The sequence below is a fragment of the Mesocricetus auratus genome, unplaced genomic scaffold, assembly GCF_017639785.1.
Source record: "Mesocricetus auratus isolate SY011 unplaced genomic scaffold, BCM_Maur_2.0 Super-Scaffold_100015, whole genome shotgun sequence".
In the NCBI taxonomy this organism is placed as follows: Eukaryota; Metazoa; Chordata; class Mammalia; order Rodentia; family Cricetidae; genus Mesocricetus; species Mesocricetus auratus.
In genome coordinates, this window is record NW_024429198.1 from 31,758,353 (window position 1) to 31,901,650 (window position 143,298).

Consider the following 143,298-nt stretch of genomic DNA (forward strand, 5'->3'; position numbering starts at 1 on the left):
CTCTCCATAGGCTCCAAAAAGCAAGCTCATGCACCTGGGATAGGTCCTGGTGCCACTACCCCCCCCCAACAGATCAAGTCACATAACTGTCACCCACATTCAGGAGCTCTAGTTCAGTCCCACATAGGTTACCCAGCTGTCAGTCCAGAGTGAGTGAGCTCCCACTAGTTTAGGCCAGCTGTCTCTGTGGTTTTCTCCTTTATGCTCTTGATTCCCTTGCTCATATGACCCCTCCTCCCTCTCTTTAACTGAACTCCAGGAGCTCAGCCCAGTGCTTGACTGTGGGTCACTGCATCTGCTTCCATCAGTTAGTGGATGTAGGTTCTATCATGACAATTAGGGTAGTCACCAATCTGATTAAAGGGGAACACCAGTTCAGACACCCTCTCCACTATTGGTAGGAGTCTTAGATGTGGTCATCCTTGTGGATTCCTGAGACTTTCTGTAGCACCAGGTTTCTCCCTAACCCCATAATGACACCCTCTATCAAGATATCTCTTTCACCCAGCAGAGGTAGTGCATGCTTTTAATCCCAGCACTTGGGAGGCAGAGGCAGTGAGTTCCAGGCCTGCCTGCCTGGTCTACAGAGCGAGTGCCAGGAGAGACTCCAAAGCTACACAGAGAAACCCTGTCTTGAAAAACAAGCAAGCAAGCCAACAAATAAAGATATCTCTTTCATTGCCTTCCCCATCCCTCCCCAAACAAATAAACAAATAAAGATATCTCTTTCATTGCCTTCCCCATTCCTCCCCAAACTCAGTCTTTTTGATCCCTCATGTTCCCATCCCCAACCCTTCCTTCTACACCCCTTCCAGTTTACCCAGGAGATCTTAACTATTTTCCCTTTTGGGGCCCTCCATGTGTGTCCCTCTCAGGGTCCCCATTTTTATCTAGATTCTCTGGGATTGTGGATTGTAGCCTGGTTATTCTTTGCTTTATATCTGCTATTCACTTATGAGTGAATACACACCATGTTCATCTTTCTGGGTCTGGGTTACCTCACTCAGGATGGTTTTTTTCTAGTTACATCCATTTGCCTGTAAATTTCAAGATGTCATTTTGTTGTTGTTGTTGTTGTTTTTAACACTGAGTAATACTCCATTGTGCAGATGTACCACATTTTCTTTATCCATTCTTAGGTTGATGGGCATCTAGGTTGTTTCCAGGTTGGATCCAGTACACATAATGCTGTTATGAACTATCTGAGCAAATGCCCTTGTGGTATGATTGTCCATCTTTTGGGTATATGCCCAAGAGGGTATTGCTGGGTCTTGAGGTAGATTGATTCCCAATTTTCTGAGAAACTCCCATACTGATTTCCAAAGTGGCTGTACAAGTTTGCACTCCCACCAGCAATTGAGGAGTGTTCCGTTTTCTCCACAACCTCTCCAGCATAAGCTGTTATCAGTGTTTCTGATCTTAGCCATTCTGATAGGTGTAAGATAGTATCTCAGCGTCATTTTGATTTACATTTCCCTGATGGCTAAGGATATTGAACAATTCCTTAAATGTCTTTCAGCCATTTGAGTTTTTTTGATTGAGAATTCTGTTTAGATCTGTACCCACTTTAAAAAAAACTGAATTATTTGGTATTTTTGTGTCTAGTTTCATGAGTTCTTTATATATTTTGGAGATCAGCCCTATGTCAGATGTGGAGTTGGTGAAGATCTTTTCCCATTCTGTAGGCTGTTGTTTTGTCTTATTGACAGTATCCTTTGCCTTACAGAGGTCCCATTTATTTATTTTTTATTTTTTTATTTTTTGGTTTTTATGAGACAGGGTTTCTCTGTATTGTTTTGGAGGCTATCGGTCCAGCCTGGCCTCGAACTCACAGAGATCCGCCTGCTTCTGCCTCCCGAGTGCTGGGATTAAAAGCGTGCGCCACCATCACCCGGCCCAGAGGTCCCATTTATTGATTGTTGCGCTCAGAGTTGTGCTACTGGTGTTATATTCAGGAAGTGGTCTCCTGTGCCAATGCATTCAAGGTTACTTCCCACTTTCTCTTCTGTCAGGTTAGTATAACTAGATTTGTGTTGAGGCCTTTGGTATGCTTGGACTTGAGTTTCGTGCATGGGATCTATTTGCATTCTTCTACGTGTCAACATCCAGTTATGCCAGCATCATTGGTTGAAGATGCTTTCTTTTTCCATTGTACAATTTTGGCTTTTTTGTAAAAAATCAGGTGTTCATAGGTATGTGGATTAGTATAAGGGACTTCAATTTGATTCCATTGTTCTTATGCCAATACCAAGCTGTTTTGATTACTGTAGCTTTATAGTTGAGCATGAAATCAGGGACGGTGATGCCTCTGGGAGTTCCTTTATTACGTAAAGGATTGTTTGGGCTATCCTTAGTTTTTTGCTTTTCCATATGAAGTTGAGTATTGTTCTTTCAAGGTCTGTGAAGAATTGTGTTGGGACTTTGATGGAGATTGCATTGAATCTGTAGATTGCTTTTGATAAGATTGCCATTTTAACTGTGTTGATCCTACCTATCCAAGAACATGGGAGATCTTTCCATTTTCTGGTATCTTCTTCAATTTCTTTCTTCAAAGACTTAAAGTTCTTGTTGTACAGGTCTTTCACTTGTTTGGTTAGAGTTACCCCAAGATATTCTATGTTATTTGTGGCTATTGTAGAGGGTGATGTCCTCTGATTTCATTTTCAGCCTGTTTACCATCTGTATATAGGAGGGCTACTGATTTTTTTTAGTTAATCTTAAATCCTGCCACTTTACTGAAGATGTTTATCAGCTGTAGGAGTTCCCTGGTAGAATTTTTGGGGTCACTTATGTATAATATCATCTGCAAATAGTGAAAGTCTGACTTCTTCCCTTCCAATTCGTGTATCCCCTGGTCAGATCTCATTGCTATTATGCTAACTTCTCACCCACATTTCCAGGATGTATCAGCTCTGAGCCTTCATGTGGGGACACAAAAGATGGCTTCAGAGCCCTAGTCCTCTCTTACTTTCAGAAGCTAGACCCAGGCAGACGTCACATCATACTCACTGTCTAACTGGCTCAGGCAGTAGCACACAGTAGCCTCTGCTCCTCCCTGCAGGAGCATCCAAGGTTGATAAGTGTTAAAATGTCTAGGTTTACCCAGTAACAAGACACAAACCGTGACTCAATGATCCCACGTGGAGTTTTGTTGGTGGACAGGGAGAGAAAGGGGGTAAGAGGTAACCAACCTGAGAGAGAGAGAGAGAGAGAGAGAGAGAGAGAGAGAGAGAGAGAGAGAGAGAGAGAGAGAGAGAGAGACACCAGAGCAAGAGAGGAGATGAGATGGAGGGAAGACGAGAGTCCAAGAGAGCCTAAACGGGCAGGGGTCAGTCCTTTAAAGGGGTCCTTTGTACCTGCCTGGTTCTCACAGAACTCTGGGCTGGCCAGAGTGCTGCCTGAGTGCATCTTGCCAGGTAACAGGGCAGGCCAGTGTAATGCCTGAACCTTTCAATAAGGATCTAGACACAGCCATTCTAATAGGCACCAAACCTATGGGATACTCTTCAGGTTTCAGGTTGGAAACCTGTTCCCGAGGACACCTGAGGCACAATAGCCTGCAACTTCACCTTTGGGCCATTTGGGGCAGGAGCATTGTAAGTTCTATCTAAGTTCAGAGCCCAACTCATAGAAGAATAAGCTGAGGAGCCAGGGAGTCAGGGACCTGCCTGACTCTAACCCAGAACCCATTCAGAGAAGGTGAAGCTTTTATTGATATAGGGATCCCTGGGAGGGCCTGCCCCCTTCTCAGCCTGCTGTTTTTGTTGGTACATGCTTGCAGGTTTTTCTGTGCTCTCTCTCACTGGAGTAGTGCTGCCCGCCAAAGGAAAGACTGAGCTATCTTCCGCAGACTCTGTTATTTTGCTATTCTCTGTACTTACTTGGCCTCAGATAGCTGTTTCTAGAACTCTGTCCTTGCGTATTGTTTTGTTTTGTCTTGTCTTTTTTTTTTTTTTTTTTGGTCTTGTCTTGTTTTGTTTTTTAATCTCAAGTCCTTTTTGGTATCAAGGATCAGGAAGCACATCTTTTAAAAATCAATTAGCCATACACTTTTGCCGGTTAAATACACATTTTACTTTGGACTCAATTGATTTTTCAGATATATGAAACAATGGGCCTGACTCACCTATTTGAGCTCACAACCTCTTTCCTGCCCAGACCTTTGAAGTCCTAAGTCACCCACACCTGGTCCACCAGCAGGGCCAGCCAGCACACACCTGAATTCCCAGCAACTTCAAGGGGTGTGTTTAGCAACTGGCTCTTGATCTGCCGGCCCCACTGATGTTTTGAACCCCAAGGTGGGATGCACAGTGTGACATGAAGCCACAGGGAAAATGGAAAAGCATGCAATGCAGGCATGGGCAGGCTGATCCACCTGGCAAGGGGTCATTGTGTGTGTGGTGGGGGTGCAACGGGGGGAGTTCCATCACAGGAGGACTCACCCTTGCCAATGTCTCCACCCAGTTTCAGGGTCCTGACGCAGCCTCAACATCTGACCCTTGGCCTTGTTCCCTGACTGCTATCTTTCTTGGCTTCCTCTGAAAGGCGGGTGTTCTGTGTCAGAGCCCAAGACCTTTGCTGGCTTAGTCTTTAAGAAGGGCTTCATCCCTTTGCGCTCACGTGTCTGTTGCAATCCTCTAGGCTCTAGGTCCTATTCTAGGACGTGAAGTGTGCCAAGCCCTTGAAGAAGAGCTAATGACAGGAAGGGATCACAGACCTCAAAAAGCTGCAGGTCAGAATGAGGCTGAATGAGGCAGGGCAAACCAGGCTGACCAGGAGGGTGCCACGGACTTGGGGAGCCACCCATCAAAGAAGGATCCAGGCAACTTGGTGGCCGTTGTCACACAGACTGGGGATGGGGTTATGTACCTCTCTTATTTGCCGCCACCACAACCATTGCTAAGTGAGGATCCAGACTCCACCTCATGTGTCTTCTTGCTTGGGACCCATTTCTTTACCTAATCACTCACTGCATTTGGTCTTTCTCTACGCCTGTGTCAACCTGCACTATACTGAAGCAAAGGGCAGCTATGTCACATACTTAGTTTTATTTTGCTTTTCAAGATGAATATCACATTAGTTACACAGAGAATTAAATGACTAGTTTAATACTCTTGAATAGAAACCCTTAGGGGCTTGAAGAAAAATTGAAGATTCAGAGTGGAACTTCAAGAAGTAGAACAAGCAAGTAATCAATACTTGTGACCCAGTGTTTTTCAAAGGTCACACGTTAACTGCACTTGAGTAAGAGCCTCATACTCTACCTCTTCTCATGAACCATGGAGTCATGAGCTGGTTTCTCTTTGGGGTGAGCTATTTCCTCTTGTTTAGATCCAAGGCAAGGCTGTCTCCCTTTCTTGTCTTTTGTGCTCTCTCCTGGATGGGTGGCATCACATTATTGCTTTAGAGTTTTTGCCTTTGTGACTAACAATGCTGAGCACCCATCCGTTCATGTCCTTTGATGAACGTATTTTAATCCTTCTCATGAGGGATGGCACTGAACTCTGAGCTGTGATCCCTGTGTGCTCCCTGCCTGTGAATAAAGCAGAGATGGGTTTCTGTGTGTCAACACTGGGCTTTGGGACCTTGCCTAACTAGTTTTAGCAGGGCTTGTCTTATTGCTAATTCCTTGGAATTACACTCTTCTAAACAGTGATGCCATTAACAGACAAACGGTTTCATTTCCTCCTTTGCAGCCTATGAGCCTTGGCACCTCTTGTTTTGTGACACTAGCTGGGATTATTTCTGCTGTTTGCAATGTGTGATAAGAGCAGACCTCAGGCCTGGGAGAAAGGGCATAGTTTCTGCTACCACAGTGAAGGTCAATGTTGGCTGTAAATTTTTCAATTGATACATTTCACCAGCTTAAGAAGTTCCTTCCAATTCTCAGTTTGCTAAGTGTATGTAGGTTTGAAAATGGAATCTTTTCCTTCTCTTTCCACTCTTCCTCCATCTGGGCAGTGGTGGAACACGCCTTTGTTTCCAGCACTCAGGAGGCAGAGGCAGGTGGATCTCTGAGTTTGAGACTGGCCTGGTCTACAGAGTGAGTTCCAGACAGCCAGGGCTACATAAAGAAAACAGTTTTCATTTCCTTGATTTTCCTTATTGTCTTTATTTTAAATTCCATCGGTTTCACTTATGTTTATTATTTCTATCCCTCTACTTGATCTTAGCTTCATTTTTTTCTAAAAGCAATTAAAGTAATTTAAGATGGAAACTTTCTTTTGTTTCCAATATAAACATCTTTTATTCTAAATTTGTTCAGTAGTTAAATACTGCTAATAGAAACAATTATTTAATGAATTTTCCTTTAAGCACTGTTTGATTTGGATAAGTTATATTTTATGTTCATCCTGGAAAATGATTTTATTCCTCTTTGGGCCTGATTATTTAGACTAATATTCAACTTCTGCATATTTGGGGTTTGTCTGGGAAGTTTGTTGCTAGCTTCCACTTTCTGTCTATGTCAGGGCATGCAGTGTGACCAAAGGCAGGGTCTATCAAGGCAAAAAGCCCCTGTGTACTTATAGGTAAATGTGTGTGGGTCTTCAGTGGTGAGATCCATAAAACCAAGTGTGTCTTGTGGGTTCTCAGTGCCACTCACACCTGATACTCTTCCAATCTGCGTGGGATTACTGAGGGGAGTGGAAAGGGCTGGTGTGCCATACCATTGCCACACTGGTGTGACTATATTTAGAGGTGGGCTCTGAAGAGGCAATGAATGTTAAAGGAGAGATAGAGGGTCAAGGGTCGTCCCCGGAGGAGACACTGGGCACTAAGCCGTGAGAACAGAGCAGAGGCCCCAGGGAGACGATAGCATCTAAGAAGAGGCCTCATAGACTTCAGATCTATGCCATCTTGACTTTGAGCTTCTGGGCTCCAGAACTGTGAGAAATTAATTTAGCCTCATTAAAAGCACTGCATTGCTTATGGGTATTTTGGCCTGTAGGCTGAACTGATCCTGTAAGAGCCTAAGGTCTCTAGTACTAATGTAACTGTTTCCCTTCAGCCCAGATGACACTTTATAGCCTCTTGTTAGCCATGCCCACATTTTACGGTGTCATCCTGGTAAATGGTCTGTGGTGCCTCTCTCATGACCTGGGCCCTTTGCCTGCTCTAACATCTGTTTTGTTACTCCAGGGTTTGTGGCTCATATTTGGTTGATACAGACTTTTCTAATTTTTGTTAGTTTCAGTGTCCCTAAAATTTATATGTAATGTAAGTTCAATGTTGGAACACTTTTCAAACATATATATTCTAAAGACTCATCTGTATGGTACCTACAAGCAAACTATTTTAAATATAATGATTTGGACTACTTAAGGATAATGGGAAAGGCGCACAAGACAAACACCAATGAAATATAAACTCCAGACAGATGTGTGAATGTTGGACAAAACTGACTTCAAAGCAAGGGACAAGTAAAGGGGAAAATCCCATGTGTTCTCTCTTCCTTCCTTTTTAGATCTGTGCCCTGCCAGCACCCTCCTCTCTGCCTGGAGATTAGCAGAGCCCCAGTGATAGGGGCATGTCCATATAGATATGTTTCTCTTATTGGTGATGAATAAAACACTGTTTGGCCAATAGAGGCAGGAAGATAGGTGGGACTAGGAGACAAGGAGAATTCTGGGAAAGGTAACCAGAGAGAGGCACCTTGAAGAGACACCATGTAGCCACAAAAGGAGTAACAGGTCTGGTCATTCTCCAGTAAGCCAAGACCACATGGAAATATATGGATTAATAGAAATGGGTTAATAATTAAGACAGAGGTAGCCAGTAAGAAGCCCTAACCATCAACCAACAGTTTTATAGCTAATATAGCGTCCATGTGTTTATTTGGGACAGAACAGCTGGCAGGACAAGAAAACTCCAGCAATACCCCAGATTCTGAAACATGTTTGGCTGACCCACATAGTTCTTATTTTTTCTTCAATTTCTTGTATGCTTGCAGACACACTACTCTGGCTTGATTGTTCTCTTGGTTTAGCTTTTTCTTCTTATTTGTGTGAGTGAGTATGCATGTATATATAGGTCAAAGGTAGAGGGGGGGTTCTCTCATCTTATTTTTCCTCCATCTCATTTTTTAATGTCACTATCTCTGTCTCTTTACCCCCCCCCCCCCTCTCTCTCTGAACCTGTAGCTTATCAACTTGACTGGATTGGATGACCAGAAAGCCTCAGAGATCCATCCATCTCTACCTTCCTAGTGCTGAGGTTACAAATGCATGCTGCTCTTCTTGGCTTTTGCAGGGTGGGGTGAGGATGGGTGGTGCTAGGAATCCAAATTCAGGTCTTCATATTTAACACAGCCAGCATTTCAGACTGAGCTATCTTCCCAACCATTGGTTTGGTTTTTTTTTTTTTTTTTTTTTTTTTTGGTTTTTCGAGACAGGGTTTCTCTGTGGCTTTGGAGGCTGTCCTGGAACTCGCTCTGTAGACCAGGCTGGCCTCGAACTCACAGAGATCCGCCTGCCTCTGCCTCCCGAGTGCTGGGATTAAAGGCATGCGCCACCAACGCCCGGCTGGTTTGGATTTTTTAATTCAAAAGTTTTTATTGCATTTTAAATTCACTGTAGCTATCAGCTCCACTGTTGATGTGGTTTAACTAGAATACATAGAGTATATGTGGACTAAAGCAGCTAGGGTAGTCAGTATGGTACGTGGCCTATGATGCTTTCTTCTGCCCAAATCAAAAGCGTTTATTTTTATGATATAATGATATGTGGAATTTTTAAAAGATGGGGTCTCACTATGTAGCTTTGACTGGCCTGGAACTCTCTCTATAGACCAGTCTGGCCTCAAACTCACAGATGTTAGGTCCAAAGGAAACTCCAATTCCGCAAACTCTAGGAGTCAGTCCAAATATCCAGAAATGAGCTCAACCTGGACTATAGGAGGTTTTCTGGCAGTTAGATAAAAGCCAGCATTTCCCAGGAACTTGTGAAACTGGTTCCCATCTGCCAAAAAGAGTCATTTCTCTTACCTCTGGCAGGAGAAGCAGATGACTACCTGTGGTGCCTATTAGCATATCAGAGCTCATACTAGTCTCCATTCCCCCTAAGTATCACAGGCACCTGTTATGTATTTGAAAGTACATGCCTACCCTTCCTCAAACTCTCCAACCACAGGTTTTCCTACCCCCACCTACTCATTCTTCTTATAACACTGCTATTTTGGTTTCTCTCTCTCTCCCTCCCTCCCTCCCTCCCTCCCTCCCTCCCTCCCTCCCTCCCTCCCTCCCTCCCTGCTGCTTCTCCCACTGTTTTCTCTCCCCTGCTTTTTCCTGTCTCTCACACATATCTCTGGCCATATTCAGTCTACTTGTTTCTCTTTATGCTCTGGACTCTTCCAGATGTCTCTGGCTGTTTTCTCTCTATCATTTCCACAATAAAAAGCCTCCTCTTAATTATATGATGGAGTATCCATTTACACAACAGATCTTGTTTCTGCCTCTTGAGTCTGAAATTAAAGGTGTGAGCCACCATGCCCTGCTTGACTGGGAATTTTAATATTCTACTGTACGCCTCTTTTTCCAGCCCATAGGGAATATTTAGTTTCTCTCCAGTTACTTCCTTGGCATTAATTTAAGTAATTTAATCTCTTTCTCAAATCAATTTTTATTGAACACTTGTCATTCATGGAACTTTGGTACAAGATCTTTCATCTAGTAGCAAGCAGGTTTTGACAGATGCTCTCTGATTGATAGGAGCTGTGGGAGTTGGTTGATTGGTTACTGTGGCATTTTAGAAAGAGCAGAAGGGGTCCTAAGGGAAGGCAGCCACCCATTCTCTTTCAAGAGATAGCACTCTATAGGTCCGTGTCCTCATTAATAACTCATTCAAATCTTAATGCCCTGAGAACTGTAAGATGACTCAAGGGGTAAGCAGTTGCTGAGCAAGCCTCATGACCCGAGTTCAACTCCCAGAACCCATATAAAGGTGGAAGGAGAGGATCAACTCAAAAAGTTGCTCTCTGACCTCCACACAAACACCAGGTAGTATGCCCTCACTCCATCATGCACACACAAAAATAAATAGATAAATTAAATTTAAATCCCACAAATCCCAACACCCAGGCTTTGTCTATAAATAGTCTTCGCAGGTGTAACCAAGTTAAGAGGATTCTCTTGAATAAGGTTGGGCCTGTGACTAATGTCTGAGTTTGAGGAGTGAAACTTGGACACATAGAAATACAAAGGGTAGATGATCTGTAGATACCAAGGAGAGGCTGGTGCAATTTCCACTCTAGAGCCCTGACAGTGTGTTGATGAGATACAGCTCAGAACTGTGAATGTCTGTCCTCCTCAGCTACCCAGTGTGTAGTCTTCTGCTTGGTAGCCTCCAAAACCCACATACCTGTGCTTATGTGTTTAGCTTCATCTTAGTTAGGGTTTCTATTACTGTGATAACACACAGTGACCAAAATAAATTTGAAGAGAAAGGGTTAACTTCTGCTTACACTTTCAGGTCATGCTCAGTCACTGAGGGAAATCAAGGAAGGAACTCGAGGCAGGAACTGAAGCCAAAGTCATGAAGGAACCCTGTTTATAGGCTTGCACAGACTACTTTCTTAAATACCCCATGACCACCCCTCACATGGACAGGCCCCTCACATTTCAATCACTAACCAAGAAAATGCCTTACAGGCTTGCCCACAAATCAGTTTTATGAAGGCATTCTTTTCAGATAACTTTAGCTTGTATCAAGTTAACAAAAACCAGAAAACGAAAAAACAACCAGGACCAGACTCTTCTCTCTCCAGTCATACGTGACTCCCTGGCCAGAGTTTGTCATGAAGAGGTTTCTCCATAAATTTTGGTATGGTCTCATGATTGACAGCTCTGTCACTAGCTACTTGTGTCAACCCTCTGTTCATCTTGGTAAGAGAAGTCCCTTTTGCAACAATAGGAAGATTCAACAATACACAGTTATCTCCCTTGTCCATGGGGATATGTCCAAGAGTCTCAGTGGATGCATAGGGCTTCAGCTAGTACTAGCGTGTCATAAATCATACCGTGTTCTTTCCTCTGTGTGTGTATGTGTGTGTGTGTGTGTGGTGAGGGTTAATGTATATATCAGACACAGGGAAAGAGTAACAACAACAGTAAGATAGAGCAATCGTGACCATATGCCACAACATACCTCTTGTGAGTGTCCTCCTCAGGACCTCCCTGTATGGTGCTTAGCCTCTACTTCCTCATGGGAATCTGTGGCAGGTTGTGGAGCCCTTGTGATGAGATAGTGAAACAAGCTGCTGAGATAATCCCCATTCATTAGGAAGCTGCCTTGAGTAGCCACATGAGTTGCAGGCTGCCCAGCTCTGTCCTTGCAGTCTTGAACAAGAATCAAGACTTAGTACAGCATGTTCTCACTACAGATACTGATGCCTATTAATTATAGACTAGCTATCTTAGTTGTCAGATTAACTACCATGGTATGTATAGTCGTGTATTCAAGCAACTCTCAGAAAAGAGTGCAATTTAAAAATTATTTCTGAAAATTTTCTTTGGCTATCTTTATGTCACACTTGACTTTGGGATAGCCTTTGGAAGATGAAGTCATGAATGAGGAATGACTGTCATTTTCAAGGTCTAGAAACACATTAGGCATCTAATCAGCATTTACTCAGAGCAAAGCAAACCCACCAGATACTGTCAGCTCCATCCTGGTCCTGTTTACAGGAACCTCATGAGTGTGTGGCCATCTGTCATCACATCAGGGCTAGACTTTGGAACCATTTAAAGATACCAAATGTGGTGGGTGTCATCTGAGATACAGCTGTGTAGGACTATAGTGACATCCTGAATGCTTTCTTGGATTGCCAGCATTGGTGGCCTCAGGAGAGTTTTCAGTGTCTATGTCAGCCTCATGAACATGACCTGGAAAATACACAAGTTGCAGTGGTCCACCACCTTACCCAGAGTTAACACAGCTACATAAAATGCTATCACAGAACCAGCCCTTCGTGTCTCTACCAGGTTCCTTGTAAAGCTTCATGAAGGCTCATGCCTATTTTAAGCTGTCAAGCTCCCAGCGATTTGCTTCTTTGCAATACTGGATGACTTAGGTGAAATGAGTTGGTAGTTTGAGGTCTGTGGATGATTGACATCTTCGCTTTCATGTCAAGGGATAGTTCAGGAGTCTTAAGTCTTTAGGGTAGACAGCATGCATCTAATTGTGTTACCTAAAGTTCAATCCAGTGAGGCAAGGAAGTAGATCAAGATCTTAAATGAAGATGAGGACCACCTACTCAGCTGGGAGTCTAGATACAGCAAGCCTGGAGTTTCTGAAGTCAGACAATATGGGATTACCTTCTCACCAGGTGGTAGAGACTTGAGCTGAGCACACAAGAAGAAGCTATGACATGCTTCTGTGGGAGATCTCGGTGTCAAGAATAACGGCATCCCCATGCTTTACCACAGTCCTGAGGTAAATTGGCTACGTCTGCTTGGTCCCATGATACTCCAGCAAGCTGCCCATGGCATTTTACGGACTTGGGGATAAGATCTCACTCTGACTTCCCATTGTCTCCCTGGTCCTTGAATTCTCTGCTGAATGAGTTCAGACAAGTCTCAGAGTGTGGTGCAGAAGAAAGGCAGTTTGTTATAGAACAGCAGGAGGCACTCTCAAGGATGACAGTGCACAATGAGCCAAGTGCCATTATGCTGGCATGTGTGCTTAGATAGGCTTTGTACTATTTTCTTTTTCTCTCATATATTACTTTCCCACCATAGTTTGCCCTCCTCCTCTCCTCTCAGTAGCCCCTTCCACATCCCCTCTCCCCAAGATTCACTTCTCCTTTCTTGTCAGAAAAGGGAAGGTCTCCAAGGGATATCAACCAAACATGGCATATTAAGTTATAATAAAACTAAGCACAACCCCTCATATGAAGGTTGGACAAAGAAACCCAGTAGGAAGAAAAGGGTTCTAAAAGAGTCAGAGACAGTGCCTGCTCCCAGAAACTTCAAGCTACGCAACCTTAACATATATGCAGGGATGTAGGTCAGACCCATATAGGCTCCCTGATGGTTGGTTCAGTTTCTCCCTGGTTAGTTGATCCTGTGGCCCATTTTCTTGTGATGTCTTGACCTCTCTGGCTCCTACAATCCTTCCCTGTTCTCTTCTGCAGGATTCACCAAGCTCAGTCTAATGATTTGCTATGGGCCTCTGCATCTGTTGCCATCAATTGCTGGATGAAGCTTCTCTGATGACCATTATGTTAGACATTGGTTTGGTTACATAAGATGACTAGCTCAGGTTTCATATCCACCATTACTAGGAGTCTTCATTAGGGTCACCCTCATGGATTCCTGGGAGTTTCCATTGCATTAGGTTTCTAGCTCACTCTGAAATGCCCCCCATTCTAGTGGTCTCTCTCAGTACTCTGTCCCTCTACCAACTCCCCCTCCCCAGACTCAGACTTTGATCGCAACAATCAATAAATGGGACCTCATGAAACTGAGAAGCTTCTGCAAGGCAAAGGACACAGTCAATAGGACGAAGTGGCAGCCTATAGGATGGGAAAAGATCGTCACCAACTCCACTTCTGACAGAGGGCTAATATCCAAAATATATAAAGAACTCAAGAAACTAGACATAAAAACTAAATAATCCAATTAAAATGGGGTACAGATCTAAACAGAAAATTCTCAACAGCAGAATCTCAAAGGGCAGAAAAGCACTTAAAGAAATGTCCCTTAGACATCAGGGAAATACAAGTCAAAATGACTCTGAGAGTCCATCTTACACCTGTCAAAAGGGCCAAGATTAAAAACACAACTGATAGCCTAAGCTGGCAAGGAGAGCAACTGGGAACACTCTTCCATTGCTGGCAGAAGTGCAAACTTGTACAGCCACTTTGGAAATCAATATGGCTATTTCAAGACCCAGATGTACCACTTCTGGGCATCTACCCAAAGGATACTTTATCCTACCATAAGGACACTTGCTTAACTGTGTTCGTGGCAGCTTTGTTTTTGTTTGTTTATTTTATTTTTGAGATAGGGTTTCTCTGTGTAAAGTCCTGGTTCTCCTGGAATTCCCTTTGTAGACCAGGCTGGTCTCAAATTCACTTAGATTCGTCTGCCAAGTGCTGGGATTAAAGGTGTATGCCACCACCGCCCAGCAGCAGTTTTATTTGCAATAGCCAGAAATTGGAAACAACCTAGGCGTCCTTCAACGGAAGAATGGTTAAAGAAAATGTGGTACATCGTTCTAATTTTTCATTCTCTTATATATTACATCCCAGGTACAGTATTCCCTCCCTCCTCTACTCCCAGTGTCCCCCTCATCCTCTCTCCCCCAGAAGTGTTCCTCCTCTGTTTCCCTTCAGAAAATGGCAGACCTCCCAGGGATATCAACCAAATATGGCATGTCAAGTTGCAATAAAACTAAACGCATCCCTTTATATTAATACTGAACAAAGCAACACAGTAGGAAGAAAATGGGTCCCAAAAGCAGTCAAAAAAGAGTCAGAGACAGTCCCCACTCCCACTGTTAGAGTCTCACAAGAACGTGAAGTTGCACACCCATAACATACATTTGGAGTGCCTTCAGACCCATGTAGGCTCCCTGATTGTCAATTCAGTCTCAGAGATCCACAGTCAAACCTTAGGTGGAGCTCAGGGAATCCTGCAGAGAGGGACAGGGAGGATTGTAGGAGCCAGAGAGATCAAAGACACCACAAGAAAACCCACGGAATCAACTATTTTCTTAAAGTATCTAGAGTGGACAGCTTTCCCGAGGGGACTTTTCTTATCCAGGTGGTTGACAGGCCCATTTGAATCAACTCCTAAGGAGGGGACAATGGTATGCCTTTGTTCTTCACCAGTAAACCAGCCTCTGTGTAAGGATAATCGAGAGAGAAAGGAGAGAGAGTTTGAGGTGGCAGAGGGAGAGGTAGAGGGGGAGAGAGGGAACAGGCCACGATAGTGCAGGCTTTATGGGGGGTGGAGTATGGAGCATGCACATAGGAAAAATACACGATAGTGGTGCCATGCAACTTGTCATATTGGCCTTTGGTAATCATGATGGTTGAGGGTGGGGTAGGGGACGGGGGAGCACCTGGTTCTGGAATGTGGGCAGTGCTAACATTCAGTGTCTTCACTCTTGTTCATTTTTAGGCCCTCTGAAATGATCAAGAGGACCCAGGTTGCAGGATTATAATGCCATAGGGCCGTAAGAGGGTGAATCGGCTGAGCATAAGAGGAGATGAAATTACAGCAATGGTGGTGCACACAGGTAAAAAGACTAATATACTTAGCGCTGAGATTAAATATAAATAATCACCTCTTCAGTGAAAATCTGAAGGTTCTGTTGTAAGACTTTTCTCCAGAAGGTTTGACTCTGGTTTTATAGATCTTGTAAAGTGGATGAGACATTTGTGGAATTACCAGAAATATACACATAGCATTTAACCCTGATAATAGTATGAGTGCCCATCTGAGCAGTCTTAGGAGTACTCTTTTTGTTTTGTTTGTGTGTGTTTAGGGAAGTGTGCATGAGCACATGTGTGCACTTGTATGTAGAGGCCAGGGGTTGATATCAGGTATCTTCCTCAATTGCTCTCCAATTATTTAGTTATTTATTTATTATTTTATTTTGAGAAATGGTCTTGTAAGCAAAGTCTCAGTAAAGAAGCTGCTGAAATGAGTGCTCCATGAGTAGAGGAAGGATTTTTATTGTAGGTGAACAACCAGAGGCATCTAGAGGAGTCTAGAGAAGAGAGAAAAAGAGGCAGACTGGTCATGGCCAGGACTAGAGAAGCAGGGAGTGGAAATCACGTAGGTTATCTACTGCCTTTTGGGGAGTTGGGGTTCCCTTTGGACCTGACAGGTCTTTGTGCATAGCCCTGGGTGTCTTAAAATTCACTGCACAGACAAGGCTGGCCATGAACTCACAGAGGTCTGCCTGCCTCTGCGTCCAGTGCTGGAACTAAGGGTGTGTGCCACCACACTTGGCTCCACTTGTTTTTGTGCGTTCTGAGGCAGAGTCTCTTGTCTCTCAGTGAACCTGGGGCTCTGCAATTCAACCAAGAGTATCAAGCCTTAGGGATCCTCCTAATAGCTGAGTCCCTAGCATTGCTAGCACTGGGTTACACGTTAAACCTAAACAAAGCAAAAACAAACAAGCAAAAAATAACTAAATATGGGTGTTGAGAATGCAGAGAATCCAGGTCCTCAGTTGGTAAAGTGGCAGACTTTCCCAGGTGAGTCATCTCCCCGGCCCTAAAGATATATGATTTTTTTATTTGGTTTTTTGAGACAGGGTTTCTCTGTATTTGTTTTGGAGGCTGTCCTGGAACTTGCTCTGTAGACCAGGCTGGCCTCGAACTCACAGAGATCTGCCCGCCTCTGCCTCCCGAGTGCTGGGATTAAAGGCGTGCGCCACCACCGCCTGGCACTATATGGTTTTCTATAATTGCTATTTTCATCAGTTGGGCTTCAGAATTAAAAAGGGAAGCAAGAGCTGGGGAGAGGTCTCAGTGGGTAGAAGTGCTTGCCCTACAACCCTGATGGCCTGAGACAAATCTCCAGAACCCATGGTAGAAGGAGAAAACCGACTGCTCAAAGTTTTCCTCTCATCTCCACACGTCTGTTGTGACACATGTGTCAGTACTCACACATGTACATCGCACACACACACACACACACACACACACGTATACGTTATAAGAAACTTTAAAAGAAGAGAAATTTCTTGAGCGATGTCATCTAAAGCCTTCTAAGTATATTTAGTAATAGTTTGAATATGCTAAATGATGTCCTCTAGGGCTATAGATGGAATAAAAGTGGAAACTAAATGGTCATACCAATAGAAAACAATGATTTTTGTAACATAAGTGCTTCAGCACATGATCTAGAGTTTTCATTGTGGCTGTATAAAGGAAGCAAGGGTCGAATAGGACTGAATACAGGCAGTGAGGAGTGACTTTTCAACAAGGGAGGAGAAAACAGTAAAGCGTAACTGCTTACTTAGTAGACTTGTGTGCTGGCCTCTCCATGGTCAGTGGAGGTGTTTCCTTAGGAGAGTATTTCTGTAGTCCTTAGTCGTGGATACTTCATTGGAATTTGTTGAGTCTAGAGATAACTGACTTAAAGATTGGGTCTCTTCATCTCAGAACCTACCTAAACATAAAAAGAGAACCCACCGAAGCATCTCAAAGGGCCTTCAACTGAAAGAGGATCCATCAGCAATTCCCAACCTGTGGGTTGTGACCCCTTTGGGAGTCACATATCAGATATCCTGTATGCCAGATATTTGCATTATGATTCATCACCATAGCAAAATTACTGCTATGAAGTAGCAACGAAATAATTTTATGGTTGGGAGTCACCACAACATGAGGAACTGCAATAAAGGATCATCACAGCATTAGGAAGTTTGAGAACCACTGATCTACATGAACTCTGAGGAGCACAACTGGTAATGTTACCTTCCACGTAAGGCAAGATCCCGGCAAAGTGTTTTAACAGGGAACTGGGGTGCTAGTTAACATAGTCCACCTTCTCCTGACTGAAGTCTCCAAGAGGAATGAAGGAAGTATTTATTTCCCACAGATCTAGCTGTAGAATGAGCGTTCAGGAAAATAAAGAAAGGACTATTATAGCTTTGAAGAGATATGGGAGGCCAGTCTGAGAAATAATTTTAATGAGAGATATTGGGATATTACAAGGTGACATTTTAAAGAGGACTTTACTACCAGAGCAAATATTATTCATGGTTAAGAAAGGCACGAGAGTACTTTAATCTGATTATAGCTGAAGTGTTGGTGAGTGCCCTATACACATGGTAGTAACCTATATCTGGAGCTAATGAGGAGTCATATAAGGACTAAATCATTGCCCCTTGAAAAGAGGTGATCGGGGTCTTTATTATGGGATGTTGTAGGAGGGTTGGATCCCATTTGTTTTAATTATGCCCGTGTGTGATACAGAGAGAAGATATTTAGATGTGGCTAGAAGAGAATGGAGACTAATTGTTATACAGCATAAAGGAAGACTGAAATATCTGATCACAGGAGACCCTCAGCACTGGGATACAGCTATGCACTACTGTATTCAGCTTTAATATAGGTGCTGGGACCCAAACTCAGGTCCTCATGTTTACACAAGAGGTACTTTACCCATTGAGCTATTTCCCATCCCAAGGACAGGGTTTCTTAAATGTTGTAAACTTGTGACTCTTCACACAAAAATTTCACACAAACCTGGATACATGTTTGTGTGTGTTGTGTAAATTGAATATTTTATGATGATAAAACATAAAAAATCTCATTTAAAAACAATTCTTTAGTATATATAATTTTTATTTTATTTAAAATTTATTTTTCATTTTACATACCAACCCCAGTTCCCTCTCCCTCCCCTACTTCTTCCCCTCCTACTTACCTCTCCCCCTTCCCACCTCCCACCCACTCCTCACTGGGGGAAAGACCTTCATCGGGGAGTCAACAAAGTCTAGCATAGTATACATAATTAAGCACCTGTTAAAAAATCATACACTAATGAGATGTGATTTTTATTTTTAAATGAATAATTAAATCTTGCTAAATACTTGACAGTACAGGACATAAAGCAATGTGTTCGTCAGAATTAAGTCTTGTTGTCCTGACACAAACTAGACACACCTGTGAAGAGGGAGTCTCAGTTGAGGAATTGCATCCATCGTATTGGCCTGTGGGCATATTTGTGGGGTATTTTCTTAATTGCTGATTGATGTAGGAGGGCCCAGTCAAAATGCTAAAAGTGTTTTCTATAATTAAACAATTATTTCTTGAAGAGTAGAAATCTCTATATGCATGGCAAAAATGTAGCAACTCATAACATACAGTAATCTTCAATCTTAGTCAAGATATTAATAGGCAGCATTTCTTAGTGTTGTGTGATATGATGGCTTGCACAGTGCAAAATACACATTTTTTTTCCAGAATCAAGGCTGCAGTGAGGTTGGGCAGTGCAACACGGGTCAGCACTGGCAAACACACCCCACGTACAGAATATGTTTGATTTTGAATAAGTTGTAAGAATTGTGTTTCTGCAACCTTTTACTATTGCCGATTTAGTTTGCAGTCCCCATATTCAGTTATCTGTCTTCATATGACATTATGATCCACAGATGAGAAGCTGTGCTTTCAGGTAGGGCACAGGCTGGGATCATCAGGGTTTTCTCAACTCAGAATTCATAAAGGCACTCCCTTAACTGGTTCCTACTGGACTCCTTAAGCCTGCTTTAGCACTCCAGCAAACACAATGCTTATAGGAAAAACTGACACTCAAATGTATGAAGCAAGAATAAAAATTATCAGCCAAACCGCAGAGTCTCCTCTCCTGGGCTGTGTGGCTCTGGCCTGGTCATGCGTTCTGTGCTTTCTGTTCATTTCACAGCATCTGGTGGGTTCCTCTGTTCATTTCACAGCATCTGGTGGGTTCCTCTGTTCATTTCACAACATCTGGTGGGTTCCTCTAGGAGCCACTGGCAGGGAGAACGTTGCTCGTCGTTCAGTACTGTCACTTAGGGAGATTAAAGGACTGTTTGTTTGTTTTTTAATCAAGCTCCCTCCAATTCCTACTCCAAGTCTACCTTCCTCCTCTCTAGCCTACTCTCATCTTGGATCAATCTCAGACCTCATGGGATACTTTTAGTGTAATTCTGAACCCAGAGACAAGTCTGGGTAGAAGTTACATCTTAATACTAGTGAAAGTTCCAGTTCCTGAAAGATGCTCGTTCAACCAATCAGGTATACAAAACATCTTTCATTAAATTAGGTCAAAGTATTTTATAGTTGTGATGCTCCTTGTAGACTGAATAATTTGAAATTTGTTGCTAGCGTATAGAAAAAAACTTGTGTACGTTCTAAGATACTACTAAATCCACATTAGTTCAAGCTCCTGTTTTGAAGAACTTTTGAAGTTTCTCACATAAATAACGATACTAATAAATAGAAATAATTTCCCCTTTTTTTTTTGGTTTTTCGAGACAGGGTTTCTCTATAGCTTTGGAGGCTGTCCTGGAACTAGCTCTTGTAGACTAGGCTGGTCTCAAACTCACAGAGATCTGCCCGCCTCTGCCTCCTGAGTGCTGGGATTAAAGGCATGCACCACCACCGCCCATCGAAATAATTTCACTTTTTACTGCTAAAATGTGTTCTTTTTATGCCTTTCTTTCTTTAAGGCACTAGGACCTTCCACAAGTGGAGTAAAATGACTCAGGTGGATTCCCTTGCTATGTTCCCATTGCAGGTGAAACACTGAATTGTGAACAGTGCAATATCAGCTAGATGTCTTACACCGATGCCTTTTGTTGCCGAGAGATTTTTGTCTTGCATACTTTTTAAAAATTACGTTTATTTTGTGTGCATCTGTGTGCATGTATGTTTGTGTGAAGGTCAATGGACAACTTTTGGCTCTCTCCTTCTACTGTGGGCTCCCAGGATCAAACTGGAGTTTGAGCCATCTTACCAACCCTCACTTGGTATAAATTTTGAATTTCATTAAATGTTCTTTTTTCTCCACTGAGATTGCACATTTTCCCATTTTAATATAGTAAAATACACTGATTTGATTGTAAAATGGCAACATAATCTTGGATTCCTTAAGAACCTCTACTTTTGCTTACAGGTGCTTTGCTGGCAAATGTTTTGTGTCTGTTTCTTGCTGGATGTTGATCTGAAACTTTTTCATAAAGTTTTTTGCTGATTCTTGATATTAGAGTACAAACAATTCTTGATATCAGAGTACAGCTGCCTCACAAATCATGCTGGAAATATCTCTCTCCCAGACAGTTTGGAATATTTATTAAGTGCTGCTATTGTGTCTTCACCAACTTGACAGAACTCATCATTAATACCATCGTACTCTGGATTTGCTTGTGGAAAGATTGACAGCAAATCAAGATTTTAGTAAATCCAGGATTTTTAAATCTGTCTGTTCTGTCAATGTCAATTTTGATAAATTGCAGTATTAAAATTATTTATTTTGCAAGTTGTCATGTTTATCAGAATAAATGTACCCCTGGTCTTTCTGTACTGTCCTATTAAATGTCTGACATTGTCTGGAGGGTCTGACCACAGTGCAGTCAAAGTGAGTCTCTGAGTGTACCCAGTGGGCTTCTCCAAAGTTCTTGAATGCACGCTGATGTTAGTTACCACTGAGGAACTCATTGGCCTTTGCCCTTTAATTATTGCTTGGGCCCGGTTTTACCTACATCACTGGACTCTATTTTTTGTTTTCAAAAGTAGAGTTCCCTGTGCACCATGTGCACCAAAAGTTCTCTTTCCCTAACTCTGGAGACCCTTTCCTTCTGTGGAGGTCCCTGACTTGCTATACTTAGTTCATCTAAGTTTACGATTTAAATGGCTTGTTCCAGTCATTAACAGAAATCTAATACTGCTTTCTCTAACATTACCAGAAACAGAAGTGAAAGTATGTATTTTTCTATGCAAACATTTATCTGTAAGATGATTTTTTTAGTACTGAAGATGGAATTTAGGGCCTATCCCTCGTCTCTGCAAGGTTTTAAAAAATAATGTGTTTTAAAAACTTTACTTTGTAAGGAATGCTAGGCAGACAGGGTGGAACTATTCCTTCTGACTATTCCAGAGGTTGCTCGGGGCCTTCCTTCCCGTTTCTCTCTAGGTCTGGACATGAGCTTAGAATCTAGAATGTCCTTCCCTGTGTTCCTGACAAAGAGCCTGCTGAAAAACCACGCAGTGCCTGTAGCTGTCCTTTGCGCCCTCGCAGGCTTCAGTGTGTCTGGGCAAGATCACTCTCCATTTTGTCATGATGTCTCCTGGAGACTGGCCTCAGGTCAGGTCTCCGTAGCAGCACTGGTGCTCATCTCCCTTGATGTCGCCGGCAACATCCTATTGGTCACGGTCACGGATCCTCTGGATGAAGGTGGTATTTTGTTGAGTTCATAAGCCTGTTGTGGGAGGTTCTCTAAGACTATGCGAATACCTTCTTTCCTCTGAAATTCGCTGCTCGGGTAAAAGTTGCAGGACTATTATGATCCACTTTGATAAATGGAACTTTATTTGGCAGTGGAGGTGTAGGGAGGCATTACACCTCTTTCACAGGCTGCTCTCCTTTGAGTGCTTCCTGTCTCTTTGGAGTGAGATACTCTGTCTCATCTCAAACTTTCTATGTTAGGCTGGAGTTCACCTTTTCCGGAGATTCCAGTTCCTCCTCCTTCTCTTCTTTGTTTGTTTGTTTTTTGTTTTGTTTTCTAGACAGGGTTTCTCCATGTAGCTCTGGTTGTCCTAGAATTCACTCTGTAGACCAGGCTGGCCTCGAATTCAGAGATCGCCTGCCTTTGCTTCCCAAGAGCTGAGATTAAAGGTGTGTGCCACCAAGCCCAGCCCAGTATGCTCCTAGTAGAGAATGATCTCAGAAAACATGATATGATTACTGGATGTGGATTGCTGCACCTGGCATTTTACTTCCTGCCCCTCCCGGGCCAGAAATGGGAGCACATTCATGTGCACACTCAGATTCATGCATACTCACACAACACATGGTTATTTACATCTAGAATTTATTTCCACATACTCTGATTCATTTTGGGTCTAACATGGGTTTCTCCAATTTCAGTATGAGTCATCGTCTCTCTTGTGAATTAGACTTCTCTGATAGTAAGATGCCAGCTGTCCTCAGCAAAGGTCCCATCTCATCAGACTATGTGGGTGACCATCCTTCCATCTCTCATGGACCACGCAACGGGTTATGTGCTGTTTCTGTCCCCTCTTCTGGTATGCTCTGGCTTGACTGTGCAGGGTATACCTCTAGGGACCATGGGGGCAGAGAGCTTACGCTGCAGTAAGGCTACCTGACCTGTTAGTAAGTTGGAGAGTCAGTGGCACCAGGAACCACTTGAATGGAGGGTTCCAAACAGGATGAGGAGTGTTTGGAAAGAGCAAATGCCCTAGGGGCGTCTCAGAAACCTGAGGCTGCACGTGGATGTTGGCATGGATTGGGTGTTATCTGAAGTTTCTCTTGTCTCATGTGGTGCTCCTATCAGGGGCCAAAACCCTTGATAAAGAGCCAATTAAACCCTGCTTCTTCATCTACTGTTATTTTATGTGACAGCAGTAACTAATCTCTGCAGACAGGTGGCCTTTTATCTCCCAGGACGGGGAAGTGGGCAAAGGCTTTGAACTCCTGCCTGGAGGAAGTGGCCTGCTGCTTTGTAGGGAGATGTCTTGAGACGGCAGGAGACATGGGCTGCCTAGAACAAGACTGGGCCTGTGGTCAGTAAAGGGGAGGGCCTAGGCAGAGGAGGGGGAGCCGGCTGTCCCTCTGATAGCTATAGAGCAGCTGGGCACGCACCTTTCCAGATCAGGATTGCCTGTGGAGAAGCTCGGGTAGAAACTCAACCTTGTGGAGCATACTCCCCAACATGTGGACATGGGAGTCAGACATTCTGTGCGTCCTTGTTCTGCTGGCCTGGCTGGTGGGTAGTGTTTACCCCCAGGCACTTTCTGGCCCAGGCCTGGGTCCAGAGCTTCTCCATCATTGGAACAACAGTGGGTACTCAGTGGTCAGTCTACAGTGGATCTCTGTACGGGCTCCCTTCCTCACCACTTCATGGACCTTGGTGGCTCTTTTCTCTGCCCTAGGTAAGCAGCCTACACTGGCTTGAGGTTTTTGTTCTATGTTCATTAACAGAGCTTTTTTCTATTTTCATGTTCTTCTTACTAGGTATCATGAATAGTCTAGTAGCCTTACTCTTCCCATACAGGGATGGATCTCCAAAGCCCTGATATGCACCTATTGGCCCTTGTCACTCAGTGATTTTTCTCAAGGTTTCACAGAGATCCAGACGCCCTCTGGGCACTCAGTCCACACAATCTCTCAGCTGGTCAGGAAAAAAAGTGGGGGCTGCACTTTGAAGCCTGTTAGATATTTTTTGAGGGGACACTGAAGTGAAATGTGTTCTTGTTACACTGGGTTGCGTAGCCCCTGAGTACATACAGATGCTGTACAGCAATCCCTTATCCACAGTTGGGTAAGGGCCCTGTGCCCGGCTGCTGTCCATCTGTGTACAAACTGCACAGAGGGTCGTGTCCCTTGCATATGGTCAGTTGTCCTTCCTATCTCATCTCCAGCAAGAAGGCTCCTGCATTCTAAGGAGTAGATGGGGAGAAGGAGCAAGCCTTAGCATCACCCAGCCCTCAGCCATGTCCTCCTTTCTAGGGGGAAGTTATAGGGCTGAAATGGATTGCTTTACTTCTGTCTATCCAACTGAGCGTGTGTTGCACATCTTTAAAGTTTTGCTAGTCAAGTTGTGACTAGCAAAGTTTCTACAAGTTTCAGTTGTGAAAACTGACTGATTTTACCTAACTTGCAAAGAATTATTGATGCCACCTGGCCACGTATCATCCGTCTCCCAATGTCTTTCATCACAGGACATGCTCCCTGCCCGCAATCCCAGTCAGTCCTGTTCACATTGATGTTGCTTCTGTTGCAATAAGACTACCCAATCTCATTTCCTGCGGACCTTGCATCTGTATTGTCTTATGACCAAAAAGGCCTTATTGTGTCTACAATGGATCTGCACTGGCTCCCCAGAAACTTCTTCATCTCCCTTATGTGGTGGCAGGGCATTAGATCAGGAACAGGATCCAAAGTCAGCAGAGTTCCTTTTCAGAAGTTGTTTATGTTTTAGTTTGTATTATTATTCAATGAGCAGAGCACTTACTGGGCAATCATGAAGACCTGAATCTGATCCACAAAGCCCACATTAAAAAGTTAATGTGCTAGCCAGGCAGTGGTGGTGCACACCTTTGATCTCAGCACTCAGGAGGCAGAGACAGGCAGATCTCTGTCAGTTCAATGCCAGCCTGGTCTACGGAGCAAGTTCCAGGACAGCCTCTAAAGCTACAGAGAAAGCCTGTCTTGAAAAACCAAAAGAAAAAAAAAAAAGGAGAAAAAGTTAATGTGCTCTTGTAACACCAGTGCTGAATGGTGGCTCATTAGTCAACTAGCCTCCCCTAATCAGAAAGCTATAATCCCCAGTGAGAGACGCTATCCCAAAACAGGTGGCTGGCCTCTGACCTCTGGCCTCCTCCACACTCATGTATTCATATATGTACCTGTATGTACATAATAGACACTATGATCAAAGTAATTCAGAGAGAATAGTTTATTTCATCTACAGCTGTTGTCCACAAGAATAGGTACACATTCAGAGAAGTCACAGCAAGGAACCTGGAGGCAGTTGGGCTGGAGGGTGAAGTTTGAGAAGAGCTACCCAGCACTGGATCAAGTGTAGCAGGAGATCGTAGCGTGTCCTTACAGAACTTTGTTTCCTACATATGAATCTCTGCTCAGTTTTCTGAGCTGTGCTCAGCTTCTTCTGGTTTAATTTAAATGTATTAAAACGTGAAACTAATCTGCTGTAAGGCTTTTCCTTTGTGACTTTGCATGGTGCAGTGGTACTTTTCCACTAACCTACCTCCCCCGAAGCCCACAGTTCTTACTAAGCTGTTGTTTTAACAAGTCTGCATATGTTTGTTCCGTTAATGATAAGCTAGTTGGTCATTTTAAAGTATGTGGAGTGATGCCCTTGGAAGACCTTGTTTCTCTCCAAGTGTGTCAGGAACCCAGGACCTCCCAGCATGCTGCCATATTGGAGGAAGTACAGGGTCACAAAGGATCAGAGAGCCGGGTCTCCTGCCTATAATATTGCTGACAGCAGCCTCAAGGGTGCTCCGGGGGCTTGTGTGTGTATAAAGAACTGTGCTCGGCACAGGACCACCCAATACGGGAGGTGACTATGGGAGAGGCTGCAGGCACACTCACTCCCTGTCAGCCCAGAGCACAGGTGTGCTGTAGGATGTCTTATACAGCCTGTGAAGTAGTCTTCCTGGAGGAAGTGAGGGAAGAGCATGTTTACCTACCAGGGATGCCTGTGCTTCCAGGGATTTGACTCTTCTTCCTACCTTTCAGCATTTGGCCTCCTGAACTCTGGCTCCTCAGGGAGAGAACTCTGCCCTTGAGCCTAGATGCAACCATACTATTTTTCTCTTCCTCATCATTCCCTTTAATCCAACTGAATACCAACATTTGGGGACAGTCTACAATATCAGAGAGGCTGCAGAAACCATCATTTTACGGAGGGTCTCAGGCCTGATCCTCAAGTCCCCAGCTAGGGAGGAAGAACTGGGTTTCAAGGATGAGAACTCCTCTGAAGGCTCTTGCTCACCAATCTTTACCTGAGGTCCTCAGAGTTCCTGAGAACAGGAAGCAACTCCTCCTGACTACACAGTCCCCTTCAATTGTTTTGTTTTCATTGACATGTATTAAGTATACTCATTTGTGGCATTCTGTGTGATATTTCCACACATGTACACAGTGTGCACTGATCAAATCCAGCCTCCGTTCATTCTCCCTCCTTTGCTCCAACCTCTAGTAAACACTCCAACATCCAGATTGACATTTTAAGGCTCCACATAAGCAAGAATAGGTGCACATGTGTCTGGCTCCTCTCTGTCGCACCTGCTGTGCGGCCTGCATCCGAGAATATAGCGAGGTGGTCGGGATAGATGACACAGAGACCGGTCGGTTGCTTTAAGAAAACTTTATGCTTCCCAAGTCAGCTTAGGAGGAGACCCCAGTCCGCTTAGGAGAGCTCTCAGGAGAAGTCTCCCCAAGAAAAAGGAGCTTCCCTTTTTAAGGACTTTTGCCATCCATTTACATACCATTCTTTCCTCCTGGCTGGTGGTCTAATCTCTGGCCCCAGAATCGGGGAGACACCACAGGGAAACAGGAAGAGGCATCTAGCCGTAGGGGGTGTGAAAGGCATGGTATTTCAGTGAGCAAGCCCTATCTGAGCCCTAAAGCACTGAATTGTTTTCAGTAAACATTACATAGATGCCTGCTCCCAGGCCGAAGGGGAAGTGGGTTTCTGCTCAAGGTCTGGTGTCCCCACACCTCTCTGTTAACATGTCTTGCGGCTTTATGTATTTTGCTGAAAATGTCAATATTATTATGTCTTAATAATATTCCATTATATATGACACTTCATTTGTCTATTTTTCTATCGATGGACACCTTCCCAGGCAGACTCCACGTCTTAGCCCTTGAGAATAGTACAACAAATGCAGGTGTGCAGGTGTCTCTCTAGTGTGATGATTTAACTTCCTTTGGATATGTAGGCAGATAGCAGAATCACACGATAGCTCCTGTGTTTTGGGGGCCTTCATAATGTCCTCCGTACTAGTTTACGTTCCCGGCACCCTTGTGTGAGAGTTCAATCCCCACACCCTCACCAGTATGTTTTTTATATGTCAATAACAAACTTGCTGAGAAAAAAGGTCATAACATCAATCACATTTACTATAACCATAAAAATAATTAAAATAAAACCAAGAATAAATTTAACCAAGGATTTGAAGGACCTCTACAATGGTAATTAAAGAATTCCGATGAAAGAAAATAAAGAAGCAAAAAAGTGGAAAGGCCTCCCATGTTTAGTGAGTTAGCAGCAACGCTATTCCTGTATACACTGCCAAGAAATTTGCATAATCAACATACTCTCCCATCAAAACACCAATGACATTCTTCATAAACTAGAAAACTGATTTTAACATTTATAAAGACACTCAGAATCAGAATAGCCCCCAAAGATCAATCCTGAGTAAGAACAGCCATGCTGGAGACATCACAATCCTTGGTCTTAAGCTACATAACAGAGAAAGAGTAACAAAAACAGTGTGGTATCACATGGAAATAGACATGAAGATGAATGGAGCAGAACAGGGAGTCTGGGAATAAACCCACCAAGCTATAGCCAACTGAATCTCAACAAGGGCACCTGAAATATACATTGGTAAAACAGGATCTTCAACAAGTGATACTGGGAAACTGGGTATTCATATGTAGAAGATTGGAATTTGATCACCATCTTTCATCTTGCCCAAATATACATGCATACATACATACATACCTACATGCCTGCATACATACATACAGAATCAAATACCAAAGTATAAGATCTGAAACTCAGGACAGGCTATATCTGGAAAACCTCCTGTCTAACCTATGCTAAGTCCTGTATTCTGTCCCTAACCCTGAGAGAAGAGGGGGGAGCAGGAGCAGCATCAGCATAAGAAGAGGAGGAGGAAGGCGGGGGGAGGAGAATATGAGAAACTAATTGCTAGAGGAAAACAGGGAAGTGTTTTTTATATAGGGCAGTAGAATTGAAGCAGGAATTGAAGATGGGACTGCATCTACACTAAAAAGTCTCTGTACAGTAAAAAAAAAAATCATGGGAGAAGATCTTTGTTAAGTATTCGCTTGATTGATACATGCAAAGGGTGGTGTCTAGTCATGCCCAGAGTCTGGGCAAGGCTAGGTCTATGCAGGGCTGGGTTTGTTCATGGTGGAGTCTGGAAGTGCTGGATCTGGGGTAGAGACTTGCCTCGACATACACAACAAAGCTTGCCATATTCTCAGCAAGACTGTCCATCACATCGCCTGTGTGCGCATGTGGGCCACCAATGGCTCTCCTTCCAAGGGCCTCTACTATGCCACAGCCAGCAGGGGGCAGGCAGTCACCTCTTCAGGGCCACCAGCAGTGAGCTCAGGGGGACTCTGTTCTACTGATCACTTTTTTTTTTAATTTGTCTTGGGATCATATTACTCATGTCGTTTTTCCCCCCTCTATTTGATTTTTATCAGAAATTATGATTAGAAGTCAGAAGCCACAGCTGAAAAGAAAATCACCCTTGGGAAGGGTGAGGCGGGTTAAGGATGAGAGCCTGCGGCCTTCTCCTCAGCCTCACCTCCCCATGCTGTGGGCTTGAGAAAACAGTAGGATACGAGGAGCCAGGACTTCTCAGAGCTTCAGTGTCTGTAGCCTCTGACCCCACTCACCCCATGGATGTAGCTGCAGACGCCGAGGCAGCTTCCTGGCTGCGCCATGTCCTGCATACAGCATTCTGCCTGGCTTCTCTGTCAGAGCTCAGAGAGGACGTGCTTCTAGGTGCCATGCTGAGGTGGAGGCTTACTTACCTGGCACTCTTCTGTCTCTATCTGGGGCCTTGTGCCACTTTTCAACATGACTCTAAGGTTGGAGATTTTTGTAGCACTGGCAGGTTTCTAGGCTGGTGGCAGAGGTAGTGGAACAGCGGGATGGCTCATGGCTTAGCATCCACAGCCTGTAGCTCCTCTGTGGTTCCTGTTCCTCCAAGACTAGCAAGCACCGGCCTGTCCAAGACTCCAGTGGTTCAAGCCTCAGCCCAGGGCAAGTTAGGACACTCAGACTTGGCCACGGTTCCACTGCAGAGTGCGGCAGGCCTCAAGCCTGTGTTCACACTGGCGTGAAGTTCAATCTCGTACGCATTCCTTCCCCATTCCTACCATCCAGGCTGGACCCTCATCTTCTGGTGGCCCAGAAACCCTGCAGAGAGAAGGCTGCCCCACCACAGAAATGTCTCCAGGGGCCCAGACCCAGCCTGCAGGTGACTGGCTCTCTTTAACCTGCAGCTGTTTCTCACTATGTATCCTGAAGCTGTTTTCACCTTCACACCATAAAGGATTTTGTTGTTATTTTGAGTTTTGTTCTTGATGTTTGGCTATCCCTTTATGCCTGTGAGTGTGTGTATGTGCTGGTGTGTGTGTGTGTGTGTGTGTGTGTGTGTGTGTGTGTGTGTGTGTGTGTACATGAACATGTGTGGAAGCCACAGGCTATGTGGTTATATTGGATATCTCCCTTTATGTCTGTCTATCTTAATTTTTGAGCAAGAACTCTCAATGAACCTGGAGATCACTGACTGGCTAGACTAGCTGGTCAGTGAGCTCCAAGCCTGTCTATACTTGGACTCCTGAATACTGGGATTACAGACTCATGCTAGTACAACCAGTTTTCCCATGGGTGCTGAGGATCTGTACTGAAGTTCTCATGCCTCCCAAGACAAGGGGTTTACTGAATGAGCCATCTCCCCAGCTCCTGAACTTTGGCTTTTTTCAGACACAGTCTTGCAACGTAGCCCCGACTGGCCTCACACTCACTGTATAGACCAGGCTGACCTCAAACTTATGGAAATCCTCCTTCCTCTGACTCCTAGATGCTGGAATTATAGGAATGTGCCACCATATTGACCATACCGTTTGTTTGAGACAGGAGCAATTGCAGCCACAAGCAAGATTTTTTACTTCCCTTCCCCCATGGGTCCTGCATGGACACAACCAGGAGCCGTGCCCAGTTGAACTTGGCCTTTCCCACACGTAATTGCCTTATATGGATTGGTAATACAGTGGACACTGGTTATGTTTCTGTGTGTACAAAGAGCCCCTCTCATTGGTGGTGAGCAGATGTTTGGTGGGAGCTTTAGGGATTCACACCTAAGGGTCAGGTGCGGGATCCCCAGAGTCAGAACTGCTTGCAGCATGGCTGGGAATCCGAGCAGAAGATCTCGCTTCTGTTCTCCAAACAACCAGTGAATGCAGGTTCTTCCAGGGGCACTATCAGCTTTTCCTCCTTAAGTGGAGAGGCAGTTCCCTAGGGTTCTCGGTCTGTAGGGTTAAGTCACCAGCTTCCCCGGCTGCTGCACGTTAAGATATGGTTCCCCAAGGCAGATTGCCCAGTTGCCATAGCCGCCCCGTGCTGACTGGAATTGCTGTGCTGATTATTCAGGAGATAGCAATGTGTGGAGGCAGCATTGTCCCTGGCTGTGCACGCGGAAGCAGAGCCTCACTGAAGTGCAAGGTCACCCAGTGAGGTGGCCACACGTCATCTAGAGCCCACTCCAGTGTTTGTCTTCCGTAACCTCCCAGGCACCCCAGAAGAGGCTGGCTGCTGAGTGTCTTTTCTATTTTTAGTTACCTTGTTCTATGTTGAGGTTGGTTTTATAACTTGCTTGAAATTTCTCTGGGAAGTAGGTACACCCTAAATAAATAAGGTGCCCTGTGATTTGGTGAAAGGCAATATTCGTTTATTTCCCCTGTTGTAAAAATGTTCTACAATCTGAGTGAAGCAATAGTTGACAACCTGGGAGATGCCCCGGGAGGTGGAAACAGCACTTTCTGGTCTGCACACAAAACTCAAAATGAGAGGAGGGTTTCTAGGAAGAGCAGAACAAGGCTGGACACCCCTTTTGCCTGATTTCCAGTTCCTCTTTCGGTGTGTCAGCACAGCTTCCTCAGCTTAGCCATGTGCAGAACGAACAGGAATTGGGGAGGGGGGAGGCGCTCAGGGGGCAGCATGCACCTCCCACGTGACACTTACTTACTAACTGCCATCAGCAGCTTTGCTGAGGTTACACTATGTTTTCCTACCAGAGCCCGGGCTCCTCTTTCCCTAATGGGTTCTTTTCCTCCTGCACACATAGCTTAGGAGGAGAGATGTAAAGGTTTGGACCTTGTACTAGGACAGGAATGAGTGGAGATTTATTCTGGCAAGGGTCACTGAGATCTGCATAGCACTGGATTGTGGAGGTCATTTTCTTTTAATGTAAGAACTAATATAAAGTTCCTCACTCACGCACTTTTTATTTAACAGCTTTACTGAGGGGCAATTGACATACAATCAAGCATATAAAGCATCAATTCCATGTTCTGACATGTGTCTCCACTGGAGAAAATACCACCATAAACAAGATAAGAGATGTCTTCATCACCCGCAGGGCTGTGTGCCTTCGAGTTCCCTCCCTGTTCATGGCCCATCTCAGCACAGCCAAACTGGCTCACCCTGTCACTGACAACAAGTTCTCATCTTCTGTAACTCTTACAGAAATGTGATTATGCACTGTAACTGTTAAATTTTGGTCTTTCGGCCTTCACTAAGAAGACCTGTTCTGAGATTCAGCTCTGATCACCACACAGCCTCAGCCCCGATCACAGGCCAGTTGTATTCCACTGTTCTGAGATTCAGCTCTGATCACCACACAGCCTCAGCCCCGGTCACAGGCCAGTTGTATTCCACTGTGGAAGTGCACCACGACCCTTCATCCTAATTGTGTTCTCGTGAATTCTTCCCAGCTTTGACTTTAGCCACTCTCATTTTCTTTGATTAGGACCGACACAATGTGGGTTTCCCTCCAGACTAATTTTATCTTAACTTGTGTGGCTTTTTGCTTGTTTGTTTTCCATTTACTTTTTGTAAGAAGCAGATGATTGGGCCTTAGATGTCCCCACCTCCAACTTGACACTTTTTTTGTAGTGTTTAAACCATTTGTGCTTAGTGTGATTATGAAAGGTAGAGTTTAAAGAAGTATTTTTTTTGTTTTCTATTTGTCGCATCCACTCTTTGTTATCTTTTATTTTGTTTTCTTTCTTCCGATGGTTCTTTGGGGTTTGGTTTTACTTTTGTTGTATTAGACTCTATGATGCACATCTACGATTAATCACAGTTTATCATCAAGTGACAACATTGAGCTGAGGATCTTAAAACAGTTTTCCATTCCTTCTCTTCTGGCCTTTGTGCTGTCTCTGTCGCACACTTTTTCTACACATGCTATAATGCTATCTGTTATACAGTGATACTTGGCTTCTCGTATCTTAGAGATCTTGCTACACAGTGCCTGATGTCCAGTGTCTTGAAAACTTCATGTTTTATTTCTGAGCCTTTCCTTGGTTCAGACCCCTGGTGGTGTAATCCTGGTCCTAGCTACTCCTTACTTGGAAGGGCCCACAGCTAAAATAGTTGTTAAAAATATCGTACTTAAAAAATAGCTTTTTTCTCTCTCTCTCTCTCTCTCCCATGTCCTCTGTATTCAATGTAAACTGGAAACTTTAGGCAAAAAGTGAAAGTTAATAAAAGTAAATACAGTGTATCCTAAACCTACAGTAAAGCCAGATGCATGTCTGCCCAGATATTTTTTTTGCGCACATCTGTATATGATATTACTTTTCTATTTAATGACAATCACCATGAATGCAAGTCTGAGGTTTTTTTTTTTCCTCCTGAAATCACATAGTTTTCCTACCCTTAAAATTCAGTTATAGAATTACTTATTTATAGTTTTTTTATTTTCTGGGTTCACATAAGGGCCCATATTGACTAACAGAGCTTCAGGTCCATGAGTGCTGGGCTGATGGGGAAGTAGGTCAGGAAGGAGCTAAAAGCCCAGAAATAGATGATGGTTCATGTGGGCCCTAGCATGTCACAGAAGTGGCACCATATATCTATGGAAATTGGACTACTCTCCTTAAGGTGGTGTGGCTGTCAGCTGGCCATTCACAAACTGTCAGACAGGGACCACACTCCATTCCTTCTGTCGAGGTACACCGCATGGCAATAGATGTGTGTATAGCCAGTGGATTGCCAGGATGGCCTTTCTCCCCCTTTTACTTTGACAACTCATACCCTCTAGAGGACACACCTGAATCTGGGACCTGTGGGAAGTCCTACTGCCTGGGTTGGTGCTACATCAAGTTATCATGCTCCTGAACTATGAGGACATTGACCTGGAGCTTTTCCAGGGTGAGCACTCCATCTTTTTTTATCTTAGTTTCCACCATCATCAAAGCAGAGGTCTGTTGTCTACTGCTGAACCTCAGCTTTACCCCCCGATAGTCAGTAACCCTGGGCTGCAGCTGTCAGACTGACATCTAGCAGTGTTGATATGAATGGGCTTTAAGCTGTTAAGAAAGTGGGGTCTGTTTTAGTTATCTGGCATGCAAAATAGCCTCATGTCGGTAATTCTAGTGTTTAGTCTGTGAAATACCTAGAACTCTAACTTACGGCAGCTCCCTCCTTCCCTACGTCCCATGGCTCTTTAAAGACCCCCACAGCAATGTCTGTTCTACACCTTCTGAACTGATGATCTTATTTCTCCCTGTGGGCTGAGAACCTCTAGCTGAACTCTTGAGAGCCTCTTGCCCCTCCACACAAACTGAGGTCTTAATCTGTTTGTAGAAGGAGGAGGATATAAGCAAGAGATGTGCTCTAAGCAGCGAGAGGGCCTGGACCCGAGGAAGCTGGGTTACGCTGTGAAGGGGCCTTTTCTGCCTTATTCAGGAGCAGGAAGTTTGTGCGGCTGTCTGAGCGGCAGGAATAATCAGATGTCACAAAGTCCAAGCCTTGTAATTCTGTGAACTTTATTAGTAGGAGTGGCTGTCTCCCTACATGTTCACCCCATCCTAAACTCATTGAGGCACGAGCATACGATGTCCCAGCCCAGAGCAAGTCTGATGAGTGCATGAGGCTCTGAGCCTTGGCCTCCAGTGGGGGAAAGGGCAGAGGACAGGGAAGAGTGAACAGGAAGACCTTCAAGTCTGGCTCCTCGGGACTGGAGCTGTTGGTGTGTGGGGTCCTATTGGCACACTGTTACTGTGCTGTCACTGTGTGACCCAAGGTCCCACTGAGACACCCATACTTCAGACTAAAACCCCCAGCAAAATCATAGGGTTTCTTTAATGTCAATGTTGAGGTCATACCAGGACAGGTGTGGCCTTGAGTGGACTTTCCTCCTGATAAGCCCCTGGCAGGGACCAACAAAGTGACTTTCCTCTACCTCCTATACCTCCCCTTCCCGGTATCTTCCCAATGCTGTCCAGCTTTCCAGAAACTACGGAGACTGGAAAAGAGCTTAGACTTATGATTCTAGGCCTACTAGATAACAAGGGGCTTACAGACCAGTTCAAGCTGTAGGCATAGAATCTGTAAGCTTCATAGATGACTGTACATCAGTGAGGTTGGGAGGGAAGGGTACCTGAAGCCTGAAGCATTGAGCACAACTGTAGTCCCTGACTTTGTCCGAAGAGGGAAGGAGACTCCTTAAATTGCTTGAATAGAAAGCTAGTCTTCTACCTCAGTCCTGTTCTCAAGTAATCTGTGGTTATCTTGGTTTTGCTAGTAGGCAGTCAAAGGCACACACTAGCCTGAAGTCATCCATAGAGTGCAGGCCCTCTGACCACTTGGGCAGCTAGCCAGTGATGACCACTGGTTATAAAACCACTGAGATACTTTAAAACTATAAACTATAAAACTCCTTTCAGTAGTGATGACAGGGTGTGGACAATCAAGGGAGGGGGTAGAAAAGTCTAAGACTAGAGAGGAGATTTGCTGGTCTGAAGAGATTATTGGAGCAGATTTTTGAAGCATGAGAATATGTGTCCCAACTCAGAGCACATGCTAAACCTTCACCTTGAGGCAGAACCTTTTGCCATCAGGCAACCCTGGGTGCCCACAGATGGCATCACGCATGGAAGAGACACCTGAGCAGCTAGTCAGGAGCTTTGCTCTGTCAGTGCTCCATGCTGATCAGGGTCCTGCACTAACCAGGGCTTGTCAATGAACTTACCTGGCCCCTAACCACCAGGGACTTCAACAGGGATACCCAGATACTACACATTTAGAGAGACAGAGTTGGGGTTGGGGTTGGAGAGGCAGTTCAGATGATAAGGTGCTTGCTATGCAAGTAGGGGGACCTGAGTTTTATTCCCAACACCCAGGTAAAAAACCAGGTGTGGGGGTGTGCACTTCTAATCCTAGTGTTAAGGAGGCACAGACAGGCAGATCCCCCAGGCTCTCAAGCCAGCCAGCCTAGTCTTATTGGTGAGACTCAGGGTCCAGTGAAGAGGTTCTTTATTATATGAAAAGATGGACAATTTATGAGGATGGCGTCTGGCTTCCACACGCACAGGTACATACATGAAATATGCTTGCATATATACAAACACACATGAAATACAGCAGGAAAAGGAGAAAGAGATAGAACATATACAGGAAAGAAAGAGTACAGAGAGCTACATGTATCTGGAATCCCAGTACATGGGAGTCTGCAACTAGAAGATTTTGAGTTTGAGGCCAGCCTAGGATACATAGCAAGATCGTGATTCAAAAGGCCAGACAAGCAAACAAGCAAAATACAGCAAAGAAGGACAAGGCCTGTTTATTCATTTATGGTTTGTTTGAGGACTTGGGATTTTTGAGGACAGGACCAGCCTGCTCTAAGCATGGGCCCCTCTACTTTGGCCTCGGGGTAGACTCATTTCATATCTTTTGGGCCCTATGTAGCCTGTGAGACAGTGGGGCTTCCCTTATGGCCTACCTAGACAGAACCTTGGAAGGGATTAGCCACCATAGTCTTGATCACATAGCAAGAAGCAAATGCCTTTGGACAGCTGTTCACTGCTTTGTGGTTCACCAAGGGCTTCCCACAGTACCATGCCTGTGGGAAGGATGCTGACACTCAGGAGGGCTTGTAAGCACTTGTCCCTGTTTGCTCTCCTGCCTGGGATTCAAGGACCCAAAGCCCAGCTTGTGATTTCAGCCCAGCTGCAGGCACACCACCCTCTGGCTACACCAGGGCAATTTAAAAGCTTATAACCCTAAATGCATCGAGGAAGTGGAAGTGGGGGCCCCCACCCCCTCTTGGCCTCCAAGTAGCATTGACCCAATTTGGCAGCCCTGTTGGCTTCCCGGCCTTCCACCTTCTCCAGTACGGAGAGTGACTAAAGGAGAGATGGTGGAATCATTTCCAGTCCCCTGACTTTCCTGAGAGTAGTCTGCTGGCTGGGAATGCAGGTGAGACCGGACGTGGCATTTGAGAATGGCCTGGTTCCTGGAAGGGAAACGTTTCTCCTTAACTGATTAGGACTCAGAAGACCTTGAGAGATCCACAGAGGTTAGACGAGCCTCTGCCTCACATTCCTGGCCTTTTACCTGCCTGAGAAGGGTTAGGAATGAGAATGAGGGGACTATACTGGCCAGCAGGAGGGTCCTCCATGCTCCGCTTCCCTCAGAAGGGGCAGGCAGCGTGAACTTTCCATTTCTCCCAGGGTGGTCACAAGAAGATGACTTGGCCCACCTTTCAAAGAATGGCTCAGCCTTCTGCGGGGCTAGAGAGGGAGCAACAGGACTGTCATAGGTGTCAGCTGCCCAGAGTTCCCTCAAAAACAGCTCACACTGGTTTCTCAGATAGCTCGCAGCTCCAAGAATGTCCATTGTAATGATAACCAGTCAGAGCCACTATCCCTGAAGCTTTGTGATTAGGGACCTGAGGGGTACAGATTTCATGCCACCAAATCATGGACGCCATTGTGGGCCTTGCTCCTTGATGCCTTCCCCTGATGGCCTGCCTCCTGTAGTCTCTCTCAGAGAGCCTCTACTTCTACTGCCAGGTTCATTGTCACATCCTGGTCACCTGTGCATGGTGTCCCTTACAGAGATAGCGTTGCATTTCTTACTTTTTCTCTTTGTGGTCACAGGATCACCCACACTGTGGATGGCGCCCACTCTACTCCCCATACTCTCTTCCTGTGTCTCTCAAAAGACAGCGTCATTGCATGCCATGAGCTCCCACCGTACCTGGAAGGACCCTTCCGTGTGGTGGTGTCTTCTCCAGACACCTTATCTCTCTAACGGTCACCACAGAATCACATTCTCTGTGTTCAGGGTTCTTCTAAGTGACCTTGGGAAGTGAGTATTCCTGACATCTACATCCTTACCAGGCCACTGCATACCTGATCATGGCCTGCCTACCTCTACTTCAGGGACTTAAGATTATTCAGTTCCTCCATAATCTAAAGACTATGTTGTCACATGTAAGCATACTTGTGTCTTCACACACCAGACGCTCCCACGGCTCTGTGCCTGTCTCCTTGCTGGAAGGCTCACCTGGTACTATGAACTCAGCCCTTCTGCTTTTTCCTCTTACTCCTGTTGAATCCAGCTCCATGGAGTACCTTTGCCATGGTAGCATTGCTAGACTGCCCCTTGTATGACTGTTCTGATCTAGGGGTTCAAGAAGGTCAGCTAAAGGACCTGCTATCAACCTTAGGGCTAACGTCTTCCCAGACTTATAGACATCTCAGGCTTTTGTTGGAAAACAGATCTTCTCCAGGGTGGATGGCAGATCTCAAACAACCATTTGAGAGTCTGGGTCATCTCCAATCTCAGTAGGACTGGATAGAACCAAGGCGGTCCCGGGACACTCATGCTGTTCTCATTGCCTTACCTATAACCAACAGTAATGCATACCTCAGCCATCCCAGGGGAGACCGTGCCCAGTCTTGACCCTGCTAGAGCCCTTGACCTCCAGGCCCCACCCACAAGCCTGCTGTAGCCCAGAAGAGATGTTGGTAAAGGAGCATGGGTGCAGAGGATGGAAGGGACCCAGGGTTACAAGGCAGTGAGGGGTCTGACATCCAGAATGAACCTGCCTCCAGGCTCAGCCTCTTTTTAGATACCTGCTTCTCACAGAGTATAGCTACCCAAGAGATGAAGTCAGCCACTGGTCCTTAACTTGGTCACAGAAGCAACAAGCAACAGACAATGGTCATGTGGAGAGGCAATAGGTAGACCCTCCAGATTCCTTATGGGGTGATAAGAAACATGTAACACAGTCCCACTCTCTGAGTTCTGTCTGCATCCAACAAGCAATGTATGCTGCTCTCTAGTATGAAGGTAAGGGTTTTGTCAAGAAAAAGTTATCTAGATGCAGCTCTGCCCTGGTGAGCGTGTATGAGGGCTACAGACAGAGACCCAGGCTCTCTGGCTTTCTGTCCCACCCATTTTCTCCTTTTACATATCTGACACCCTCAGTCCAGCATGCTTGTGGGATGGAAGGGTATCAGGATGCTATGACAGAATAGCCTGTCCTAGCCCTGTCATAATACCCATATATGACTGACTCTATGGACAAGTTTAACAAGCTCAAAGGTCAGCACAGTATGTCTTACCCCATGCTGCAGACACTGGGCTATTAGTCAGCGGGAGAGCTGTCCGGCAAAGTAGGCTCACAGCCAATAGGATCTGTGCCATTCACAATATGTTCTCCTTCTTTGGGAAGGCTGGGGAGACACTCATAGAATCCCTTCCTAGGGATACTGGAAGAAGCTTCACTGGCAGAGATAGGAAGCCCTAATGGAGAAGAGTCAGGACACCTGATGATGGCCCAGTGACAGACAGGTGGGGACAACCCAACTACCTGTCAGTGTAATCTCAACCTGTGTCATAGTCTGCCTCTTCAATGTCGTCTTGAGGCTTCTCTCCCTGGCTGGCCTGGCTGGAATTTTGAAATGCACTATGCCAAGAAAATAAAAAAACAAAAACAACAAACAAACAAACAAACAAAAACCTCCTTGTAAGCCTGGCCCTCAGGTAGTTTCACCATCTGCACCACATTCTCTTGGAAACGGAAAGCTGTGTTGTTGAACTGGAGGCCAGATCACAGAGGCATAATCTGTGGTGTATCTCCTGGAGAATCCCTTCTTTGTGGTTGCCAACACTGGACCATCAGGAAAGCAATGGGTGGTCCCTAGCACTAGGCTTCCTCCTTTGGAGTTGCTTCCATTCCAGTGTTGCCAAACTTCCTCAAAGCCAGGCAGTGCATGTCCCTATACCTGTGAGGTTCCTGCCCTTTTGTGGCCCTCTGACTGTGATGTCTAGCGTACCCACCCGGAGGATTCTTGGCCTTCACAGTCACACCTAGCAACTGGCTCCTTCTCAGTCAAGGTCACCCTGAGGCTTCCCCGTGTGTGTCTTCCTCACTCAAGCTGTCTAGGTCTGCAATGTGTCTGGGCTCCTAGAAATGCCCTTGCTTGGCCTCAGCAATCCACAGTGTTCTGTAGGGCCCACTAGACAGATGGCTTCACTGAGTTCTCTCTGACCATTCTGGGTTGATCTCCCCAGATCACTCGATCACTCTAGCTCACTGTTGTCCTGACCTACCTGCCACAGGCATGGCTGTCATCTTCATTATTGTAGATGAAATTTTATCATGTCTGGATGAATCCAGAGTAAACTGCAAACTTGGAGTTTAGGAGAGAAACTGGATTATTTGGAGGAGAGGCTGGGAGGGTCCAAAGGTTGGAGGATACCTCTGAAAGCTGAAACCTTCATCACGAAAAGACCCTGAGGCTGAGACATACTGGCTGGAAACCATGAAGACAGGTGGAAGGCAGGGCAGGAGGTAGAGGGCAATGGAATCCTGCTCCAGCTTGGGAACCACATGTAACCCTGAACGAACTGATTTGGGAGAGCTTGTTAAAGAGAATTGGAAGGTGGAGACTGAATACTTGCAAAGAGAGAGGAGGGGACCATTTGCAGCTGGTGTCATGGTAAATTATATAAGTGAGGAACTTGGGCTGGGTTGACGCTTTTCTTTCCGCTTCAAACAGACCCTTTGCAGGTTAAGTGTAGAGATAGTGACTGGGTCCAAGGTAGTGATATCTCCACAGTTCAGCATTGTTCAGAAGCAGGGAAGGAACAGCTTCATGGGAACTGAGGGAGGGCTCTGGTGGGGAGCATCAGAGGCAGCTTTCCAGGCTGGCCAGTCCTATGTCCCAGGAGCGTAAGACAGGTTCTGCTCACCATTGAACGAAAGCTGTTGTAGCTAGTGGCACATGGCATCCTGTATCATAAACATTAATTAGAACAAGTTAATATATAATTCCACACCCTTCAGTATCTCATCGATGCCAGAGCTATTGTTCGATAAGGATTTAATGAGGAGGAAAACTGATAAGAGCCTTCTCTCATTGTGAGACGCCAAGGTCATGAGGGAAGGGAGCCAATGGCCCCTGACAACACACCAGGGAAGAGTGTGGAGCTACCTAAGTCTTGTTCCTCTGTCTGCACCCACCACACTGGGCGGCCGCCCACTTTGGGATTCTTTGAACCTATCCCTATTGGGAACTCTTCTGGAGATTGTATTACTGATGTTATCTCATACCATTGTCCACCCAGTCTCAGGCCACGGTGAAGCACTCACTTACATGAGCAACCGTCACAGGAGCCCAGGCTGAGTCAGGTCTTCCTGCCTACAGAAGCCCCTTTTCTCACCACAGTTATTCAGTTCCTGGGCCAGTAGCTCCCTTCCTGCAGGCAGGTTCTGGCAGGAAAATAGTCTGCCATAAACTGGGCCCCGCCCTGCCTGTTCCGAGAGTATGGGAGATGCCTGGGTGCTATGGTAGACGTATGGGCTACAGAGAGACGTAGCTGACAGTAGAGAAGGAGACGCTCTGGGGGAAGGTGTTCTGCCCCTTCCCAGGGCCCAGAGGAATTCATCTTAGGGAAAGGAGCTGAAGAGAACTCTCTTCAACTCTGCCCTTCTGCCATGATCGTTCCATCAGTGAAGTCGCTTGGTGCCAAACTAAATAGTCCTTGGTTCAGGAGGTAGGGGGCTGTAAACTCTTTCTTTAGGAAGGGAGGCAGAGCCCCTGGTAGCACCTCTGATATAGGAGGGAGGAGTGGGAATTTATGTTCAGGCAACAACAAATAAAAAGAGAACAGATTCATGAGTCTGGTACCACAGAGTCAGCTCCTGCCTAAGGTCTTTAAGTTGAAGAGGTTGAAGCAAAATTCCTGTTTATTTCCTAGATCACACATACACCAGCACACACATGCTTTGACATGCTCTGTTTCAGACAACTAGTCCTAAGGACAGTCTCCTTGTAGATGCAGTTGAGGATTGGCTCAACGCCCTGCCCTATCCCGTTATAACTCCTGTGCTCAGGCTAGTGGTCAAAGCTGCTTCACAACAGGGATGGCCCCTCACTGCTATTGGATGCTCTGATATCTGGCTCAGTTGACTGTAGCCATTATGGGCTTCATGAGCCTAGATTTAGGAATTCCTGAAAACAAACCTAGAAGAAAATATTCTGGTGCCCTGTAATCACCAGCCAATCCAAACCATAGCTGGTACAACCTTGAAACGTGGATTGTGCTTTGGGAACTTGTGGCATTAACCGAGAAGCAACATGACTCTTCAGCAAATATTTAGTCACTTGGCCAACCATAGCCGGAATGAAGTCAGAAGAGGCTGTGACCTGTGCATAGTTGCCTGCCTATGCACACCTGGCAAGTCAAGCTTGCACCCAGTGACATCACAAAGGTGTGTGTGGTGGACCAGTGATCCTTCTGTTCTCCATATATGTCCATATGCTTCTAAGGGACAACCGGGACTCCTGAACCCTACCCCAACCCCCATGTAATGTCTCTGGTGTGCCGACTACTGGTTTGAGGAACATGAACCACTCATGGCAGGGCACTAGGTAGGTTGAGAATCTGTGTTGAAGCTGGGGACAATGACCATGGTCTGTGTCTTAGACACTGTTTTATTTCTGTGACGAGACACCATGACCAAATCGGCTGTTAGAAGAGAAAGCACTTATGGGGACTTGCTTGCAGTTGCAGAGGTTTAGCCCGTTATTATCAGGGAGGGAAGCATGACAGCCTGCAGGCAAGCGCTGGAGCAGTAGCTGAGAGCTACATCCTGATCCATAGGCAGAGAGAGACTCTGGGCTTTGATGAGCTTTGGAAACCTCAAAGACCACCATTAGTGACCTACTTCCTTAAACAAATCTACACCTCGAAATCCTTCTAATCCTCTCAAATATTGCCACTTCCTGGTGACTAAGCATCCAAATATACCAGCCTATGGGAGCCATTATTATTCAAACCACTACATTCCACTTCTGGGCCCCTTAGGCCTGTACCCACATCATAATGAAAAAAAATGCATCAGTACAACTTTAAAAGTCCCCACATTCTATCACAGTCTCAATGTTGTTTAAAGGTCCAAAGTTCTAAGTCTCTTTTGAGACTCATGACAACCTATTAACTGTAACCCCCTGTAAATTTTAAATGAAAAACAGATCACATGCATTTGACATACAATAGCACAGACTATGCATTCCAAAAGGGAGGAAAGGGAGAACAGTAAGGAAGTACTGGACCAAATTAAAACCAAAAACCAGCATCTTTGTATCTCATGGCAAAGTGCTCTTCAGATCTCTAACACCTTTCAGCTTTGTTGACTGCAGCTTACCTCTGTCTCTTGGGCTGGTTTTACACCCAGTTGTAGCTCTTCTTGGTAGGTATCCCATGAATATAGCATCTCCAACATTTTGGGATCTCTAACACAATCCAGACTTCACCATTACAACTTCATGCAATGATCTTTCTGGACCTCCATGCAGAGATACCCGTCACACTCTGACCTCAACAGTTTTCCTTAGCCATGGAGGAAGAATCTGCAACCCCTTTCTCATATTGGGGATGGAGCTTTGTTCCTTAGCTCAGTTACATTTCATTAGCGTTCTGTTGTTGATGGGTTCTTTCATTGCTTAAGTTTTTCTTCAATTCCATTTCACAAATTGGAAGCTTAGTTGAGAGAGGCCTTGCCCTGAGATAACTATTTCCTTTATTCCATTTAGTATCAGGCTTTTCTTTAAATGTTTCATTTCCTTGAGCACAGGACGTGGCTCCAAGATCACTTTTCCTGGTGTTCCTTTTTTCTTCAAACTGTAGATTTTGTATTTCTCCTTGTCCAGCTTGCTTCTTTTCATTATAGATCTACATAAGAGTGATTACTAATAACCACAAGACAGTGTCAATACTAGACTCTATTGAAATCTTTTCTGTCAATGTCATTAATCCAAAACTCTTCTATCTATTCTTAGAGATTTTTATGAAGGGAAAAATCAAACACATTCTTTACCAAAATATGACAAGAATGGTTTCTAGGCCACTTACTAATATTCTTTGCTTCTGAAACCTCTGGATCTGGGCCATTATAATTTACATTACTTTTAGCATGACTGTTTTCCATCTTCCTACTAGAATGACTCATTAAATCCCTGCCTAAAGCACTTAACTAGTTTCCTAGTCCAAAGTTCCAAAGTATTCAGTATTCCTCCAAACAAAAGCATGGGTAGGCCTATCACAGCAATACCCGACTCTTTGGTACCAACTTTTGTCTTAGTCACTGTTCTAATCATATGAAGAGGCAGCATGATCAAGGCAACTATCAGGGCAGAAAGCACTTAATCGGGGGCTTACTTAAAGTTTTAGAGGTTTAGTTCATTATCACCATGGCAGGGATCATGGTAGTATGCATAGTGCTGGAATAGTAGCTGAGGGCTACATTCTGACCCACAGGCAAAGAGAGAGACTCTGGACTTGGCATGGGCTTTTGAAACCTCGTAGCCAACTCCCACACCATGATACACTTCCTTCAACAAAGCAACACTGTCTAATCCTTCTAATCCTTTCAAATATTGCCACTCTCTGGTGACTAAGCACCCAAATACATGAGCCTATGGGAACCATTCTTATCCAAATCACCACAGTCTGTGACCAACCAATGACTAACAGAACATTGCCATTAGTGCTATGGAATGAATAACCTAATTCATTGTCCTTGTCATGACTGTCTCTAGTAGCTTGCCACCCCTTGTCTATCTGCTAACTGCAGCTCAACAGGGTGAGCGGATTATATTGGCCAAGCTCCATGTTAGCCTTGAACTTGAAAGGTAGTTCATTACAAACAGCCTTCTGTGCCTGTGAAACGCTCTCATAGGACTCATACTCAGGGTGCCATTTACCCAATTTGCCTTCACTGAGCCTACATTCTTGATTTTTTTTCCTAGAGTAGGTAGCTACAAACTTATTGTCCTTACATTTGGCAGATACAGTATAGATTCCCCAGGCCCTTGGCATGGGCAGAATCCCTGCCTCTTACTGACAATGCCCAAGGCATACACAGCAGAGGGTGGGTATCAGGGCTGGATGGGGTGTAGACCACTGGCTCTGCGACCCAGTGGCCCTAGGCCAGCCACCAAAACCTTCAGCTTCCTGGCTTTAAAATGGGATTAGAAATACAATGTGAATGCCAGGCCAGCCTGCCTTCATGGTTCCCAAGGGTATCAAATGAAACCCAGGTGAGGGTACATAAGGGGGTGCCAGCCTGGGGATGTTGTTGTTTTTCTGTGTATTTAATACCAGTCTCTAAATAGGGAAACTCACAGACAGAACAATGAGTGCATTCATGTGCAGACAAGCACAAAGGGCCATCCATGTGGCCTGCTACAGGGGCCCACAGCAGCCGGTGCTGTAGGAGACAGGGAGCACTGGTGGGTGTTCAGTTCAAGGAGGGCACATTCCTTGCCAGCAGTCCCTTACCTCTTGCACAGTGAGAGCAGCCGGGCTGTGCCCATAAGGGCAGATGCTGAAGAGAGACCCTGAGAGATATTCTTACCAGGGAGCTGCTGCTGAGCTATAGTAGAAATGAGAATCCATGCAATGTGTGTTCAGACACTCGGACACTAGGGCAGTATGGCTAGGGTAGGGGTTATGTGTCATCTGAAGAGGCCACTTCACTCCGGGAAGGGAATATACCCCACACCCAAGCCCAAGGAAAACACCCTTGTTTTCACAAGCTGAAATAGTGGAAGCATGAGATTGATCTTTGAAAATATTATTCCTGAAATATAAACTCAACAGCTGGTGTTCCTGGCAGTAAGGCTTCAAATCTGGTCCCTGGTGCGCCCCTCCCCTCCGTTTAAGATGCCAGGGGAGGCATTTCTGAATGATGTTTTGCACAGCAGATCTTGAAAGCGGTCTCTTCCTCCTTCAACTGCAAGAATCTCCTTGCCCAGGTGGGCTGCCCAGGAGGGGAGAGGCTCCCACACCCTCTCCAGGGCCACTAAATGGTGACTCAGATGGTGCTGGCAGCCTAATCCTCCCTCGGGATTACACTCCATAAACCCGCAACTCCTGGTTCTGGGAAGAAGTCAGGGTTTATGTCCAGCACGACCATGTCACCTTTATAACCCAATTGACCTAAGCCCAGCCAGGGCTTGCCCAGGACAGCCTGTACCCACCTGGGGTGAGAGCATGGCCGAGTTCCTCCTTCAAGGTCTCAGGTGGGTCAGGGTGGGGCTGCACAATTGCACTAATGATGGATTAGGTCCTCTTCTGCTGGAGAGAAAGCAGGAGACGGGGTGAAGCAGGGTCTCAGGAAGGGCCAGCTCCAGCCTGAGCTGTGTACATCCCACAGGGTTCTCAGACCCAGCCGCACAGGGAAGGCTGGCTGGCAGCCCGCTTACTGTCCCCTGGAATGAGTGGCTCAGTCGGTATTCCTCTCCTTTCCCTGCTTGAGTTGGGCTAGTGTGTGGAGTCCCACGTCTATAGTCCTTGAATGTGATGACAGATTTTTAAGGACAAGTCTGTGGGGTTGGAAGGAGGCAAGGGGCCCTTGTGTGCTGGGACATGGAGTCCTTCCCCAGAAACTATTCTGTGCCACCAGGGTCTGGCATGAGTGACATTCCAATCTGAAAGGCTAATGTGTGCAAATGAGTTGTGTTCTGGCTTCTGCCTAGGAATTCCCCACCCTTCCACAACTGCAGACATTCCTCTCTGAAAAATTTCCACCCTCTGCTGAGCAACTTTGATGCTGCCCCTGCTTTCGGGGTCTGCCGCTCCCTTTGGCTTAGGTGATGCTTTTCTCTTCCATGTGGACAGAGCCCTTGGCAGTAGTGGCCAGGAACATAAGGCTTGGGGTCTTCCCTGAGGCCCTTTGTCTGCTGTCCTTTTCTAGGCCTTTGGAGTGCAGATCTGGGTCAGAGACTCTGTTAGCAAAAGTCTCTAGTCCCTTTCCCAGTATTCCAAGAGGCCTTCCAAACCAGGCGTGTGGCCAGATTCCTTCTTACTCTGATTGCTCTAGGCTTGGTGGGCAACCAACTGGTTCATTTACCTGTTGCGGTTCCCACCAATCCAAATCAGCATATGCTGGAAGCAAACCAGAGGAATGACATGACGGTGAAGATGACATTACAGGGGCTGCGGCTTGCCGTCCCCACTGCAGCCCTTCCCTGCCCGAGCTTCTGATGGAGAAGTGGTGTCCACCCTGTTCCTGGGGGCGGCCTCTTCTCACTTTCCAGAGGATAGCTTTGTTACCTCAACAAGTTGCCCTGGTACTGAGGGCAGTGGTCTAACTGGGGACTCACTTAAACTGGTTCCCTGTGGATTTGCAACACACTGTGATGTGGAAGCCTGCTGCCAGACTTTAGCCTCTGCTGTACTCAAGAATGCCACTGGTGACAAACGCATGATCATTTTTACAGCTTGCTACTGGGATCTCTGGACTTGTTCCAATGAACAAAAGTGTCATTCATCAGGGAAACCCCCCTGCATTCTTAAGAAAGGCTATCAGGAGTGATTCAGAAAACAAAGCTGCACAAATATTTGTTATAAACGGAGCTCATCCCGGCATCCAGGGGTCCTTGCTGGGCCCAGAGGACGGGCTCTCTTCATGTGCATGGTGCTCCTAAGACAGTGCCGCCCTAAACCCTTTAGCACACACCGTATCAGACATAGACAAAGTCCAGCAGCCTTTCTCTGCTGGGCCTATTGTCATCCAGCTTTTCAAGGCTTAAGACCATTGATCTCTAGACAAGGCAGGGGCCCTTGACAACCGGACAGCTGCACTTTTCAGGCCCAAGGGGACTTGGCCATTTTCCAGCACCCTGGGTTGTTCCTGTCTCTGGAGCCTTCTCCTTGACTGATAGGGGAGCTGCATGTCACTCCCGCTCCAGGAGGTCTGAAGTACAGGAGGTGGGTTGGCACTGCCTGCTGCGGTCATGACCGCCATCGGGCATCTTCCAAGGGTGCAACACAAATGCAGAGAAGGCCTCTTGATCTCCTTGAAACACACACACAGGGAACAGCTAAAGCTGGAGGACAGAATCAGCTCTTGTCCAAGAGAGGTGGGATCCGGGCCCAGCCAGGTTCACAGCACCCTTCTCTCATACCAGGCTTCCGTTCAGGAGTATATGGGGACTGCCCTCCCTTTCTGCTTCAAAATGAGAAGTCCAAACGGGAGCCAAGATCTCAGATTTTTCTCCAGAAGGGTTAGAGCTGCACAAAAGAATTGGTTGTATGGGTGATCCGTTAACGGCAGCTAACCAGAGTGGAGAGGCTTGGCTTGTAACAGTGACCAAGTGCTGGGCCTCCAAAACTGGTAAGCCACCTGAGAGCAACTGAGACAGCAGGCTGGATATGCAACACCACAGTCAGCCTGGTATCCAGTAGTAAACCCCATGAAGACTTTGCAGTCAATGACTTCTCCTCATACAGAGTGGAATGGGAAATGCAGAGGGGTGGGACATTTTTGTGATGCCCCTCTCCTGAGACACCAGGCCTGCTTGTTTTCAGTCTGCTCCCACTAGCTACACTTGCTTATGGGTGTTTCTAGGGGCCCTGCAGACCGCATGATGGTTCTGGTCCTCAGCCAAGCCCACAGTTAAAAGAGCTGCCTTATCTTCAGTGTGATTAGTGGCGTGCCCCCCATACCAGGAAACATAAGAATAGAATCAGGATCAGGATTTCAGTGATGAAGCAGATGCACGAGACCAGCCTGCAAGACCAGCCTGAATCTGGTTGGACATACTTCAAAGATCCTGAGGGTCTTTGGGACCCAGAAGGGAATCAGAGGAAAATGTCTGAATGATAACCAAAGCGTGTGACTTGGGAGACATCAATTCCACCAAGTTTTGTGTAAACAAGACCTAGAGCACAGCAGTGCGGAGAGGAGGACCAACCCCCCCCCCCGCGGGTGAAGGTGGACATTTGGCTTTCTGCAAACATCACAGTGTGCCCATACCAACTAACCCTAAGGTGAGGTCAATAGGCCATATAACTTATATAAGAAAGTTGTGCCTGCATGGTGGTGATTTGCCTGTGAGTTCTTTGGTAATTTGGTATATTCCCTTCCTTCTTCTCAAAGCACAGTTTCAGAACAGGAGATTCAACGGAGACAGCGGAATGCATAGAAGGCTGGAGGTACCTACTATGCCCCTGTTCTCATGCTTCCTCTGCTGCTTGGAGACACCAGTTCATCTTCTGCTTGTCAGGGTAGAGGAATTACTTTTTTCCAGTTTGCAAGCTGTCCTGCCTGCCTGTCCAGCTTGGCCACAGCTTGCTGAGTTTTTTATCTACTAAATGCAGTTTGGTGACTTTGTGCCCCAGTCCAGTTTGTAGAATAATTTAGGCCCTGTTCTTTCCCATAGTGGGTTAGCCTGAAGACAGTTGGGCACCCTGCCACTTGAGGTCAGATTAGGAATGAGTCCCAGGCCCATAGGACCCTTTTCTAGAAGGCCCTCACAGTCTTGGCTGCACTACAGCCAAGATCTGTGTGGCTCTCTCCCATAGGGGAGTAGACATGTGGGGAGCGAACCCAGGGGCCATGAAAGAGAGGGGTACATAATGATGGCCCATGTGCTGGCCTAGTCCCTATGGGAATCAAATCTAGCAAGGAAGAAAGCTGAAAATCCCACGGAGATGACCAAAAATTAAGAAACTTCTCAAGAAACATGCAGTCTCATGGAGCGGAAGAAGGTGGGTGACAGGTGACACCTGGAAGATGAACAGGTGACAGGAAGAGCAGAATAGGTCTAGGAACTGTGGAAGATGTGGTCCTGAGACCCTGGACACCTACTGTCTCTAACCCCTATTTCAGAATGCCGTGATGTAGAGCTAGAGCAACCTCTATCCTCAGCTCCCCCATGGGATTGGCAACACAACAAATGCCCTGTTGCCCTGAGGTGGCTCTGCTGCTGGGTTAGCCTCTGGTGTACCTAGCCTGATCAGCTCTAAGGTTTCCAAGGATCCAGGGCCACACACCCCTGTAACAGCAGCCTGCCCTTCTCAGGCCTATGTGATGCAGGCTGAAGGAGAATACAGATCAAGTATTCAGAGTGACTCTCCTGAAAGTTCCAGACTGGGCAAAGGCCCAGGCTTGAGCAGGAAGTGTCAAAGACACTAAGAGGCAGACCTGAAACCATGATGCTCATTTGTTTTTGAGAAATGCAATTTGCAATTGCATGCTAGCAACCAAAAAAATAAAAAGATAAAGGTAACAACAATTCTGCCTTGAGTGGTGATTTGGATTTTGTTTCCTGGAAGAGCTCCCAGGTGGACCTCTTCGAACTCTAAGTTCTTGGCACCCAGTGGGCATCTTCAATACACAGCCCACGAAGGGAGGCCAGGGAAAGCTCTGTAACAAACCCTTCTTCCTCCGAGCTTCTTTTACCCCCAAGGTAATGTGTAAAAGGTTCTCAAACCTCTTGAATTTAGGCTGAAAATTAATCTTTGTCTTTCATGTATTGCCATCAAACAAATAGATTTGCAACTATTTGCTTTATGCACAAGTTTTCACAAACCATGCAAATATAACCAGAAGTTAATAAGTCAAGTAAGATATCATCCACTTTTATTTCCTACATTTTGAAGCTTAGGTGCCTGTGGGTTTATCAGTCCTTCTTGTACTGCTTTTCAATATCTTTGAGGCCCCATTAATCATGGGCCCTCCAGGTGTATACAGGAAATGCCCAAGAGCTACAGAAGGTCTAGGTTACAAGAAGGCTGCACATGCCAGTGTGAGGGAGGAGGGAACCAGCAGCTATCAAATCGCCATAGGGGGTCACTGTTCATAGTTTTCCAAATGTGGGTGCCTGTGGGATGACATAGACTTTCTAAAACCATAGCCTTGCAGAAGAAAAGCAGGCCGTGAGACTTGGCTCCAGTCCACTGATGAGCTGCAACAGCATATACCTATCACGACAGCTTTTGCCATGGCTGGTGTCCATGACCACTGCCTCGCTCTTCTCGGGCACTGGAGTGTGGGAACACTAATTGCTGGAGCACTCTTACCAGTCTGAGGCATGCATACATTCATTCCCAAGTGCCCACAAACCCTGCCACATAGCCAAGTTCACCTGGGCAATGAGTAGTGAATTATGGGTGTGCCTCGCTCTCATCTGTGGCATTGAAGGGGCCCCTTGCTTTCTCTCCTCCACTAAGACATGCTTTCCTTTCTTAGATGGCTTGTTGTGTAAGTGGCACATCACACTAACAGTCAGGGATGGAAGCCGTGTTCATCTTGAGTTCTCCTATGTGCATTGCAGCTCTGTTCAGCTTCTGTTTGAATTGTGTGGGCTCTTGGCTGCAGGCTCTCAGGTTAGGCAGGTGTAGGTAAAATCCTTGGAGGACCACTGAACATCATGAACACACTATTGTCATGGGATCTGACTTTCCTGTGTAATACGTGGAAAGTATCCAGAAAGTAAGCTCCACCTTAGGCTTTATCCAGGAACATCTGAACTGGGAATAGGACTATTCTCATTCTTCTAGCTTTCCTCTGGGACAGGAGGCTGGGAATGTGACTGGGAACAGCAGGTTCAGTTGGACCACATAAACTGGGAACAATTCCAGAAACTCACCATACAAGTTGCCCAAGTAAGCACCAAGACTGCAAACCTGATAGCCAATTACAAAGTTGTGATGTCCTTGTCCTATACTAGTCCCTGTGATTGGCCCAGCCAAAACACCCATCCCCTGCCCCAATACTCATCACCTACCAGTCAACCCTACCATCGCCATGCAAGCCAACACCCATCAGCATAAAACAGGAAGACAAAAACTAAAGCCACTCAGTCCAGTACTTCCCTCCTGGAAGCTCTGACCTATGTGCTTAGCTGCTGTCCTGGGTCCAACCAACAATCACTTGTCTAGTTAGTCTCCCATTCACCCACTCAGTGTTTCATACATGCTACATAGACCAGACACTATTCCAAGTCCTAGGGATCAGCCATGCCACTGCCGCAGCCCCTCACTCTCTGTAGACATTCCACAGAGAGGACAGACAGCACATGGATATATAGTCCAGCAGCTAATGACTGAGCTAAGCTGAGGAGCAAAGCTGGGGTGGGGGGAGTCAGGAGTCCAGCATCAAAACACTAGACACTAGAGCAAGACCTCAGAGAGTGCAGGTAGTGAGCATAGGGGGAAATGTCTAGAGCCCAAGAGAAGGGTGTTACCTCCCTGGGCAAGTAGGGGAGGTGGCATCAGCAAGGGACTGTGGTCTAGGATGGATTGAATCCAGGAAGGACTGGACCTATCCTCTGGGTTGAGTATTCCAACAGGAGGTCCGAAAGGATGTCTGTAAGTCCTGAACAGTGTCTCGCCAAGGCTTTCTAAGGCTTAGATGTGGTTAGAAAAGGAGGTGCCAGGGCCTGTGGTTGAATCGTAGGCTTGGAAGGGGAAAAGGGGGCTTGGGAAGTCAGCTCTCATGGGGAACTAAGATACACAAGTGAATACTTAGATTGCAACCCTGACCAAGGAGGGATTCCAACACCCATGGGCAGAAAGGACATAGGGGGACAAAGGGGGTGTATTCTGTGGCTACAGGTCACGGGTAAGGAGTGCTGTCATGGAGAAGCAGAGTCTCAAGCCATGATGCACAGGATTTAGGTGCTGACAAGCACTGGGTCATGTTATAGAGTGTAAGTCGGCTGGCGGCAGGGCTGGAGGCATCTGTAGCCTGAGAACTCTACTCAGGTGAAGTTGGGCTTCTTGATTGTGACAAAGAAAGAATTTTAGAGAAAGCCAGTGTGAAGCAAAGCTGGGGTTTATTAAAAGATCGTAACAGACCTAGGCATAGGAGTTAACAGAAAGAGGAATCCGTAAAAGGACAGTATATGTATAAAGGACAGTGTAGGTATGCGGGTATGGGATTTTACAGTAGCCATGTATACAGTTTTGGTGGTGACTTCTGAAGTTATATCTTAAAGGATTGCTAAGAAGTTTTTTCCTAAATGAGATTGTAGGGTGGGTTCTAAGGTGCACTAAGTAGGGTTATAGCTGATAAGGTAAAACTGTGCATCACAAAGATTGTGCTGCGGAGTTAAGACATGGCTTTGTGTGTGTGTGTGTGGGGTGTGTGTGTGTGTGTGTGTGTGTTTGAGTCAGGGTCTCGTGCATCCCAAACCAGCCTTAAATTTGCTACACAGCCAAGGCTTGCTTTGAACTCCTTCCTCCACTTCCCAAAAGCTGATAATTTTTTTTCTTTTTCTTCCCCCCCTCTCCCGTAAACAAAGTCTGTAGTCTTATTTGTGAGATTCTCAGAAAGCTGCACACTTGTATGTGGGAGAGGGATTAAAGCCATATATGCTTAGACATCAAACAACATGGCTCGATGCCATTTTAACATTCTTGTTTAATATCACTATATAAAAGGAATATTGTCTCTGTGTATGCAAAGTTCACAGCAACTTTAAATTGTGATGGAATTCTTGACTTTCACTTGGCCAGAGGCTTGAGGATACTCTGGAATGAGAAGTCCTTTTCCTGTCCTGTGTCCCCTTCATTTTCTTTGTCTTTCTATACTCCTTCAAGTTTGCTTAGATGACATGGTGTGATACCGACGGGCTCCAGGTTCTCAATGAAGAGGGGCCTCCTGTGTGTATATCACAGGGTGCAACGAATCGCGAAACTAGCGAAACCATCCGGTTGCTGAGGGGGCCAACATAGGAGAAGCAGGTCCCATTTATCAGGCAGAGTTGGCAGTGACCTGTCTGGGCTCGCGCTGCGCTCTGCGCCCTGGAGGGAAGCAGTTGTCAGTGGGCTGGGTGCCGCTCGACCTAGGGGCGAGCGACCTCGAGGACCTGGAAATCCACAGGCTGCTAGCTCAGGAGTCCCCAGCACCCGGAGAGCCCAGACTTTCCGGCAAGGGCCCAACCGACTAGGTGGGTGTGAGCAGGGCTGGCGGGAGTGCCTCTAACGCTGAACTGTTTGCGTTCACGTGTGCGCAGCGGGGGCGGGAAAGCCCCGCCCTGGAGCGGGAGGGGGCCGCGGGATTAAAGGCCACCCGGGCTGGCGGGGGACCAGACTGTTGTCAGCTCCCGGATAGCGCAGAGCGCTGTGACAGAGAACGCAGGGACTCACCAGAGTGTGCCTGTTGGCTCCCAGAGCCGAGCAGCCGCAATGTGGCACTGGGCTCTGGGACCAGGCTGGAAGCCGCTGCTGGCGCTGGCGCTGGCACTGACCAGCCTGCAAGGGGCGAGGGCCGCTGAGGAGGAACCGAGCCCAGATGGGAGCTTCCAGGTGGTCACCTTCAAGTGGCACCATGTCCAGGATCCATACATCATCACGCTTTGGATCCTCGTGGCCAGCTTGGCCAAAATCGGTAAGTGGCCTGGGTTTTATGGGTCATGGTAGCCCATGACCGAGTCTTAGTCATGCCCTTAGAGTCTGTACCACCTGCTTTGAACGGAATGTATCCTTTTCTGAGGAAGAGGGACATCCAGGGAGAGTTGGTGCCAGTGTTGATTGGAGAAACACACCAGTTAGCTAACCAGTAGGCATCATTACCCCAACACTCGCAGGCTCATAGCGACTGTCCTGCCCAGATCCTTCTCTAGATGCTGCCCTGCTGGATACCTTGGGGTTTGGTTTTGCACGGAGAGAACTTGTAAGAGGCACCGGTGTGAAGTCTCATTCCAGAGAAGTAAAAAAAAAAAAAATGAATGAATGAACGAATGAATGAATGAATGACTTTATCAAATTCAGGGAAACTCATGTTTGTCTGGAGAGGAGGATGGTTCTTCTCTCTCAGCTGGTTCAGTGAATCTGGAAAGTGGATTAAAGGAGTTCCTGGGAAAGTGAGAGGAAGGTCAGACCTCTTAAAAATTTAAAGAGGTCAAAACTTCATTATCATTCTGGAGGTGGTGAGGATGTGGTCCTTGTGGATTTCACTAGACCCCTGTATGAGGAGGTTAAGAGCAGACGCAGACATCCCTAGCCTGCCAGTTTCCTTTGGGGTTCCGGCACAGAAGAGGCAGGAGAGACCCTCCTGTGGCCTGGGAGGAAGCATGCCTCTTTAGCAGGACCAGGGAGGGGCGGGCTACGCAGAGAACATTTAGAGAGCTCAGCGCCTAGTTAGTGATGGTGGCTGCTTCTTCGGGTCTCCTGTCAGTACTTCTTGCTGCCTCTCCCTCCCGTTTGTTTAGCCGTGGCACTTGGTTCTCCTTGCATTTACTGTCTGATTGCGTTTTTCAGTAAGCTCTGTGCTGTCTGTCTCTGCGACCAGGCAGTACTGACTTCTTCATGCAGACCATTAGGGAAGGGCGGGGGAGGGGGGTGTTCCCAGGAAACCCTTTCATCACGCACACCTGCTGCTCCATGGGCTGCAGCATCCCGGTATGTTGAGTGCGTGTGCCTTAGGTGTTATCTAGGAGCTACTCTCTACCCTGGAGTGGAGATTTGGAACCTGGTGTATCAGTTCAGCAGCATCCAGGTTTGTCTGCCATGCCTTGTCCTGGGCCAGCACACTGTCTAAGGAGCAGCCTGATCCCGAAGGGCTGTAGCTATGCATGTCTCTAGGGGACTTGAACTTGTCCCCAGAAGAGCTGGCCGCCAGTCACGAGGATCACCAGTGGACAGGTGCTCTACAGAAGGACATCTCTAGCTTCAATAGTCTAGTGGGCCCAGGTGCTCCTGAATGTCATTCAATTTTACCTCACTCCTGACTTCTAGAACTTACGGAGCTGACCCTTCCCAAGTCCCCAAGGCCTCCTGGTGACTGAGTGTGGCTCTTACTGATCCTTCCAAGTACCTACACAAGATCCTGCTTTGTCCTCCAATGCCCTTCCCTGCTTAAACCTACAGGTGTTGGCCCCTGCTGGCTTACTCCCTTCATTGTACTGCAAGTCACCAGCATATTCAACCAAGAACCTGGGGTCTTTTACCAAGGAGGTTCCTCAAATATAGCTGCATTCTGGGCAGCAGACATTTCCCTCCCTTTCAGACTCCATCAGTCCACAAGATCTCCTCCTCTAAGGACCAAAGCCTCCACCCCCAAGTTGTATCCCGTTCATCCCAACAATAGGCAGTTGCATCAAATCTTCACCAGTGCTAGCTCTCGGGGTAGAGTTGCTCTAATCACACCCTACCAGGCACCTGTTGTCCACACTGAAGGTCCATTGCAGGAGCAAGAAGGGAGAGAGAAGCTGAGAGAAACAATCTGGAAGTTCAGCTCTGCCCTGTCTGCCCTGAAGAACCAACCCTAACCCCAACCCCAACCCCAACCCCAACCCCCAACCCCAACCCCAATCCCAATCCCAACCCTAACCCTAACCAGGCTAGCTCTTGCCTTCTACCTCTCTCCTCAGCTGTGAACTCTGGATTTATTCAGATCCCTGCTGACTTTGACCTGTTGTTCAGAAGCCTCACAGACTCTTTGTACAATCAGCCTCAGATGCCCCACCAAAAACCCCTCACACATAGCTCTGTCCAACATAGGCCCATAGCTGATATATGTGTGAATCTGGGTAATACAGCTAACTCTTCCACAGATCCCAGACAAGGACATGGCTCTCACTGGTTAAATCCCATGCACTTTAAAAACAAATGTTTAGGACTCTTGACACTACTTTGTCCTCACGTTGTACAGGAACTGCTGTCCAGGAGAGGATGGGATGGTCATATGTTGATGGGACTCATGTTTTCTTCTGATTGTTTCTAACTTGCAGCCCAACCTTGTGGTTAGGAGGCCATAATTCTTCCAGCTTGTTTTGACCTAGCTGGGGAGTAAGACATGGACCCTAGAACACAGGTGATTATTGCAGTTGGGGTCTGAGGGAGGCAAAGGGCAGGGATGGCAAAGCCAAGGTGCTTGTGTACAGCACGGGAGTGGTAGACCGGAAAAGTTCTGCTTGTGGTGGAAGGCTGGAGTCTACCCAGAGTGGGTGAGGTGTCCCCTTCTCGGTCCACACACTCCCATTTGGGAGTCCACGAACCTACGGCCACAGTGCTGGGACTCAAGGCTGGCTAGGTGCTACGCTACAAGGGTCCAAGTCAGGACACAGGCAGCTCTAGCTGCCAGACTCCACCATGGTGGACCCAGACAGCTTCAGGAGCACACAGTAGGAAGTTGTCCTGCAGGAAGAGGGAAAAGAGAGAAGTGGGGTGGCTAAGGACTAAAAGGGGGTAGGGAAAAGCTGGGGCAGGAGTCTGAAGGGTTGCCAGGAGAGTTGATGGAGAGGTTGAAGGGAGACTAGAAGGAGAGGCTAGTGGGAGCCTGTGGGAAGACTTAAGAGAAACTGAAAAGAAGCTGGGACTCTTCCAACAGCAATGCTAGGGGAAGACTGAACCAACTTACCTACAGGCCTTAGAGGACTTTGGTCTTTGCTGAAGTTGTTAGAGGGTGGGCCTCAGTCACGACTGGCCTCTTGGACCACTGCTTTGGTTGCAAGACAGAATGTAAGACCAAAGAGGCTGTGGGGAGAGCAGTCAGAGCCTCAGGGAGGTGAGGAAGTTACCCAGAGTTACTGGGACAAAGGCCACTGTGCTGGGAGACTGCCACCTTCTGCCTAAAGCCAGAGGGGGAGCTAGGGGTTGATGAAGAAGACTGGAGAGAGTATGGGAGGAGGTCATTGTAGGGGACAAAAAATGACGTCCCTCATGGCCTCCAGAGGTGTTCAGAGAAGGGGGTCCAGGCAGCAATGTGACCAGCCCCAGCTGAGTCCCATTAGTAGGGGATCTGAAGCCTCCCAGATCAGGACAGAATGGTACAACAAGGGCTTTATCAGTGAGGCAGCTAGGCGCAGGCCACAGAGCAGAACTCATGTGGCTGAGGGCCTTCTCTAGATTCTGCTGGGAGTCACTGAAGGAATAAGGTCTTATTTTGGGGGCTTCCCCTGGACAGTTGCTTGAACTGTAACACCATGCAGCATTTGAAGCTGAAGCATCCTGAGGGAAGAGAGAAAAGGGTAGAAAGTGCTGTAGCTGCAGGGATGAGCCCTGCCTAGTCCTGCTTGTGTGTACAGGCAACTATGCCATGCGGATCCTCCTGCTTTCTAGGACTCTTGTCCTGGAAAACCTCACTGTGGGCAAAAGCACCCTGATGGCCCTTGACATACTGCTCACTGGAACAAGCCAGGCTGCTACAATGCACCTCTGGGCCCTGGTAACATAACATTCAGGGGGTTTCAGGTCATGTCATAGGTATGGGATTCTGCTCTACCCTACAGACTGTCATGTGTTGGAACTTCCCTTTAGGTTTCTTTGGGAATAGGGCCTGGGTTTGGGGTGCTTTAAAGTTAGGATTCCCATGGTTGTGTCTGCCCTGAGTCTCCCATGGGCTCCTCAGTGTGTCTGGAATGAGTCTGCCAACATAAGGATCAGCTCAGCTGTCCTTTCTCTACCCAGCTCCAGGGTTTGGAGCTTTCCTTGGAGAAAGGCTTTTTACCTTTTGTTTTGTAGGATATAGAGGCTCCTGGGATCACTGTGCCGTGGCTGCTAGGGCTCAGGACATTTTTAATGGTGCCACATCTCAGTGCTGAGGCTGAACAACGCCCCTCATCCCCTCCCAAAGTTGAGGTGGGTGGCTTCGCTGATCAATGTGGGCAGCTGGGAGTTCCGGTCCACTTTCCTGGGTACCTCTCTACCATGAGGAGCTAAGGAGGCCCAGCTGCCAGACTGACCTGCACCCTACCTACCCTGCTGTCCCTAACCTCTCTCCCTCTCCTCTCCTCTCCCTTCTTTTTCTGCTCCTCTCTAGGCCTTACTCTTCTCAGGCCTCTAGCCAGGGATACGGATGGGCAAGTACTGGTGAGTTTAGAATGTTCCCCAGCTCTCCCTAGCCTGGCCCTGCCTTGACGAGTCATGAACTTGGAGTCAGTTGCCAGTACAGTGGACTGCCATCATTGAGGGACAGGGGTAACAAGGGTGGGGCTGCCAGTGAGTGTCCCATGGCTCTGAGCTGGGTGCCAGCTGGGTTCCAGCTAAGCCTTTCTTCAGCTCCAGCCGAGCCCAGATTCTACCTTCCTCATCCCTAGCCTTATCCGTCCATGCCCGACTTACTCCTGCCCCACCTCTTCCCAGCTTAGAAATCCTAGGTTACCTCAGCTCTTGAGGATACCTTCCCTAACTCCAAGCTCTTTTGACTCAAGCAATATGCAATTATTTTCTTACTGAGTCTCTGGAGGCTTACCTGTCTGCACCTAGCAAGGCCTCTGTGGGTCTGGGGGGAAATACATACGAGGTTGGGCATGAGCAGCCGGTTGCAAACATGGATATACACATGTATAGTTGAGCAAATGACAGGCTGATGAAGCTGGCTTCCTACCTTAAGCTCCCAGCAACCCTTTGGTCCTGAGTCCAAGGAAGGCATCCCTAAGTCCTTGGCCAATATTTTCCCCTAACTTCCACCCAATTTCCTGTGCGTGGCGTCCCTGGTGACAACACCTTTTCAGGAGTGTCAGGCAAGGGGTGCTCCCATAAGCTTAGAGTAGTGCGGGTGTCTCATCTGAGTGTCACTCTAGCATCTGGACAGGTGAGGTCTTTCGGGCTTGTGTACATTGGCTTTTGTTTCTAGATGGTCGCTTCTTTTGTCCACGTCTATCACTGAGTGTCATTTCTCTAAGAAGGATCTCCTATCTGAAGGAGAGTCTCGGACTGCTGGCCACAGGGGACAGAGTTCAGACTAAGGGGCTGGAGAGCTGCTAGAAATGCAGAGGGAGTAGCCATCTTGGACACTGTAAGGAGAGCTTCAGAGTAAAGGGGCGGCACCAGCTCAAGCCCTAGAGATCCAATAAGTGGGGTCAGATAGGGGTAAACTCTGAGAATACCAGGACCAGGATCATTGGGACTGCATTGGTGATTGGAGGAGGTGTGGTCAGGGACAGATGGAGGAGGCTTGTTGTTGAGTAAAGTGTGTGGTCTTTGCCTGTGGCCCCCTGAAGAACACCCATCCCCCCGGAAAGGAGATGGTTAGGGATGCCTGCCACACTCACTTCCCTAGACATACTTCATGAAGGCTCTTTGTGGGACTAGCAATCCAACTCTGGGAGTTATCTCTAGATGAGGGCAAAACCAGCATCATTTCCAGGTCAGATTTTCAGGCTCTCCCGGAAGAGGGAAGTCTCCTTGAGGTGGAAGGGCTTGGTCCTCTCTCCCCTCCTGGGCAAGTTGGGAAACCTGCAGGATTTACCACCTGCTGAGCTGATGTGCCAAAGTCCAGTTAGTTTTGTATTCTCTGCTGGGAAAGAGTTTCTTGCAAGGCAAAATGGGAACATTAAAAAGCCTGTTTTTTGGGACCCTTTGAAGAAAAAGAGGAGTGGAAAAATCACTAGTTGTTGAAGGTTTTGTTCTTAGATTTGGCCCAGGCTTGTTCGGGGGATCCATGGTAGCTCTCCTGCTGTTCTGGGGTTGCTTTGTGTCTGTCAGCCTGAGCCCATAGATGTTAGCATCAGCCAGGCCTTTCTTCTAATCCTCTCTAGGCCTCCTGAGCCTCTAACTTTGGGGTAGCTGCCCAAGAGACAGTGATTCAGGGAAGTGAACACAGTTGTCCCTTTGAGAGTGAGGGCCCTGAAGCTTGGGGAGCCCCAGCTGCAGAGTGGAAGCAGTGTGACTTATCTCAGTCACCCGAGGAAGACTGGAGGAAGCGGGGAGGGAGGGTATAAGCTAGCCAGTGGGATGTGGATCCAGGAGTCCATAGACCTCTTAGGGAAGTGTGCGTGTGTGTGTGCAAACATAATGATTATGCTGAGCATGTGGGTGCACACACAGCCACCTGTGTGTATATAAAGTGTGTGTGGGTGATTTCGTATGTGCACATTCATACTTTACATGTTCTTGCCCCCACACCTGTTGAAGGAGTGTGTAAGCATACTTTGTCCAGATAGTGCCATCTCTGGGACCCATCTTATCTAGGAGACTGGAGGTTCCCCATCCAGGTCAGTCCATGGAGGTGACTCCAACCTGTAGCATGAGAAATCCTAAGAGGAACATGGCTTCCGGGAGTAGAGATTCAGGACTTCAGGGAGGGACAAATGAAGGTGGATGGTGTATTCTCCAAGGAGTCACTGTGCACTCAGGGCCTCTGGAAACAGATGTCAGTGAGGTGCCTCCCCTATCTGGACTTGGACATTTCAGGTTCGACCTGCATGTGTCACAGCATCTGAAAAGCACTCATGGCAGCCTGGCTAAGCTGTCCATACAGGGACAAGTTCCTGTCTCGCCAGTGCCTTAAGTTCTCCATAGCACATGATCCAGCATCTGCATCTCTCTATGGAGCAGTGGTAAGAATGGGCTCAGCAGATGAGGGACTGGCAAGGGACCTGGTGTCTAAGAGTGGTGCAGAACACAATGGCAGACAATAAGCAAACATGCCAAGTTATCACACAGTATGTAGAAACTCATGCCCAAGCTGGACACTGCACTTACGTGTGCTAAGGAATGCTTGTGGAGGTCAGAGAACAGTTGTTTCCTTCCACTATGTGGGTCCTGGGGATTGAATTTAGGCCATTAGTCTTGGCAGTAAGCACCTTTACCTACTCATTAGCCCGATTTTTGAAAAGACTGATCACCCAAGTTCCATTCCTAGGTACCACATGGTAGAAGAACATGAACAAACAAATGTATTAAAATTATTTCATTTTTATTAACTCTGTGTGTATGTGTGTACTGGGGCATGAACAAATAAATGTATTAAAAGTATTTCATTTTTTATAAACTCTGTGTGTGTGTGTGTGTGTGTGTGTGTGTGTGTGTGTGTGTGTGTAGGTCAGAGAACAACTTTTAGGAATTGTTTCTTTCCTTCCAGAATAGAATACAGGTTCTCAGGCTTGGTAGCAGGCTTATTTACTAAGCCATCTTGTCAGCCCAACTTTTGATTTTTAATTCTGTTTTTTTGAGATTTGAAGGTGGATGTAGCTATTCACAAAGCACAGATGAACTTTGAGGTCAGTCTGTTCCTGAGGGCATAGTGCCTCCCACACAGCGTGCTGTTCCTGGGTGCTGGAGCCAGTCACTGTCTTGGGTGCTCACTGTGAGGATAGACTAGTTCCACCGGAAGAAGGGTCTGAGAACAAACAGGCCTTTGCCAGCAGGGCAGCCTGTGAGAACCACAAAGCTGTGTTTGGCTGTTTATAACCCAAACCCACAGGGTGGGATCCTGATCCCAGCTATGGGAAGGTTAATTTTTTTTAGTTTAAATTGTGTGTGTGTGTGTGTGTGTGTGTTCATATGCTTTTGTGTGTTCAGTGCAAGCACATGCCATAGTGCGTGTGTGGAGATGGGAGCCCAACTTTCAGGCGTCAGCTCCCTTCCATTGTGTGTCCCAGGGTTCAAACTCAAGTCATCAGGCTTATGTGCCGAGTGTTTTTACCCATGAAGTCATTTCGTGGACTCCAGTTGTTAGATGTTTAAGAATTCACAATCTCCCTTTGGAGCATTCAGCCCTAAATGGGATGCCTTTATCACACCCTTCCCCTCAAGGTTCAAGGATTTATGCAGAGGTGGTGGGTGACTCCAAGCCTTTTCCAGACCCAACAGGGCTGACGCACATATGAAGTTATTGAGACTGACAGAATGCACAAGTTCAAGCCAGATAAAATCTCAGCATGGAGAATGGGAAGTGAGCACTAAGACCCAACTAACCAAGAAGCTATTTGCAATTGATAGCTGATGGGAGAGAGAAAATTAGTTTTCTTCAGTGGTGATCCTGGTTATATCAACTCCACTCCAGGGCAGGCCTCATGGTCAGGAATAATTGACTAATGCAAACGGACACCATATTTTTGTTGTTGTTGTTGTTTGGTTGATTTTTTGAGAGAAAGAACATGAAGTTGAGTAGTAGGGAGTATTTTAGGAGAGCTGGGGAAGGGGAAAGAATATGATCAAAATACATTGTACAAAAATTTTTAAAAAATGAATTCACATTGTTCTTGGATCAAGGATGGGTGCAAGCTGGTATCATCATCATCGTAAGGAAGGTAAAGGGACTGTCTATTCAAGAAACCTGTGGTCATTGTCTCACCCACTAGAGTTGCTTGGGCGGCTCTTGTGCCCAGCTCTCTTAGAATGCACACACATGAACACTGTGGAGATGCATTCGTGGCTGCTGTGGGAGTGACATCTGATAGAATGTAAGGTACATGCTGTGGATTGGAAGGTAAGAAAGAGTCATGGAAAGAGATGACTTGCAGTGGAGGAAAATATGTGCGTTCTGGAGGGCATACTGCAGTCCCAGCGACAATCATGGCATCAGTGGTGTCTGGGTGGCGGGTGGGAGACTCTGTGGTCAGGCCTCACTGGGCTAGCTGTGGGATCACACAGCATGCCTGCCCTGTGCATATGGCAGCTGACCCTGGGCCTCATTGCTCACCTAATCTCTCTGATCGTGCCACGCTCTGTATCCTCAGAGAGGCTGCTGTGTTCCCAGGGGAGCCTGGGCCCTGTTACAGCAAAGGGCATCCAGTTGTGGGTGGTCCATGTGGTTTCCACATTCAGACGTGCTCCTGTGCCAAGGCCTCTTCAACCCCAGACAGGATTCCCTTTTCTGAAGGTCTGAAGACAGCAACGTGATAGGGACTGGGGAATGGTACAGATGTGGAAGGCAACCCTGGTTTATTAGTGCTATTAGCCCCTGGTTTCTTGGGATACTGCTTCCCTCTCTGCCCATACCATGCAGATCATTCCCTGTACACACGTGCCCACACACACCAGGGCACCCAATCTACACAGAAGTCTGAGGAGGACCCTATTGCATGAGTCCCAACCTACCAGTTCCCGTGGGATCTCACACGTGGGATCTCACAGCCTTTGCAGTCCGGTGGGTTGTACTCTGTGTAGTTTTTGCTATTCCTATTTGATTGTAGGGGAAACCTCCCGGGGGACCAACCCTTTTCCACATTACTTGCCAGTGAAAAGCTAGATTTTCATTTGCTCTAATCTTATCAAAATCTGGAAATCTATTAGTATGGTGGGATCACAATAAATGACTGGAGTGGCATAACTTACGGCCTTTGTTTACACAAAGCATGATCCCCCCCTTTTTTTTTTACAGATTTTTAAAAATTCTTTGACAATCTCACACATGTCTACCGTGTATCTTGACTGTATTCAACCCCAATCTTCCCTCCCATTTTCCTTGACCCCTCTAATACTTCCCTTCCCACATTTATTTCCTTTCCTTATTTTTTTATAACTCACCAAGTCCAGATAGTGCTGCCTACAATCACAAGGGTGTAGATGCATCCACAGAGCATGGCCAGTCTACCTAGTGTCCATACCCTTGAAGAAACATGGCTCCCCTTCCCCTAGTAGCCATTAGTTGCCAGGTGGCCCTTAGTTCGTAGGCAGATCCTCATGAGCTCCTGTCCTGTGCAGCTGGAATGCAGACAGGTTTCTCCTCTGCAGGTGATCGCAACTGCTGTAAGTTCCTGAGGGCAATAGCCATGTCATATCTGGAAGTTAGCATTTCACAGCACCACTTCTCTCTTTCCTCTCGTTCTTACACCCTTTCTCCTGGCTATTCCAGGAGGAATCTCTTTTCATTGCTTTATTTGACATTTGTGCATCTCTGATAACGTTTCTGGATTGACGTTTGACTCACTTTTATTGATTTTAAAGATTTATAGACATTTTCTCCCAGTCTCTGTTACCTTTTAATTCTCTTAGTAGTGTTTTCTTCAGGACAAAAGTGTTCAATTTTAGCTGGAAACAGTGGCACATGACTGTAATCCTAGCACTTGGGAGCCTGAAGCAAGAAGATGATGAGTTTGAGGCCAGCCTGAGCTACGGGGTAGTAAGAACCAGTCTCTTTCAAGCAAACCCTCTTAATTTTCAAATTTATGGATAACTGTTTTATTTATCTTCCCTTCTAAAGTGAGCATATACTTACAGTACAAAATAATGACCTTTATCATGACAGTTTCACACATATTTATTACGTGCTTGGCTAACCTACCCCCAATTGCCCTCTCTTGTAACCCCTTCCAGTCCCAACTGCTGGTGAGAAGTCTTCTGATTATCTTCTCCTTCTTACTGACCTCACTTCCAGGTCATAAGAAAATTCTAGAATATGTATGTATGTATGTATATATGTATGTATGTATGTATGTATGTATGTATGATGTATTAGTTATTTTTCACATTGCTGTGATAAAATGCTTCGAAACAAAACAAGAACAACTTAAAGAAGGGGTTTATTGGTTGACAGTTTGAAGGTGCCTCCTGTCATGGTGAGGAATGCGTAGCAATGGCAGTGTAAGGCAGCTGGTCACATTGCATCCCTAGCCTGGAAGCAGAAAGAGATGGACACTGGTGCTCACCCACCTTTCTCCAGCCCTCGGAACGGGGCTGCCCACAGCTGGGGCCAGTCTTTCCACCTTGACTAACTTCTCCAGAAAGACCCCCACAGACACACCCAGAGGTATGCCTCCAGGGAGACTCTAAATCCCATTAAGTTGACATTCCACCACATGTTAGAGAAAGCATGCCCTATTTTAATTTCTGCATCTTGTTTATGATGATCTCCATTTCTATCTGTTTTCCTTCAAATGATTTAATCTTTTTTTTTAATGGTTGAAGGAGCTTCATTTATTTATATGCCACATTTTCGTGACTGGCAAATTTTCATTCCCACTAGTAGCGTATTAGGGCTTCTTTTCCATGACCTCCTCTGAAATGTTTGCTGCATGTTTTCTTGATTACCATTCTGAAAGGAGAAAGATGGAATCTTTTAATTACATTTATGGGCTAGGTAAGGATTGAACATTTTTATGTGTTAATATTTATTGGTCACTTGTACTTCTTTTAAGAAGTATTTGGTATTTTTGGTATTTTTACATATTATAGATATTAATTTTTGTCAGATGAATAGCCACAGATTCTCTCCCAAGTTTTTAATTAATTTAGTTGGAGTGGGTGCTATGGGACTGAACTCAATGTGTCATGCTTGTCAACAAATGCTTTTTCAAGGACTGACATCCCTAGCTTTCCAAAGTTTTAAATTTTAGTGAAGTCCAACTTATCCATTTTTTCTTTTATTGAAAGAGTCATCACAAACATGAGATAGTTCCCCATGTTATTTCCTGTCTAGAAATTGCAAAACTTTGTGTTTTGCTTTCCTGTCTTCAGACCATTTTGAGTTAGTCGTTTTGTGGGATTTTTTTTTAAAGGAAGGCTGTGGAACCTGTGTGTAGTTTCATATTTTCACATCTTCATGTCCAGTTATTTCAGTACTATTTGTTGGGAAACAATCTGGCTCTGCTGGATCTCCATGCTTCTCTGCCTAAGTGGTATTTGCAGATCTCTCTCTGCTCTTGGTCTTTGGCAGTGATCTGTCTGCTCTCCCGGGCAGTTCCAAAAGTCTAACTGCAACAGGTCTGGCAGTCAGGCCATCAGTTTTACTTGTTTTCCTTCAGCGTTGAGTATCCGGTCCTGGGCTTCTGCCTTGCTAAATGAACTGTAGACCGGATGCCTGCATCCGCAATAACTTGCTGCAGTGAAGTTGACAAACATTTTGACAAAATCCAGACTTCTAGTCCACAAACATGGAACGTCCTTACTTATTGTTAACTGACTTAATTCATCAAAGTGTATGGCTTTTATAAAGCATATCTTGCCATTTCAGGGGAGGGTGATTTATGCCTTGATTTTGTGCTAAGGTATGTAGCAGAATGTTACAAATTCAAATTTTGTCATATTCTAATAGTGAACTCTGTGTATGGGTGGTGCATTCTGTTACCTTGCTGCAGTCACTCATTAGTTCCAGACATCTTTTGTTGATTTTTTTGACAATCATATCACCTGTGGCAGACGCTCCTGATATCAGCAAACAAGGCCCAAAGGGACTTGGCTGTGGCCTGTGGCTTTGCTGTGTGTTTGATAATTAAGTGTATTGTGGCCAAAATAGCACATGTGATTAAGTTGATGAATGATCTTCCCTCCTGGGCAGGAATTTTGATGTGAGCCCATGTGATAAGAAGATGGTGCTTACAGAGATAGGGGAAAGTGATCTGGCCAAGAAATACACAAGATCTGGGGAAACCGGTGATAGGGTCACAGACGCAGGGCAGTGGGAGCCACAGGGAATCCCGGAAGCAGCATTCTCGGCAGATGAAACCCCTCTCTCTATGGCCACCACTTTCACCACCGCTGGGCTTTCTGTACTCGCCTCTCACATTTGCTTCTCTCGCTTTGTGTCTTCCTGGGTCCCATCAAACTGCCGATCAACCCATGGCTGCCCGCCCGGGTCTTTATTGCGAGGGCCCAGAGTCACTGAGTAAACACACAACTGCATCCCGCAAGTTCTCATCAGGTAGCAGAGAGCTGCTAGTACCGCAGCCGTATCATCATCATCCCCCCCCCCCGTCTGCTGTCAGCTCTGAGACTCAAGCACTTCTAGGGTTTCTTTGGGAAGTGGCAACCTCTGCCACCCCTTCCTTGTCCCTCCTTCCCAAGACAACCAAGTAAGCTCAGAGGACAGAGCATCATGTCCAGCTGTCCTCCTGTCCAGGCTGATCTTGGAATACTCTCCTGCTGTTCATCTCAGTCTGTGTTCTTGGATATTCTGTCTTCTGTTACACTCCCGGAGTATAGTTAGTGTAACTGCAAAATTCTCCACGGCAACCTTTTTCTCCATTGCTCCTGTGGCTTTCTGTTTTGCCTCAAGTTATTAGGCCCTCCTTTCTGTTATTGATGCCATTACATTTGTGTGTACACACCTGTGTGTACAAGTGCACGTGCTCATGCCATAGCATGTGTGTAATGGCCAGAGACACCTTTGAGGGACCAGTTCTTGCCTCCTACCCTGTGGGCCCCAAGTATCAAACTCACATCACTTGGCTTGGTGGCAGGTGCTTCTACCGGCTGACCCATCTCCACTGGCATCATTTTCTGCGTGCTGGTCAGGGGATTTGTGCTGCGGCCGTGGGCTGTTGTGCTCTGCTGGAGCTCTCTGAGGCTTTCTTGTTTTCGTCTTGAGAGATTCAGAGGCTCCTTGCCCAGCCTTGCTTGGTCTCCCGACACTGTCCCTGTTGACTTGGGACATCTGTGCATCTTATGCTTTTGTACTGAGGTCCCTCTCCTTAATGTATTTTCTTCTACAGCTTTCCCTTAGCCTTTTTTTTTTGTCAGAGCCACAGAGCCACGGCTAGGAAGCAACGTGATGGTCATTGAGGTGTTATAGCCTGACCACTCTGGGAACAAAGACATGTAGGATGTAAGTGCTTTCCTGAGTGGAGTTTAGGACACTCCTTGGCTTCTTTCATGGTTGGAAGCCTTCCTCAGCATGCTCTGTACAGGGATCCCTCTCCAGGATGTAGTGTCCACTCTGTTTATGACAGTCTATCTTTTGGGGTCAGGTCTACTTGCCTTATGGAGTCATGTATTTTCTGCCATTTAGTTTAGAAGCGTGTCTCTTCAGCATACATATTCTCTTCTAATTTTCTGGTAGGATTTCTTAAGCTCATCTTTCAGGTCTTCTACTGATTGTTAAAATTACTGCTCTTGCATTAGCATTTAAGAGGCCTCCCTCCCCATCCTTTCCCATTTCTCTTTCTCCTCTCTTTCTCCCGTTGATGACCCTCTGCCTGCCTCCCCACAAAATGCTGGGATTACAGGCATGCACCACCACACCCGTCCCTGCAGGTACCTCCTTTCCTCAGCGTGCTAGTGTCCAGCATTTCCCTACTCTAGCCAGTTTGAGCATGCATCTCTTTCCTGAGATTCTCAGGGTCAGTCCTTGGGCTGGGCCATGTTCTGGGGGCACAAAACCTCGTTGGAACCAGGAACAGGGGTATGTCAGTGTGGTATCTGTGGAGGGCTCCCTACTTCTTTTAGGCTTATGTAAAGACCTTGGAAATAAAGATAATAAATAAGCCTTCTGCCCTTCCCCCCTTTGGGTTCAAAAATAAAGTAATTCATCTGCTCTCTGGGGGTCCAGTTTTCATCTTCACAACATCCAGAAACAGATGAGATTGTCATCGTACACCAGGAAATCAAGTCCAAAGATAAAACTGCCTATTAGATAGTGGACTGGCAAGTCCTGGGAACAGAGAGCCCTCAGGTGTGCAGGGACCGTGCCCTTCTGGCTCCACAGATAGGGGCCGTTTGTACCCTGCAGGGTCACCTTGCCCCAGGGAGGTGTTGGCAGGGGCCCTCTGGAGGCCCCTCTGGACTCCGAGCCATCCGTCTCAGAGGAGCAACTAGCAGAAGGGTAGGCTGTCGGCGTGAAGCCTGACATTAACCCATCAACATCTTCACATACCGTTGCCCAGTGTCTCCAAACCCTTTCTGTAGTGAGGGCCTGTGCCTTTGGGTCTCTTTATGGCTTAAAAAAATCTTTGGAGTTCCAACTTATCATCTGTGCTGTATGAACGGAAGAGCTCAGGAGTCCTGATGAGTTCCTGCGTTGTCCCCATGAAGTGAATGGTGATAAAGTCCTGGCTTTGGAGACAAGTTGTGAGCTCCCAGGTGGTAGTGACGGTGACCATGTGAATGGGCACAGGCCCAGTGAACAGCAGACTTGGGACATTGCCACACAGTTTGTCTGCCCAAAAGAAGTTCTCAGAGAAAACGCTTTGCTGGGATTTTTCACACGAAGGCATAAAGGTCAGCAAGAGTCATACTTTCTCCCCCACAGGGATTGCGCTTGTAAGTTCTTTGTAGCTCTTAGAACACCCACCTGCGTCTCCTGTCCTTAAAGAATCTTTGCTTTAGTGAATTTTACATTGATTTTACCTTGGGGCCATTTTTCTGTCAGGCCCCTGTTCCTCTCACAGTGGCTTCCTGTGGTGTGACAGACTCTGTTCTTCGAGCTCTAAGCCATGAGAACGTGGTGGCCCTGGCTTACCTGGCTTCTGGCACTTTTCGTGATTTAGGGAAGTCCTGGGTGGTGCCAGGCCACCTGTGTTGGTTTAGCTGTGAACTCTGCTCCTCCAGTCCTCATGCGTGTTAGCTGCAGCCATCATAGCTGTGCGCAGTTACCCTGTCTCTATGCCGCTGTGTGCAGTTTCCCTCCTGTACTGATTGAGCCTTGATGTGCCTTGCCCACTGCTGACCCCTAATCTCCAGCCTGGCAGTGGGTTCTTCCAAACTTGAAGACCCTGGACTCAGCCTCACACTATCAACCTGTGTAAAAGGAACTAAAACTACCTTCTCTATCCAAGAGTCCTACCAGGCTCCCTGTGAGTCAGCTCTGCCCTTAGGGAGCTGATAGCCAGGTAACTCATAGTATGTGAGGTCCTAGTAGACACAGATGGGGCAGGTTTGGAGTCTATATAAAAAGGAGACCAGGGACCTCCCTGAGGGCTCTGCTCTGGGCTTAAGGGTCATGGGGAAGTGTCACTCTGGCCATGTCTCATTGTTGGCTAGGAGCTGGCTGTATCTTCCTCTTGCCTTTCAGTCTCTACATTCATGGGATTGACAGCTGGGGAACTTGCATAGGACTGAAGTAGGCTCTCTGGATGTGGATGACAGTTGTGTGGCTTGGGAAGTTTATGGGGCCACTGACAGTGGGACCAGGATTTATTCCTAGTGCATGAACTGGCTTTTTGGAGCTCATCCCTATGAAGGGTTACCTTGCTCAGCCTAGATACAGGGGGGAGGGCCTTAGTCCTGTCTCAATGTGATGTGACAGACTTTGTTGACTCCCCATGGGAGGCCTCACCCTCTTTGAGTAGTGGATGGAGGGTAGGGTGGGGGAAGAAGGGAGAGCGGGAGGAGGGGAGGGAGGGGGAACTGGGATTGGTATGTAAAATACAAAAAGGTTGTTTTTTAAACAATAATTTAACCCAGTTAAATTACTTTTTTACAGAGTTCAAACAAACAAACAAACAAACAAAAAAACGAAAAACATGCAACCTGGTCAGCAGTAAAGATTGGAGTTCAGGTGACTGAGGTCCCCAAGGGATCTGTCTCTGAAAGCCAGGTGTGTCCATAGTTCGCACCTGAGAACCCAGACTTCCCTCAGTGCCATCTCAGTCCAGCGTGGTAAATAACAGGGTCTCCTGAAGGACTATGGGCTTAGGGAGGGCCAAATATGATGGGAATCAGGGCAGCGCCTACAGTTGTGGAGGCCACAGAGCAGGTACATGTTTCATGGGTGCATGGCATATTGAAGCCATTAGGAAGGCACAACACCTCTTCTCTACCTTAGGTACCTCAGTGGGCCAAAGCCCACTCCATCCTAATTCCACGTGTCCAGGAGCCATTTGCTCAAGTGTTGGAGGAGAAACCAAGACAGTGGAAGGGTACCTCCTGAGCGCTGGCTCTGCCCTCAGAGGATACCTGTGTGCCTGTCAGTATCCCAGCCACACCCAAGTTCTCCTGAAATGCCCACTGTTTTCTGGAAGTATGAAAAAGTGTCTCTGCAGTATTCTTGAGATGTGCGTACTCCTTGTGTGGAGGGCGCCCGTGTCAGAGGTCCAGCCATTACAGCGTGTGCTAGCAATGACCTTTCCCGAAAGTAGCATGAGGGACTTTGTCCTGCTTGTCTGCAGCTTTGACCCAGCACCATGTAGTTGTTGATAAACCAAAGGAAAAGCAGAATTGCTGAGTGTGTGCCCCCAGTTAGGACACCATTCATGGCATCTGCTTTAAAAGCATGTTATTTTAGAAGTCTGGTGCAGAGAAGGTGAAGTGTGGAGGGTCCCTGAGGACATCCAATGCATTGAACAGAGTCAGGCTCCAGGGCCCGGCCCAAACCACCAGCCCCGGAAGACAGAAGATCCCTCAGACAAGAGAGGTCACAGTGTTAGTAGACTTATAACAGACCCATGTTCCTTCCCGGTCCTTCGATGGGGTAAAAACAAGAAGAAGCAGTTAGATGTATTTGTGATTTTCTCAGTTTTGGTTTTTAACTATTTGAATTTAATGGTCCTATACAGTGTAATTTAAAAAATTTACCCTGTTTGAAGTTGTCAGAATTTCTCAACTCTACAAGCACGCCTCCCACCAAGTTGGGGCCAATTTTCTGCTGCTATTTTTTTTAATCAAAATTCTCTCATTGCTGTCTTTTTCCCTCATTCTACAGCCCCTCTACACATATGCATTAGATTTTTTTTGATAGGACCCTGTAGATCATGGCATCTTCCTAATTAACAAAAAAATGTGTTTTCTCTTTTTACCTCAGGTTGTGCCATTTCTGCTGCCTGCCTTCAAATTTGAACATTTCTGTGTTGTGAAGTCAGACTATATTTTTATTTCAGATATTGAATTCTTCAACTCCAGAATTTCCATTTGAATGTTTTTTGATAACATATTTTAGGGGTCTAGAAATCGTGGTCCATGGACCAGCCACCTATTTATCTAAACACAGTTTTATTAGAACAAATCTTCTTTTGTCTCCAGGCAATACAGCAGTATTCTGCAGAGACAATCAATTGTGTACCCCATAAATCTTGTGGCATCACTACATCTCTTTCAAAGAAAAACTGCTAATTTATGTCCTACTCCAATTCCAGATTGGTCATTTTTTCAAATAATTAAGTTTTCTTCAAATATTTTTAGCTGTCTTTAAAGCTGTTTTAAACTCCTTATTTGATGTTTCCAGCATCTGCATCACTGTGTGTTCTTCATCAGTTGTTTTATGACTGATCTTATTTTGCTACTTCTTCATATGTCTAGTAACTTTTAATTGTGTCCAAGACATTGTGACTTATACCCTGCAGATTGTGTGCTACTATATCCCTCTGAAGATCTTTGAGGTGATGGTCTTACCAGGCAACTGACCTTTGTGTGGACTGAAACTCCAAATGCTGCCTGTTACTATTGTAACTGACATTCATTCTGCTCTTTTAGCTCTAATTGACAGCACGGGACACACCACACTCCTGTGTGATTCACAGGGAATTACAGGAACTGGCTGGTGGTTAGGATTTCTCAGAGAATATGGAGTTCCTGTCTCTGGCTCTTTTCTTCCTGAGATTTGCTGCTCTCCTTTTATTTGCTGCTTGGATCTTTGTTTCCTGGCTTTCTAACCAGTGGTCAAAAGGTTTCTGGTAGGCTCATCTGGTTGCTCAGCTGTGGTGGGACCTGTGCTTAGGAGGATTTGAGGATGGTGTGGAAGCCTTAGGCTTGAATGTCCCTCCAGTTTTAGCCTGTTGTTTGTATATTTCTTTCAGAGTTGGAAACTGTTACTTATGGGGGAGTTGGAAAAATAGAAGCCTCTCCAGAACCCAATCATTAGATGTGATCATTAAAATCCTTCTCTCAAGTTTTAAGTTACAGCCAATGTGAGATCACAAAGTAAACCTGGGAGCCCACCATCTTTTGTAAGTGGTGGGTTACAGGAGTAACATGATTCCAAAGTAGGCTGAGGTGTGGTGGCTCTGAGAAGATACTGTGGAGAGGAGGGGCGGGGCTGATACCTGGCTGGCTTCTGACTACACTGCAGGCCCTCGCAGTTTCCACTCTGGACATTTAATAAGCAGTTACCTGTTGCCGTTAGGGCACACATTTGTGCTCAAGACCATTAGAAACAACTATCACATGGTAGATGCCTGCCATGTTGGCAGGGAGTACCCTCGGCAATGGGATGAGCAATAGCCATGCTCTGGGTCCCTTACCAGTGCTTGAACCTAACTCTGAGCCTCACATTCTGCTCAAGTCAACACCGTACCCAAATCTTGGATAGTGACCCTCAGAAGCCACGGAAGGCAAGCAGTCCTTGAGTTTTCAACTTGGAGCAGAATTTTGAGTTCTCTCAGGCCACGGGTACGTTGGGTCTTTAGAAGGCTGCACTCCAGTCTATCGGACCAACTTTCCACAAAATTGTAAATTCAGTAGGTGTAAAATAGGGATGTATGGTGATGAGGGTACAACATAAGCCGAAATATTAGCTTACATATTGACAGCCAATGAGGAGAACCTATAAACACATGAAGGACTCTGGAGCCCTCTCAGCCCAGGCCTGTGGGGTTGCAGAGAACCTTGCTTCTGTTGCTCCCCTATGACTTGGAGTAGAAGGACCCACTGCTTTTCTGGAAAGCCATCAACAGTTTTTCAATTTAGAAATTATCAGTGTTTCCCCGGGTCTTGTAAAGGAACAGTGTTTTGTAAGTAGCAGGGCTAGACCTCAGAAGGTTGTTCTCTGAATTGGTCAGGCCTGAAGAAGGCCTGGCTCGTAGAAGGGCTCCCTGCCTATGACAGGAGAAACCCGGTCCACCCTGACCAGTGTGAGCTTCCAGATATCTTTACCTTCTGCCCTGGAGCTATACCTGACACACTTACCGAAGTCCTTGCAAGGTGCCCCACGGGCACTGCTGAGAACAGAAGTAATATTGAGGTCAGAAAAACAGGGTCTTCTGCGTGTGGGTGAGGCAGCTGATCTGGACTTGCTGACTTTCCAGACGCCGACCCTCTTCAGTGGTGTTTAATGTGCGAGCGTGCCTGTGCCATCTAATGTGTGAGCATGCCTGTGCCATCTATGTGTTTGCTTTGTGTGTCCATGTGAGCACACGAAACTGCACATGCATGTGTGAGCTCATGTCTGACCCTGACCCGCTCTGCAGCACAAGGAGGGGGCCCCTGTGTCAGGCGCTTCCCCTTGTTTCCTCTGGGCAGGTTTTCCTGCTCGGTCCAGTTGCTCTGTTAGGCAGAGTTTAATTCTCTAAGGCTTGTACCTGTTAAAGTAAAACCAAGGGATTTACTGTGCTGCTGCATTTGCAAGGACTCAGCTAAATCTGCCTGTCACCTTGAAAGATCCTTGGCAGTGGGGCTGACCTGGGCCTGCCCAAGGCCTGTCCCCAGCTGCATTGCCAAGGTGTGAGGGGGGTCAGTGTCAGCTGGTGTCTCCCTGAGAGGTGTCTGCCCTTTCTGGTGCCTAGTCCCCAAGTGTCTGTTTAGGAATGCTTAGACTTCTCACTTCAGTCAGAGAGTTTGTAATTATAACTAAAGCATTTGCTGTCTGTTGTCACCATCAGATGGCTGTGCCATTTTGTGCTTAATTAACTGTGACTCTGAACCTCAGCAATAAGTTACTTGTGGGCTTGGATGTCCCTCTGTTCTACCTGCCCAGTGGCGTCATCTCAGCTGACACAGGGGGTTAGGACCCACCTCTGTCTTCTCTGGTTTCCTTGTTCCTAGGATAGTTTCTTTGTTCTCTAAAGAGACCATCTTCCTGTTGCCTGCTGTTATTGACTCTTGTTTCCATGAGGCTTGCTTTAGTTTTGGCTTTGGCAATTACACAACTGAGAAACAACCCCAACAGAACACATTCTGATAGGTTCTGGACCATTGTCTACCCCTGGGACAGTAACTGCAGCTGGGTGTTGGTTCTGTCTGTGTTAAGGTTTCAGGCATCCTCTGCTGCTGCTCTGGTTAGGTTTCCATCACTATAACAAATGCCCGAGATGATCCACTTACGAGGATAAATGATTTATTTAGGTTCGTAGCTCTGGAGGTTCCAGGCCATGGCTGGCCTATTGCTCTTGAACCATGGCAACATATCTTGACAGGATCATGTTTGTTTGTTGTTTTTTATTTAAATTAGAAACAGGCTTGTTTTACATGTCAATCTCAGTTCCCTCTCCCTCCCCTCCTCCCCTGGCCCCCACCAACTCCCTATCCCATTCCTTTTCTGTTCCCCAGGGAGGGATCCTCAAAGTCTGTCATATCATTTGGAGCAGGGCCTAGGCCCTCCCTGTGTGTCCCTCTATGTGGAGTGGGCTCCCCAAATCCATTCATACACTAGGGATAAATACTGAACAACTGCCAGAGGCCCCATAGATTGCCCAGGCCTCCTAACTGACATCCACATTCAGGGGGTCTGGAACAGTCCTATACTGATTTCCCAGCTATCAGTCTGGGGGCCATGAGCTCCCTCTCGCTCAGGTCAGCTGTTTCTGTAGGTTTCTCCAGCCTGGTCTTGACCCCTTTGCTCATCACTCCTCCTTCTCTGCAACTGGGTTCCAGGAGTTCGGCTCAATGTTTAGCTGTGAGTGTCTGCTTCTGCTTCCATCAGCTACTGGATGAAGGCTCATGTTTGTATTTTTGTGACTGGATTACCTCACTCAGGATGGTTTCTTCTAGTTCCATCTATTTGCCTGCGAATTTCAAGATTCCATTGGTTTTTCTACTGAATAGTACTCCATTGTATAAATGTACTACATTTTCTTTATCCATTCTTCAGTTGAGGAGCATTTAGGTTGCTTCCAGGTTCTGGCTATTGCAAATAATGCTGCTATGAACATAGTTGAACAGATGTCGTTGTTGTATGAATGTGCCTCTTTTGTTATGTGGTCAAGCAAAACCTCTAACAGCATGGCTAGGGGCATAAAGAAACAAAGGAGGGGGCTAGAGAAATGGCATAGGTGTTAACAGTACTTATTGCTCTTATAGAGGACTAAAATTCCATTCCCAGTACCCATATCAGGTGGCTTGCAAACTCCTGTAACTTCAGTGCTAGAGCATTTGGTGCCCTCTGGCCTCTACGTGGCTCACATAAAATCATATGCAGTTACACACATACACATAAATAAAAATAAAACAAATCTTTAAAAAGAAAAAAAAACAAAGGAGAGAAAGCTGTCAAGGCTAGATTCCCAACAATTTAGGCTTCTTCCTAGCTCTACCTTCTACAAGCCCTACAACAGCACCATTCTGGGAAGCAAGTTTTTATCTCATTGCCTTTGGGTAGGTTTAGGATATAAAGCCCAGCACTGCTCTTGCAGCCTACAGGCCACACTCCCCCTCAGCCTAGTGGACTTGAGATCTTCAGTGTGAAAGCCTAACCTTCATGTCTCGATCACCCAACTCCTGTCCTGTGCAGGTGGATAGGCTAAGGGAGGAGGTCTGTCTCTCATGCTGCACAGCATCTCCATGTCTCCAAGGGTGGTCCAGAGAACTTAAGGACCAATCATACACAGATGAAGACCACTGAGGAGCCGCTGACACCTCCTCCTTAGGCTCCACAGGTCCTCCTCCTGCCTTTCTTCCTCAAAAGCCACAACACAGGAGCAGCAACACCTACCTCTCAGATGGTAGGGGTGCATCAGATGGCATGCACATCTGTGATATGGGCAGAGCAATCTGCAACCTGCATTGCCACCCCTAAAGTAACGGACACCAGAAATGCACCCAGTACCTTGGAAGAAGCTGGTACAGGCTCACTGTAACTCATGCTTGGGTCATTACTGTATGTGAATGTTTCTGCCATACATAAGGCCTGTGTGGTCACCTAAAGATCTTTACCTTTACAGTAACAGGAAGCAGGTACTATTTACTGTAGGATTGTTCTGCAGCAGCTGGCTTACTAATTTCTAGAATGCCCATTATGTCTGTGACTGCTGGGCTACCAGCAAATTGCTACTTAAAGCCAATTGAACTTTTGGCTTAAGTAGCTAATTACGGTGCAGATTGCTGTTTAGGAGGTAGTCATAGGGACACACGCGAGCCTGCACAGACTAGGCTACTTTAAGCTGTGCCAAGTGGGCCCTGTGGGCCCCGACCACCAGGTATTCCACCGCTGAGTGAGGATGGTCCCAGCCTAGAGCACATGATCAGTTGCCAACCCAGGGCCACTGAGGCCCAGAGATAGATCTCTGAGATTTCTTTTCCCTGTGGTCACGGCAAAACTGACAACAGAAGAATGAGGAGTAAAGGAGTCATCCAGCCCAGAAGAACACACAGGCCCCAGAAAAGGTGGCTGAGGTCAGTAGGAAAGCCGTTCAACTCAGGCAGGAACACAACGCACGGGAGATTGCTCAGGGGCAGCTAGTGACACCATGAACCAGGAAAGTGCCCAGACCCAGGGAAGACGAACAAAACCCCAGATTCACCAGAGAGATACAGGGTCAGAGTGTAGATTCCAGAACCCAGAGTCCATTGCTAGACATGATAACCTGGACATGATTTTCAGCGCCTCGAGAATGGTGCAAATGCCCACCAACGTTAGGCCCAGGGAATGAATAAGAATAGCAGGAAGCAGAGAGAGATGGCTCGGCTCACACAACCACAAGGCAGAAGGCTTGAGACTTTCAGTGAAATTAAGATGATCGGAGGGACAGCGCGCAGAGAAGGAGACCTGGAAGAGCCCAGGTGTAGATGCCTGCTGCTCCATTTCAAACTATTGCAGGAACACTGCCTGTACCTCCACTCCAGGTCAGTGGGGGACTATCAAAGGGCATGGAGGCAGCCACCTGCTCCAGAGTTCAGGAAACTCCCTGGAAATAGGAGAAACAAAAACCACAGGCTGAAAGTGTGAACATTCATTTTAAGATCTGTCCTTGGGTCATTTTTAAAGGTTTATTTATTTATTTACATAGTACACTTGCATGGCAGAAGAGGGCATCAGACCCCACTATAGATGGTTGCGAGCCGCCATGTGGTTGCTGAGAATCGAACCTGGGACTTCTGAAAGAGCAGCCAGTGCTCTCAACCTGTGAGCCATCTCTCCAGGCCCCTCAGATCATTCTTAAGGATGAAATGTGGCTTCTACAGAAAACTTGTGGTATTAAAAATAAAATAAGCAGAGCAGACTGGCCTGAGCCCTTCCTGGAGTAATGTCCACTTGAGGTCCCAGGAGCAGATCACCCAGAATATATCAAGGTAAACCCTGCTAGGACCAGGACACATCAGGGCTACAATGGCAAGCTTGAAAGGATGGCTGTGCACAGTCAAGGAAGAGATCAGGAAGAGTTTATGAAAAGGATGAGCACCCCAATGAATAAGCTCTCAAATTCTGTAAATAACAGCTCACAGACAAGAACAAAAGTATCTTAAACATGAAAATATAGCCAGTGCCCACAAATAGTAAAAGAAAGTGGGGTTCAGTCTTCAATGAGATGTTGGACTATGAGGTATACAGGGGCAGCAGCGGTCTTCCAGGAGGCACTTTGGACCCAAGAACATATAGTCCTTCACTCTTCTGGTTTCTTTCATGTGTGGAAATGTATATTCCAAGTTGGTCCTTCTTTCACAGAAATGGCAAAGGGGAGAGGTGGTCTTCATCCCATCTACACCATACATAGATGGAGGTTCAGAGAAATGAAGAGGTTGTCATTTTCCTGTGATTTTCAGGGCTTGCTTCTGAAGAAGAGCAGCTGATCTGAGGCCAGCCTGCCTTCCGTGCACCCATACTCCACTAGTTGAGACCTTACAGTCACCAGCAACCACACAGAAGGGATTAGCTGCTAGTGTCTAAAGGGCAGACTTACCTTGTTGTTCTAGAGATAAGAATGGCTCTGGTGCCTTCCCTAGTCTCCGCTGTCAAAGGGAACTGCACAGAGGTGAGATAATTGTGGTCTCTACTATGGAGAGAGGGTGTAGGAAAAGACCAAAGTCCTGAGCAGAAGGGCAGCCTCACAGCCCGGGTGTGGTCAGAGCTCGGATGTTTCTGGTCCGCTTTCATGGCCCTTCGTCAGAGAGACGCACACTTTAGGGACCCAAGAGACACAGGGCACCTGCTTTCAGACTGAAATTATGTGTAGGACATGGCAGAAAGGTGACACCCCTCCCCCAACTGGAGCCAGCCCAGGGCATGAAGAAAGGCAGGACATGGTCTCTGTGGTTTCTACACAGCTTCCTGTAAGCCTGGCACATGGGGCTTGTGAGGTTGGAGGACAGAGCCAAAGTAAGGTATGGCTTGCATCCTTGAGAAAGAAGCTGAACCACCATAACACATGAGATGCTATGGTCATGGAGCCGCTGCTGCCAATCTTTGAGGAAACTGCTGTTGGAGACATTTCTGAACACAGCCTTTGGACTCAGAGCCCAACTTTTATATTACCAGACAGAATAGAAAATGGGAATTTTATCTTGACTCAGGGAGGTAGAATACCAATGCATAGATTCTTAGAATTCCCCTGGCATCACAGTCTCATCCCAAAGGCCACAAGAACTCCTCAGCACAACTCCTTTGGGTCTAAGAATTCAGAGCCCTAGGATGGTTCATGATCTGTTGAGTCTGGGGGGGGTTCCCAAGTTGGGTGTCAAAACTTGCTGAGATTCTTGAACAGAATGAGGATTCAAGCTTTCTGTGTGCAGCCGGTGATGCTGCATATACTTGTCCCGAGCTCCCTGTGGCCAGCACACACTTGGGGTCTTCTTATCCACATTATGGCCTCTCCCTAGAGTAGAGACAGCACCCAATAAGAGAACATGAGCCTGTAAACCCCAGAAATATCAGACCCTCCAGATATTTTCCAGCCAGTGGCCCTGGTACCTCAAAAGACTAGATAAGCCTGGACAGGACCCAAGGAGTCAAGACATTTCCATGGCAATCCCCCTTTCAGCAGCTTCCATCAGTCTGAGCTGGTACCTTCTCTGATATACTTGTCCCAGGCACCTAAGATGGTCTGGAAATTATATCAGTATTATAGGATAGGCCTCATAACTAACTCCACCTGATATTAGTGAACGCCTTTAGAGAAGAGAAGGGAAACTTGATTCAAATGGGTAAAATGTGCTCCTGGGATGGGGAAAGCAGCTATGGGGACACAGACAGGCACGCATCTTTCTGTGCCAGCTAAAACCTGACCCTCACCACAACCCAGAGTCTGGCCTGGTGACTACAGGTGGTAACCAATGATGTGACAGTCTCTGTTATGTTGATGATTTCTGGTGACAGGCTAGCAGGTTGACATCGAAGTGCCAATCTGATCTAACATATGCTTCTGTCCAGGCTCAGAAAGGGCATGTGCACCATTTGTATGTAATTCGGGACTGTCATGGTTAAGGACAGTAGCAAGCTCCACCCCGTGGGTGGAGGGGCCCACCTAATCCCTGCAATCCCCGCAATTATTGTGGAGAAACCAGCCAGGGAGCCCTGTCAAGGCTGTCCAGTCGAGAAGGGTGGGTCCAAAACCATCCTGCAGGCCCCACCATCATCAGCCCCACCAGGAGATGCTTTTCCTGAGACCATACCACCCCGGCCCAAGGGGGATTTTTGATGTTTGGAGATGGGGGCCTGGGGGGAACACACTTTTTTTTTTAGATTTTGGAGATATCATCAACATAACAGCCTTGGTGAATGAATTTGCTTGTACAAAACATTGCTTGAGCCAAAGGAGGAAGCCCTCCCTGTGTGTCAGCATTCAATTGTGTTAAAATCAGACTCAGCATAGGAGGAATTAGGTCACCTTTCTTTTGAGTCCAAATCAGACACAAGACCTGCGGCCAAGTGGCTGTGCTTCTTTACAGGGCAGAGCTGAGCATCTGTCAAGCTCTAGCAGGGTTGATGATGGCTGAGGAGACTGAGGGGCTTGACGGAGGTGGTCATAGGTTTCATGCAAGCTTGAGTATTAGGAAGTTAACTAGTTTCTATCTGGGGTTCTGGAGCCCCTTGCTGTAGGAGCTATTACTCCTAAATGGCTGTGACCCCAAAGGAGTCATAGGGGACATGAGGAGCATGGGTTTCCTAAAGGTGACTGCAATGGAATGGGTTTAACCTTAGGAACAGCCAGTCAAATGGGGGGGCACCTACCTGGGAGGCAAGGGATGTCCATCTGCCCAACTTAGATCACTTCCTCTCAATTGCTATGTAGCCTCAACCTGTGGAGTCTGTCATGGGGTGGGAGGTTCTGTCATCCGGTATGCATACTTTGTTACCCTTGGGTGAACATGGAGATTCCATAAGGTAGAGACAACGGCTTGGTGTGACTGAGCTCTGTCCAGCTCTTGGCCTTGGCTCTGTCTATGTGTGCCAGCTATGGGCAGGAGCGATTCATCTCCAGAAGGACCTGCTCACCACCAACAGTGCTCTCTCATCCACCATCAACTGTGGGTAGCTAGGGAGCTCTTTGCATTATCCCAGGTACCCAAGAAGAGGCCCATCTAATGCAGTGGTTCCCAACCTTCCTAAGGCTGTGACCCTTAATTACAGTTCCTCATGTTATGGTGACCCCAACCATAAAATTATTGCTGTTGCTACCTCATAACTATAATTTTGTGACTGTTATGAATGTTTTCCAGTGGTTTGGGGGGGTTGTGACACACAAATTGAGAACCATTGATAGCAGCTCCTACAGGAAGGGTCTTCAAAACCCCAGGTGGAAACTAGTTGGCTTCTTGATAGTCAAGCTTACAAGAAATCAGTGACTACCCTGATCTCATAGGTGCGGGGGTGGGGGTGGGGGCTGAGGAGTGGCATCTGCCCCTGACTCCTCCCATTCCTGGGGGGGGGGACCTTGCCTCCAGATCTTCACTTTGCCACTGTGGTCCCTTATAGGCCCTGATCTCCCTGATCCTCTTTCCTCCCCACAGTCTTTCATCTGTCCCACAAGGTCACCAGCATTGTCCCCGAGAGCGCTCTACTCATCGTTCTGGGCCTGGTGCTGGGCGGCATCGTCTGGGCAGCTGACCACATCGCCTCCTTCACACTCACACCCACGCTCTTCTTCTTCTACCTGCTGCCCCCTATCGTGTTGGATGCTGGATACTTCATGCCCAATCGACTCTTCTTTGGTAACCTGGGCACCATCCTGCTATATGCTGTCATTGGCACCATATGGAATGCAGCCACCACAGGATTGTCCCTCTATGGTGTCTTCCTCAGTGGCCTAATGGGTAAGTCTGTATGTTGTCCTTTGGGTGAGCTAAGGTAAAGGTGCAGATCACAGACACAGAAGGGTTGGGGCTAAGGATGATGGGCAATGTCTCTGGGGACTACTAAGTAACTAGCCTGGTATTTCTAAGAAGGTTCGGTCTATAATTAGCTTCCTTGTGACATCTGCAAGCTAAGGCTTTTGTGTCATGTTCAAAACAGATTTGTGACTGCACAGACCAGCAGGATGGGTAAGTGTGCATAGGCAGTTGACATAGTTGTCAGAGTGGCGTGAGCCAGCTTTTTAGCCCCCATGGGAGAAGAAGATGAAAGTGGACTACTTCTAGACTTATGAGTGAATTACAGAGTTGAGCATGCCAAAGTCTTGAGTGGTTTGGTGCTGTTTCTGCTCAAATCTACTAGTGATTACTTAACTTAGCCTTGGTTACCTCCCAGGAACACCCCACCCTCTGTGGTGAACCTTTGTCCAGCTGGGAGACAGCAGGTGATGTCTGAGCAGACGTGAGTAGGTGCTCACAGGAAGACTCCGAGTCAGGACTTTCCCTTTGGCACATTCACTGAGTGAATGAGCCCCTTCAAATCCTAGAGCCTAAGGAGAAACAGAGAGCAGTAAACCCAGGAACTATCAATTGCTTGGGATCTTATTGTTTTAGGGAGCTCCTGCGGTCCCTGCTGTCCAGCATTATTAGAGACCCCAATGGTAAGGACCTGCCTGGCTAATAAGACTCTAGGCATCCCACTCTGGAGTGGGTACTACTGGTCACATTGGTGATAATATAAGGCAATGAGACACATCTAAGATGGCTATCTCCCTCTGGCCTTGGAGAGATGTCTTGGGATACAGAGTAGGGACTTCTGGAATCTAATACCCATATTCCTTTAAGGGTCATCCTGACCCTCACTCTACAGCCTTGTCACCATAAGATCCCAGCATATGATCCCAGCTCCTGGGGCTGTTTTTAGGGTGCATGGAGAAGCCTCTAACAAACTAATTTGTGGTGTAAGCACAGGCCTTTAAATAGTTAGCTGAGCCTTGGCAAATATGCTTACATCAGAAATGGTCACCAAAATCTAGAGAATTTTAATCTCTGGGGACACCCAGACCCATCTTCCCACCATGCCATAGCCATGAAGAATTGCTATACCACATTGTCTTTTAATAACCAGTATTGTATATCACTCCCTACAGACTCTCTCATGATAGACATAGGATGCTGGCCTGTGTCCACCTTTGGGACCTTGCTAGTCAAGGCTGACCAGAAAGATCATACTTGTCCCACAAGCTCCCTTTCCTCTGTGACTCTGGCTGATGGTGTACCTAGACTTGCCTAGGTAGTGCTCAGCCAGGGTTCACTCACCCTTACTGGGAGAGTCAGCCTAGGCCAGCTATCCTGAAGGTCATCAGTTCCAGGCTCAAGGACAAGGGTGCACTGTCCAAGTGGGGGGCCAATCCTGATTCAGTGGACTGTACGTCTGCTGGGATCCAGCTTGTTTTGGGAATGTACTCTGGTGCTGTCAAGATTCTAGAACAAGAGGATGGCTCTGCTAAGGCATTTCAAGACTGAACCAGAAGCTGGTTTGCTCTGGAAAGCTGGACAGGGCATATATAGTGTGGCAGTTGAGTGTGTGGTCCTTTTCTAAATGGAAACTCGGAAGGCTCTGGTCCTAGTTGGAGGCAGCAAAATTTGTTACTCACAGACAGATGGGGCTCAAGTAACTACAGAGACCACTCTGTCCTGTGACTTCTACTCTTTTTGGGGGGCACACTGGATACCTGGGGCACTTACTTCCCAAGGTTCATTCTTTCATCCCAAAGGATGGCAAGTTCTGTCCCTGCTCAAAAAAGAGAATGAAGCACTTCATGGGGAACTGTGTAGCTTTAGACATTCTGGGGTGTCTGGCTGCGAGCTCCAGTCTCTGAGATTCTCTTTGTCACTGGGTAGCCCTGGAAAGAGTTTGTCTAGCCTTTATTCCTGATACCTCTGATCTCCTAGGGACCTGGTAGATGTGGGATTTGGACAGAGGGAGCCAAGTGGTCCACATCTCTTCCAGGTGAGCTGAAGATTGGACTCCTGGATTTCCTGCTTTTTGGTAGCCTCATTGCTGCTGTGGACCCTGTGGCTGTGCTGGCTGTGTTTGAGGAAGTCCACGTCAATGAAGTTCTTTTCATAATTGTTTTTGGAGAGTCACTATTGAATGATGCAGTGACTGTGGTGAGTGATGGTGGGGGTCCTTGGGGGTAGCTACAGAACATTTCATTTGCTTGGAGGTTCTAGGATACCTTGACAAATGGCCATTACCAATATGCCTCAGATAAGTTTGAAAGAGGGTCACTATCTAATCATGGTCTCCCTTTACAGCCATGTTTTCAACCTAGGATGTCCAACACCCTGCAGGGTATTTCCTTCATCCATCCCTTCTCACTGGCACAGCAGCCTTGGGAAATGAGGGGGAGGTGGGGGATAGGCTCCAATCTTTTTCTGGCTTCCTAACTCAGCTTCATCCCATTTCTCTCTTTTACAATCTTGGGCTCACCCATTTCATGCCTTTGGAGGTAATGCTGCCCGGTTGAAATCCACATATCCACATCCCCCAGAGGTCTATAATTTTGGACACACACTTGCTACTACACACTATTTCCTAAGAAACAGACGAATAAACAAACAATAAACTCTTACAGGAATTGCATTAATTTTCTGGGCCCATCATAACAAAGTACCACAGAAGCCTGGGGCTGTCACAGTGAGAATTTATTGTCTCAGTGCTGAAGGCTGGAGGCTGAGAACCAAGAATGGTAGCTGGCTCTGGAAGCCTCTTTCCTTGGCCTTCAGATGCTATATCTTTTCTGTATCCTCACATGATCATTTTCTGTATGTCTGTGTCCTGCAGTCTTCTTATACACCAAGATCTACTCTATTGAGCTCATTTAACCTTAGCTGCCTTTTTGAAGACTTATTATCAAACAGCTGCATTCTGAGGTCTTGGGGTCAGGATTCAACATGTAAGTGGAGAAAATGCATTTAGCTCCTTCAGTGAGTCAAGATTCTCCTGATGACATCTGGGGTTTCTCGGACCCATGCAGTGGAGTTAGCATAAGGTCTCCACCAAGATGAGGTTGTGTTCTCCCTGGCAACAAGAAGCAGGTTAATGAAACATGAGCATAGCGGCTGCTTCGGTGCAGCCCTATGGAAACTTCAAAACCTGTCCCCAGATGGACTACAGGTCTGTGGGAGGGGATGAGGGATTAACTGGTAAGAATGGGCCCAAGAACTTAGCTGACACCTGAGGAAGTGTGTTTGGTTTCTTCTGCCATCTGAACGTGCCTGTGGTCCCTAAGAAATTCCCCAAGTCTTATGCTCCCTTGGGTGCAGAAGTGCAGTGTGCGTTGTATCAGGTTTCTGTGTGTGCAGGAGACTATGAGGGCCCATTTGAGACCTAGTCTGAAACTCAGCAAATAGCTCTCAGCCTTCCTGAGCTACAGTGGCCCCGAGGCCTCCTGTGGACCAAGGGTTACCTCCTGCCCTCATGGTCCATGCCTTCCCCACCTTGGTCCTCATGAGGAAGTACAGACAGCTTGCTGAGGACTCAGTGCCCATCACGGCTATGCCTAAACAGTCTGAACAGCTGCCTTGGCGTTCCTTGAACATTGAGCATAGAACAAGAGTCTACAGGAGCGTAGCACAAGAGTCAGAGACTGGGCCACTCACTGGTCTGCACATCCCGCTTGCTGGTTCCTCCGGTCCTTTCCTGTTGACCATTGTCACTTTGTGCTGGCTTTACAAGTGTTTTTAGCAGTTTCAGGTGTGAACTCTGAGGCCCAAATCCAGAAAAGAGGGGGCACTAGGCAGGGAGGGGTCAGTGTGGATGCAGGGCTGACCAGATGTGTTCCTGTCTTCTGTACCCCTAGGTCTTGTACAATGTTTTTGAGTCTTTTGTGACGCTGGGTGGTGACAAGGTGACTGGCGTGGATTGTGTGAAAGGCATAGGTATGTATTGGGAGGGTTCCTGCCTAGCCTGTCTCAGATCTAGTGGTCAAAGTACAGAGGCTTGTGTCCTCTCTAGAATAGAATCCCTAGGACTTCTGCTATCCTGGGGTCTCCAAGCTATATGCTGGTTACCAGGCTGGGTTTCCTTCCCGGAACACCACATAAACAGTACTGATGAAGGTTCTGGGGGAGTCAGTGTGTTCCTTTGAAAAGGTATATGGTCAGTCAATCCAGGTCTCCCTAAGCAAGGACAGATGGACAGTGTCTAAGGACACAGGGTTCAGACCTTGCTCCTGATCCAAGCCGGCAGACATGCCAAGGCAATGCTCCCTCCCATGGAGTCCTTTTTCCTGGGTACCATGCCTCTGGCCTCGGCCTCCTGCACTAAACTTGGAGACCAGACACTCTCACTGAGAGCAGAATTGCCTCATTTCCTAAACTTTCAGCATTGCTGTGAGCAGTTTCCAGGAGCCTCCATGAGGAGTGACCGGCCAGCCTGGTCATTCCACTTGCCTCACGAGCCACTTTCGTTCCTTTCTCTCACAGTGTCCTTCTTCGTGGTGAGCCTAGGGGGGACCCTGGTGGGTGTTATCTTCGCCTTCCTGCTGTCCTTGGTGACTCGCTTCACCAAGCATGTGCGTATCATCGAACCTGGCTTCGTCTTTGTCATTTCCTACCTGTCTTACCTGACCTCCGAGATGCTGTCCTTGTCAGCGATCCTGGCGTAAGTCTCCCTCAGGGAGTGACCTCCTGCTGTTGGCTGGGCTGGGTAGGTGGCTTTCTAGCTGGTGATGTGCCTGAGATCCCCTGCACTCAAACCCCGGCAGAAGGTGCCGCTGTGAGCAAGGGGTATTCTGGGCTCCTTGCCGTCATCCTGGTGGGGGCTGTGGGAGTGTACCTGGTACCTGTCTACTGTCCCCTCTTAGGAACACGAATTTCAAGCCCATTGTGTAGCTTCTGTGGCTTTCAAAGTTGGGTAGAAATTCACTGGCCGGGGCAAAGAAGTCAATCTAATTTTTTGTTTGTTTGTTTGTTTGTTTGTTTTTTGAGACCGGCATTCTTTGTGTAGCCTTGGCTGAACTGGAACTCACTCTGTAGACCAGTCTGGCCTCAAACTCACAGAGATCTACCTGCCTCTGCCTCCCGATTGCTAGGATTAAAGGCGTGTGCCATCGCTGCCCGGCTCTAATTTTTTTTTTAAAGAAGTAGATAAGCCCTCAGAATAGTCCTTGGCTAGACAGGTGCCTATCTGGAGGATGGGTAGGTGTGTGTTGTGGCTTGTGATTCAAGAATGAGCTGTCCAGAAACCCTATCAGAGCCTCTGCTGGCACGCAGCCTCTCTCAGGCAGGAGCTTCCCACACCAAAGTTGGCTCCAAGCTTCTCCAAAGGCTAGTGTGACCTGGTTACCATCCAGCTACCAACAGTTCCACAGGCTTGATGGCCGTTTCTTCATTGAAACTCCACATCTACTTAGAGCATGGGAGCAGCTGGGATCAGGGCATTGACCCTCAGGAAGAGCAGGGTTCCCACAACACAGGACTGTCCATTGTAGATTACATCTGCTGGGAAGCAGAGGTCAGCTATGCCCCCAGAGGAAGTAGGGATGGCAGGAGCTGGGGCTGGAATCATCAGGTCTGAGGCATCAGCCTGTCTGAATAGAGGCAGGGAAACCTCACACTGCCCCTTCTCCAGCATCACCTTTTGTGGCATCTGCTGTCAGAAGTACGTGAAGGCCAATATCTCAGAGCAGTCGGCCACCACTGTGCGCTACACCATGAAGATGCTGGCCAGTGGATCAGAGACCATTATCTTCATGTTCCTGGGCATCTCAGCTGTGGACCCCCTCATTTGGACGTGGAACACGGCTTTTGTGTTGCTGACGTTGGTCTTCATTTCTGTATACAGAGCCATTGGTGAGGGTTAGGGGCACTCATGGTGCTGTTAAGCTCCCTTAATTTTGATTATAGATTTGAGGGTCCCAGGGAAGCTCAGTAACAAGTCCAACCACTGATCTCTATAAAGGCCAAGATTTTTCAAGGTGCAGCATGGGGACCAATGAGGCACCAAGGGACAGGATGAAGGAATGGGAGGTAGAAGCTGGGGTGAGAGCAGCACTGTTGCCTCATCCCACAGAGGACCTGGCCAGTAGTGCCCTTGGGTATAGACCCACAACCCAGCCTTCATAGTCCTCCAAGGGACAGAGAGGGTCAAAAGGCTTTAGGGAACCCTGAGGTGTGGCCTTGGGGAAAACAGCCACGGAGCTGAGTGACCTCTTGCTACAGGTGTTGTTCTGCAGACCTGGATCCTGAATCGTTACCGCATGGTGCAGCTAGAGACCATTGACCAGGTGGTCATGTCCTACGGTGGCCTGCGTGGGGCAGTGGCCTACGCCTTGGTGGTGCTCCTGGATGAGAAGAAAGTCAAGGAGAAAAATCTGTTTGTGAGCACCACTCTCATCGTGGTCTTCTTCACAGTGATCTTCCAGGTGTGACTCGGCTTGCCCAGGGCGCTGCCTCAGGTGTGACTCGGCTTGCCCAGGCCTCTGCCTCAGCTTGCCCAGGCCTCTGCCTCAGCTTGCCCAGGCCGCTGCCTCAGCTTGTCCAGGCCTCTGCCTCAGCTTGCCCAGGCCGCTGCCTCAGCTTGTCCAAACCTTGAGCCTACCTAAGGGCAACTGTCCCTATCTCAACTCTGTAGGTAGATGGTTTCTAAATTCCACACTTTAATTGGTTTTTGTAATTTTAGTAATTAGGAGCATTTTTTAGGTTTTCATGTGGCCCCACAGGGGACATAACATAATTTGTCCTAAAAGTGTTACTTCCTGGCCAGGACTTAAGAGAACAGACCTAGTTACTTCCTGACTGCTGATTGGTCAGGCACTAGCAAGCACCTACCACACCTTTGCCTCTGGCTGGCCAAAGTGACAGCTGGAGGTTCTGATGTCTGTATGGACGTCCACAGCACAGGGGCTTTGGGGCATCTTTTTTTATAGGGCAGTGCCAGTGGATTCATGGGTCCCTGTGCTGTCTCCAGTGGGAGAAGAGATCTAATGTCTGTCTGGCTTGGGCTTAGAGGGCCCTTCTGGGAATGGGGACCCTGCCTGGCACCGGAATTAGTGAGGCTGTCTTTCAGGGCCTGACCATCAAGCCCCTGGTGCAGTGGCTGAAGGTGAAGAGGAGTGAAGAGCGCGAGCCCAAGCTCAACGAGAAGTTACATGGCCGGGTGAGAACAGGGAGGACCCCCACAGCCTGGGGAGGCACAGCGTGGGCACAGGCTGAGTGTGAGGACGGATAGTCAACTAAGTCGCTTTCCTCTCAAAGGCTTTCGACCACATCCTCTCTGCCATTGAGGACATCTCAGGACAAATCGGACACAACTATCTCAGAGATAAGTAAGTAGCTTAAGCTGTAACATTCCTTCTTCCACCAGTGACCCCTCAAACACAGAGCTGTGGGCCCCCCACGTGCAGACAGGGCCACTGAAGACGCTGGAAGCCACATCAGCTGTGCTGCCATAATTCAAGAACCACAGGACAGCACTTCTGGAGAACCTCTCCATTCAAAGGAGCCAGAGACACATTGTCTGGGTCGGAAGGCTGATCCTGAAGTGTATATGTTGGGGAGAGTGATCAGAGGACAATGCACGATATCTCTAGAATTGGAACTGTGGCTGCTGGTGTCTTAATCTTGGTCCTGTCCTCACAGCACTTGGAGGATCAGGTGGCCACTTGGAAATCCGGTCACTTGAAAATGGCATAGAGTTCTACTGTCAGCCGCTGTCAAAGCAAAGGGTGCAATCTGAGGTGGCCTGACGACCTTTCACTTTAAAATTCACTTTCAGGTTGTTACAATAAATAAAACCCAGAAGAAAAAAGGCTGGTTCTATGTTGGGCTTAGCTCTGGCAGACATTTCCCTGTTCTGACCTTGTCCATGTGGGACAGGCAGCCCCAGACTCCCAGTGCTGATGTGACCTTTTGTCCCCCAGGTGGTCCAATTTTGATAGGAAGTTCCTCAGCAAAGTCCTCATGAGAAGATCGGCTCAAAAATCTCGAGATCGGATTCTGAATGTTTTCCATGAGCTGAATTTGAAGGACGCTATTAGCTATGTGGCCGAGGTATTTGAATATCCTATGTGACCCTTTACTAAAGTTGAGGGCTAAAATAAGAAAATACATGTGGTCTAGGGCATGGGCAGAGAGCAGTGGTGAGTGACCCTTGTGCTCTACGCTTGGATGGCTCACTGCAAAAGTTCATGTGAGGCTTGGAGTTGTATTCTGGGAATAGGGCATGTCAGAGTTCCCTGCCACTCAGGAGGCATAGGCACAGTGACCATCTGGAGACTGGTTTGGTAGAACTGACATGGTAACCAGGCTCTAGAGGAGTCTGAATGCCTGTATTTTTCCCTGAAGAGACTGGAAATGTTTGGGAAAGACAGTAATGGGTCCGTGTCCTCTGTCTACTCTGTCTATTCACACATATATGTTGTACTCAGCAACAGGTGAGAGATACTTCCTACTGGCTGCCAACCTTAAGGAGCAGCCTTACATGAGCATACACAAATGTATACACATGGCTGATACATGCACACTCAAATCTATAGGAATGCTCACATATATATATATATATATATGAACATGCACATACCCAGGTACATGTGCACTTATCCATCCATACACACATATGTACATACATACATGCATACTTATGAACACATGTGTATGCATAGATAACAACACAGACACACATGTAACTATCTTGTGGCTAGTGCATTCATGACCCACCCCTATCTAGGTTCCAAGGCATCCTTTATAGATAGACGTAGGGCCAACCAGGCACCACATGACCCCATGGCCATTACCACCCAAGTAATATTGTGGTTCTCAATCTGAGATGCCTCCTCTCTTAGGCAGAATTTATAAAGAATTCCAACCTTTTATGACCCTGGGTGACCTTGGCACAATGACAAAGATGGAGGATAAGAATGAAAGAGTGGGCTGAGATCTCTGGAAGCATTCACTTGTCACTTTCTCTCAGTCTCTGAGAGACTCTTCAACTCTGACTTCACACTGGTCAGAGCCCTGAGCCTCACCTGCTCCCCACTACAGCAGCCAGAATGTCTTGAGCTTTGTACCATCATTCCCATCACCGTTGGGAGAGATGGCTCCAAGTCCTACATGGGTGGTTTGTCTATATCGGTCCTTCCCTATCCCGAGATTCTTGCCCCCCACCCTTGACTATTTGTCTAGGAACCCCAGCACTGTTTCAGCTCTAAGTCTCTGCCCTAAGGGTCACCTGACTTCTTTCCTGATATACCCTTGGGGTGGGGAGTTCCTGGCACCATCGATGATATAGGAGAGATGCCCACACTTAAGGAGGATGAGTGGCAAAAAAAAAAAAAGAATACAAAGAATGGTGGATTTGGAAGAAAAAGACCAAAAAGTCCCAGCCCATACCAATGATAAGTCAATACCCTGGAGCAGGCAGTCCAAGCCCGGTCCCAAGTGTTTCCTGTCACCAGACTATCCAAACAATCCCACCCTCTTTGAGGGGCTCCTAAGGGAGCGCCTCGCAAACTGTACAATGATGTGTTGACATGGTCAAGGGAAGAACACACCTGATAGGCCATCACCCTTCTAACCCTGGCCCAGCTGTCCCCTAGGGACTCTACCTGAGGCCATAGTTTACTGTTGTCTGTGACCCGCAGAAGCTTCTTACTTTGTTGATTCAGGCCCTAACTAGGAAACAGTTTTTCTATCCTCTGGTAATTCTGCTTACTGTCCAGCTCTGTTCTATGTGGCTTTGACTTGCATCCAAACTACGGCCTGTGGGTTGGTGGCTCTGGTGGGGGCAAAAACTGTCTCCCCTACCTTCAAGTAGGAGTGGTATACCCTAGACTTGTCAGTGTCCTTTAAGAGATTCTGTTTCTACTGCTTTGTCTGCTCAACTCTTAGCTCTGTTCCTCTCAAATGACGTTCTGATGACCTCTACATGGACCTAATCCCAGCTCCTACTCTGTATCGTGGTCCTTGCTGAGCTGTAAGGTGTCCCTTGACATTGGACAGGGTCCATCTCTGGGCTCCATCTCTGCCTCCCAGAGCCAACAGGCCCTTGAGCTTGGTCACAGGATCTTTTGACTTCTATGTGGCAGGTGCTGCCTAAGGGTCATCTCTGAGTACTAATGAGTCTATATCTTCCTTGTAGGGAGAGCGCCGTGGGTCCCTGGCCTTCATCCGCTCCCCGAGTACGGACAATATGGTCAATGTGGACTTCAGCACACCACGCCCATCTACTGTGGAGGCATCTGTCTCCTATCTCTTGTATGTGAAAAGTTCATAAACTTCTCTGGGAAAGGGCACTCCTTAAAAGCATCTCTCTCCCGACTCTTCAGCCTACTAGCTCCTTCTGCAGGTCCTAAGGCAATTGGGTCAGGAGAGTGTGAGTGGACTGATGTAGAAGAGTACAGAAAGATGCCCGCATCCCCATCTGAGGAAGCACCTTACTCAGCAATCAGCAGGACTGTGTTTGGGATGCGCTGATATTAGAGAGGAGGAGGGCAGGAAGGGATAGCAGCAGATGCCTGACCTGGTCCAGCATTTCATACCCTCTCCCCTGGGCAACTGATGGCCACTTCTTATGATGGTGGCTGTTCCTGCAATAGCTTAGGGGAGGCCATGGGCCTCAGGACTCATAGTTGGGCTGTGGACTGGTAGTCGTGTGGGGAGGGACTACCAGGTATCTAGGCAGGGCAGAGAGCTCTGTGTAGCCATCCCCTGGGCTCAGTGTTGGTCTGTGCAGGAGGGAGAATGTCAGTACTGTATGCCTGGATATGCAGTCCTTGGAGCAGAGGCGGAGGAGCATCCGTGACACTGAGGACATGGTCACCCACCACACACTGCAGCAGTACCTGTACAAGCCTCGGCAGGAGGTGGGTACCAGGGGCTGAGCCACCAAGAGTCCGCCCTCCTGTCCCACAGAGCAAGCCTTTGTGGTCCCTTCGTGTGCTGTGGCTGGTGGAACCTCGCCCACACCTAGAGCAATGTCTGCCTCCTTCTCAGACAAGGGGGTCTACAGGGCTGAGCTGGAGGCTTGGTGAACCACCTGGGCCATACAGGCCCAACTGACGGCCGGTTGCTCCCACAGTACAAACATCTCTATAGTCGGCATGAGATAACACCCAACGAGGATGAAAAGCAGGACAAGGAAATCTTCCACAGGACCATGAGGAAGCGCCTGGAGTCCTTTAAGTCAGCCAAGCTAGGCATCAACCAGAACAAGAAGGCAGCCAAGCTGTACAAGAGGGAGCGTGCCCAGAAGCGGGTGAGGGAAGGTGGAGGCAGCGGGGGCGGTGGTTGTTGGGTGGGCGTCTAATACTGGGAAGGGTCAAGGAACCCTCTGTGGTCCTGCTGGCCAGGCAAGCTACCAGGTGAACAGCCTTTCACCAGAGCAGAGACCCTTGAGGTCTAGGACAGAAAGCGAAGTTTCAGCAAGTTAGAGGTCTGGGTGTCGGTACGTCTGTAAGAGCTCACACTTGTCCACAGAGGAACAGCAGCATTCCTAATGGGAAGCTTCCCATGGAGAACCTGGCACACAACTTTGTCATCAAGGAGAAAGGTAAGACCTGTTTCTCTGCATGTGCTTGACTCAGAAGAGACTCCAGACTCTACCGGTGGCTGCACTCAGGGACTCTGACTCTGGGCCTCCATGCATCCCTTGTTGGGGGACTATGCCACTAGGCCAGACACTCTTAGTGCTCTTCTCTGACCCTCCTGTTGCTAAACCATAGAGAAGCACTCCCCCTATGGGATGGAGAGACAACTCAGTCGTTAAAAGTGGTTGCTGTTCTTCCAGAGAACCCAAGTTCAGTTCCTAGCACCCATATAAGGCACCTTAAGTCATCTGTGACTCTAACTCCAGGGAATCTAATACTCTCTTCTGGCCTCTGTGGGCACTCAACACAGCTTGTACACACACACACACACACACACACACACACACACACACACACACACACGTGGTCTTTCTCCATCCTTTTCACTGGAGGCCTTGAGGTCCCAGCCCCTCCTATCCAACAGACCTTCCCAGAGACCAAGTATGGTTGGGGGTGACAAAAGGAAGCACCACAGGAGTCGCCAGGCCTTTGGACACTGGGCTGGTCAAGTGCTGTGGAAACCACCTGTGTGTGGTGTGTGTGAGGTACCACCAATCATAAAGAACTTGAGTCATCCTTACCCAAAATATTTTTCCCTCTGCTATCCAGATTTTGAACTTTCAGAGCCTGAGGAGGCCACCAACTATGAAGAGACCAGTGGGGGCATTGAATTTCTGGCCAATGTCACCAAGGATGTAACCTCTGAATCTGGGGCAGGTGAGACAGGAGAGACCAGTGGGAGAGATGTCCCTGCTGCCCCAAGTGAGTCCCTGAAGGGAGGCTTAGTATAGGTCTTGGGGGTGTCAGCTGCTCCACTTAGATGTCTCCCAAGAGCAGACAGCGAGTATATGTGGAAGGAGAGGCCAGGCCTGAGAGAGCAGAGAGGTTGCCCATCTTGTCTAGGTTGTGCGGGGTCTCAAATGAGGAAAAGTGTGGGGTGTGTCTAAGTGTCTAAGTCTGACCATCCAGGTTACCCTGAAGGTGGAAGCCACAAGAACAGTTGACATAGTCACCCAGTACAGAACCTATCTACCCAGCTTCCTACTGCCTGTGGGGGTATTTCTTAGAGGTTGACCAGCTGCCCTTTCTCTTAGGAATTGATAACCCCGTGTTCTCCCCTGATGAGGACCTGGACCCAAGCATCCTATCCAGGGTGCCACCCTGGCTGTCCCCTGGGGAGACCGTGGTGCCCTCGCAGAGGGCCCGTGTCCAGATTCCCAACTCTCCCAGCAACTTCCGCCGTCTGACACCATTCCGCCTCAGCAACAAATCCGTGGATTCCTTCCTGCTGGCCGATGGCCCTGAGGAACAGCTCCAGCCCACTTTCCCCGAGTCCACACACATGTAACTAACTGGTTTCTTCCTCTAACACCTGCTTTCTTCCTAGCTATTGCCTTCAGGCCTCTCTCCTGGACCTGCCCTTTCTCAGACTTCGCAGCTGTTTTCTTCACTCTGTAGAGCCTGCCTTGGTCATCTGTCCAGCTGTGTGTTTCTTAGGAGACTGATGGAGGGCTCCCATTTGAGTTTGCTTCTCTAGCTAATGTGTAGTAGACAGATACATTTGAGGCCTAGCATGGTGGTGTATGCCTTTAAACCCAGCATTTACAAGAGATAGGTAGGACGGCTAAGGGTTTGAGGCCAGCCTGGACCTCAACATAGAAACATAGAAGTATTCTGTGGTCATGTCTCATGTTCATTTCAGATGAAAATGAAAGTGGTTTTTTGGGGGGTCTAGTGGACATTTGTAGAGATCTTTTATCAATCTAGTGGGAAATGAAGCACACACCTTTACAATTGGAGATTCTGGCCAGCGCTGCTGGCAAGACCTGGCTGATCACTGAGTGTCTATGTGTCTGTGTGTGTGTGTGTGTGTGTGTGTGTGTGTGTGTGTGTGTGTGTGTGTGTGTGTGTGTGCGCGCGCGCGCGCAGAGGGGCTCTTTCCTGAGAGAAATGATGTAGCAGGACAGGAAACCTACATGACCCCTGTGCTCTCCCACCTGCTCCGTGCTTCTGTTTCTGAACTTGCTGCCCCCCCCCCTCTTTTTGAGACAGGGTTTCCCTGTGTAGCCCTGGCTGTCTTGGAAGTAGCTTCGTAGATCAGGCAGGCCTGGAACTCAGAAATCTGCCTCCCGAGTGCTGGGATTAAAAACCTGGCTTTCCCCCCTCAGAGTCTGGTGTGCCTGGAAGCTTGTGACAGGTTTCTGGGGTAGAGCGGTAGTACCCAGGGGTGAGTATGGGACTGATGCCCCTGTGGAGAGGGCTGCTGTGAAGGGCAGGGTTTGAAAGTGTCAGGACATCGGGAGTGATCCAGATCTGCCGGTGTGCACCGCTGCCACTGGCTGGAACTCCCGGCAACTCCGCAGTAGTGTACAGCAGAAATGCCCCGACATTTGGAGCAAAGGGGTCCCTCTTTGCTCTTGAGCCGACACCTAGTTTTGGGCAATTCACAGAAGAACAACAAAATCAGGAGGAAGGGAATCCTGGGCTGAGGACAGGTTTCTGTAGGTCAGTGTTCCTCTGGACTGGGAGTCACGCATACCCTGTCTTCCCGCAGGTGACACAGGCTCTGACACACCGCTCACCGGAACCTTGTCCCCGCGTTGGCCACCCGCTGCGGCTCAGCAGCCCTTGCTCCCTTCACGGCTGGCTACCCCACGTGCCCCGAGCCCCGCCCCACCTGAGCGCATCTCGCCAGCACCTTTTGCCTCTGGTGAACCCGGGACAGGGCCAGAGCACCGAGCCCCGCCCAGTGCGCACGCTCGGTCTGCGGCTGCGCGCCGCGTACACAGTCGGCGCTCCTTCCAGAGGCCGCGCCCTCGCCGCCGCCCAGCTCTGCTTAAGCTCGCTTCTCTTCCGGGCTCTACTGAACTGCCGCCACACGCTCTGGAGCAAGAAGAGACGCCGCTGTGATCGCTGCCTGGCCGGCGGCCAGTTCAGAAAGTCTCCTTCAGTGGCCCCTCCCCAACCGGCTAGGGTTTCTTAGGGTCCACTGCTCTCCGGGAGTCTTATGCCTAGTTTGGCCCTAGGAAGAAGCTTTTCATCCACCGGGCATCCCCAGAATACCACACTGCCATTTCCTTGCCCTGGTTCAGTCCCTACTCTTCTGAGATGCTGCGCCCCCTAATCACCTCCCGCCCAACACACACACATAGTGCTCAGGGGAGCATTTGTGTTTGCCACTCTTACTCAGAGGAGAAAGACCCTTGAGAGGCCGGTGGCGGACCTCTTATCACAGCTGGTACAAACGTCTTAACAGTTAAGATTTGTGGAAGTTGCACCGCCCAGATCCTAACCGGGCAGCAGCTTCTTGTACATCTTCAGAGATACACTTCCCCCAGGCCCTAGCTGACCCCCTTCCAAGTTAGTTCTCCAGACTGTCCTACCACCTTGTGGCTTGTAGGATCAACTGCAGAAATATTTGTTCCAATTTTGGCTCCTGTTTGACCCGTCCCAGTCTGGGCCTTGCCGGCACAAACAAGGTGTCTCGCCTGAGCTGTCCCTAAGTTGGGAATACCGCAGATGGTCAGACTGGCTGGGATAGGGGACTAAAGGGGGACCCACAGGCAACTTTGGTCAGAACTATAGCCAGCTCTCTGTGGACACAGAAGGGCTCTACATCACCCAGGAGGGGGGCATACAGGAATCCACTGTCTGGGCATGTCCGCCTTGCCTCCAGGATTTCAGTCGTAGAGCACCGTCCCCTGGAGTGGTAAGAGCCGTGTCCTCATCACCTTTCCTCAGATGTCCAGTCTTGAACAGTAACCTGAGTTGTGCTCCTGGAAACTTGGCCTGCACCACAGGATCTCACTTGAGGGAGACTGGTATGAGGCTCAAGGTGGATGTAGGGACCTCCTGGAGACTTCTGAAACAAACCACTCAGCTCTCTGCTCAGGAAACTAAATACTGTGTCTCAGGAACAAGGTTGACAGTTTCGCTCACAGGGCTCACAAGAAGGTCCACCAGTTTGTATTAATGCTGCAGTTGAATCGTGGATAGGAAGAGTGGACAACTTCCTGTTCACAAACTGAGAGAAATGAACGAATACAAAGCAAGCTCGCACATCGTACTGCATTCTGTCCCCACCGGAACCTGTCAGTACACTGCTGACTGGCGCTCAGACTCAGACGCACAGCATCTGGTTTCCATGGCCCTTTTCCCTTGCAGCATTTTGACCACTTCTGAAATGCAGTCCAGCCGTTGTAAAACGAATGCTGTGGCCAGTAATTCCATCTGGAGCCGCCGCTGGAACCTCCTAGGTAGGCTGTGCCTGGCTAATGGAACCTCCTAGGTAGGCTGTACCTGGCTAATGCACCAGGGGTGTGCTGAGTGCACCTGCCAGCCCCTGCTTTGCAGACAAGTTTCCCATGCCTGCCTGTGCCCGGACACTGCCTTAACACACCACCTGATCTGTTGGACACGGGGTCTAATTCCCACTGCAGAATTAGAAGCCGTGTCTGACCAGACAGTGCCTCAGGGGCAACAGATACCCACCCACAGATACCAAAGCTAGCAGCCAGGTGATGAATCTTGCGACACTCTGTCCCTGTGTTTTAGCGGTGCACAGGCCGTGTCCTTTGAGTTTGTGAACCATACCTTGGCATAGCGGCATGGAACCAGTTTTGACAAGAAAGTCCCATTTGCAAAAAACCATTTCCTGTGCTTGATGACACGGTGGCTACATTTCATAGTTGAGGATCCCCCTGTTCTTGTCATTGTTGTACAATAGAATGTAAAATCCTATGAATGTATTTCCTTAGGAAAACTGTTGTAAAAATTTTTTATTAGGAGAGAATATTTATTTAATACTGAACTTTGACCTACTTTGTGTTACTACAAAGTATACAAATTTGGGAAATTTGTATTTCCACAACTGTATTTTCTTGAAAATAATTTTATTACAGTGTTCAATATACTATGTATTACGGATCTTTTTGTGAAAGGAAATTTACAGAATTTTATCAAAACTAGAAATATATTTTGAGTGGTTAAAATTGTGAAATGTTGTGAGCATAATCATAGTTGAACTTTGTTTAATTCTGATTACAGAATAATGTGCCTTAAAATGACCCCCTCTCCACTGAGTGGGCATCATCTGTACAGGGGACATCAGCACAACCGTAGTGACTACTTGTTTAAGTCTATTAAAAACATTTCAACACATTCTGGGTGCAAACTTTGTTTATAAATGAAAAACTTTATCCAGGATAATTTAGGAACAGTTTGTTATACAGTAAAATTGAGATCAACAGATGGTGTTTCTGAGCCCACCCTACTAGAGGTGAGAAGCTGTTGGACACAGCTATGGAAAGCCTCCAATTTAGCATCTCAGATACAGAACAGACCAGAGGCTTCCTGCGACCGAATGGGCAGTGGATGACTGAATCAGTGCCCACCATGGCCAAGGAGGTGGCTGAGATGCTAGACATATCAAAGTGGCTGAGTGGGAAGAATGGGGAGAAACGGCACCAAGGAGGGTCTCTGTGAGTTGAGACAAGACAGTGGGAGAGATGTGTGGTGGAGCCTGTCAAACATGAAGCCTAGAGGTCCTGCAACACATTTTTATTTTAAAGTATTATTTTAAAACTGCACACAGAAGAGCCTTCATCCAGTAGTTGATGGAAGCAGAAGCAGAGACTGACAGCTAAGCACTGAGCTGAACTGGTGGAATGCAGTTGTAGACAGGGAGGAGTGATGAGCAAAGGGGTCAAGACCACACTGGGGAAACCCACAGAAACAGCGACCTGAGCAAGTGGGAGCTCACAGACTCAGACTGACAGCCAGGGAACCTGCATAAGACCGAACGAACCAGCCCCCCTGAACGTGGGTGTCAGTTGGGGGGCTTAGGCAGTCTATGGGGCCTCTGGTAGTGGAAACAGTATTTATCCCTAGTGCATGAAAGGGCTTTGGGAGCCCATTCCCTATGGAGGGATACTCTCTCAACCTAGATACACAGGGGAGGACCTAGGCCCTGCCCCAAATGATGTGACAGACTTTGATGATCCCCCATGGGAGGCCTCACCCTCCCTGAGGAGTGGATAGGGGTGGGATAGGGAGATGGTGGGGGCATGGGAGGATGGCAGGGAGAGGGAACTGGGATTGGTATGTAAAATAAGATTGTTTTTAATTTAAATAAAAATTAGTTTTTAAAAATTGCACACAGAATCCTCAGATATTGGTTATTTACAAGAGGAGTCTCAACTGTTTATAGTCATCTCAAGTGGATACAACGGGTAAACTAGCAAAGAACATAGACTGGATTACTCATAAAGTCTGTTTCATGCCATAGAGGAAGAAATCTGAAGTCCAGGGGTCAGGAAAGCTAAGAGCTGCTGGCATCTCCACTCAAGTACTTATACTATTCTCATGTGACTTTATAACACCTTGATATACATCACGCTTGCAACGATTCTACTTTTAACCCGCTGCTGATTCAAGGTTCTAAGGTTAAGACCTCAATTGTTTTTTTTAGGGGTCATGATTCATTCCACTGAAGTAAGAAAGGAAGTGAGTCAGGGTGGCCCTGCTTGTCCAGCTTTTCCTGCACTCTAGATTAAAGGCCTGCTGAGGAGGCCTGGTTCTGGCAGCTTGCACCCCAAGTGCCCAGGACGCCCGTCCTTTCCTTCTTTAGAGGGACCTCACCCACCAGCTGAGCTGAGCTTCAACAGATACGAGGGAGAGAGGGAGAAATGGCATCTGGTAGCTGTCTCTCCATCTCACTGGTGGCCCAGCAAGACCTGGGACATCGCATTCAGGAACCCACTAAATAAATGTGGCAGTTTAGTTTGAATACAAATGGCGTGGGCTTTGAAGTTTCAAAGCCCATGTCAAGCCCAGAGTCTCTTTCCCTCTGTCTACAGATCAGGATACAGCTCTCAGCTACTGAGAGCACCTGACTGCATACTGCTATGCTCCCCACCATGATAATGGGCCAAACCTCTGAACTGTAAGCAAGCTCCCATTTAAATGCTTTATTTTATAATGTTGCCTTGATCATGGTATTTCTTCACAGCAAAAGAATCAGGGACTAAGACAGTCAACAATCAAGGGACTTCACTAATTTGGAAGATGTCCTTTCATTGGGTAACAGCTCATTTCATGGAAGACAAAACCAATACCTGGTGAGTGTTCTCTCTCCAAATACTTCCCTATCTGGCAGATGGCAGCCCTATATCCTTGTTCAGGAAGCAGACATAAACTTTGGTATATGTAGCCACAACCCACTCACTGGAATAGCCTATCCAATCCTGTACATAGGTGTTCTCTAAAAAGGTCCTTGGTCCCTGCCTTTCCCAGGTATCATGATGGACACTGTCTACCCACTGGCACATGACCTGGTACCATCTCTCGACTTCTAGCAATCCCTGTCCTGTCTCCATGATCCTACTACTCACTGTTCAGGAACATGATTTCCTCTGTCCTCTGTTGACCTCCAGAGCCAGACAGACAAATGGGCTTAACCCCAGGGGCAGACAGTGGTCATCTTAATGTCTAGCCTAGACACTCAGCAGCAGTAGCAGCCTGCAGTGAAAAAGCTGTCACTAAAGGGTCACTGCTATTGGTCAATACTTCTCAGCGCACATTTAATGAGCACTGCCCAGTTGTCATTCACATTGAGCAGATTGTGAGTAGGCCCTGGACCAACACAACACCAACCAGACCCTCTAGGAAATCCATGTCTCTTCTGAGTTCCAGAGGAATTCTAACTTAGCTCCACATAGAAAAGTAGGTTATTTGTGAATTTTTATACCTTGTAAGAATGAAATGGAAGCAAAATACTAACACTGCCATCAAAAGTAGAAAGAGCATACAGCATTAGTCCACACATTCAAGGGTGGCCATGTGGTACAAGGCCCAGGAGATAGACAGGCCCTACCAGGCCTTCCACCACTTTTTAATTTAGGAAGTCCCTGGAGCTCTGGAACAAGGAGGAGAGAACAAACCATCTATGTACATGGAGAGCTGTGGACAAGGGAACCCAGGCATTACCTCTCCTTCAGGTAAGCAGACCACCTTCTGAAGACCATGTTCACAAGATATAGGGCTCAGTATTTATTCTGGATATAATCCTATTAATTAGCTTAATGTGCAAAATAATGCCACCACTGGCTGGCTAACTTAGGGAAAGAATTGTAGAAACCTTGGATCACAAATAAGCATGCTATATAGATCTTAACACATATTTTAAATACTCATTTTTCATACATACTTTGACCAAAAATTTTACTTGTGACATCTTGTGTTATCTCATCCTCCTGATATAAGTGACCCAGATAGCACTCAACTCATATGAGGTTGTGCTCATCTGGGTGGGGCTGACTGGCTCAGCAGGTGAGGTTTTTGTTTTTTGTTTTTTGTTTTTTCCCCTGTCAAGACGACTAAGCAGTGGTGTAGGGACAGCCAGAGAGGCAGTAAGGTCAGGGTAGATATTGGCCCCAGAGACTGCTGAGGACTACTCACCAGTCAGCTGAGACCTGATGACCTGTAGCTTCTGGACAGCAGTCAGAACAACCTACAACTAGGAATAAGAAGCTCTCTGGCTTTCCTTTCCTTTAATTAAGTGGCAGAGGTTCAAAGTGTGTCAATTAAGCAGAGAAAGCCTCAGCAGGGAAGAACAAGTGACGTCCACCACACACATCTTCACAGTGACAAGTGACCAAGAGGTTTTCATAGAGAAGACGCCACAGGAGACAGGCACATGAAACTGACATTATACGGAGCACCCAGAGAAGGGCTTTTGTTTTAATGTATTTGCTTCTTGGGGTGGCAACAGGAAGTCACACAGTGAAGACATATGAGGCAGCAGAGGGCAGGGCTACTTAAGGAGTTTTGCCACATTCAGACTTGGCACAACTATCTCCTTGAAGATGGGTACATAGTTGGGGCTTGCTTGCATGGGGCCCTGCTCCAGCGTCTCCATGATAGTCTGCTTCATGTCCCGGCTGGCATCTCCTCGCACCGCCAACAGGGCACCAATGTGGTCATCTCTGTGGGGGAGAAATCCACAGCATGAGCCTCCATCTTCTCTCGGTTCCCTCAGTCTCCACAGGTGACACCCACAGGGTGGGATACTGTCAGTCACAAGGGGCATGCATCTCTTCTTTTACAGGAGAGATACCCAAAATTTCATCTTACTTTCTCTCTGAAAAATGTAAAGGACTTTTTAAATTCTGCTCTTCTAACTATTGCTGTCAAGAATGCATAACCAGGGAAGGAGACCCTAGAGGGTTTAGGACTCTAGTTTCTAACAGTGGCAATAGACAACTTAGCCATGCTCACCCTTAGAGGAAACGGCAGGTTCCTGGAATAGAAGTCGCAAAGGCAGGGTCTGGGGCCTGAAGCTAGCACAACACATAGAGAGGCATGGAGCAGATAGCCTGATACTGAGTACTGATATTCAAGGAAGTCCCGGCCACATACAACACGACAGCTTTCTTTTTTAGATCATGGGGTTTAAGACCACCTTTCAGACCATTTCAGTGATCACAACCTTCCACTCATCAAAGATGCAATACTCAATCCTTCCTGTGGTGATTGGAAAGAAAATGGCCCCATAGGGAGTGGCACTATTGGGAGGTGTGGCCTTGCTGGAGTAGGTGTGGCCTCAATGGAGGAGGTATGTCACTGTGGGGGTGGGCTTTGAGGTCTCCTATGTTCAAGCTACACCACCCAGCAACACAGTTGCTTCTGCTACCTGTGGATCAAGATAAGAACTCTCAGCTCCTTTCCTGCACCATGTCTGCCTGCGTGCCATCATGTCCCATCATCATAGTGGACTAAACCACTGTAAACTAGACCCAATTAAATGTGTTCCTATTAGTAAGAGTTGCTGTGGTCATGGTTTCTCTTCACAGCAATAAAATCCGAACTACGACACTTCTCATCTACTTTGTATAGTTAGGTTCACCTTTTCACCACCACTCACTCGGGCACAGAAGCTTGGCTACAAGGCAGGTGTACAAACCACAGCCAGATTCTGCTAACATCAGGTAGGTACCCTCACCACCACAGTCCTGACAACCTCTCTCTTCACACTGTCTAACTCCTGATGCTCACAGCTTGTCTTCCTAAGGGAAGTAGGAGTAGCCTGTTGAACAACTTGCTGATGCTCAGCATTTACCTGATATCTGGATATTTGCTGACCAGAGTTGAGACTTCTAGGTAAAGCAGAGAAGGGTCTGTGAGCTTAATAACCTCTGCCACTGCAACAATCGTATCACAGTGTCCATCCGCATCTTCACCAAATCCCTGGAAAATAGCAGCAGAGTGAGGGACAGCCCTAAACTCAATTTTCTGCAGTAGTTCCAACTTGATGATGACATCTCCAAACTCCTTTGCAAGGTGGGCACCTTGTTCTTCCTTGTAAACACCCCCAAGATTCTTTCTGACCACAGATCAGGGGCCAGTTTCATGAGGTGATTTCGTTAGTCACTACTTGGCCTCTAGCCAGGAAACAGACTTGGTGGAGTAGTACCTAGTCCCAGTCACTTGAGCCAAGGAGTTAGGTTATTAGGTTATTGAGTTAGGAGTTAGGCAACCAGAATCTTAGAGAACAAACAGGTAAGGGCAGAGGGACAGGAAGAGATGAATTACTCTATGAAGTACACATGGGCTGCCACCAGAAAAGTCTTGAGAGTTGCTTTAATGTGTCAGCCTCTGTGGAAATTTATTTATCACTTGTGGAGCTGGGAAGGCTCTGGACAAGACCCTCCTCTTGACACACACAACTAACTGGCCACTGGTCCCTGATGTTGCTGGATTCCATAAACTTGACTAAACAGTTCAGGCACAGAAACCAAAAGCAAGCTATTGGACAACACAACTCTGTAGCCTGACACCCACCATCCTGGAGCTTAGCCCATGGCTTCAATACTCACAGATGCCAGCTTCCGGAACAGGAAGCGGAGCTGTTCAGCCTCTCTGACCATCTTCTCAGCACCCTCCTTGCGCTCCTCAGCACTTCGAAAGGAGATACGCTTCTGCATGACAGCCCGCAGGTATTCTACCACCACACGCCTGTGTGCCTCAGCCGTCATCCTCTGTGGAGAGGCATGAAGTCAACCATAGGTGCCCGAGTCTAACACACACAGATGTCCTCATCAAACCGAAGATGACCCAAGGCTGGTGCACATCCTTCCTACCCAACAGTTTAGTTGGATTTTCTTTCCTGTTGAGACCTAGTTGAGCTATAGAGTCCAGGCTAGCCTCAAACTCACAATAATCCTCCTGTCTCAGTCTCCAGAGTACCACTCCTGGCCATAAATTTGGTGGGATTTAAAAGTAAGTATATTAAGCAAATTAAGCATACCTGAATTTCACCATAAAGTTTTGAACTCTCCTGGCTGCACATGGTGATGGGAGATATGATAGGCCAACTGTCAACATAGCATGTACACAGGTGTTGTGGGATATTTGTACACTGTGTGAAGATACATTGCTGTGATTGATTCAACAAAGAGCTGAATAGCCAATAGCTAGGCAGGAAGGGGCTAGGCAAGACTTTGGGGACAGAGAGGATTCTGGGAATAAGAGAGGCAGACAAGCCAGCCAGACACAGAATGAGTCAGACACAAAGAATGGGACAGAGGTAAAAGCCATGTGGTAGAATGTAGATTAATAAAAAAAAATAGGTTAATTTAAGTTATAAGAGTTAGGAACAAGCCTGAGCTATAGGCAGAACTTTTATAATTAATAAGAAGTTTTGAAGTCATTACTTGGGAACTGACTGGTGGGACAGAGAAAGACTTGTTAAACAGAAGCAAGAAAGGACTTACACATGGCCTGGAGTCTTCATGCTTACATTCTGCCTAAAAATCAGACAGATTTAAGTCCCTGGGAGAACTTGCTTCCAGCATCACTATTCTAGAGGCACCATATCATGTACAAATGGGCTTCAGTGACCCTCGTTAACAGACACCCGGCTAGCACTTGCTTGATGTGTGCCCTAGGCTCCTTTGGAGGCTCCACCTCTGCCTGTCCCAGAGGCTCTCAACCCAATACAGAGTGGAAATGGAATTGGGGAGCTAACTGCATGAGTCAAACAAACTTTGGCCTCATGGATGACAGGCTGGCTTAGCAGGAGGAGCTTAGCTCAGATGGAGCCCAAACAGCAGTGCCTCATCCACAGGCAGCCTCAGATTAGTGGGAAAAACAAACAACAACCTGCACCCATTGCTAAAACAAAACAACCACAGGCCAAATATCTTACGTATCTTCAGGACAGACTCAATGAGAAAAGAAACCTCTAGAGCATTACAAAGCAAAGGAAAAGTCTAGAACCACAATGGGTAGAAGTACAGGAAAGCTGGCTTGTTGAAGAGATCAGACTCTCTACACAGAGGTGATGAAGCCTTACTGAAGGAGATACTTGAATCTATCAGATCCCTTAATTGTACAAGCACTGATGTGATGGCTGGTGGCTGTAGCTCCTGCACTGGAGTCTGCTCCCCATGAGTGGGGTGGGCTATTGTCCCTGGTCCAAAATGGAGAATCACACATGGCCATTAGGCCCATGAGCATGCTATCACACTGGGGAAGAGTCCCATAAGTCTCCAAGGGAGACAAAGGAACATCCATCATTAACTAAACCAAGCTGTGAGGAGGCTGAGACTAGGGCTAAGACATGCCTGGGAAGTGTACATCATTTCCCCAGATGATGGCCTCTCTCCTTAAGACCCATCACCTGAACATAGAATAAAAATCAGAGATCACAAAAATACCAGGAGGTAAAGATGGCTTACAAAGACAACAAGCTCTAACAAGGGTAGAAACTAACATGCCCAAAGACTTCAGACCAGGGCTGTTAGACACCTCTATGTTCCTTAAAAGAACATTCCAGTCTTCACCGGAGCCCATCACTCACCTTCCACAGATCACGTCAACACTGGCATGTTATCGTAAGCAGAGAGCTACTGTGACACTGAATTGTAATGGGAGGTGGGCTCCAGTGTACCGCAGCCCATCTCTTTACCTTTTTATACGGCTTTTTAATTTTGGCAAAGTCATTGAAGTAATCCTCTACAGTGACACAGATGATGTCCACAGCATTGGACCCCAACAGCCACTTCTTTGTCATCAGCTCATTCAGATGTTGCTGAAAGGCACAAAGTGATCATATAAATCTTCATCTGGCACAATGCCCGGGATCACTGCTACCTGAGAGTGGACACTCCCCGGGGTCACAGAGAGTTCTGTAGAGGCAGTGCTATACTCAGGTTAAAAAAAATTTACTTTTATATAATCTGCACATTCATACTTTCCATTTATGAGATTTGTATTATATATACAAGCTTTGTAAAAAGCATCACAAACAACAGGCTAGATTATGCAAATACTGGCTTTTACATTTAATAGTAATATATTATATAGATATATCATAATTTACCCAATTCTCAAATATACATCTACATATTTTTCACATTTTGTCATTACAAACAATGCTGTAGTGAATTTGCATTTTGCAGGTGAAATTCCTTTACGTGGGATTTCTGAGTCAAAAAGTATGCAAATTAAAACTCTGATAAGTATATCCAAACTACCCTTGAAAAACTGCAGAGTCAGCCCTACCGAGCAGTGTGTTTTCAATCCTTGGCTCCAAGCTAAGCAACAGCTTACACTAAGTCTCAATGTAAGCTTCTTTGGTGACAGCAGATGGATGTCTGGCTCATGTTTAGAGGCTGGTAATTCCTTTTTTGTGCAGAGGTCATCTGTACCCCTTGTCTATTTTTATAACAGGTCTCTTCTTTTCTCAAATGGTTACAAAGAGGCCAGAGGAGGGTGTGGGGTGTCCCGTTCTGTCACTCTGCACCTGATTTCCTTTTGAGACTGAACCTCACTGAATCTGGAGCTCACCATCTGGCTACACTGGCTGGCCAGCAAGCCCCAGCTGTTCCTTTCATAGGTGCTGGGGATCTGAATCCAATGAGACATGATTTAAAAAAACAAAAACAAAAGGATTCCTGTTTGGCAAGACCCACAAATGGCTATAATTTTGTTTTTTAATAAATGCTGATTCAAGCCATTTAAGTAGCTGGTATCTATGTTTCAAAGTGGCCCTGTTTGTTTATAGTGCATTATGCTTTTGATAAGAATGAAAATTATTTTATTAATTTTTGGGTGTGTTGTACATTGGAATTGTATTCTAAAGTGAGGCTGATTTATGTAAACTGTGCGCACTTGGCTGGGTTTTGTTATAGGTTTCCACATACTCGACTTATCAGATAACTTGCTACTCAGTTTGATACCTAGTATTTCCCGGGAGTCTTTACCCAAGTTTGTCAAGGAAAGGTCCTAATTCACACAAGGCAGTCAGTGGCTCTCTGACGGTAGTTTAGTACAGATGCAAGGGAATTTCTCAGCTCACATAAAGCTTCTATATGAGGCAGGTGACAGTATAGCCCAAAGACGAGTATGAGACCACTCCATGCTCCAGCCCCAGGAGTGGAGGAAGCAAGCCCACCTCTAGATCCAGGAAGACTTCCTCTAGCAGACTACTGCAGCCTTCCTTAGCAATGGCATCTAGAATCCCATCCATGCTTGGCTGACTCAGACATGGGCCCTCCTCTGCCTCAGTTTTTAGGTACTTCCTCTTCAGACTGACGATGGATTCTCTGCAAGGAGACATGCAGGGCTCAGGGAAACAGCTATGTGCTTGCGCGCTCTCCGTCCCACTCTGTCCCCCACCACGTACTTGAAGGTCTGGCAGTTGTTGATGATGGCGATCATGTACTGCACGTAACAGTGGGGGTGTTGCCGGTTTCTCAGGTGCTCTTCTTTGTAAAGCTGGGCTTCCTCTTTGTATCTGAAATCACACAGAGGAACCCCAAGCTGCCTCCAGTGACAGGTGACATCAGGCTTGTCAGGGAACCCAGACCACTTTTGGAGCAGGGGAGTCTTTAAAAACCAACATACTTTTAGATAGTCCATATTAATGGTGGAGTAGAGTCCCACTCATGTTAAATGAATTTTTACGACAATTTTATAGCAGGCTTTGAAACACGGTTTGGTATTCTGACATGAAGACACTCTGAAACATTTAACTGTAACCACAAAGTATCACCTTATTTTATCTCACGAACAATTCATTACACAATTTATATGACAGGGCTAGAAGGTGACTCAGTAGGTACAGGTACTTGCCACAAAAGCCTCTCCACCTGGAGTAGGTCCCTGGAACTCACATAAAGGTAGAAGGAGAGAACCAACTCCGCGAAGTTGTCCTCTGACTGACACATGTACACCATGGCACAATGCCCCACTCCACTCCTCCACAAAACCCTCAACAGTGTGAGAAACATTATCACACGTTTGATAAGATGGGAATGAAATGGAAAATAACCAGATTCCTGAAATCTATGGAAAACAAACAGCTAGGATGCCACTCTTGCATTTTTTTTTTTTTTTTTTTTTTTTTTTTTGGTTTTTACAAGACAGAAACCGGTTTCTCTGTATTGTTTCGGAGGCTATCGGTCCAGCCTGGCCTCGAACGCACAAAGATCCGCCTGCCTCTGCCTCCCGAGTGCTGGGATTAAAGGCGTGCGCCACCACCGCCCAGCTTACTCTTGCATTTTTAAGGAGATTCTGGAACATGCACTGGGATAAAGGAGTAGCTCAGTAAATGTTCTATATAACTTTTTGATTTACTAACCTAAAACTGTTAATTAAAGGGGAAGATCTACACATTTATTCTGATTTTGTCTGTCTGTGGTTCCAGATCAATCAAGCAAAAGTCCTCTTCCTAGAAGATCTCACCTCAAAAATGAAATGAGTAACTTGGAAGTGACCCTGATAAGTGACAGCCTTGGAATACTTGGGCAATGACCTAATAAATGGGCTGAGGAGCTTAGACCTAACTCTATGGGTGAAATGTGGAGATCCGGTGTGACCCTGTGGAGTAGACTGAGGGGAATCAAATCATGACCCCATAGGTGGGTAGCAGATGGGATTTTAAGGAAGGGACTTAGTTAGCAACTGAGCTATCAGAGGTGGATAAATGTATAACCACTAAGCGGCAATGTTGAAGACAGGTGCCAGCATGTAAAAAGAGATCCATGTCAGCCTCTGGAGTGACTCCTAGTGAAGAGGGAGAGGGGCAGCCCTCATGCCCCAGAGGCCTAGAGACCTAGAGCACAGTGACACAGGCCTGCCAAGCCAGCAGTTGAGACTATGAGCTCTTAACACAAGATGTCAGATACCCACTGCATAATTGATGCTGCTATGGTTATAGCAGATAATTTGACACATGGATAGCAACATCTGGGAACTGGAAGGGTACAAGGGAGTCACAAAGGGGGACTATAGGATAAGAAAGCAGGTCCCATGAGGGTGGGCCAAAAGAACTTGGGCCAGCATGATGGGAGAACAGATTTTCATGGTATTCTGTCTAGGCTTGAAAATCTTTATGTGAACAATTCACAGGGAAAGGCTCACTGGGATACAGTATGTTACATGTCCCATCTGTTTAGCATTCTTTCCTTTTTCTTCTTTTTAATTTAAACAATGAAAAGGGGTTAATAACAGCACACTAGAATCAACAAATTTTGTTCTTAATTTCAAAACACATAATTTGTAAGTTGGATCAATGGCAAAAATACATACCTACTTAAGAAAGAATTCATTTGCTGAAGACATAAAACCAGTACCTTTGTTTTCAAATCTTCACTTATTTGAGCAGCAACTTGAAGATTCTGTTCAAACATCTAAAAAATTGAAAAACTTAAGAATCTGAAATAGTCTTACAAGAGTATAGAAAAATGTTCCCCATTAATAAAATTTTACCCGGCCATCCTTCTCCAAGGTCTATCTTGGTGAATCTGCCTGACTCTTTCTGCTCGACACCCTCACAACCTGCTAGATCTAGCCTGGATCCCTCATCTAGTGCCCTGGGTTAGTCTACACACTCCTACTCCACCTCAACCAACCCCTAGGCTTCTCCCTATTCCCGACCCACAGACTCTTACCATACCACAGCCGGCCTTTCCACTCACCAGATCTACTCCTACACTCCAGGCTTGGACCAAGATACACGTCCTGCACACCAGTGCAGCCTCCTTTGTCCACCTGCTTTCAATCCCCCTGAGCAATTTCCAACCTCCAGGTCCAACCCACCTGTATATTCAAATTCTCTCTTCCCCCTCGCAACCTGCTTTGTCACATCAGACACAGAACTGACAAAGTCCATATGCCAGAAATCCTCACAAAAATACAAACATGAAAGATCAAGCCTTTATCTCTCCTCTAAAGCCTACTAAATCTTATAAAAATTCCTGCCAATAAGAATTACCTGGATGTACCCCAGGAAACAAAATTCAAAAGAACACAAAAAATTCATCAAAGAATTCAAGAAATTTAAGGAAAACACAAAGAAGCAGCTGGGTAAAACTAAGGAAAAAGAATTTACACCTGAATTATGCTCATAAAATACAAATATAGGGTTGATGGAAATACTGAAGACAACTCAGGACTTAAAAAACAGAATTCAATAAAAATTAAAAAATGAACAGACACCAAAGAAATTCAGAATATTATAAGGGAATACTTTAAAAACCAGTACTCCATTAAGTTGGAAGACCTAAAAGAAATGGATGAATTTCTAGATTTAGGAAACTACCAAAATTAAACCAAGAAGTCAACGACCCAAACAGACTCATAACAAATGAGTATATTGAAATAGTAATAAAAAAAATCCTCCCGTTTAAAAAAAAAAAAGGCCAGGACCAGGGACCAGGTGGGGTCAGGGGTCACAGAAGAATTACACCAGACTTTCAATGAAGCTCTACAGCCAATCAGTCTTAAATGATTTAAGAGAGAGACAGAGACAAAGAGAGACACACAGAGAGAGAGACAGACAGAGAGAGAGAGAGAGAGAGACAGAGACAGAGACAGAGAGAGACAGAAAGAGAGGGGGGTGCTCCTTCTATCAAACTAGTATCACTCTAAGACAAAACCAGGAAATGACAAAAAAAAACAAACTAAAGGCCAATATATCTGATGAACACAGATTCAAAATGCTAAAAAAAAATAAATCCACATAAACGGATTTAAAGACAAATATCATTTGATCATCTCAACAGATATAGAAAAATCTTTGGTAAAATTCAACATGCCTTCATGATAAAAATCCTAAAGAATGGAGACAAGAGGAAACATAACTCAACACAATAAAAGCTATATATGAGAAACCCACAGCCAACATCACCCTAAATACAGAAAAAAATTGAAGCAATTCCATTGAAGTTGGGAATGAGAAAAGGCTGTCCATTAGTCCCACTGTGTGTGTGTGTGTGTGTGTGTGTGTGTGTGTGTATGTGTGTGTATGCTTGAAGCAGTAACAAGAGAAGAAAATAAAAATTAAGGAAAGGAGTTAACTATCCCTATTTCCAGATGACATGGTATTATACATTAGAGATACCAAAAATTCTACTAGAAAAATGTCTAGAAACAATAAATTCAGCATGTGGCAAGATACAGAATCAACTTGAACGAATCAAGATCTTTTCTACGCACCAACATAACATACAGAAAGAGATTCTGGACATATTCACATTCACAATAGCCTTAGAAAAATAAAATATCTAGGGATAACCCTAGCAATGGAAAAGAAAGACCTCTGCAGCGCTGGCGGAGAGGGGGCTCTGAGGATGGCTGTGTCTGGTTATGTGTGAAGGGACTCTAACAGCCTGAACATGACAAACATGTCTCTAGCAGGTCTTCTCCCCATTCCCTCTGCCTTGCTAAAAACTGCTAGATAAGCTGGCCACAAAGGCTGTTCCCTTATTTGCCACTTCCTCCTGCTGAGGCTAACTACCAAGGTCTAAGCTATCTAAGTACTGAAGTCCAGCCATCAAAAGCTCCCTAGTGGCTGCCCAAATTACCTGTCCAATCAAAAATTAAACACCTCATCCAAACATGGGAGTGGAGGGAGGTGGAGACAGGAGGGTAGGAGGTGTGGGGGGATGTTTTCCCTTTTCCCTTTATAAACTGCTGTTCATCCAGGCCATGTCTGTCTCTTCTCTACGTAGAGGCAGTCCCTTGTACCCCTCCCTTGTTCCCATCCCCTTTTCCCTAGTCCTTTATCCCTTGCCTTTGTCTCTCATTCCTTGCCTCTCTTCTCTCTAGGGCAAATAAATCTTTGTGCCAAGAACTTGGTCTTAGGGTGTCTTGGGCCAGTACAGGCCCCTTCAATGCGTACATGGACCTAATATCCAGTACTGTCTAAAAGAAAGTATCTTTAAAATGCTATACAACTTCCCTAGGTTTCAGCAGATTAAATTCAAGTGTGGCGTTTTGAAGACAAGACTTGACCACTTACCAATATAGAATGCAAATAACCGCAGAATGGAAGCACCATGCACACCCAACATGTAACTAGCTTCCGGTTCAGACTCAAAAACATCTGGAAAACCTCAAGTGAGCCTGGGTAAAATAACTTGATGAGTACAATCCTGAGCCTCCGTTCCTTTAGCTCCAGAAAGCAGAGACAGAGACATCAGGGAGAGAGTGTTCTTGACATCTTTACTGCACTGTGAAGACTGAGGTATACTCTGTCTATGAAACCAACAAGTGCTATGAACCACATGGGAAATGGGACCTTTAAGTCCAAGGCTTGTACCTGAAACACAATGGCAGGAAGTGTAGTCTGATAGTAGCCATCCTGGTCTGCTTCTGGCTCTGTCTCTTTGCTCCAATCCTTCTTGTCTGTTTCCAGTGCCTTCCGAAGCCAGGCGATGATATTGGACTAAGAGTTTGGTATCACAGAAAGGAAAGAACAGGCTTTGAGTTATATCTAACATTTTCCCTGCAGCACTTGTAGCTGCTGCACAGACCAGATGCAGCTCTTCACAGCAATTCTTGCTCCCAAGCATAGAGCCTGTTAGAGCGGGTACCTCACATGCAATTCACTGAGTGCAGTGCTCATACCGCTCTCTGCATATGTGAACCACCGAAACCCTAACTGTAGATAAAGAAGGGAAAGGATCAAGAAGGCTATGGATGAACATTATACTGGAGGACAAAACTGGATGTTCAGCCTCTGACGGTTAGGCCAAGGCCATCAGAGAACAGATTTGGCAGCCCAGTCATCTCAGACCACAGCAAAACACAGGTCTCCAGACCCCAGGGACCCTCAGTAGTGGCTTAGAGGCCATCCTGTTGCACCTTCCATCTTACCGAGGCTGTTATTGGTTGTCAAACTGATGTCAGACTGGCCCTTTGCTCCCCAAATTGCCACCCGACAATGGAACACAATGCTAAGGTGGTTAATGCAACCTTAGACATAAGGGTTTGCCCGTCGTTGGCACAGGTTGGCTCCTCCAGCAGAAGAGACTCACCTATCTGTGAAATACATTCAAATGAGCTCCAGAACCAGAGTCAGGTGTCCATTCTTTAACAGAAAATGGACATGACAAGGCCCAAAGAAACAGTTTGTCTATTGAGGAGGGTTAGCCCAGGTATCTCACATTTCAGACAGGTAACCAACCACTAAGCACTTTCTGGGACTGCAAACCAGTTCTACTCACTGTGAGTGTTGACATGTATGTGTCAAGCAAATCAGAGACCACGTTTGAAGAGAGTAGAGGCTCCAGGGCACTAACGTCCACTTCGGGGGCCAGCTCCACATTCCCCATCATCTCTGCACTGCAGTAAAAGCCAAGTGTAAATGGCAAACCACAACAGAACACTCTCAAGTAAGTCTACATGTTTAGCTTCACGTACAAATGCACTACCCTAGAGATCTCAAAGCTAACACTTCTACAACCCCACAAATCAGGAAGAATAGAAGACTCATGGAGAGCACAGAGTGAAAGGTCAAGGATGTGGAGTCTCTGCATGATGTCACCATGCAGGTTATATAGTCACTTAGTCATCTCAATATGGTCTCCTCATATTGTGCCAGGTACACTGAGCTCACATTCAAATGCAGGGAAGAGTCAACAAAGGTTTGTCTGTCTTAACTCACTGTATCTCCAGAGCTGAGACCAGGACCAGGCAAATAGGAATTGTCAAATTGCCACACTCATTAAGTAAGAAGGTAATGGACAAGTACTGTTATCTGGAACACTAAGCACTGTCATAAGAGCCACTAATCCCTATAGGAGGATAAGACTAGGGCAAGGGATGTTAGTGAATGAAACGTGTCTGCAAAGAAAGAAAATATTCCTCTTACTGTTCAGAAGGCAGGAAAAAAAATGCTGTTTCAGAGAAAATGTATTTGTTTATGCACCTGGGTTCAAAAAAGTCTAGGACACATGGCACACTATGGTCTGGGCTTGGTGAAAGACTACAGAATGAAATAATGGAGACTATTAGGACTTCCCAAGAGTAGTTAAAAGCTAAGGTTCAGGCCTGTACATGTAAAAGCTGTAACATAATTAGGCCAGTGAGATGGCTCAGTGCATAAGAGTACTTGCTGTTCTTTCAAACGACCTGAGTTCATTTCTCAGTACCCACATCAGGCAGCTCACAACCATCTGTAAGTCCAGTTCCAGCGAATCCAACACCTCTGGCATCTGAAGGCACCTGCACTCACATGTACATAACCCATATGCATACACATACATAACTCTATATAATTGAAAGTAATAAAAATAAATCTTTTTAAAAGGGTATCAAGTAATGATCATCACCCATGCCTGACAATTTCTTTCTTTTTTTTTTTCCTGAGGGGTTTTTTGAGACAGGGATTCTCTGTATTGCTTTGGAGTCTGTCCTGGAACTCACTCTGTAGACAAGGCTGGCTTTGAACTCACAGAAATCTGCCTGCCTCTGCCTTCTGTCCTGAGTGCTGGGATTAAAGACATGTGCCACCAATGCCCGGCTCACCTTACAATTTCATTCTGTTTGTATATATGTTGAGATACAGAAATACTCTACCATAAATAGTAAAAACCACACACAAAATAAACCTCACTGTTAAAAGCATGCTTTCTTTCTCCACAATAACAAGAAGGGCAAAAACAAAGAAATTTTAGTATATTACTTAATATTGTTTTTCTACCCAGAAAAATAAAGCAAAGTTAAAATTAACAACCATTTTAGCTACCTAATCTTAAATCATCTCACAATAGCTTCCCAGTGACTGTTTTTTCAAAGTCTACCTTCAACCACTTCATGCATAAAGTGGCTCATGTTCCTTCACATAAATAATCATCTCAAGCTGCAATGCAAAAGGAATAACTGGTTTTCCTGTGTAGACTACATATTTTTTCTATATATTCTTGTTGCTATTTTTTTTTAAGATAGGTCTTGCTATTCTGCCCAGGCTGTGCTCAAAACATCGTTCTACTCAAGTCTCTTGAGTTCAGTAACTACTAAGTTAGTGTATAACTGTTTATATTTGGATGATTAACTGTTGCATTATACTGGTAAGGAAAACAAAACTTGATGATCTCTTCATCAGCCTGGTGACTCTGAACAGGTCACTGAATTTCCTAGAGTCACATGCAACCTATAAAATGTTCCAGTACTATACCTGTCTCAGGGAATCACCACGAAGAAGTAAGAATTCACACAGTGAGCAACACAAAACAATACCATGGCACATAACACAGTGCTCAAGGCAGACAGTAGAGACCGCGTGGAAACAATTATACCCACATGAGAGGTGGTTCCTACTCAAGGGTAAGTCCCCAACTGACAGAAGAAAAGGACGTTCACGAACCAGAAAAAGGCATGGGTTCAAAATGCATGAGACTATTTGTAAACTGTTGGTCAGTGTACTTTTAGAAGTTTCTAGATAGAACACATAAGGCATGAAATCAGTCCTACCTGGTATAGGTATTCAGGACCCACGTCAAGAGGCTCACAATCTCGTTGGCCTCGAGGTCCTCTGACGCAAGGTCCTGCATCCGAGTGCTCAAGGCCTGGTGGTACATGCTCAGGAGGTTCTTGAAGATCTCATAGTGGGGAGGGAAGCACTGGACCATCAGGTTCTTGGCAATGATGAGGTCGTCCAGGACATACTTCCTGATGATCTCCAGGTGGCGCACAAGCCACATCTTGTCAGACTCTCTGGTGTCAGCCTGTGTACCTTCGATTCTAGTTGTCACAGTTCTGTCCAAGATGGCAAACATTTTTTCCTTCCAGTTTTTGGGCCTCCCGGGAGGAACAAACCCAGTTTGTTTTTTTCGATCCAGTATCCGCCTGTCGATTTTTTCTTCCCTTTCAATGATCCTGACCACGGAGACCAGCAGGGTGGGATCGCGGCGGACAGTGACCAGCGATCTCTGCAGCACCATCCACAGCTGCTTAGCCAGCTCATCAGAGAGCCCCTGTGTGCTACCAAAGTAGCCTTGAATGAGGGTCATGTCCCGTTTATTCCCACTGTCCATGCGGTACTGCTCACACATGAGCCCATCCCGAGAGCACTCCAAGTCCATTAGCTTCCGGTGGGCCTGCAGGAGAGCCCCTTGCTCAATGAGATCTTGGGTCTCCCTCACAATCTCAGGCACTAGAGAAAGGTGCAAGCTGACTCAGTGAAAACACATAATGGCTGTGTGTACACATAGAGATGACAGCAGGTAAAGCAGGAGGTACTCTAATGGTTTTGAACTCTGGAGTCTATGAAAGGCTAGTAACTCCCAGAAGAAGACCTAAATGGAAGTTAAGTAATTACAGGCAAGTTCAACTACATGTGTTTTTTTTTTTTCTAAGCCAGTGAATGCCATTTTCCTGAGCTAAGGTGGGCTTCAGGAAAAATCCCATGCTTCAAGTATGGTGATCCATGTTCTGACTATTAATGACTGCTTCTATTTTATAGCTACTATTGCTGATGTGAATTCCAGGAAATAAAGAGAATGAATACCTTCCATTCTCCAATTTTCTTTCTATCCCTTTGGAATAGAAGGCATTCAAAAGCACCTGTGTGTGTGTGAGTATGTGTGTGTCAGTGTGTGTGTCAGTGTGTGTGTGTGTGTGTGTATTCATGCATATACACATAGGACATGTCAGAAAAATCACTATGCATGCTCAGGCAGAGGAAAAGGCTCAGAAAAGACATGAAAGGATCCTATGTAAAACAATCTAAAACCAGAATTCTGGCACATCTCAACATCCAAGTTTGTCATGTTTTAATCAAATGCCCAAAACAGAACACAAAGCACGCTACCAGCACACACCATTCAAAGGTTAAAAACAAAAACAAAACAAACAAAAAAAACCAGAAACAATTCAATACACAATGCTTCAGAAAAGACCTGAAAAAAAATAAAGATTAAAACAACTATTTAACTAAAGTGGATTCAAGGTGAATTTGAGCAGAGAGGAGACAGAGCCAGAAAATGTTGAGAGGATGATGGCAATTATCAGGAACGGAAAGAAAAAGGCTAAAGAAAGTAGAGAGAGTCCAGATGAACTGATGGACCCATAAGACAGACCATTATATATACTGTAGTAACCTCAAAAGAAGAGAGAAACAGGGGAGACCCTTTAGAAGCTTCCAAAGTTTGATAGGAGACACTAACGTAAATATCTTAGAAGCTCAATGACCTGTAAGAGAGGCAAACCAAAAGATTCATACCAAGACACAATACAATCAGTCAGATAATGAGGGAACCATGAGAGCAGTAAGAGAAGAAACTTATCATCATAAAAGGACTCCTAAAAATATCATTAGCAGATTTGTCATCAGAAATTTTGGACACCAGATGTGTTTGGGGAACATATACTAAAAGCACTAAAACAAAATGCTGCAATGGCTTTTCTGCCCCCCCCTTTTTTTTGAGGCAGGGTCTCAATCTGTAGTCCACACTGACCTCAAACTTGCAACAATCTTCCTGCCTCAGCCTTCAATCACTAGGAATACAGTGGTGAGCCACCAAGTCCAGCTTTTACAAAGAATCTTTTATAGCAAAACTATCATTCAAAAGTGAGAGAGAAATCAGGATTCCCAAATAAGAAAAAGTTGAAAAACCTTTACAATTAGACCTGTCTGTAGGGCATGCTAGAGGGAATCCTATGGGGAAAATGAAAAAGATATTAGACAGTAACTTGCAAGAAGACAATAACTGGGAGTCATGAAGAAATTTCAGCTAGGAATCATGACACACACCTGTGACTCAAGCACTTGGGTAGAAGGAGGATTCAAGAATTCAAGAAGGATCCAGAATTCAAGTCATATTTAGCTACATAGCGATTCAAGACCAACCTGAGTTACATGAGACCATCTAAAATTCCTAGCACAAATAAAATTAAACACACACACAAAAAAATAACAAAGTAGGGAAAATCTCAACAAAAGTAAAAACAAGAGCAAGTATTTAACACAATTTTTTTGTTTTCTATATGATCTGAAAGACAAATACAGTATCAGTTTGTTTTTGGACATATACCAGGTATAAGGGAGAAACTACAGAGGGGTGGGATGAAGTTGTGTAGAAATAGTCTTTACATGTTAGCGAACTTAAGATCTGAAGATGGAACAGCATGCATATTCTTCTGAACTGCACAGGGACAGTCTCCAGATAGACTGCACTTAAGCAACAAATTGAGTTTCAGAAGATTTTTTAAAATGTAGATGAACAAAATTTCTTCGAATAAAACAGAAATTAGTAACAGAAGGAAAACTGAAAGATCTACAAATTTTGTCAAATTAAACAATGCTTTTAATCAACTGAGTGAAGAAGAAACCCTAAGGGAAACTGACAGGTATGTAGAAAAGAATGCCAACGAAAATACAATGTGAGAAAACTTAGAGGAACCCACACAGCAGTGGATACAAAGGAAAACCTATTTCTAGAGCAGCTTCCATTAGGAAGATCTCAAACCAACAACCTAACTTTACAACCCAAGAAGCTGAAAAAAGAAGATGGGTTAGAGAGATGGCTCAGTGGTTAAGGGCACTTGCTGTTCTTGCAGAAAACCCTATTTGGTTCCCAGCACCTACACAGAGGCTCAGAACCACTGACAACTCTAGTTACAGGGAATCTAATGCCTGACTTCTGTAGGCCCTAGGCAGGCATGTGGTACACACACATATATATGCAGGCAAACACTCACATACATAAAATAAAACAAATCCTAAAAAAATAAAAAAGAGTAACTAAACCCTAAGCTAAAAAAAGGAAGGAAATAATAGAGATCAGAACAGATAAACAAAATAGAGAATATAAAACAGAAAATAAAAATCAACAACGATAACTTGCTCCTTTGAAAAGATCAAGGAAACTGGCAAACCCTTAGCTCAAATGTTCTAAGAAAAAAGATTCTAATTAAGATGAGAACTTAATTATTATTACTGATTTTTCAGAAACTAATTTTAAAAGGCTGTAAGAAAGAACAATGAAAAACTGAATATCAAGAAACTGAACAATCCAGATCAAACAAATTCCTGGAAACAGAAACCTACCAGACTGAAAAACAAAGCTGTAAAAATCTGAACAGACCTCTCTACAAAGAAAAGCCATAATCCAGTCATATCACTAGTGAACTGGTCAATGTTTCTTGAGATTTTCTGGACACTGAAAAGAGTTCATGGCTGGAGACGGTGGGCTTGGATGAGCATCCTGCATTCCCTAACACAGGTAGCAAAGGGAAGACTCCGGTCAGTTAGTCCTCTGCCTCTTTTCCAGGTCCCCCAGTTCTGGCTGTCATACTGACCCCTGCCCTGCTCTCTTCTACCCTCTTAGCTCCCAACCATCTGCTCCTGGCCTGTGCATGTCCTTGTCCTAGCTTAAGAACTGCTGTTCTCACAGACCCTCTGTCTCAGGGCCTGCCCCTCGTCCACCCAGTCAGCTACCCCTCTAACATGTACTGCGACCTCTTGGACAGTGGACTCCTAGTCACTCATCCACGGCCAAAAGCACTGGCTCTGCAGTGTGTGTCTGGGCACCACCCTGACACAGAGTAGTGTGCTCTCTGCTGGTCCTTACTTACATTTGCTTAGCCAACCCTTTCCATTCATGGTCAGATAATTAAACTTACTGTGTACCCGGGGGTAGGCCTAAAAAGCGTATTGCAAAGAAATGCTGGCCTGCCTCTCCACGTCTCACAGAGCTCCCGGTGTGCGAAGGAAAAGCAGGTATGTGTGTGGGAAGGCACCAGCATGAGCGCTCTAGCAGCCTCCCCAATCTTCCCCCAGCTTCCCTCTACCCTCTGCCGCTCACCAGAGAATATGTTCTTGAGGTTTTCCACAGCTGCGGCCAGCTGGCTGTGCTGCACCACCGCGTCTTTTACGTCTCTGAGACTCTCAATGGTGTTGATGCTCTGCCTCCAGTCCTTGCTGACATCAGCCAGTGACTGCTGGATATCCTTGACATCATTCAGGGCGTTGTGGAGCTGGCTTAGGCCTGTGCGTACCCCATCTAGCTGGGACTGGATTGCGGCCTAAAGGAGACACCATGCAGATAAGCAGAGCCAATGACAGCCATATATGATTTCCTAAGGAATAAATTTTTCCAGGAAAATCAAGTTCAGAAGGAATCATTTAACTGGAACAATAGTCACCCAATTCCAGATTAAAAAAAAAAGAATAATTTAATGGACTCACACAGAAACTTTTTGTTTCTTTCAATATTGCCTGGGAACAGAACAATGTTACATTTTAAAGCTTCGATGATATTTAAAGAATCATAAGCAGAGAGAAGGGGGCGGATGGTAGTTTTACTCAGAAGAGTACAGGAAAGAATAAATTTAAAAAGGAATAGATTAACAAAGGAGAGCAAAGATTCTATCATATCCAACTCAGTAAACCAGCAAAACCCTATCTGGATAGGGAGTAAGCAATGACCAAACAAAAACCCAGGATAGCTAAAATGATTCTATACAACAAGAGAACTTCTGGAGGTATCACCATCCCTGATTTTAAGCTGTATTTCAGAGCTTTGGCATTGGCATAAAAACAGACAGGTTGATCAATGGAATCAAATCAAAGACATAGACAAAAATCCACACACCTATGGACACCTGATTTTTTATGAAGAAGCCAAAAATATACAATGGAAAAAAGACAGCATCTTCAACAAATGGTGCTGTCTATCTGGATGTCGGCATGTAAAAGAATGCAAATAGATCTCTACCTATCACACTGCACAGAATTCAAGTCCAAGTGGATCAAAGACCTCAACATAAAACCAGATGTACTGAACCAGATAAAAGAGAAAGTGGGGAGTAGTTTTGAATGTATTGCAGGATACAGCTTCCTGAATAGAATACCAATAGTGAGCGCACTAGGACTGAAATAAATGGGACCTCATGAAACTGAAAAACTTCTGTAAGGCAAAGGACATAGTCGACAAGATAAACGGCAGCCTACAGAATGGGAAAGAATTTTATTAACATCTGACAGAGGGATGACCTCTTTAGAAGAGTTAGAAGAGACTTTTCCTATAAAAATCAAACCCAAATTCTAACATAAGTAGATCCAGAAAGGATTGTGAAGAGCAACATTCTACCAAGTGTCTTGCTAGGACCCAATTAAAAGAAAAGTCAATAAAATGATTCCAAATGATATGTTGCTATACTTGTAGACCAGAGCCTGGCATAATTGTCATCGGAGAGGTTTCATCCAGCAACTGATAGGAGCAGATGCAGAGATCCACAGCCAAACATTGGGCAGAGCTTGGGGAATCCTGTGGAAGATGGGGAGGAAAGACTGTAGGAGCTAGAGGAGTCAAGGATACCATAAGAATACAGCCCACAGAATCAACAAATCAGGACTCATAGGGGCTCACAAAGACTGAACCAACAACCAGGGGCCTGTATAAGTCTGACCTAGGTCCTGTGCATATGTTTTGGCTGTGTAGCTTGATGTTCTTGTGGGACTCTTAATACTGGGAGTGGGGACTGTCTCTGACTCGTTTGCTTGCTTTTGGGACCCTTTCCCTCTTTCTGGGTTGCCTTGTCCAGCCTTGATATCACACTATATGCCTAGTCTTATTATAACTTGATATGCCTATGCCTAGTCTTATTATAACTTGATATGCCATGTGTGGTTGACATCCCTGGGAGGCCTGCTCTTTTCTGAAGGGAAATGGAGGAGGAGGGGATGGGGGGAGTGGAGGACTAGGAGGAGAGGAGCGAAGGGAAACTGTGGTCAAGATACAATATATGAAAGAAGAATAAAAAAAAGAAAAAAGAATTTTAAAGTGAGGCAAAATAACACAATTCAACATAAATGAATAAAAAAGCTCTTTAAAAAATGTGGATACATGACGATTGCAAATATAAACACACCAAATATGGGTCTTGCAATTTCATAAAATACTACTGGACATAAAGAGGCAGACAGGTCTTGATACTTTAACGATGGTTTAATCAAAAATCCCACTATTATCAATAGGTCATCCAGACTGAAACTCAATAAACAAACTTCATTGTTAAGCTACACCACAGATCAAATAGACTTAAGAGACTGTTTATACACAGGAATGCCTAACCTATTGACATCGCAACATGACATTATTACCTACAAAGTTTGTGATCAACAACTGCACTATAGGACTTTTTTAATCCCATGTTTTAAGTATGCTTATTGTATATTGGGCTGCATTCATAACTACTCATAACAGTTCAGACACAACTGATTCTACAGAGTATTCCATCCAACATTTGAGTAATAAAACATTTTTCTCATTAAGCTACGGAACTTTCTTCAACATAGATAACATTTTAGTCCATACAGTAAGTAAATTTTAAGAAAAACAAAATTCAAATAATTTCTTATATCTTGTCAGATCACAATGAAATAAAACTAACAATCAAAAGCAAGAAAGACCACAGAAACTATAATAATAATAATAATAATAATAATAATAATAATAATAATTGGGAGACTGAAAAAATTCTCTTGAATGATCAGTAGGTCATTGAAAAAAAATCAGGTAGAAATTTCAAAATTCTTAGTAAGTGAAAATGAAGGCACAATTTATCAGAACCTTTGGGATACAGCTAAGGATATCTTAAGAAAAGTTATAGCTTTGAATGCTTACATGGGAATTATCAGAGATCTCAAACTAAGTATCTATCTCAAGATCATAGAAAAACAAGAACAAGAGAAATTCAGAAACAGTAGACAGCAAAAAATACTAAAGATCAGGATCAGGACAGAAATTAATGAAATCAAAATTAAAAGGGCAATACAAGAGTCAATAATCCAGAGTTCTTTGAAGGGAAAAAAGGAGGGTGACAAAATAACCAAGATGGGGGAAAAAACCCAAACTAGTAAAACTCTAGATGATGGGGTGGGGGGGGGCAATAAATACCAATGAAATCCAGAGGCTCATTAGGGAATAATGCTAACTTGACACAAGATGACGTCATGTGAGAGGAGGGAACCTCAATTGAGAAAAACGTCTCCATAAACTAGGCTGTAGGCAAGCAGTATGGCGGAGCAGAAACTCTAGACAAACGTCTCTGCCCCATGGTTCCTGCGGCCCCCTACCTTTAGCCTGGCCTCCACAGAAGCCTTCTTCCGAGCCTCCCTTCTGCGGTACTGCTCCACTTTGTCCAGCTGGTCTGGGCGTTGAAGCATGCCAGCAACCCTCTGGACGGCTGTTGCCACAGCCTCCAGATCTGTCTCCTTCATGGTCAAAAGGCAGGCAGAGTCTTTGCAAATATCATGCCACAGGTGCGCTATGTACACACGGAGAGGGTATGTTAAAAAAAGGCTGAACGACGGCATCAAATTTACCTGCAAAGGTCACGTGTTCACAGTGCAACTAAAGGAGACTTCTATGATATCTAAATCAGCACACCAGAAGCAAAAGCCAAACTTGGGTCATACACTCCTTAACGAAACCACAAATCTTTGGGAAGGTTTCATCTTAATAGAGAGAAGCAGGGATGTCTCCCAGGCACCAGAGAGGCACACACAGAGGGTACTTATACAGGGACTTAAGACAATGACAAAGGCGTGTCTCTTTCCATCTCTGGAGCTGTCTCCCCATTGCTGGCCATGCCCACTGGTAGTCACTGGAAGACAATGACTATTACACACACCTCAGCAGCCCAGTGAGCAAACATGAATCCTATGACTCCCCCTTAGCACTGCTCTGGGTACCCAAGATTCCATTTCTTAACTTTTTAACACCTTTAAAATAAAATTAAGACAGGAAAAAAGTTACATATTCCCCTAAGCACAGATGTCCAGTCAGCCTTCAATCTGAGAGCCAATACTATCCTAGTCATGGCCCTACACAGGCTACTTGTCTAGCAAAAGAGGGAAATCAATAACATTGCTTTGTTTGATTTCAGCTACTCAACATTCACAGATGTGATAAAAAAAAAAAAAGACCACTTCCTGGAGCTTTTCACTCTCCATTCCCATGTAGCCTCAGAAAACCACTAAAATCCACTGTAGATTTTCAGGCATGTAACTTCTCCCTCCCTGTGTATCTCTCTCTTTTTGCATTTCTCATTCAAGTGGAACAGCACTGCAAATACTATCTTTCTTCATCTTCTGATTATAAAATGACATACACACAAACAGAAAGTCCTAGCAGGCAACAGAAATAGGATTCTAGAGGCTACCACTTTCTAACAGGGACTGGCTTTTATTTCTTTCTTCTCTATTTCTTTATAAATTGAGATTCCGTTGTATACATAATTGCAATCGCAGGTTTTGGCTTTCTTGCTTTGGTTTGACATGTTATGCTCCGCATTCCCAACGACGTTAAAACCGGCATAATTCTATTTACAGGGCTACGTGTCACCCACTTCAGCTGACAGGTGAAAGGCAGTCCCGGGGCAGATGCTAAAGCAAAGCTGACAAAACCTTTGCAAGCAAGAGTCCACTCATACACCGGAACACAGAGAACCGGGAGGAAAGAAATGACACGGGATCGCCATCAAGCCTGGTTCCACGAGGACTGTCAGATTTCAGGCCACAGGGGCAAAAGGGAACTAACTCTGAGGGTGGAAACAGCCCCGCCCAAAGGGTGGGGGACGCTCGTCAAGGACAAACCCAAACCCGCCCGGGCCCGCACCGAAGGCCGCCAGAGACGTCGGACAATGGGGTCCCTCGCCAGCGTGCAAGCCCGTCAAGGGGCACAGCGTGCCGGCTCCCAGCGCCCCGCCCACAGCGCAACGACCCGAGGCTGTCAGAACTGAGGTTCCTCACCGTCCGTGCAGTTGCTTCCACCTCCCGGAGCCAGGCCGGAAGTGTGCAGCGTGGTCACTTCCGTTTCCGGCGTTGGGGCGGAAGGACGGGACCAGGGTAGCCTTGAAGGCTGATGCTGTGCGGCCAGTCCTTCGGTGGTCTTCTTGGGAACTTGTCCTGCCCTTGTGACACGGACTCAGAACGACCAGGGATCGCGGATCGTGGCCTGGCCCAGCCCTTTCCCGCCCTCTCTCCAGTGCCTCTCCTTGGCCACCTCGGTCTCTCCACACCTCTCCATCCCTTCACTGTGTCGTGTGTTCAAAGTCGCGCTACTCGTACCTCGTGTATTTGTCGCTTCTTGCTGTCCTTGCCCTCACCTGTCCTCCACAGGTTTCTGACAGCTGGTAAATTCTGGCATTCAAGACAGTGGAGGCACAGAGGGTGGGGTGCTGCTGATAGCTGTTAACTTAGCCCACAGAAGCTACAGAGAAACACACACACACACACACACACACACACACACACACACACACACACACACACACAAGCAAAAACCTGCTGGTAGAATTCCTCCAGCTGAAAGAATCGGGGAACCATCAGGTTGCTTTGGCAACTAGGAACAGTCATAAACTTTTTACAAGTTTCCCTACCTCTACAGACACAGAGACTTTCCCACACTGCTGTAAACTTTTAGTAAATTTTGGAGGGTTTAAGTTCTTCTTAAGTTCTTCTTTGGGTAAACACTCATCAGGTTTTGACAACTCTGTCCTGTTTGGTTTTTTTTTTTCACCTTTTCTGCATACACTTTTGTTGAGTAGCACACCTACCCATAACACCAGTTCAAAATCTGAATCTCCCAGATGAATGGATGATAGGGCAGATCTTCAGTAAAGGAAGGAAAAATGTGGGTAACTTGTCATAACTACAATGCAAATGAAGTCAGTCTTTTGAAGATGCAGACCCTTAAGTGCGTGAGTTGCAGTTGGGAAAGTGCCCTGGCCCCTGAGTTTATGATGTAGCAGGAAGAACTTGAGCTTCGTGAATGTTTAACTGCAAAGTCAGTAGGTACAGTGCCAAGACAAAGCTGTAGTTTTTCTTGGTTACCTTATACCTATCCCTAATATACTGTTGCCTACTATGTGGTGGAGAGTTTAGTCATGGTGCTCCCTAGCAGATTCAGTTAGCTAGGCTAGGTAGAGGTGACTTGCTTCATTAAACGACTCAACTACTGTTTCCTTACAACTAAAAAAGAAAAAAAATAAGAATCTTTCTTGATTTCTGTTTTTGGCCAGTCACATGGCGACAAAGCTCAGGAAACACTCAAGGTCACTGGATGAATGTACTAAGCATACTTTTGAATATATAGGTGGATTCATAGGCAGGGTAACCAGGGCCAAGATAGAGAAAGAAACAAGCAGTGACTAAAAGTTCCTGAAGCAGGAAGGTGAGCATCCCAGAACCCACTTTACACCCAGAGCAAAGGAGGAGACATAGGTTCCAAGTAGGTGGAGAACAGGTGGAGAACTCTTGAAACCCAGAAAATCAGCTCAGAGTTTCCTTGGTGAAAGAGTGGGTCCAGAAACAGACTATCCTGGGCATAGCTAGAAGGCTGCACAGCTATGCTGGGCCCTAGAATAGGGTAGGCTGCTAAAGATACTTCACATGAGACAAATTGCTCCTTCTCTGCCTGAAAAGTAGTACTGGGGCTCAATCACTGGTAATGAAAATCCAGAGGGGCTCTTCGGGTCCCCTCAGATCTCAACTGAAATGAATTCTGATGTGACCAAGACTTGTTCTTGTTCTCAGAGGACAGAGCTCTTGATTAGCTACAGGCTAGACATTATCAAATATGCACCAAGGATATAGAATTGTTGCTTCCAAACAAGTAGAAAGGAAATAAGGAAGAGAGATCACAGAGTATTCCAGTGAGCAGGGAAAGGGGGAAAAGGAAGGCTGGACCATAAATAATTGAAAACAGAATGGGAAGTAGAAATGTGCTCACAAGTAAATGGATTAATCATGGTGAGACTGTTACAAGAGAAAATTTAAAACACACAAAAAAAAACCCCAAAAGGATTAGTAGTGGAGGAAGTTTCTCACAATGGCCAATTAAATTTGAGAAAATTTGTGGGTAATGACAGCATCAAATTGTCTATGTTTTGTCAAAAAACACAGGCAGAGAATGTTGTGAAGATACAAAATGAACAACACATATGGAAAAAAGTCTAAAATGTAACTATTGCATGATAAAAATATTGTTGGACGAAAAGAACCCTCTGTCATGCCTTCCTCACTGTTCATTGGCAGTGTGAGTCTGGGTGTTCTGAGGGCATGTGAGGGTCCCAACCCCTCACCGAAAGCAGAGGAGGGCCCAACCCCAGCCCTCAATTCCAGTCTTTCTACTTTTACATTTATTATTCCATTCTGCTGTCCTAGAATGTAAGTCCAAAACACTCTCTGGAGGAAAATGCACACAATCTTACACTAAGTACATGGAAACATGAGGTTTATTTTACACAAGTTTTACAAATTTAGTACAGACCACAGTATGAAAAATGCATTTAGATTCTCTGTCAAAACAAAGCATTGAGAAAACAGCACAGAAAGCTGCATTGTAGTGTATCTATAAAGTTTGTTGGGCCAGTCTAGATCTTGAGGACTTTTTTCTAGTAGAAACTATAAATATAAAGGACACTTTATATTTATTCCCTCTTAGCCCATCTCTCATTATATTTGATATTTTTTAGCCATATAGGCAAAAGCTAGATATCACAAAAGTGTGAGCCTGTAGTTAGTGTGGATGGTGAAGTCCTAAAGCAGGAGTAACCTCTGTGCACTGTAACGTGAATTCTTCCCACCAGCCCGGTCCCAAAGCCATGTCAGCCCCAAATAACACAGAGAGACTTATATTAATTATAGTACTGCTGGCCGTTAGCTATGAGTTCCTGTGGGCTAGCTTTGACTCAATTATTAACCCATAACTATACATAATTCTACATGGTTTGGCTTACCAGACCTGCAACTCGATGATGGCTCAACGTCTCCGCTGAGAAGAGTACAATTTCCTATTTGTGCCTGCTTATATCCTGATTCTGCCCAACTATGTCACTTCCTGGAATCACATGCCGACTCCTCTCTGCCTATACTTCCCAGAATCCTCCTTGTCTACTATCCTACTTATCATCCTGCCTGACCAATCAGTCAGTGTTTTATTCATCGACCAATAAGATGAAAATATACACAGAAGAACATTCCCCAATGGTGCACCTTCTGTGCAAGTTGACTGGGGATTTGTGATGAATGAGAAGCAGTAAGTGCAGATGTGGAGGATTTGAGCTTCCATGGACAGTGCTGGCACCAGGGAGCCAAGCTTGCCATGTTGTGTGGTGTCTCCCACACACAAAATCTGTAGAACTGACATCCTAGTGCAGAGCTCAGTGTACATAAAGCCTGACCTGTTGAGCTGCCCACACTCCACTCCTCACTTGGTAATTCATCCCAGCATAGGTACAGGTGAGGTACATCTGAAAGGTTCAGAGTACCTGAGCAGAGGACATACAGGCTTCAGCAGTGGGGGGCATGGCTCCTCTCTGGTGACATAGCAAGGTATGGGAATCTACCTAAAATGGCAAGTATGTAATAATGCATTTATTTTATTTTACTTGAGAAGGGTCTCATGTAGGCTTGGACTGCTGATCTTCCACTTGAGTAGTACACACCACTATGCTTAAATATATCTCTGAATTCCCTCTTTTTGATCTCTTTTCTCAGGTTTATTCTACTGGCTCCAGGATGCTTGGGAAATGTTGTATACACTGGAGCACGACAGTCTAATGTGTTCTCTGACCCTTGCATAGAAAGCATATAGGATGCTGAGTCTGGCTGAGGATAGGAACATAGCTAATTACTTTCAGAGAGACATACTAGAGTGTCAGACACATGGGTGGTTTGAGCATGTCCTGTCCTTGGGAGCTGGGCATGTGGTTAGAACAGGAAGTGTTGAGGAAGACTCAGATTCTACCTGTTGCTATTCATTAATACCCACAGGGTGAGCTATGCCCGACAGAAATGTGTAAAGTGGGACTGGGACAATCGAAAGAAAGGAAGGAGACGGGTGGCTGGGCGCAGGGTGCAAAGCTGAGATACCATTCTGACTTCAGGTTTTAGGTGATGGAGAGAAGGTATGAGTATGCCTCACATCCATGACAGCACAGCTCCTGTCTTGCCCCCCTTTGAAAAGCCTCTGTGGACTGAGAAACAGAGAGAACACAAATCCCCAGGCTCCCAGAGCAGGTAGTCTCAGTTCTAGATCTTCACTCGTATCCCTGTCCCTTGAGAGTCAGACAGTTCAAGAGCAGAGCAGAGGACCTGGTCCTGCCCACCCAACCTGATTCTAACAAGGCAATAGTATTTTCCAGACACCTTCTCCACTAAGACAGTGACTGGCAATGATATCCTAGGACCATAGATAAAGGACAGAAAATCTGTATTGGAGAGCCTACCTAGCAGAATTAGCTATGGGCTCCCGAAAGCTCCTTAGCAAGCATTCCTAGGACCTCAGGGAAAGTAACATCAGAGGCAGATGCTCATCCCCAAGGAAGACTATATGTACCACACAGCAGGTTTTTTCCTGTTCAGAGGACTCTATGCTAATGGAGCAGGATTTGTGGTCTCAGCCCTTTCCGGTAACACTCGCAACTGCTCCACCTGCCATAAGCCATTTCACCAATGGTTCGTGGTAACCCTTCCTTTCTGCTTTGTATTTAATATCCACATTTCCCAAAATCAGAGTGCATTGCCTTTACAATTCAAAACAAACACTGGCTGCCCTCTTGCCCCTAAGTCTCCCTATGCTAGGAACTGTTGCTCTTACCTGAAAGTCATGCAGACAACAGGCAGAGACAATGCCTCCTCAACAGTATGGATTCACCCTTCTCTGTATGCTGTGTTTCCCTGGTTCCTTGCCTGGACACTATAACCTCCACCATGTGTTGTGCACAGGGACACGGGTACATAACCATATTCAGAAATCCACAGAAAATACCAGATGGGATGGGATGTTTCCCTGACTATCACTGTGCAAAGTGTGGCTTCAGATCTCCTCAGAAGCCTCAGAACTCCTGTTGCATACAGACAGGAGATGTAGCAAGATTGGCCACCAGGGACACATCACTTTGACACATCAGTTGGGTTTGCCCAGCATTGAATACTATAGACTACTTTCCTAAACGCTTTAATTTCAAAGAGAAATACTGTCCACCTGAACAGACTTGGGTTTATGCATGAGAATCCCCTGATGTATTACATCATTCAGGATGCTCTACTGCTCAGCTACACACAGGAAATCTCATCCTCATTCATTGAGTTCTGTAAAGAGTGTTTCTAGAAGAATCTCTGATCATATCCCATCATCCAGGGACTGAGATTTCCAGTAGAGAAGCAGCTCTAGGGTAGGAAAATCCCATCGGAGCCTTTGGGTGGGATCACACTTATAGAGGTACTCTTAGGGAACATCCTAGGCACAGCCACCTGGCCAGGACCAACCCATGATGCTGAATCCAGGGGCTCACTCTTAACAATTGGAGCTCTGCAGTCTTGGTCCAATGAGGGATGCTGGTTCTCACTGTGGCCCCGCATGAAGAGGTGATGAGGAGGTTCTGGATCCAGGCAGGTGCAATGTGCAGGATGGAGAGGAGCTTGCTCCCTGCAGGATCCAACAGTGTCTCTGCTGTGGGTATTAGCTACCAGCATACCATGCCCAAGGTGTGGGGTACAGACCTGTTGCCTATAGTCGGGCTCTGTTTTCAGGTGCATCCTGGCAGGGAAACTGACCAGATGTCTCCTGGCCATGTCACTAGCTCCCAGCCATACCCGACTAGTTGTGCTGGCATCAACTATATCCTGGGACCCAGATTCATTTTCCATCTTGATTGGTACTTCCAGTGACAATACTGGATTACATGGGGTGTCTATGGTGACTGGCAGGCTGGACAATTTTGCATCCTCTGTAGAAAATCCCCTGGCTGTGAAGCGCTGCATTCCAGGCAGAGGGATCCTGGATCCCAGGCTGCCCTGAGGGATATGACAGGTAGAAGGATGTACCTGGCCCTGGTGGATATCTTGCAAAGGTCTGTTCATTTGGCTGCAGTAGGCACCAGTGGGATGATCTGGTAAATCTTTGAAAGAAGTCATATTGCTGGCACTGAACATGCCCTGGCTTCCATGGTAGGGCATACAGGAACCATGGGGTATTGGACATGCGGATGGCTCATTTTTACTGGACTGCCGAGTCAGCTTGGTAGTGACCTCCTGACCTCTCTGTTCTGTGCTCCAGTTCAGGTGCCTCAAGTGTACTGGTGTTTCCAAGCCATAATTGTACTTGTGCATCTCCCTCTGACCCCGGGCACCAGTAGATCTCCTTGGTACATGCTTCTGGTCCTCTTCTTCTCTGTCCCTTCAGAGAAAGGAGAGCCATTGAACATAGTAACAAAAGGGATACTCTTACCTCCTTAGGGCCTCAGTGATACAGGAGACTCTTGGCCCAGCAGGTCCCAACACCCTTCTTAGCCCCAAATAAGCACACAAAGACTTACATTAATCATAAAACTGTTGGCGATTGGCTAGGGATTCTTATTGGCTAGTTCTGTCTTAATTATTAGCCCATTTCTATCAATCTATGTACTTCCACATGGTCTTGACTTACAGGAGAATGCCTTGTGCATCCTCTCTTCCTGGGTTCTACATGACGACTCTGTCTGCCTATGTTTCCCAGAATTCTCCTCATCTCCTAGCCCGGCTATACTTCCTGCCTGGTCAATCAGCCAATCAGTGTTTTAGTCATCAATCAATAAGAGAAACATATGTACAAAAGGACAACTCCCATCACACCAGCTTTTCTATGAGAGGACGGCAACTTAGTATGCTACCAATCAAATCCCAAGGGCAGCTTCAAGTCTTCCCAGAACACATCGGCCCTCTCAACCACCTATGTCAATCCAAGGGAGCAGTGAAGAGCCTTCCTTGGCTCCTAGGCTCCCAGGCAGCACGATGTTCTTGCTCCAGGGAGCCATCACTGGGTATGGGTGAGTATCCTGTATCAGCTGTAGTGACTATCAAACTAAAAGAACAGTCCTGTGGTTGACTACAGGACACCATGGCTTCAGGACTAGCATCTGTGTGGAGAGCGATAAGGAGGGTACTTACTACCTAGTAGCCACTTTGGTAGAGACCCCTGGTCAGGATTTGGCAAGAGGGCGGGCATGTGGCAGGTGGCCGGTGAGAGGAGGGCTGTGGCCTGAAAGGATTTCTGAACCAAACATACTCCTCCCTGACTGCTTGCGGCCTAGGCCGAGATGTCTATAAGCACACAGGTGTCAGGGCTACAGCTACTATTTCTTCTCCATGCCTATCCAACTCTTTAACTCTGACAACCACAGTGACTTAACCAGGCACCACTTACCCTGAAGCCTCCTTGGGGTTCAGGAGGAGGTCAGGACCACCCCTGAGGCACAGACATGAAGGCCTGGCTAGGGCCCGGGCCCAGTGGCTCTTATCTGTTTGTCCCCTGAACAGTGAAATGCCATTTTCTCCGTTGCTCCTTCCTGTTGGAATTTAGAAAGGGGAGAGATGTCACAACAAGATGATTTTTCTCAGCAGTGACCAGGACCAGAGTGACAACAGCAGGCAATTATCTCAGTGGTGCTCCCTGCTTACCCTGGCATCTCTGGGGAATACACAGAGTTCTGTAGGCATTGGGGAACTCTCTCAGGTACAAGAGCATCTTGCCATAGAGAAAAGAAGAGAAAATGAAGGTTTAGAAGTACCTGCTAAGTAACTGGGTTTGGGATGCAATTCTGATTCACACAGACTTGTAACAGCTTTTGCCCTGTGAAGACCAGATAACAACATTAATGTATATTAACAATATGGCAATGAAAGGAATTAGCAAGACGGGTATTACTATTTGCTCAAGAGAACATAGAAACAACTTACACCTTTTAATCTTTATATTGCAGAGATTTTTCTGAAGATCTGAAGCACATTGCATTTGGGGTTCAATACAAAGCTAGTTAATTACTTTGGGAGGTAGATGGCACATAGGCGGCTCTTAGAGACTGTGCCTTCCTCCCCTCCAGAAAGCCAGAAGGAAAATGCATTGACCCCTGTGATTCAAGGAAGTCATGTTCTATATAATCACTGTAACAATGAATTAGTGATCAGGAAGCCATTATTCCCAGGGTAAATATGGGTATGTGGGGGTTGGGTGAGAGTTATGACAGGCACTTGGAAGTTGTTTTTATTAAAAACCAAACTCCTCATTTGGGCTCACAAATTTAGGCTACCTGCTTACCTATGTACATAGGTACGCTAATCATTCATGGAGTATCTATCTAGAAACTAGGGCTACCTATTCTATCTGTCTTATTTCTTGTTGTTATTGCTATGATGAAGTATCAGGACCAAAAGCAGTTTGTGGAAGATAGGGTTTATTTCACTCACAGTTCCGTATAACAGTTATTGACAGCAGTGAGGGCGGGAACTCAAGCAGGGCAGGAAGTTGGAAGCAGCAGCTGATGCAGAAGCCATGGAGTTCTGTTTACTAGCTTGCTTATACGGCTTGCTCATCTTATTTTCTTCTAGAACCCAACGATCCACCACCAGCTCAGGGATGGCACCACCCACAATGGGCTGGTCCTCTCCCATCAATCACTAATTAAGAAAAGGCCCTCCAGCTGGATCTTATAGCGGCATTTTCTCAGCTGAGGTTCCCTCCTTTTCAGATAACTTGTGGTTGACATAAAACTATCTAGCACACTATCTTATCCATCTTCAAGGCATAAAGATAAGAATAATGGAGGCATCTCACTGACAGCTTTTTATTGCATTCTGTTTCACATTCGCAAAAGGTGACTAAATGGCTTTAGTTGTTTCCCCAAACCTCCAGACACCTTAGATTCCAGCAACAGGGGTGCCTCATAAGACAGATCGCCCATGATAGTGGGGCTGTAGTTTGAAGAAATAATAACCATTTCCACTCTGCAGAACCAGAACTAAAACAATGATTAACCAAATTACCATGCCTGGAGCAGAAACTGCTTAATTTAGCATACCCTTACCCCAGTTCTGCCTCTATTTTAGCCAAAAGCTTATACAAATGATCCAAAGATGTGGCCCTTTCATATGTTCCTGTTTCAAAAGTACTACCATTGATGTCTGCCTTCTCTACTTTATCACTACTGGTCTCTTTAATGGGCATATCTGGATGAGTGGCCAAGCCTGGCCTGCTAAGACTACTGGAGTATTGGATTTTGCCCTTAAATACTATTTAGAATAATTTTGAGTCATCCTGATAGAGCCATTTTGCTTTTTGAAGGAGAAATTTAGGTGGCTTACCTGATGACGCCCCTCTACTGGGTACCAGTGCTGGACCTCAAACTCTATCTACTAAGCTCAGTCCAGAGTGCTCTGTGCTCTTTGTACCTGGGGTCTGTGAAGAGCTGAGACTGAGAGAGGGAAGTCTGGCCTGCTGAGGCACTGCCGGGAATGTGTACTCTCTGAGAAGCATCCTTTTCCCACTGTGTATCGACAATGACAAAACTGTGGCAAGTGTTGATTTAGGGATTTGAAATAAGTGTTAGCAGGTAGAACACAGCAGGCTGAATCAATTAAGAGGAACAGCCAGCACAAAGCCTTGTAAGAAAGCTGTGAGAGGCAGCAGCTGCTCCCAGAGCCAGCTCTCAGGGCTGGCACCACTATCTCTGCCCCCACAGGGAATGGATTGTGGTGCGCTTGCTGACAGCAGTTCTGAATTCAGGTCAGGGCAGAGGGGTCAGAGTCCGGAACTCCAGGTTCTCCATAAGGGTCTCAATAGTTTGCATAGGATGGCACCTACTTGTAGGGCTGCTGTGTTCAGAAATCCTACAAATCTATGTAGGTGTCTCCCTGAAAGGGGGTGTCCCCAATCTTGTGCCCACCATGCCTAAAAGACGGAGTGAAATGGTACCAGAAATTGGGTTTCAGAGTGCCCTGGAGGTCTCTCTCCAGGCCCAGCTCTGAGCACTGCAGTAGTATTCCCAGAGCTTTGCTTTGGGGCTAGAAAACTATTTGGAAAAGAGAAAGTTTGTGGGAATCTCTGATGAAAACAATCCAAATTACCCTTTAAAAATAGAAAACTCAGACAATGAGCAAAGGCAGAGTACCCCTAGAGGTTGTTATACACTGATCTTTCCTCCTGCCTTACACAGATGCCTTTCCTACTAGGCTCTGCAGACCACTGGGCTCTGGCTAGGCCACGGCATTTAAGTATTCTTCCCATTGGACTTGCTTTTCTTCCCTTATATTTTAAATGCTGTTTCTGTAATAAAAAATGAGAGTATATCCAAACTTATTTTTTTAATGTTTTAGACGTCTGCTTTTCTCAGTTTGCTGGTCCATGTTGGGAACCTCATAGGCTATCTTCAGCCCTAGTTTCATCCTTGGAGTCTAATTCCATATGCCCTGCACTCAGGAGACCATGGGGGTGCAACTCTGGCTTCAGTGCCAGGTAGACACTGCACATATCATTTACAGAAGGCAAAGGTGAGTGTCACAGATATGGTGGCAAACCCATTAGGAGAAAGGCCAACTGAAGAATGGATAGAGAAAATGTGGTACATTTACACAATGGAGTACTACTCAGCGGAAAAAAACAATGGAATCTTGAAATTCACAGGCAAATGGATGGAACTAGAAGAAACCATCCTGAGTGAAGTAACCCAGTCACCAAAAGACAAACATGGTGTGTACTCACTCATTTATGGATTTTAGACATAGAGCAAAGGATTACCAGCCTATAATCCATAACCCCAGAGAAGCTAGGAAACAAGGAGAACCCTAAGAGAGACATACATGGATCCCCCAAGAAGGGGAAAGGGACAAGAACAAATGGGGAGCATGTGGGGAGGAGAGAGGGAGTTAGGAGAAAGAGAGGGGGAGAAGAGGATGGGAGAGGAGGACATGAGGGAGCAGGAAGATTGAGTCAGTGGAAGAATAGAGGAGAGCAAGGAAAGAGATTCCATAATAGAGGGAACCATTATAGGTTTAAAGAGAAATCTGGCACTAGGGAAATGTCCAGAGATCTACAAGGATGACCCCAACTAACAATCTAAGCAATACCAGAGAGGCTACCTTAATTTCCCTTCCCCTATAATAAGATTGATGACTGCCTTATATGCTATCCTAAAGCCTTCATCCAGTAGCTGATGGAAGCAAAAGCTGACACAGCTAAACACTGAGCTGAACTCCTGGAATCCAGTTTCACGGAGGGAGGAGTGATTAGCAAAGGGTTCAAGACCAGGCTGGAGAAACCCACAGAAACAGCTGACCTGAACAAGGGGGAGTTCATGGAGCCCAGACTGATAGCTGGGAAACCAGCATAGGACTGTTCTAACTGAACGTGTGTGTCAGTTAGAAAGCGTGGGCAATCTATGGGGCCTCTGGCAATCAATCAGTATTTATTCCTAGTGCATGAATGGACTTTGGGAGCCCATTCCACACAGAGGGATACTCTCTCAGCCTAGACACATGAGGGAGGGCCTAGGCCCTGCTCCAAATGATATGACATACTTTGAAGATTCCCCCAAGGAAGGCCTCACCCTCCCTGAGAATCAGGAAGGAGATGGGATAGGGGGTTCGGGGGCAGAGCAAGCAGGATCCCTTCCTTTTCAGCCAGTGACCCAAGAGAGATCACAGAGTAGCCCATGGACCAGGAAGGACTCAGTAGTGGCACTGCTTTGGGCATGACATCCTCAGGTCAGGATGGGGAGGCCAGTAGAATGGACACTGCCTCCTGAAATGGCCTGATAAGGCCTTTAACTCCCCTCATGGAGGCTGCACTGTGAAGCAGACAAACGGATAAGGAGATGGTGGTCCCAGAGGCCCCTCCCCAGCACTCTTCCAGCAACTAGGGTCAGAGAAGAGTTCACATCTGCCTCCATGAGTAGAGTACCATGGCTCAGGTTCAGGGTTACAGCTGAAACTCCTAGCTCAATTTCAAATAGATGGAGGCACCATCTCAGATTTCACGATTTATTCCAAGACTGCTGTCTTGGCTAACAATGCAACTATAGCCTGAGACCTTAGTATGCTCTGGAGCGGGGAGGTGGACAAGCTTGGTTCTGCTTTAGTCGCTGAAGGACATACAAGTGTCTGGGAATTAGGGTTTTTTGTTGTTGTTTTGTTTTGTTTTGTTTTGTTTTGTTTTACTACTGCTATTATAGTGGAACCGGAGAAAGTGTTGCCCATAATCTATGTAGAAAATTACTGTGAAGCAGCTTCCTCCTAGAGAAACTCCTTAAGACATAGGATGTAAAAGAAATATTTAATGTCAGGATGTTCGCAGAGAAATGAGGCAAAACAAGTTGTCCTAAGGAAGGTAAAACTCTCCATCTTTCAGGAAAGATCACTAAGATAGGACAGTCCCTGAAACTGAACAGATTCACTAGGCATCTCCCAAGAGTGTATAAGCAGCAAAAACTGCTGAGAGTCTCTCAAGCCAAACTTCCTAGAAGCCCCTCAGAGAAGCTGCACTGCCTGGGAAAGGCTCGGACCAACAGAGCACCAGGAAAGCCCACTCCACAACCTATTGTGCTGCCTGCAGGCTGTGCACTGTGCTCCAGGTTTCCGGTCTCTGTCATCTGTCACTCATGCTGGGGTGGGCCACTGTGATGACGCTGTCTTTGAGTCACTTCTGCTCCTGTAAGTCTCACCCACATTCCTATAAGCAACCCTAATAAAACTCATAGCTTACCAAGTTGGACTTTGTGCTGTCCATACTTTGGTCTGTCTTTAGTTCACCATCTCGGGTGAGTAGACATTTGTTTATGTCTCTCCAAGAAGAATGTCACAAAACAGGAGTCAAGTTCAGGCATCCCTGTCTCCCAGTTCCCTCTGACCTCTTACTCCCATGTCACTATGCCAGGTAGAAAATAGCATTATGTGCATAACATTTTAAATCTCTCAAGGGAATGGATCCAAGAATCCATCATAGACACGGCCCAGAAAACTAGGAGTGTTTTCTACTCTCAAAAGTTGAGAAAATGCCACAGAGCTGGTCAGATGAGGGACTCAGTTTGCCAGGACCTAGAAAGCCAGCACAGTCCTGACACTAACCTTCCGTGTGCTGGCTAAATATCTATCTGGGTTGTTCCCAACACCAACGAACTGAGGAGGAGGCAGGGACCATACAGGTGACCGACTCATTGTGGCCTCTCTCTGGGGCAAAGCCGTGAGCCTAGAGGTTAAGGACAGCTTTAGAGCAGTTGCCATGGAAGCTCATGGTGCTACAGTTTGCATCAATTTTGAAAAGATACTTTTCTCTAGTAGTAATGGGGTACATTGTGTAAGGGCTTTAAAATATCAGACTTCATGTGTATTACTTATCGGGAAGAATTAAACAGAAATTACTACATGTAGGGCATCTTGCTGTCACAAGTTAAGGTCATGACGTGACAGTCCATGCTCACCTTGAGTCCACGGTGACCACAATGTCTGCCCTGTGCTTCGCCCTCAGGAAGGCACTTTTCGCTTTCATCTCAGCCACAGAAGGCAGGACCGGCACCACAATGCAAAACAAGGAGAGCCGAGGGGGCAGGGCTGTTCCTGATGGTGCCTTCTTCTTCTGGCCAAACAGGAATTTTAGTTTTCCTTGGAACTGCATAGTCTGGTGTTTTAAAGACAGAAAGACGGCTGTTCACAGAGTCGTGAAGGTAACTTTGTAGCAATACCATCAGCATCCTAAGACTTTAGGAGACACCTGCCTCCCCTACCTTAGTGGCGCTCTGCCCTAGGGCTACAGTTCCTTTACTGGCAATCTCAAGACTCTTTATGGAGAGCATAATCTCTCCCATGCACATATTGACACGTGCCCACCCCCCGTATGTGTATAGACAAGCATGAGTACACATCTACCTGAGTTATCATAGACCTATACCTCAGCCATCATTTGCAGGAGTTCCGTGGAAAGTTCCCTGGGAGCTGATCCAGGTTTAACTTTGCTAATTTCTAAATTAGCATTCCCCACGTTCAATGAGAAGATGAGGACAGCTTGATTTCATTATTCTAGAATATACAGTATAAGTTTAAGTGCCAGCAGAGAGCTTAGGTATTTGTGACAAAAGAAAATTTAAAACATAATTTTTTATATAGGAAAGGTTGCAATATCACTGAATTAGTTCCCAAGTTCCTTCAGGGTTTTCCTGACTTCAGATGACCTAGCAGCACGGACTCTATCCTTTTATGCATCTATCTTCTCTTCCTCCAACCTTCTTCTCTTCTTTTCAGCCCATCCACTCACCCATGCCTGAGTACATTCATGGGTTGTGGAATGAACAATTGCAAGGATCCACTAAGCGTCAGTCACATACATGTGGGGAAATTTAGGCAGTGGTGTACTGGGGAGCGCTCAGTGCCCAGCTCTAAGGAAAACAATTCTAGATTTGCAGTGTTTGTCAGTTTCCCGCTAACTCAGAATGATTGATATAAGATCAATCAGATCTCAATGTTTTAACAACTGATCCTGGGCAGGCAGCACTCTCCCCATCCCTTCCTAGACTTTGGGATGAAGTGGAAAGGGACTATGAGTGCCTAAATTAACCCCGTATCAGTGGCTCTTTGTGAATCGGTATGGACAAGAGATTTGAAAGGAAGAATAAATCACACTTATTTCTTTTTAGCTATGTTTTAGTTTATTATTTGAGAATTTAATACATATATAAAATGTATTTTGATTATATCAATCCTGAATCTCCCTGTTAGCTCCCCCATTCCCCAATATGTCTCCTTCCCCTTCATATCCTTTTCATTTTTTAAAAAAAACCCAGTAAGTTCAATTAGTGCGCCCCATGTGCACATGATATGCACATGGGTATAGAGCCACCGGTAGAGTATGGGCCACCTGCCAGTGATTACGCTCACAAAGAAAAATGACCTGCTTTATCCTAGCAGCCATCAATTTGCCAATAGCTCCTGACCAAGGGGTGGGGACCTCCTGAACCCCTTTTCCATCATGTTGGAATTTTGACTGGTTCAATTCTCAGCAGGTCACCTGCTGAAGACATTTATTTCTGTAGACATTATTGCAAGTGTAAAATTAAACTAATTCCTCTATTTGGTATTTGTTTCAGTTTTATTCTAAGTCTATCTCTGCTCTATTATATAGTTAGATCCTCTCTCATGAAGAGAATTTATAATAATGACTCCCTCAACACACTTAGATTTCAGAGTGAAATGTTATTAGAACAAGAACCTTCATTAGCTATTGATTGCTCAGATAGAAGACGAGTGATCCTGTTTATGGTGTTAAGCATAGAATCATGGGCAGAACTCTTTTGCTTGGAGCCCTATGGGCAGGACAACATGCCAGGGTGGGACATGTAAGGCTCGACCTACACCTGAAGTCCAGGAAGGCTGGCTCACCATTGTGCTTCAGCATTTTCTTTCCTGTTCACTTGGGTCTCATGATCCAAAACTATACTTGCTAAGGATCAATTTTTCATTGTTGTAGCCAATAATGATGATGTTGATTTATCAAAGGCAGAAATGATCAATAGAGTATTATCTGGGGTCAGGAGTCAGCTACCATTTCACTGATAAATGGCCAAAGAATTAAGTATTGCCATAAACTGAATTGTTACCATGTTCAGCTACCATCACTGGGCAAAGTCAATCTAAGGTGTTAGGTCTCAATCCCCAAATAGACAGTATTCAAGTTGGACTCTGACCAGGTAAACAGAAGGATTGCTAGCAATAAACAGACACTTACGCTCAGCATTTCTGTCTGTCAGAAAGAGCCATGACCTCCCTTATCTTTTCCCTACTAGCACATATCTGTAACACATATCAAAATCCCCACTCCAATTTTCATGCCTTTTCAGTCCTGTCCCTGACAGTTTTATGCTAACTTGGCACAAGCTAGGGTCATCAGAAAGGAGGGAGCCTCAACTGAGAAAATGCCTCCATAGGATGGGCTGTAAGCAAGCCTGTGGGGGTTTTAATTGATAATTGATGTAGGAGGGTAAGCCCATTGTGGGTGTGGCTACCTGGGGGTTGGCAGTCCTGGGTTCCATAAGAAAACAGGATGAGCAATCTATGTGAGCAAGTCAGTAAGCAGCATCCCTCCATGGCCTCTGCATCAGCTCCGGCCTCCAAGTTCTGGCCTTGTTTGAGTTCCTGTCCTGGCTTCCTTCGGTGATGGACTACATGTGGAAGTGTGAGCCAAATCAGCCCTTTCCTCCCTGTCTTGCTCTTGGTCATGGTGCTTCATTATAGTAATAGTAACCCTAAGACAGGTCCCTATTAACACTTACCTATAAAGCATATCAAAGCCCCCAGGCTCCTCTGCCCTACAAACCTCCTCCCCACTACTCTAAACTGCCTTCCCACTGTAAAACCAGCAATGCTTCTCCCACCTCTTGCTATTTTCTCTGACACCGAGACTTGCGACTCTGAGTCAGAGGCTTCTTTGACTCTCTGACTTGGTACTTTTAATGAATTTTTCTTTCCACCCAAGCAGATCTTACAGTGAGGTTAGGCAGAAGGGGCCAGATAAGGACAGCCTCAGGTATGGATTGTGGGCCTAGAAGCTGAGTGTTAGTAGGAAGGAACATTCTGGTTTTCCCTCTCTACTCTTCTGAAGGACTGAGTTGGCATTATATGTAATTAACATCTTTATTTTTTAAAACAACTGTTTATGAAAAAAACAAAACCAAACAATGAACAAGGAAAGGCTAGTGATAATAAAAGCCCCTGGCCTATCAGCTGCTGTGGACCCCTTTCCCTGTGAGTTGTCTGGGAAGGACTGAGTGGGTGGAGGGAAGGCAATTCTGAGATCTTCTATCCTGTGTCTGAAATGTCAGCTTGGGGGTAGCTCGCAGAGCCATGGAAACAGAGCTGGGTGAAGCTGGTGTGAATTGGAAAAAACACTCCACAAATTGTGATAGAACATGAGGGTATACTGAGACTCTAAGTAGATTTCACACAGATTTCCTTAGGGCTCTTTCTCAAGCGTGCAGAGCCCAGCCTTTGGTGGATGCTCTACAAGGATCTGCAGCCCCCAGGGCTTGACTCCTGGGGCTCCATCGTCTTCCACCTCCGTATGAGGTGGAAAAGTGTAAAAAGTGGAAACCTAGAGCTGGAGAGATGCTGGAGAGATGGCTAGGTGTGAAGAGCACACATTGCTCTTGCAGAAGACCTGAGTTCAATTCCCAGAATGAATATGGGTTCAAAGCTATCTCTAACTCCAATTCCAGGGGATTCGATGCCCTCTTCTGATCTCTATGGGCATGAAACATGCACAAGGTAATGCATATATGTAGGCTAAACACTCAAATAAAATAATAAAATTATGTAAGTCTACTAATAAAATAATAAAGAAAAATCACTACATTTTTAAAATGGTGGAAACCTAAGTGCTGTAGGGGTGAAGGGCTGCAGCCAAAACTGTGGTCTCAGCCGTGTCACGGTGCACATGTGGAGACCAGAAGATGATTTCCAAGAGCCAGCTCTCCCTTTCCACTATATGAGTCCTAGAGATCAAACTCAGTGGTCAGGTTTGACATCAAGCACATTTACCCACTGAACAATCACATCAGCCCTATTTTTAATGCCTATTTATTTACTTAGAGACAAGGTGTCATGCACCCCTGGCCGGCCTTGTAACTGGGAATAACTAAACTTCTGATCTCCCTACTTCCCAACTGCTGGAACTTTAAGTATGAGCCACCATACACAGTTCATGTGGTACTGGGAATCAAACCCAGGACTCTGTGCATGCTAGGGAAGTGCCCTATTTATTGATGATATC

General features: G+C 46.2%; 3 protein-coding genes across 8 annotated transcripts in view; 1 reads left to right on the forward strand and 2 right to left on the reverse strand.

The window, feature by feature from the left end:
* Window positions 1-23,214: 23,214 nt before the first annotated feature.
* On the forward strand, window positions 23,215-98,593 carry Slc9a3 (solute carrier family 9 member A3). 3 transcript variants are annotated; one of them, XM_040757745.1, is made up of 17 exons: window positions 23,215-23,613; window positions 81,501-81,803; window positions 83,854-84,014; window positions 85,709-85,787; window positions 86,334-86,511; window positions 87,481-87,701; window positions 88,071-88,273; window positions 88,918-89,007; window positions 89,106-89,176; window positions 89,771-89,900; window positions 91,987-92,102; window positions 92,581-92,710; window positions 92,926-93,102; window positions 93,324-93,396; window positions 94,043-94,150; window positions 94,528-94,777; window positions 95,988-98,593. In XM_040757745.1, the coding sequence occupies exons 1-17, from the start codon at window positions 23,394-23,396 to the stop codon at window positions 95,989-95,991; spliced, it is 2,514 nt and encodes an 837-aa protein (XP_040613679.1). In that variant the 5' UTR covers window positions 23,215-23,393; the 3' UTR covers window positions 95,992-98,593. The 3 variants fall into 3 exon arrangements, with proteins under 3 accessions (XP_040613679.1, XP_040613680.1, XP_040613681.1); XM_040757746.1 differs by lacking the exon at window positions 23,215-23,613 and adding an exon at window positions 53,411-53,694; XM_040757747.1 differs by lacking the exons at window positions 23,215-23,613; window positions 95,988-98,593 and adding an exon at window positions 53,411-53,694 and having other exon boundaries at window positions 94,528-94,781.
* Window positions 98,594-102,143: 3,550 nt separating this feature from the next.
* Window positions 102,144-125,628, reverse strand: Exoc3 (exocyst complex component 3). Of its 2 annotated transcripts, none has more exons than XM_005065429.4 (13): window positions 125,481-125,628; window positions 123,804-123,994; window positions 120,529-120,748; window positions 116,195-116,876; window positions 113,947-114,064; window positions 113,040-113,165; window positions 110,027-110,127; window positions 108,120-108,230; window positions 107,889-108,039; window positions 106,401-106,523; window positions 104,308-104,469; window positions 103,551-103,678; window positions 102,144-102,417 (listed from the first exon to the last, which is right to left on the reverse strand). In XM_005065429.4, the coding sequence occupies exons 2-13, from the start codon at window positions 123,945-123,947 to the stop codon at window positions 102,246-102,248; spliced, it is 2,238 nt and encodes a 745-aa protein (XP_005065486.1). In that variant the 5' UTR covers window positions 123,948-123,994; window positions 125,481-125,628; the 3' UTR covers window positions 102,144-102,245. The 2 variants fall into 2 exon arrangements, with proteins under 2 accessions (XP_005065486.1, XP_021091094.1); XM_021235435.2 differs by lacking the exon at window positions 125,481-125,628 and adding an exon at window positions 125,347-125,454.
* Window positions 125,629-127,948: 2,320 nt separating this feature from the next.
* Ahrr (aryl-hydrocarbon receptor repressor) overlaps window positions 127,949-143,298 on the reverse strand; it is an 87,594-nt gene continuing 72,244 nt past the window's right edge. For all 3 annotated transcript variants that reach the window (XM_013123832.3, XM_040757748.1, XM_040757750.1), the window contains 4 exons: window positions 138,962-139,158; window positions 133,283-133,344; window positions 132,919-133,060; window positions 127,949-131,913 (listed from right to left, as the gene is read on the reverse strand). In XM_013123832.3, coding sequence (XP_012979286.1) covers window positions 130,905-131,913; window positions 132,919-133,060; window positions 133,283-133,344; window positions 138,962-139,158 — 1,410 coding nt within the window. In that variant the 3' untranslated portion in view covers window positions 127,949-130,904. The remainder of the gene's footprint in view (window positions 131,914-132,918; window positions 133,061-133,282; window positions 133,345-138,961; window positions 139,159-143,298) is intronic.

Coding starts and splice junctions, on each gene's coding strand:
- Slc9a3 (XM_040757745.1), top strand. CDS start 23,394: ATGTGGACATGGGAGTCAGACATTCTGTGCGTCCTTGTTCTGCTGGCC. Junction 86,512..87,480: donor TCCTTGTCAGCGATCCTGGC/GTAAGTCTCCCT, acceptor CCCCTTCTCCAG/CATCACCTTTTGTGGCATCT. Junction 88,274..88,917: donor TCTTCACAGTGATCTTCCAG/GTGTGACTCGGC, acceptor GCTGTCTTTCAG/GGCCTGACCATCAAGCCCCT.
- Exoc3 (XM_005065429.4), bottom strand. CDS start 123,947: ATGAAGGAGACAGATCTGGAGGCTGTGGCAACAGCCGTCCAGAGGGTT. Junction 116,877..120,528: donor CCTCAAGAACATATTCTCTG/GTGAGCGGCAGA, acceptor ACCTTTCTCTAG/TGCCTGAGATTGTGAGGGAG. Junction 102,418..103,550: donor AGCAAATATCCAGATATCAG/GTAAATGCTGAG, acceptor TCTCCCCCACAG/AGATGACCACATTGGTGCCC.